The sequence below is a fragment of the Salmo salar genome, chromosome ssa04, assembly GCF_905237065.1.
Source record: "Salmo salar chromosome ssa04, Ssal_v3.1, whole genome shotgun sequence".
Lineage (NCBI taxonomy): Eukaryota > Metazoa > Chordata > Actinopteri > Salmoniformes > Salmonidae > Salmo > Salmo salar.
The window spans coordinates 66,640,674-66,784,852 of record NC_059445.1 but is presented as its reverse complement, the minus strand read 5'-3'; the positions used below and the strand labels follow the sequence as shown (position 1 = coordinate 66,784,852).

The 144,179-nt window shown below is 42.5% G+C and overlaps 2 protein-coding genes across 4 annotated transcripts; one reads left to right on the top strand and one right to left on the bottom strand.

Annotated features, from left to right (window-relative positions):
* Positions 1 to 61,123: 61,123 nt before the first annotated feature.
* LOC106603655 (HMG box transcription factor BBX-like) lies at positions 61,124 to 103,222 on the top strand. Its single transcript, XM_014197576.2, is given in 18 exon segments — positions 61,124 to 61,560; positions 62,904 to 62,985; positions 82,270 to 82,432; positions 83,722 to 83,976; positions 91,620 to 91,821; positions 91,953 to 92,020; positions 92,333 to 92,413; positions 92,721 to 92,801; positions 93,195 to 93,275; positions 93,388 to 93,468; positions 94,521 to 95,207; positions 95,209 to 95,305; positions 95,455 to 95,587; positions 96,420 to 96,571; positions 96,788 to 96,877; positions 97,365 to 97,571; positions 97,789 to 97,981; positions 98,602 to 103,222. Coding segments are annotated over 16 exon segments (2,637 nt in total). The 5' UTR covers positions 61,124 to 61,560; positions 62,904 to 62,985; positions 82,270 to 82,282; the 3' UTR covers positions 98,681 to 103,222.
* LOC106603657 (uncharacterized) lies at positions 102,788 to 124,646 on the bottom strand. 3 transcript variants are annotated; one of them, XM_014197587.2, is made up of 8 exons: positions 124,240 to 124,646; positions 107,381 to 107,707; positions 106,860 to 107,115; positions 106,311 to 106,454; positions 106,188 to 106,208; positions 105,839 to 105,880; positions 105,618 to 105,685; positions 102,788 to 105,493 (listed from the first exon to the last, which is right to left on the bottom strand). In XM_014197587.2, exons 3-8 carry the CDS (start codon positions 107,059 to 107,061, stop codon positions 105,254 to 105,256), a joined length of 717 nt encoding a protein of 238 aa, XP_014053062.2. In that variant the 5' UTR covers positions 107,062 to 107,115; positions 107,381 to 107,707; positions 124,240 to 124,646; the 3' UTR covers positions 102,788 to 105,253. The 3 variants fall into 3 exon arrangements, with proteins under 3 accessions (XP_014053062.2, XP_014053061.2, XP_014053063.2); XM_014197586.2 differs by having other exon boundaries at positions 102,788 to 105,499; positions 124,240 to 124,640; XM_014197588.2 differs by lacking the exon at positions 124,240 to 124,646 and adding an exon at positions 119,060 to 119,410 and having other exon boundaries at positions 102,788 to 105,499.
* Between the last annotated feature and the right edge of the window lie 19,533 nt (positions 124,647 to 144,179).

The following is a 144,179-nucleotide window of genomic DNA, read 5'->3' as shown; positions in this document are numbered from 1 at the left end:
ATTGCTCACTTGCTAGGAAGAGGGCATCCCAGCTATCTCAGAACGGGGTCTGCCCTATGCTATAGCAAAATGTGTAGAATTGCAGGAAATTAGCTTTAAAACTGCTAGTTTTCTTTCCGCCAAATCAGTAGAATTGCATAACATTTGTTTTAAATGACAAAATGTACTCTCTGCCCCATGGCAAGATGTGTATAATTACAGAAGCTTTGCTTTTAAACTGCAACATTTTTCCTATGCCCCATGACAAAATGTGTTGAATTGCAGGATATTAACTTTAAAGCTGCAAATCATTCTTTCGCCACAAAGAGGGGGGGCAATAAAATGTTTTGCCGCGAGGTGGGGGTGGGGGGGAGAGAGAGAGAGAGAGAGAGAGATTCTACAGCAGCAGACAGGTACAGTGATAAATGGGGAAAATTATACTGTCACAAAATACGAATAATGTAAGAAGTGTTCAGAACGACAGTCCATCCTCCTGAAATAATAAAAACATTATCAGATCATTTGACCACTCCCATTCAAAGGAGCAATCTACAGTAAGTGTTAGTATGGTATACACTAGATTCACTTTCTCTTTGTATAGCCTGCATCCTCTGGAAACACACCTCACCTCAAAAGATGGCTTTGCCTGGGAGTTCGCCCCTTTTGCATCTAGCAATCAGTCACACATTTCTGTCCCACTCAGACTGCCACGGTAATGTAGCCGACAATAATAATATACAGTATTCCTAATACTGTCTGGCTGGCTAGCTGGGTAATCATACACTATAATGAAACAAATACCCAGTGATTGAAGTCTAACAGCAATTGCTGTACTCCTTATTTGACATGTATGCCAATTTACATAGAGAGAACATTCATCTGAAGTCTGTATGGTCAGCTAGCCCTGTGTATTTGTTCCACTGGCAGGCATATTTAATACAGCATTTCGCTGAATGTTTGGCCACCCTCTCTTAATGGAAATCAATGAAACATTGATATGAGCATCAATCTCTATGTTAGGACTTTGGTTGGGAGCCTTTTATATGTCCATAAATACAATAAGGATTTTAATAGCCATGACTATACTCATGACTGTGTGGCCATGCATGTCTCCAACTCAATCGTCAAGTTTGCAGACAACAACAGTGGTAGGCCTGATTAAAAATGAGGTGAGAGTGCTGGCGGAGTGGTGCCGGGCATAATGGGACCCATGTCATCCAAAAAGTTGTACTTTTGACTCATCTGTTGATAGAAAATTCTTCCAAGAGTCTTAATGATCATCCAGGTGCTTCCAGGTGCTTTTTGGCAAACTTGAGTCCACTTTTTGGATGAAATGAGTCCCATTATGTCTGGCGAAAACCAAACACTGCATTCCACAGTAAAACCTCATACCAACGGTCAAGCATGGTGGTGGTGGTGTGATGGTTTGGGGATGCTTTTGCTGCCTCAGGACCTGGACGACTTGCCTTAATAAAAGGAACCATGAATTCTGCTCTGTATCAGAGAATTCTACAGGGGAATGTCAGGCCATCTGTCTGTGAGCTGAAGCGCAGCTGGGTCATGCAGCAAGACAATGATCCAAAACACACAATCAAGTCTACATGAAAATTGTTAAAAAGCAACACATTTGACGTTTTGGAATGGCCTAGTCAATGTCCAGACCTAATCCCAATTGAGATGTTGAGGCAGGACTTGAAACGAGCAGTTCATGCTTGAAAACCCACAAATGTCGCTGAGTTTAAGCAGTTCTGCATTTAAAGGCGGGCCAAAATTCCTCCACAGTGATGTGAGAGACTGATCAACAACTACAGAAAGCATTTGGCTGTAGTCATCGCAGCTAAAGGTGGCACAACCAGTTACTGAGTGTAAGTGGCAATTACTTTTTCACACAGGGGCATTGGGTGTTACATAACTTTGGTTATTTGTAAACTCAGGTTCCCGTTATCTAATATTAGGTTTTGGTTGAAGATCTGATAACATTCAGTATCAAAAATTTGCAAAAATAGAGAAAATCAGAACGGGGTCAAATACTTTTTCACGGCACTGTACACAGTCGTTGAAGACTAATCACTTTAATAATGTTGAAATACTGTTTTACCCACTTCATATGTATATACTGTATTCTAGTCAAGGCTCATCCTATAGGACTACTGCTGTACACACCTTTTGTATTCATATACTGTCCATGTCTATACACACCATCATATACATATATATTTATATCCCGGACTCTAATATTTCCATAATAAAATTGGACTTGAGCTTTGCAGCACCAAAGGCCACCCAGGTCCCCCCTACTTTAATTTGAAGAACAGTCAACAACACCTTATTGCTATGCCTATACACTCCAATTGATTCAAATGCTCTACTGTCGATTTTCTAACTGGTTGTCGAAAATGTACATATTTATAGATTTTTCTATATTGTAATGTCTCTTTGCATTTGTACTTGCAATCTTCATCCCAACTCTGTTGTTCTCGCTACTACTCCATAATGAAAACCTTAAAGGGTGCATGGGAGCTTCTTCTGAGAGATACTATCAACACCCATGGAGACAAAGTATTAATTGCAGAGACAACCCACTTGATATTTAATTATGAGAAATTATGAACTATTGTTTCAAGAGCAAATATACTGCACACTAATTGATTCTCACATCTTGTGTCTGTAATTTGGCTAATGCCCACTGCCACACAAACACAGCATTTCCTCACAACTGAAATAACCTATTTGTATGTGGAGATTGGTGAGTACATAATTTGTGATGCATCAGCATGTATTGGGTTGCTTAACTATTTAAGTAACTATTTAGCAGTCTTGTTGGTTCCAGACTTGGTGCTTCGGTACCCCTTGCTGTGCGGTAGCAGAGAGAACTGTCTATGACTTGGGTAGCTGGAGTCTTTGACCCAAAAAATGGGGCTATCACCACTCACAAAATGGGTCACTTCACATTGCGTAATAAATTATTATACTTTAAACCCTAAAGCCAGATGTTAAGTTCTTCCCATAGAACTAGATGATGAAAAATGTATTAATTTAAAGCCTTCATCAAGTCTATTCATACATACATTGTTTTGCTAGAGCAGAATTCACTGTTCAATTGTTTTAAAGATGGAGCAATGCTAACATTGATGGTAGACAATAGAGGGGACATTTGAATGCACAGTGAAAGCCTACTATAGTTGACAGAGCGTATTTGTTTGTTTGTAAATACAAACAGTACGGTAGTCCATAAGTCTTTAGGCCATGTAGCTAAAATTAGAATGTTGGCTCTACATTCCAGTAATTTGGAATTTACTATCTACCAGGACAGGAAAGACAAGTGCAAAATTAACCCCATATTCCAATGAATGTGTCAAACTCACTGCCGATGCTGGGACTTGGCAGACCATAACAAATCTCTCCTTCCTTCCCTCGCTCCCTCTCACTCCTTCTCTGTTTTGAATGAACGAGTGCCCCTGGTGAAGCAAGTTCAAGACAGATTTCCTGCAGATCCAATTTCAGCTGTGTGGAGCAACTGTGTCATGCTGTCATGAAAATGCCAGCCGTTTTCACCTTCCTCTTTTAATCAATTGCAATGTATGATGGATGTGGTGTGCTGTGTTGCACTTAACGTCCTTAACCAATAGCTACCCAGATTATCTTTTCGCTAGCTCTTTTGACTCATCACATATGCTGCTGCTACCGTTTATTATCTATCCTGTTGCCTAGTCACTTTTTCTCTACCTATATGTATTTACAGTGCATTCGGAAAGTATTCAAACCGCTTGACTTTTTCCACATTTTATTACGTTACAGCCTTATTCAACAATGTATTAAACAGTTTTTCCCCTCATCGATCTACACACAAAACCCCATAATGACAAAGCAAAAACAGTATTTTTGTCCATTTGCAATATGATTTCATAGGAAGTCAAAAGTCGAAGTCAAAAGTCACTTTTTTTCTTTTTTTGACAAATGCCATAAGAAATGTCCAAATGCAATATGAAAGTATTGATTGTGCCAAATCAGGATGTTTTGTCCATTTGCCATGTACGATCATAGGAAGTCGGTTTCCAAACCCAAAAGTCAGTGAACCATGTCCAAATGGCATTTATACTTCCCAAATGATATATAGCCCTATGTTAAGCCATGAATCAACCTAGATGGTCTATTTGACATGTATGATGAGGGAGAAGTGGGACTCTGTTGTTTTTGAATGATTTTTTGAAAAACGTCCAATGACCGGGGCGCCCCCTATTAGATGGGCACGGGTGGGGGGTGCTCCCTACCCAACCGTAGACCCCTTGCTCCCCCCTAAAGGCATTAAAAACCATTTTTAAAATGTGCTTCTGATAACCCATTCCAATCACAAGGTGCACGGCTGTCCAATATGTTGCAATGGGCACTTACCATCACGAATTTGACATGCTCAAAAATACTGCAGAAATGCAAAATTGACTGGCCCGATGAACTCGGGATGGCCGGGCAGTGCTAGTGGTTCCTCTCCATCTCTCGTTGTGTTGATTTCATCATGTCCATTTGGTGATGTTTTTTCACTGTTGAATCATATTGCAAATGTACTGTCCATTTGCAATATGTTTCAATGGGCATTTACCATCACGAATTTGACATGCTCAAAAATACTGCAGAAATGCATAATTGACTCGCCCGATGAACTCGGGATGGCCGGGCAGTGCTAGTGGTTCCTCTCCATCGCTCGATGGAGACATGAAAGAAGTGGGACTCTGTAATTTTTTTACGATTTTTTTGAAAAATGTGGACCCCTTGCTCCCCCTAAAGGCATTTAAAACCATTATAAAAATGTTATCCTGGTAACCCGTTCCAATCACCAGGCGCACGGCTGTCCATTTGCAATATGTTTCAATGGGCATTTACCATCACGAATTTGACATGCTCAAAAAAACTGCATGAATGTGAAATTGACTGGCCCGATGAACTCGGGATGGCCGGGCAGTGATTCTGGTTCCTCTCCATTGCTCGTTGGTGTTGATTTCAGAATGTCATTTTGGTGATGGTCTATCACTGTTTAACCTGTTAGGGCTAGGGGGCAGCATTTGCACGTCTGGATAAAAAAATGTACCCGATTTAATCTGGTTACTAATCCTACCCAGTAACTAGAATATGCATATACTTATTATATATGGATAGAAAACACTCTAAAGTTTCTAAAACTGTTTGAATGGTGTCTGTGAGTATAACAGAACTCATTTGGCAGGCAAAACCCTGAGACATTTTCTGACAGGAAGTGGATACCTGATGTGTTGTATTACCTTTAAACCTATCCCATTGAAAAACACAGGGGCTGAGGAATATTTTGGCACTTCCTATTGCTTCCACTAGATGTCACCAGCCTTTACAAAGTGTTTTGAGTCTTCTGGAGGGAGATCTGACCGAACAAGAGCCATGGAACGATGATGTCCCATTAGACACCTGGCGCGCGAGTTCATGTTGGGTACCCTCGTTCCAATACGTTATAAAAGAGTATGCATTCGTCCACCTTGAATATTATTCATGTTCTGGTTAAAAAGGCCCTAATGATTTATGCTATACAACGTTTGACATGTTTGAACGAACGTAAATATATTTTTTCCCCTCGTTCATGACGAGAAGTCCGGCTGGCTTAGATCATGTGCTAACAAGACGGAGATTTTTGGACATAAATGATGAGCTTTTTTGAACAAAACTACATTCGTTATGGACCTGTGATACCTGGAAGTGACATCTGATGAAGAGAATCAAAGGTAATGGATTATTTACATAGTATTTTCGATTTTAGATCTCCCCAACATGACGTCTAGTCTGTATCGCAACGCGTATTTTTCTGGGCGCAGTGCTCAGATTATTGCAAAGTGTGATTTCCCAGTAAGGTTATTTTTAAATCTGGCAAGTTGATTGCGTTCAAGAGATGTAAATCTATAATTCTTTAAATGACAATATAATATTTTACCAATGTTTTCTAATTTTAATTATTTAATTTGTGACGCTGACTTGACTGCCGGTTATTGGAGGGAAACGATTTCCTCAACATCAATGCCATAGTAAAACGCTGTTTTTGGATATAAATATGAACTTGATAGAACTAAAAATGCATGCATTGTCTAACATAATGTCCTAGGAGTGTCATCTGATGGAGATTGTAAAAGGTTAGTGCATCATTTTAGCTGGTTTTATGGTTTTGGTGACCCTGTCTTTGACTTGACAAAACATTACACACAACTCTTGTAAATGTACTGTCCTAACATACTCTAAATTGATGCTTTCGCCGTAAAACCTTTTTGAAATCGTAAAACGTGGTTAGATTAAGGAGATGTTTATCTTTCAAAGGGTGTAAAATAGTTGTATGTTTGAAAAATTTGAATTTTGACATTTATTTGGATTCAAATTTGCCGCTCTTGAAATGCACCTGCTGTTGATGGAGTGCACCACGGGTGGCACGCTAGCGTCCCACCTAGCCCATAGAGGTTAAACATATTGCAAACGGACAAAAGTCAGCCAGAAAGTCACCGTCCTTCAGTCAATTAGATATCATTCTGACACCAAACTGATACAAACTGACACCAGACCCACTTTTTCCAACTCGATTATAAGCCAACTATCACATAGTTGGAGCCCGAGCAGCAACCTTAATTGGTGCTGAAAATCCAAATTTTACGGGCGTTGCTACGGGGGCCTTGAATGAGCTATCGGACAGAAACATTGGGGTCCGTCTCTATGGGCCGAGGCGGTTTCAATGCACCTAGTCTTGCGACTCTGGGACTTTTCTAAATGTCATTATTTTCATAATGGTCAAAATGAATTGAAGTTATTGCAAATGTACGAGGCTGTTTCTCGGTCTGAGAAGGTTCTAGAGCCACATAACTCACCATGCACTATCGACTTGAGCTTTAGAACAGGTTTCTAAAGTTTCAGAGCTCTAGGTCTGATGGTTCTTTGATAGTTTGAACAAAGGTAACTATTGCAGGCTCTGTGTGTCTCTTTATGTTATGAACTGACTGATTTACACAGGGTTGAATGCAGGGATTTTCACAACCTGCAGGTTGGTTATATCAAAACACCTTTTGGGTGTTAACAACTTCCGGTTGCTCCGGGAAGCTTAGAATCGACACAGGTAGACCTCACAGTGGCCTGATGGATTGTCACCGAAGACAGGTTCAGAAGGCATTCATAACCCACATAGGCTTCAGGTTGAATTTAGGGGAGCAGGCAATGTATTCCTATTGGGAGAGAAGTCATTGAAAACGGTTTGATGTAAACACCTTCTTTTCACTGTTAAGGGTTAATGCCACATGGTCAAGGTTAGGTTTGCACAGATCGGGAGGACCTCAGGAACGTTCCTGAGGTCGAATTGTGCTTCTAACCCTAACGGTTCCGCCGCTGTCCCCCAAAAGCACCTGAAATTTAGGGCCAGGCTTCATTATGGGCCTACTTTTTTTCAAGTTTGCTGCGCTCAGACCGAGCGAGCTACGGTCAAGCAGGGCACCTCGTTGAACTCGGCACTGCCTAGAGATTATGGTAATGCCATTGCATGCTCTGTGTGTCTTTAAGCTCCCTCGGGAAGGGAGAGAGTGTCCGCCCTCGTCTCATGCCTCTCGAGGAGAGCTCTGGAGTGGGCAAACGCCATGTGGGGAGATTTTCAGGGACCTGAATGGGCAGGGTGTAGTGGTGTATATCAATGACATTCTGATATACTCCGCTACACGCGCCGAGCATGTGCCCTTAGTGCGCAGGGTACTTGGACGACTGTTGGAGCATGAGCTGTACGTCAAGGCTGAGAAATGCATGTTCTTCCAGCAGACGGTCTCCTTCCTAGGGTATCGCATTTCCTTCTGCCCGGTCTTCCTATGGCCCTACAGACTGCGAAAGCCCTGTTTACTCATGTCTTCCAGCACTACAGGGTGCCTGAGGATATAGTGTCTGATCGGGGTCCCCAGTTCACGTCGAGAGTCTGGAAGGCGTTCATGGAACGTCTGGGGTTTCGATCAGCCTTACCTCGGGTTTTCACCCCGAGAGTAACGGGCAGGTAGAGAGAGTCAACCAAGATGTGGGCAGGTTTCTACGGTCCTATTGCCAGTACCGGCCGGGGGAGTGGGCGGCGTTCGTGCCCTGGGCCGAGATGGCACAGAACTCGCTTCGCCACTCCTCCACTAACCTCTCCCCCTTTCAGTGCATATTGGGGTACCAGCCGGTTCTGGCACCGTGGCATCAGGGTCAGACTGAGGCTCCTGCGGTGGATGACTGGTTCAGGCGCGCGGAGGAGACATGGGAGGCCACCCATGTTCACCTCCAGTGAGCCATGCTTCGCCAAAAGACCAGCGTGGACCGTCACCGCAGTGAGACCCCGGTGTTCGTACCGAGGGACTGGGTCTGGCTCTCGACCCGAAACCTGCCCCTCCGGCCTGCCATTCAAAGTCCTGAGGAGGGTGAACGAGGTGTGTTACAGATTACAGCTTCCCTCTGATTACCGTATTAACCCCTCGTTCCATGTGTCTCTCCTCAGGCCGGTGGTGGCTGGTCCGCTCCAGGAATCTGAGGTGTGGGAGGTCCCTCCGCCCCCTCTGGACATCAAGGGGGCCCCGGCGTACTCCGTTCATTCCATCCTGGATTCGAGGCGTCGGGCAGGGGGCCTTCAGTACCTCGTGGAGTGGGAGGGGTACAGTCCGAAGGAGAGGTGCTGGGTCCCGGGTTGCGGATGTTTTGGACCCCGAACTGCTGCGGGAGTTTCACCGTCGCCGGCTGGATCGCCTTGCGCCTCGCCCTCCAGGTCGTCCCTGAGGCCGGTGTCAACGCGCCGCTGGAGCCGCGCGTCAACGGTGGGGCACTGTCACGACTTCCGCCAAAGTCGGCTGTTCTCCTTGTTCGGGCAGCGTTCGGCGATCAGCGTCACCGGCTTTCTAGCCATCGCCGCTCCATTTCTCATATATCCATTTGTTTTGTCTTGTTCCATACACACCTGGTTTTCATTCCATAATCACACTGCATGTATTTAGTCCTCTGTTCCCCTCCATGTCTTTGTGTGTAATTGTTTATTGTTATGTGGATATTGTCAGGCGCCATACTTTTGTTATATTCCGTGTTTTTGGCACGTTTATGTTTTTATGTGCTGTCGTTTTTGGACCGGAATTAAAGTGCCTCTGTTTACTACACTCTGATCTCCTGCACCTGACTTCGCCTCCGTACACACCCCTAACACACCCCAACGCTCATTGGTTGAACTCTAATTGCTACGGGGCTGGCCCACGTGGGGGAACATGTAGGAAAAATGTCGCAGCACAGCTTCCAGAAGAAACAGTCACTTAAAAAGTAGGGATTTGTGGCTAATTGAGGTAAGACAGTAATTCTGCTCATAGATTATGCATGTATGAACTACACATTGACATAACCAGGCCAAAGCAGGGGTTGAAAAAAATACTAAGTTCCAGTCAGAGCATGTCTTTAATTGCATCATCAAGTGGGATTACCATAGCTTGGTCTAATACAGTATGCTGTAGCCAACTCCACTATCATTATCAAACCAAACATACATTCTTAGGCATGACCATGATCAACAAACACTAACAGGCTATTAATAATGTCATGTCACAATTGCCAGTGTTAACTCAATAATCACCTCAGTCAGTTGATGGGGGCAGGCAATGGTGAAACAGCAGTTAGGGGGGAAGGGAGGTTGCAGTAGCAGGGCTTTCACCCTATGTTTTCTGCCCTAGAACCTTAGGTAATTATCTACCTACCACACTGTTCTTTCCCACCCTCTGCACCACCACTCCGCTGCGCAGTACCGGGTTACCTGGCAACACGACTCAAGAATTATGCGGATGGCAATAAACACCTCTCAGGAGAAACAGTTTTTTGTCTCTTCAGTGTTGAGATATTTACAAAACCAGGCTCACCACCCCAGCAGACAAAAATTGGTTGCCTCAACGTCATTTATGAAATTTTTTATAAAAACACGGACAGGTTGTATACTGGTTGTAAGGTTATTGTTTTTTTTACTTTAGCGAAGAAAAATACATCTTATTAATCTGGTTGCAGATAACAACCAAACTATGTCTCCTTTACCATGACGTCTTGATTTTGTCATGAAAAATAAGTTGTTACGTGACTGTACTGTAACAGAGACCAGTGGTTTGACATCTTCTCAACCAGAAAAAAAATCTGTTCACAAACAGGAAATTATGTAATTAAAATATGTATTTACGATTTTTCTTAACTTACTCTATGGGTCAAATTGTACCCAGAACATCAACCGTGTATAGACTTTTTGAACACAATATAAGGGTTTAAGCTTACTAGTAGCGCTATGGAGACACAGAGTTGCAATGTTGTTTTCATAAAAAAATGGAGATGCACCGCATCATTCCTTCTGCAACCGTGGGAGCAGTGTTGTCGCTTGGTTCCTTGATCTGATCTATAGGCTATTCATCAAAGTAGCCTATTTTGCATTTAAAACCAAATATAATTTCAGCGATTGCTCAAAGAGTCAAGAATCCACCCCAAAAATGTATTTTGTTTAGAAGTAATAACTAGTGATTCCAAGCTATTGTGAAATGGTAGAACCTGCTGTAGCCAACTAGCTAGCCAACATTTAAATATTGTTATTATTTTTATAATGTTTTCTATTACTCCTCTTTCTATTCTGGTAAGAGCCAGTTTACTCTGTTCTGTGAGGGGAGTAATACACAGCATTGTATGAGATCTTCAGTTTCTTCGCAATTTCTCGCATGGAATTGCCTTCATTTCTCAGAATAAGCACATACTGAAAAGTTTCAGAAGAAAGTTATTTGTTTCTGGCCATTTTGAGCCTGTGTAACGCTTTTGGTTTGGAGACGTAGCGGAGTCAGGCGCAGGACACAGGTGGAGTGAACACAGTCTAGTTTACTCAAAAAACACAAGCAAAAAGCTCCAACAGCAAAACAACAGTGTGCGGAGAAACACCTCCAACAACCACTGACAACGAACAATCACGGATAAAACAGAAAGGTAAGCCAGAGGGTTAAATAAGGAACATAATAAGGGAATTGAAACCAGGTGTGTGTAATCAAGACAAAACAAAACGAAAAGGGAAACATGGATCGGTGGTGGCTAGAAGACCGGTGACGTCGACCGCCGAACGCTGCCCGAACAAGGAGAGGGGCCGACTTCGGCGGAAGTCGTGACAGCCTGTAATTGAACCCACAAATGCTGAAGCTCTAGATACTCAACTAGTCTACAGGCGGACAGTTTTATTGCTTCTTTAAATCAGAACAACAGTTCTCAGCTGTGCTAACATAATTGCAAAATAGTTTTCTAATGATCAGTTAGCTAATCCAAGTTTATCATTGTAAAAGTCTAACACAACATGCCATTGGAACACAGGAGTGATGGTTGCTGGTAATGGGCCTCTGTACGCCTATGAAGATATTCCATAAAAAAATCAGACGTTTCCAGCTACAATAGTCATTTACAACATTAACAGTGTCTACACTGTATTTATGATCAATTAGATGTTATTTTAATGGACAAAAAATGTGCTTATTTCTAAGTGACCCCTAACTTTTGAACGGTGGTGTATATACATACATACACACTTTTTTAGAATTTACCTTTATTATTCCCCACAAACCCTACCACCCCTCCCCAATTGGAGTAAACTAATAAACAATAACACTTAGGCTTCTACCTTTAGTTTATACATACTATACACATTTTACAGACACAATCTATTTTACAAAAGTTTTATTTTATTTGTTTTTAGTCCTTCCTCTATTTCTGATGTCAATCCAGTTTGGTTTCGATTTGTAACTGTGCTATTTTACAACATTTATGAACCAATATACATTTTACAGACCCCGTATGTTTTACATTGGTTATCTTTTTATTATTAGTCCCACCCTTCAGCTCCATTCAACCCCTCCCATCTATCTCTTAACAATCTATTTTTAGCTGATATGTGAATGAATACACAAGCAGCATGTCAAACTGGGATAATGTTTTAGGTTACACAGAAAAGTTATATTTATAAGGCAAGTTACAAGAATATTTGCAGGACATCTTTTTTTTCTTCTATACAATGCCTTCGGAAAGGATTCTGACTCCTAGACTTTTTCCACATTTTGTTATGTTACAGCCTTATTCGAAAATGGATTAAAACACATTTGAAAAATCTACACACAATACCCCATAATGACATAGCACAGACCATTTTTTCAACAAAAAAATAAATACATATTTTAAAAATAAAAAACAGAAATCCCTTATTTATAAGTATTCAGACCCTTTGCTATGAGACTCCACATTGAGCTCAGGTGCATCCTGTTTCCATTGATCATCCTTAAGATGATTCTACAACTTGATTGGAGTCCACCTGTGGTAAATTAAATTGATTGGACATGATTTAGAAAGGCACACACCTGTCTTTATAAGGTCCCACAGTTGACCGTGCATGTCAGAGCAAAAACCAAGCCATGAGGTAGAAGGAATTGTCTGTAGAGCTCTGAGACAGGATTGTGTCGAGGCACAGATCTGGGGAAAGGTACCAAAATATTTCTGCAGTATTGAAGGTCCCCAAAGAACACAGTGGCCTCAATCATTCTAAAATGGAAGAAGTTTGGAACCACCAAGACTCTTCCTAGAGCTGGCCACCCGGCCAAACTGAGCAACCTGGGGCTAAAGGCCTTGGTCAGGGGGGTGACCAAGAACCTGATGGTCACTCTGACAGAGCTCTAGAGTTCTTCTGTGGAGATGGGAGAACCTTCCAGAGGGACAACCATCTCTGCAGCACTCCACCAATCAGGCCTTTATGGTAGACTGGCCAGATGGAAGCCACTCCTCAGTAAAAGGCACATGAAAGCCCGCTTGGAGTTTGCCAAAAGGCACCGAAAGACTCTCAGACCATGAGAAACAAGATTCTCTGGTCTGTAGCGTCATACCCAAGAAGACTTGATGCTGTAATTGCTGCCAAAGGTGCTTCAACAAAATACTGAGTAAAGGGTCTGAATACTTATGTAAATGTGATATTCAAGTTTTTATTTTTAATAAATTAGCATGAAAAAAAGTTTTTATTTGTAGATTGAGAGGGAAAAAACGATGTAATACATTTTAGAATAAGGCTGTAACGTAACAAAATGTATAAAAAGTCAAGGGATCTGAATACTTTCCGAAGGCACTGTAAATCAGATTATTTCACATGGGGATGTGGGAAGCTAAAAAGGCTAGCTTGCTATGTTTTTAGCCAGGCTAAAGCCAGTTAGCCAGGCTGACAGCTAGTTACTACTAGAAAATACACGAGCTCTGAAGCAAGCTTCCAGAAAATTGGAACGGAAATGGCGCCACACCAAACTGGAAGTCTTCCGACTAGCTTGGAAAGACAGTACCGTGCAGTATCGAAGAGCCCTCGCTGCTGCTCGATCATCCTATTTTCCCAATTTAATTGAGGAAAATAAGAACAATCCGAAATTTCTTTTTGATACTGTCGCAAAGCTAACTAAAAAGCAGCCTTCGCAAATGGAGGATGGCTTTCACTTCAGCAGTAATACATTTATGAACTTCTTTGAGGAAAAGATCATGATCATTAGAAAGCAAATTACGGACTCCTCTTTAAATCTGGGTATTCCTCCAAAGCTCCATTGTCCTGAGTCTACACAACTCTGCCAGGACCTAGGATCAAGGGAGATACTAAAGAGTTTTAGTACTATATCTCTTGACACAATGATGAAAATAATCATGGCCTCCAAACCCTCAAGCTGCATACTGGACCCTATTCCAACTAAACTACTGAAAGAGCTGCTTCCTGTGCTTGGCCTTCCTATGTTGAACATAATAAATGGCTCTCTATCCACCGGATGTGTACCAAGCTCACTAAAAGTGGCAGTAATAAAGCCTCTCTTGAAAAAGCCGAATCTTGACCCAGAAATTATAAAAAACTATCGGCCTATATCGAATCTTCCATTCCGCTCAAAAATTTTAGAAAAAGCTGTTGCACAGCAACTCACTGCCTTCCTGCAGACAAACAATGTATACGAAACGCTTCAGTCTGGTTTTAGACCCCATCATAGCACTGAGACTGCACTTGTGAAGGTGGTAAATTACCTTTTAAGTCTTTACTGAAGACTTATGTCTTCAGTAGGTACTATGATTAAGTATAGTCTGGCCCAGGAGTGTGAAGGTGAACGGAAAGGCTGGAGCAACGAACCGCCCTTGCTGTCTCTGCCTTGCCGATTCCCCTCTTTCCACTGGGATTCTCTGCCTCTAACCCTTTTACAGGGGCTGAGTCACTGGCTTACTGGTGTTCTTCCATGCCGTCCATGGGAGGGGTGCGTCACTTGAGTGGGTTGAGTCACTGACGTGGTCTTCCTGTCTGGGTTGGCGCCCCCCCTTGGGTTGTGCCGTGGCGGAGGTCGTTGTGGGCTATACTTGGCCTTGTCTTAGGACGGTAAGTAGGTGGTTGGAGACATCCCTCTAGTGGTGTGGGGGCTGTGCTTTGGCAAAGTGGGTGGGGTTATATCCTGCCTGTTTGGCCCTGTCCAGGGGTATCATCGGATGGGGCCACAGTGTCTTCTGATCCCTCCTGTCTCAGCCTCCAGTATTTATGCTGCAGTAGTTTATGTGTCGGGGGGCTAGGGTCAGTCTGTTACATCTGGAGTATTTCTCTTGTCTTATCCGGTGTCCTGTGTGAATTTAAATATGCTCTCTCTAATTCTCTCTTTCTGTCTTTCTCTCGGAGGACCTGAGCCCTAGGACCATGCCTCAGGACTACCTGGTATGATGACTCCTTGCTGTCCCCAGTCCACCTGGCCGTGCTGCTGCGCCAGTCTCAACTGTTCTGCCTGCGGCTATGGAACCCTGACCTGTTCACCGGACGTGCTTGTTGCACCCTCGACAACTACTATGATTATTATTATTTGACCATGCTGGTCATTTATGAACATTTTAACATCTTGACCATGTTCTGTTATAATATCCACCCTGCACAGCCAGAAGAGGACTGGCCACCCCTCATAGCCTGGTTCCTCTCTCGGTTTCTTCCTAGGTTTTTGGCCTTTCTAGGGAGTTTTTCCTACGGAGTTTTTCCTAGCCACCGTGCTTCTTTCACATGCATTGCTTGCTGTTTGGGGTTTTAGGCTGGGTTTCTGTACAGCACTTTGAGATATCAGCTGATGTACGAAGGGCTATATAAATAAATTTGATTTGATTTGATTTACTAGCGAGGGAAGGTGACACTTCCTTGCTTTCGCCAAATGAAAAGACAAAAAAAATGTTGCTATAGCACCCTTGTGAATGGGATTGGGACCGGTGAGGATATCATGTTACCAAAAGGTGTCCGCTGCTCCAAAAATCACACTCCAACCATGTGCACACATGTAGATCAACGGAGTGAAGCTTTGTGTACTGTGATGTGTCGCATCAGACGAGTTCCAGTTCAGAGTAGTTGGCAAGGAGCACCCACTTACAAGAAAAGGAGTGTTGTCTACAGTAGCCTCTGTATATGATCCGCTTGGGTTTGTGGCACCCTTTGTCCTAGCAGGAAAGCAGCTCTTGCAGCAGATGTGTCATGACAAGATCGACTGGGATGAGCCCCTTCCAGATGACCTACGTTCCCAGTGGAAATTCTGGTTCCAAGGTCTACAAAACTTGTCTTTCGTAAGGATCCAACGAGGCTACTTGCCATCAAGTTTCAAGGAAGTTCAGAGTTATGAGCTCCATCATTTCTCTGATGCTAGTACCTCAGGTTATGGAGAGTGTTCATACCTCAGAACAATCAGCACAGTAGGAGAAGTTCATTGCTCCCTAGTTATGGGGAAGTCGAGAGTCGCCCTTTCCAAGGTTACGACCATACCACAACTGGAACTTTCAGCAGCGGTGGTAGCTGTTCAAACAAGTGACATGCTCAGAAAGGAGCTAGAGATACAAGGTCTACAGGAATACTTCTGGACAGACTCGAAGGTAGTTCTTGGCTACATCAACAATGAAGCCAGAAGATTCCACATCTTTGTAGCTAACCGTATTCAACGCATTAACCTGTTGGGGATAGGGGGCAGTATTTACACGGCCGGATAAAAAACGTACCCGATTTAATATGGTTACTACTCCTGCCCAGTAACTAGAATGTGCATATAATTATTGGCTTTGGATAGAAAACACCCTAAAGTTTCTAAAACTGTTTGAATGGTGTCTTTGAGTATAACAGAACTCATATGGCAGGCAAAAACCTGAGAAGATTCTCACCAGGAAGTGGCCTGTCTGACAAGTGGTTGTTCTTCTTGCCTCTGTTTATTGAACATTTAGGATCTTTGCTGTAACGTGACACTTCCTACGGCTCCCATAGGCTCTCAGAACCCGGGAAAAAGCTGAATGACGTAATTCAATGCCCAGGCTGAAACACATTTGCTCGTTTGGCAAGTGCTCTATCAGACGGCCATTAGACGAGGCTCGTGCATGAGGGAATAGCATGCTTTTACTTTTTCTCTCGTTGAATGTAAACAGGCTTTGCCGGTCGGAATATTATCGCTTTTTTATGAGAAAAGTGGCATAAAAATTGATTTTAAACAGCGGTTGACATGCTTCGAAGTATGGTAATGGGATATTTAGAATTTTTTTGTCACGAAATGCGCAATGCTCGTAACCCTTATTTACCATTCGGATAGTGTCTTGAACGCACGAACAAAACGCCGCTGTTGGAACATAACTATGGATTATTTGGGACCAAACCAACATTTGTTATTGAAGTAGAAGTCCTGGGAGTGCATTCTGACGAAGACAGCAAAGGTAATAACATTTTTCTTATAGTAAATCTGACTTTGGTGAATGCTAAACTTGCTGGGTGTCTAAATAGCTAGCCCTGTGATGCCGGGCTATCTACTTAGAATATTGCAAAATGTGCTTTCACCGAAAAGCTATTTTAAAATCGGACATATCTAGTGCATAGAGGAGTTCTGTATCTATAATTCTTAAAATAATTGTTATGTTTTTTGTGAACGTTTATCGTGAGTAATTTAGTAAATTCACTGGAAGTGTTCGGTGGGAATGCTAGTCACATGCTAGTCACCTGCTAATGTAAAAAGCTGGTTTTTGATATAAATATGAACTTGATTGAACAGACATGCATGTATTGTATAACATAATGTCCTAAGATTGTCATCTGATGAAGATCATCAAAGGTTAGTGCTGCATTTAGCTGTGGTTTGGGTTTATGTGACATTATATGCTAGCTTGAAAAATGGGTGTCTGATTATTTCTGGCTGGGTACTCTGCTGACATAATCTAATGTTTTGCTTTCGTTGTAAAGCCTTTTTGAAATCGGACAATGTGGTTAGATTAACGAGAGTCTTGTCTTTAAAATGCTGTAAAATAGTCATATGTTTGAGAAATTGAAGTAATAGCATTTCTAAGGTATTTGAATAACGCGCCACGGGATTCAACTGGCTGTTGAGTAGGTGGGACGCAAGCGTCCCACCTAGCCCAGAGAGGTTAAGCAAAGCACAGATCCTGAACAATGGAGATATGTGTCCTCTGAAGAGAATCCTGCGGATCACACTTCCAGAGGTCTCACATCAGAACAGCTCATGGCTTCCAACTGGTTTACAGGTCCAGACTTTCTTTGGCAGGAGGAACTTCCCAATGGACAAGTCAAGGTGGGAGAGATCTCAGACAATGATCCAGAGCTGCAGAAATCCCTGGTCTATTCACAAGTTCTCCAACTGGACAAGAGTGGTGAAAGCTATTGCCAGGCTCAAGCGACGTGCCAAGGAAGCCAGAAAGAAGAGGCAGAGCTCACCATTATAAAGATGGCTCAAGAAGCAGCCTTCTCCCATGAGATACACAACCTTAGGAATCAGAAAGACATCAAGACCAAAGATAAAGCAAGCAAGTTGCATAAATTGAGTCCATTTCTGGATGAACAAGGTATACTCAGGGTGTGAGGTCACTTGGCTCATGCAACTCTTCATTCCCATGTGAAGCATCCTGCAATCCTGCCAAGAGATGGCTACTTGTCAGTGCTGCTCATCAATAACTATCATGAAAGAGTACGACACCAAGGATGTGGAATTACGACCAATGAGCTGCGATTCAACAGTATATGGCAGATCCTCCAAAGGAACGCATGGATACCACGCCTCCCTTCACATACTGCGGGATGGACTGCTTTGGACCTTTCTATGCCAAGGACGGAAGACGAGAGTTAAAGCGTTATGGGCTCCTACTCACTTGCATGGGCTCTCGAGCAGTTCACATTGAAATGTTTGATGACTTAACCACCGATGCCTTTGTCAATGCCATGCGTTCATTCATTGCCACACGTGGTAATGTTCGTCAAATCAGATGTGATCAAGGCAGCAACTACATTGGCGAAGACGTGAGTTTGTTGACGCCCTGAAAGAAATGGATCAAGAATGACTGAAGGAACTTGGATGCGAGTTTATCATGAACACCCCATTTTCAAGTCACATGGAGTGTGTTTGGGAAAGACAAATCCGCATGATACGAAGTGTCTTAACGTCCATTCTTGATCAGTCAGATGGAAGACTCAAAAGCGCTTCTCTGCGTACTTTTCTCTATGAAGTCATGGCGATTATAATTTGTAGGCACCTAACTACTGAATATCTGAATGATCCATTAGGTCCAGAACCTCTCACACCAAATCACATCTTGACAATGAAGTCCACAATTATCCTACCACCACCTGGACAGTTGATCAAGGAAGATCTCTATCTCTGCAAGAGATGGCGCAGAGTACAATTCTTGGCCAACGATTTCTGGACAAGGTGGAAGAAAGAGTACCTCCTAAACCTCCAACACAGACAGAAATGGAATAAAGACAGAAGCAACGCAAGTATTAATGACATTGTCATTTTGCAAGATGGTACTGCACCACGCAACCAGTGGAAATTGGCAAAGGTTACAGAAGTGTACCCGGGACAGGATGGCCGGGTGAGAAGATTCAAGTTACTGATCAGCAACTCAACCCTGGATGAGAGAAGTAAACGCATCACCAAACCCACCTATCTGGAGAGGCCCATGCATAAGACAGTCACCCTCCTGGAAGCCGATCAAGAAAACTGCAGACCCCCTTCATAGAAATCACAAGTGATTGGTGGGAGTGTAACTGACATTCAACCTGTCAGTGGCTAAGAACTGTTGTAATGGGGATTATTATCATAGCAACACACTTTTGGAGTGAAGGCAATGCCACGCTGTGTTAGCTAGGTTTTTCGTGTCTTCGGGTGTAGTTCGTAGTTCAAAACGATTGAAAAGTGTTTGTTAGGATGGTAACGTTATAATAATTAAGGATGAAGCATGAATTCATGCTAGGAATAAGAAGTGTGAAGTTTTGGATTTCCTCCCTTCTGTAATAAGCAGCCAATGAGGTATTTTTCCTTTATTCAAGTGTTTTATCTGATACTGTTTTATCTCCAGCTAAACTGTTTTTATGTACAGTTGAAGTCGGAAGTTTACATACACCTTAGCCAAATACATTTAAACTCAGTTTTTCACAATTCCTGACATTTAATCCTAGTAAAATATTCTGTGTCTTAGGTCAATTAGGATAACCACTTTATTTTAAGAATGTGAAATGTCAGAATAATATTAGAGAGAATGATTTATTTCAGCTTTTATTTCTTTCATCACATTCCCAGTGGGTCAGAAGTTTACATACACTCAATTAGTATTTGGTAGCTGTCACGTCCTGACCAGCAGATGGAGCTGTTGTAGTAGTTTTGGGGTCAGGACGTGGCAGTCTTGTGTGTGTGAATGTTTTGTGTTGGTCTTGTGACTCCTGATCAGGAACAGCTGGGGATCGTTGTTCCTGATTGGGAGTCATATATGTAGGAGTATGTTTGTCACTTGGTTTTGTGGGTAGTTGTTTTTGCACTGCGTTTGTGAGCCTGCAAAACTGTTGGTGTCGTGAGTACTGTCTATTATTTTGTTTTTCCTGTGGATGCCCTTTCGTTTTACCATTAAAAACATGAGTATCCACAAACCTGCTGCGCCTTGGTCCTATTCTCTCCCATACGACATTTTCTGAGGAGTACGACATTTTCTGTGACAGAACTACCCACCACCAAAGGACCAAGCAGCGGACGAACGAGGAGGAAGGATGGACCTGGGAGGACAAGTTAAGGGAACCCGAGAGGCAGCCCCAATAATTTTTTTGGGGGGGCACAAGGGCTGTTTGACGGGGCAAGGATGGAGCCCCAGGCCAGCTCCCCGCACTAGCCCTGAGGTGCGTGTCTCCAGGCTGGCACATCTAGTACCAGCCCCACGCATCAGGCGTCTAGTGCGTCAGCCCAGCCTCGCCAGTCGTAAGTCACCAGAGCTGCCCGCCAGTCGTAAGTCACCAGAGCTGCCCGCCAGTCATAATTCGCCAGAGCTGCCTGCCAGTCAGGAGTCGCCAGAGCTGCCCGCCAGTCAAGAGTCGCCAGAGCTGCCCGCCAGTCGTAAGTCGCCAGAGCTGCCCGCCAGTCGTGAGTCACCAGAGCCGCCCGCCAGTCAGGAGTCACCAGAGCCGCCCGCCAGTCAGGAGTCACCAGAGCCGCCCGCTAGTCAGGAGCCGCCAGAGCCGCCCGCAAGTCAGGAGCCGCCAGAGCCGCCGGCTAGTCAGGAGCCGCCAGAGTGGCCCGTCTGCCCGGAGATGCCAGAGTGGCCCGACTGCCCGGAATTGCCAGAGTAGCCCGACTGCCCGGAACTGCCAGCGTGGCCCGACTGCCCGGAACTGCCAGAGTGGCCCGACTGCCCGGAGCTGCCAGAGTGGCCCGACTGCCCGGAGCTGCCAGAGTGGCCCGACTGCCCGGAGCTGCCAGAGTGGCCCGACTGCCCGGAGCTGCCAGAGTGGCCCGACTGCCCGGAGCTGCCAGAGTGGCCCGACTGCCCGGAGCTGCCAGAGTGGCCCGACTGCCCGGAGCTGCCAGAGTGGCCCGACTGTCCTCCGGCCCAGCCCGAGTGGCCCGACTGTCCTCCGGCCCAGCCCGAGTGGCCCGACTGTCCTCCGGCCCAGCCCGAGTGGCCCGACTGTCCTCCGGCCCAGCCCGAGTGGCCCGACTGTCCTCCGGCCCAGCCCGAGTGGCCCTCCTGTCCTCCGGCCCAGCCCGAGTGGCCCTCCTGTCCTCCGGTCCAGCCCGAGTGGCCCGTCTGCCCGGCACAGCTATCGGCGCCACCGAAGTAGGCGATGCCGAGGGTGGAGCAAGGTCCACGTCCTGCACCTGAGCCACCTCCAGGATAGGTGGGTTGGGGAGGGAGGGTGTAGCACAGTGCCGTCGTTGACGGCAGCCACCCTCCCTTCCCTCCCTTATTGTTTAGGGGTTATTGTTTATGGGTTTTGTTGGGGATTTTGTTTGTTGGTGTTTTCTGTTGTTAGGTGCATTCCGGGGTCTGCACCTTGAGGGGGGGGGGGGGTACTGTCACGTCCTGACCAGCAGATGGAGCTGTTGTAGTAGTTTTGGGGTCAGGACGTGGCAGTCTTGTGTGTGTGAATGTTCTGTGTTGGTCTTGTGACTCCTGATCAGGAACAGCTGGGGATCGTTGTTCCTGATTGGGAGTCATATATGTAGGAGTATGTTTGTCACTTGGTTTTGTGGCTAGTTGTTTTTGCACTGCGTTTGTGAGCTTGCAAAACTGTTCGTGTCGTGAGTACTGTAAATTATTTTGTTTTTCCTGTGGATGCCCTTTCGTTTTACCATTAAAAGCATGAGTATCCACAAACCTGCTGCGCCTTGGTCCTATTCTCTCCCATACGACATTTTCTGTGAGGAGTACGACATTTTCTGTGACAGTAGCATTGCCTTTAAATTGTTTAACTTGGGTCAAACTTTTCGGGTAGCCTTCCACAAGCTTCCCACAATAAGTTGGGTGAATTTTGGCCCATTCCACCTGACAGAGATGGTGTAACTGAGTCAGGTTTGTAGGCCTCCTTGCTCGCACACACTTTTTCAGTTCTGCCCACAAATGTTCTATAGGATTGAGGTCAGGGCTTTGTGATGGCCACTCCAATACCTTGACTGTGTTGTCCTGAAGACTTATTTATCAAATAACTCTCTGTAATTATTATTACGCGATTAAACTGATTAATCATGTAACTGTAATTAACTAGGAAGTTGGGGCACCAAGGAAAATATTCAGATTGCAAAGTTATAATTTTCCTAATATAACTTTGAGATATTTTAATATCTGATCAATTAGTCTTCTAATTAATGAATTATTCTTTACCTTACGTTAGTCTCATACCAAACGTCGTAAATTGTTGGTTATCTGCACGAACCCAGTCTTCACTATGAGTCATCCATACTTCAGTTGTCTTAAATCCTTTATTTACTAACTAAGTAATTCACAGAAATGCATAAACAAACAGTAGATATCGTTACAAGGAAATGATAGGGGAATGTGTCCTAGTGGCTAAACCGACATCGCGGCTTGGTGGACAAAAGGGTAGTGGGGGTCGACTGAGATAAGACACCACAAAGTTGATAATTATAACAATTGAAATGCTAAGCCTTTGCACATGAACGCTCACTCATTCGGGAATAATTGCAATCAATATATATATTTATGCTCAGTGTGTTGTCGGGATGTCTGTTGAAAGGTTTGTTTCTGTTGGGGAGTTTGTCCGCCCTCTCTCTCTCTCTCTGTCGTGGTTAGAATGGATAGTTCAGAGTAACATTCAGCCATGTAGTTATAGGATAGATGTTTCGGCGGTTGTCGGTCTTCGCGTTCAATGATACCGAATTCCTAGGTGCAGACTAGTAATTCATATCAAAGACTTGTTCTTATTCTGTCGGTATCGATAGTCTAAGAGTTTAACCACGTGGGATGGTTAAAAGATTCAGCAATCTACTCAAACCCTTATTTCCCTCTGTGATTGAGGTACTGGTCTGGTCTTAAACCTTAGCCCTCTCGTTATCGAGGTAAGCTGGTCTAAAGTGGGAAAACCCAGGTGGGGGTTTTATTCGGAACATAGAAAAGGGCTGTTCCATGACACCGGGTCCTGCCTGTGCTCAGGGGATGGTCCTCTGATTTAGTTAAACTCCAAAGGGACTTTGTCATTAAACAGTCTAAAATCACATTACATAATTTCACAAATAGTTTCATCTTTACTCATTAATTTTATACAACAATTAGATCTAAGCCTCATAACTGAGACTGTTGTATAAACAGGATTATGGTAATGTGGCTGTATTGTCTCTCATGAGTTTCACAAAATTGTACCAAACGGACCAGTTCGTAGCTCGTTTCTTCACCGATCTTTTATACATTCTCCAGAACATGAATGTCGTTCGGTTCTCCAGTTCTGTGAGGTGGAAGAAATTACTTTGTTCTCTCTATGAAACTCACTCTCTCTCTATACTGTCTGGCCATGAGGAAGATTCTCCTCTTGGAATTTACGACCTCTCTGACCACAGCAGCCTGGGTTTAGGAGACAGAGAGAGGGGGATGGTGCAGAGGTAGGGGGATGGTGCTCGCTGTGTCCAAAGAGGGCAACGTCATGACACCTATTTTGTGAAGTGCACCAGTCCCTCCTGCAGCAAAGCACCCCCACAACATGATGCTGCCACCCCCATGCTTCACAGTTGGGATGGTGTTCTTTGGCTTGAAAGCCTCCCCCTTTTTCCTCCAAACATAACGATGGTCATTATGGCCAAACAGTTCTATTTTTGGTTCATCAGACCAGAGGACATTTCTCCAGAAAGTACGATCTTTGTCCCCATGTGCAGTTGCAAACTGTCAAAGCGGTCGATGAAAGGGGACCAAGGCGCAGCGTGTAGAGTGCTCATTCTTAATTTATTTTATGAGAACACTTAAACAAAATAACAAAACCACAGCCAACAGTTCCGTAAGGTACTCAGACAAAACGAAAAACAACTACCCACAACCCCAAAGGAAAAACAGGCTTCCAAAGTATGGCTACCTATCAGAGACAACGAAAGACACCTGCCTCTGATTGGAAACCATACCCGGCCAAAACTTGGAAAACAAAACATAGAAATAGAATACTAGAAAAACCCCACCTATAAACAGAAAACCCAAAACCACCCAACACAACCACCTGTCATGCCCTGACCGCTCTACTATGGCAAATGACTTCTTACAAGGGTCAGGACATGACAGTACCCCCCCCCCCAAAGGGGCAGACCCTGACTGCACCCAAACAAAAACCCAACAAAAACAACCCCAAACACAAAGGGAGGGAAGGGAGGGTGACAAACGTCTATGGCGGCTCATGCGCTACTCCCAGACCCTTCCACTGCCGCCGATCCTCCAGCAACGGAGGTGGCTCCGGGATCAGGGCGTAACCCCTGTTCTGCCCTCAGATCCCTCCGCTTCTGTAACCCTGACCTGTGGATCATTATCGGAGGAATCGGACTGTAGATCCTTACCGAAAGCTCTGTGCTGTAGACCACCGCCGGAGGATCTGGGCTGCAGGCCGCCACTGGAGGATCTGGGCTGCAGGCCGCCGCTGGAGGATCCGGGCTGAAGACCGCCGCTAGAGGATCCGGGCTGCAGGCCGCCGCTGGAGGATCCGGGCTGCAGGCCGCCGCTGGAGGCCCCGGGCTGAGAGGCGTCGCTGGAGGCCCCGGGCTGAGAGGCGTCGCTGGAGGCCCCGGGCTGAGAGGCGTCGCTGGAGGCTCCGGACTGGAGAGCGTCTCTGTAGGTTCTGGACTGGGGACCTTCGCTGCAGGCTCCGTGCCATGGATCATCACTACTGGTTCCGCGCCATGGATCATCACTGGAGGCTTTGTGCCATGGATCATCACTGGAGGCTTTGTGCCATGGATTAACACTACAGGTTCCGGGCCATGGATCATCACTAGAGGCTTCGTGCCATGGATTATCGCTGGAGGCTTCGGACCATTGATCATCACTGGAGGCTGCCTACGGGGAGCTGGAACCGGTCTCACCAGACTGGGGAGACGCACTGAGGACCGCGTGCTAAAAGCAGGCACCGGCCGTACTGGGCTATGGAGGCGTACTGGAAGAAGAGTGCGCGGAGCAGGCACAGGACGTACTGGGCTATGGTGGCGCACTGGAGGGAGAGTGCGCGGAGCAGGCACAGGGTACACTGGGCCTTGGAGGCGCACTGGAGGTCTGGCGCTTAGGGCTGGCACAACCCTTCCTGGCTCGATGTTGATTATAGCCCGGCAAGGGCGGAGCGCTTGTACAGGAACGAACTGGGCCGTGCTGGTGAATGGGGGGTACCATGCGTAGAGCAGGTGCAGGATAACCTGGGCCGAAGAGACGCACTGGAGACCAGATACGTTGAACCGGTGCACTTCTCCCTGGCTGCCAGCCAACTCTAGCACGGCAACGGTGAGGAGCTTGCACCGAGCGCACCGGGCTGTGAGTGTGCATGGGCGACACCGTGCGCACCACCGCATAACACGGTGCTTTTACCATCACTCGCTCCCCATGGTAAGCACGGGGAGTTGGCTCAGGTCTTAACCTCGCCTTTGCCAATCTAGCCGTGTGCCCCCCCCAAAAGTTTTTGCCACTTCCTCTCGACCTCCAGTTGCTTGTCTGGCCATTCCTCCCAGTATCGCCGTTCCGCCCTTGCTGCCTCTACCTGTTCCCATGGGAGGTGATCCCTTCCGGCCTGGATCTCCTCCCACGTCCAGGATCCTTTACCATCCAGGATCTCCTCCCAGGTCCACTCCTCTGAACCATACTGCTTGGTCCTGCTCTTCCTCCTGGAGAACGCACGCTGCTTGGTCCGTTGGTGGTGGGTAGTTCTGTCACAGCGGTCGATGAAAGGGGACCAAGGCGCAGCGTGTAGAGTGCTCATTCTTACTCTATTTTATGAGAACACTTAACCTGTTAGGGCTAGGGGGCAGCATTTGCACGTCTGGATAAAAAAAATGTACCCGATTTAATCTGGTTACTAATCCTACCCAGTAACTAGAATATGCATATACTTATTATATATGGATAGAAAACACTCTAAAGTTTCTAAAACTGTTTGAATGGTGTCTGTGAGTATAACAGAACTCATTTGGCAGGCAAAACCCTGAGACATTTTCTGACAGGAAGTGGATACCTGATGTGTTGTATTACCTTTAAACCTATCCCATTGAAAAACACAGGGGCTGAGGAATATTTTGGCACTTCCTATTGCTTCCACTAGATGTCACCAGCCTTTACAAAGTGTTTTGAGTCTTCTGGAGGGAGATCTGACCGAACAAGAGCCATGGAACGATGATGTCCCATTAGACACCTGGCGCGCGAGTTCATGTTGGGTACCCTCGTTCCAATACGTTATAAAAGAGTATGCATTCGTCCACCTTGAATATTATTCATGTTCTGGTTAAAAAAGGCCCTAATGATTTATGCTATACAACGTTTGACATGTTTGAACGAACGTAAATATATTTTTTCCCCTCGTTCATGACGAGAAGTCCGGCTGGCTTAGATCATGTGCTAACAAGACGGAGATTTTTGGACATAAATGATGAGCTTTTTTGAACAAAACTACATTCGTTATGGACCTGTGATACCTGGAAGTGACATCTGATGAAGAGAATCAAAGGTAATGGATTATTTACATAGTATTTTCGATTTTAGATCTCCCCAACATGACGTCTAGTCTGTATCGCAACGCGTATTTTTCTGGGCGCAGTGCTCAGATTATTGCAAAGTGTGATTTCCCAGTAAGGTTATTTTTAAATCTGGCAAGTTGATTGCGTTCAAGAGATGTAAATCTATAATTCTTTAAATGACAATATAATATTTTACCAATGTTTTCTAATTTTAATTATTTAATTTGTGACGCTGACTTGACTGCCGGTTATTGGAGGGAAACGATTTCCTCAACATCAATGCCATAGTAAAACGCTGTTTTTGGATATAAATATGAACTTGATAGAACTAAAAATGCATGCATTGTCTAACATAATGTCCTAGGAGTGTCATCTGATGGAGATTGTAAAAGGTTAGTGCATCATTTTAGCTGGTTTTATGGTTTTGGTGACCCTGTCTTTGACTTGACAAAACATTACACACAACTCTTGTAAATGTACTGTCCTAACATACTCTAAATTTATGCTTTCGCCGTAAAACCTTTTTGAAATCGTAAAACGTGGTTAGATTAAGGAGATGTTTATCTATCAAATGGTGTAAAATAGTTGTATTTTTGAAAAAAAATTTGGATTCAAATTTGCCGCTCTTGAAATGCACCTGCTGTTGATGGAGTGCACCACGGGTGGCACGCTAGCGTCCCACCTAGCCCATAGAGGTTAAAGGTTGAGACTGAGTCTGCGTCTCTCACATTGGTAGGCAGACCATTCCATAAAAATTGAGCTCTATAGGAGAAAGCCCTACCTCCAGCCGTTTGCTTAGAAATTCTAGCGACAATTAGGAGGCCTGCGTCTTATGACCGTAGCGTACGTGTAGGTATGTACGGCAAGACCAAATCGGAAAGATAGGTAGGAGCAAGCCCATGTAATGCTTTGTAGGTTAGCAGTAAAACCTTGAAATCAGCCCTTGCCTTAACAGGAAGCCAGTGTAGGGAGGCTAGCACTGGAGTAATATGATCAAACTTTTTGGTTCTAGTCAGGATTCTAGCAGCCGTATTTAGCACTAACTGAAGTTTGTTTAGTGCTTTATCCGGGTAGCCAGAAAGTAGAGCATTGCAGTAGTCCAGCCTAGAAGTAACAAAAGCATGGATTAATTTTTCTGCGTCATTTTTGGACAGAAAGTTTCTGATTTAAAATAGTTGTATGTTTGAAAAATTTGAATTTTGACATTTATTTGGATTCAAATTTGCCGCTCTTGAAATGCACCTGCTGTTGATGGAGTGCACCACGGGTGGCACGCTAGCGTCCCACCTAGCCCATAGAGGTTAAACAAAATAACAAAAACGACAGCCAACAGTTCCGTATGGTACTCAGACAAAACGGAAAACAACTACCCACAACCCCAAAGGAAAAACAGGCTGCCTAAGTATGGCTTCCAATCAAAGACACCTGCCTCTGATTGGAAACCATACCCGGCCAAAACCTGGAAAACAAAACATAGAAATAGAATACTAGAAAAACCCCACCTATAAACAGGAAACCCAAAACCACCCAACACAACCACCTGTCACGCCCTGACCGCTCTACTATGGCAAATTACCTCTTACAAGGGTCAGGACGTGACACAAACCGTAGTCTGGCTTTTTTATATTTGTTTTGGAGCAGTGGCTTCTTCCTTGCTGAGCGACCTGATATGGTTCACTGTGGTTCACCCAGAGCCATATCCAGGTCTTTGGCACCCTCGACACGTTCTTCCTTGGGAATTGTTGCTATAAATTCCTTGCTGTTGGAGATAAACTTGTGGAACCGAAGTTTGCCAATGCTGCAAAGCTCCCTTGCTTTTTTCACCAGCTGGGCCACTTCAGCTTCAGACAATACGCTCGTCAACCCATCATCAACATAAAAGTTCCTTTCTATGAACTGGATAGACTCCTTGCTGAAGCTTCCTCGTCCTTCGGCAGCAAGATGTTTGAGACCATAGTTGGCGCAACCAGGAGATGAAGCTGCACCAAACAAGTAGACCTTCATACAATACACTGAGGGTTGAGACTCTAGATCTTCGTTCTGCCACCAAAGGAACCGCAGATAATCTTGGTCTTCTGCTTTCACATGAAACATGATTGCGACTGGACCCTTACGGAAACGGCAAAGGACACCCAGCAATGTGTTTGTCAACTCTGGACCGGTAAGGAGATGGTTATTCAAGGACGTCTCTCGAAACTTCGCTGAGCAGTCAAAGACAACTTGTATCTTCCCAGGCTTTTGTGGGTGATAAACCCCATGGTACGGGATGTACCAGACTGGATGGTTGTTCATTTCCTCCTTTGAGACCTTTTCAGCATCTCCACGAGCTATGGTCTCTTCCATGAAGGCTGTGTAGTGTCGTGGACGAATCACAATTAGTTGGGTAACATAGATAATTAAGATGTTTTTTTAGTATAATATGCTTATTTGAGGTACTTGTCATTAGAAAGTGTCCATTGGACTCTGGTGTCGTTTCAGTTGCATGTCTACCTTAGCTGGGGCTCAGACACTTGGGGCCCAGAGAGGGGAGAGGTCACATTTGTCGTCATGGGAATGTGTCTTTACTTATTCTTAAACCATGTGAAGGGATGGTGTGATTAATGGGGAACCAATGACTTGTCTCCACAATGTCTGTGAGCAAGTCACTCCCTCCTTTTCTTTATTGTGGGGAGGATTATGGCAGTAAATGGACCCTTGTATGTCCTCTCTTAGATCTCACACATATCCTGTGATAATATATGGCCTAGAGGCTCACTCCCCAGTGAGCCTGTCAAGGAGTGGGGTCAAGAGGGGGTTTGCTTGAGATGGGAGTATCTAGAGTTGACAATTGATATATGCCATTGGATGAAATTGTGTTTTTGTTCTATGAAGTACCAGGGAGGGACGGTTCTAGGGGGACCAGATACTGGGCTATACAATGAACCCTGTTGACATAGCAGTTACTGTCTGCTGTGTTCTATGGATATCTGTAATACAAAACTTAACCTCTGTGAACTGTTACTAAGTATCTGTGGTTTGTCAATGTACGTTGAAGGGGGTGTATCGTTGCTATAAAATATCCCTGTAGCCATTGTGTAATCACCTTCCTGGTTCATTCGAGAAAGTGCATTATTGAAGGTCAAGAACTTTTGCAAAAGTATCTTAAGTATTAAAGATGTAGTTTAACTCGGACTGGTGTGTTTGTAACTCTTCTCATTTGGTAATGCAGAACTTAGCCACCACAGTAGTCCTTGTAGTACTGCTTGTCTCTCCTTTGCCTCCTTTCTAGACACTTGAGACAGTGAACTGCACTTGTCTTATTGTTCAGTAGGTTGGATCTTTCTTCCTTAAACGGCAGCGGCATCTCGCAATGTCCATCATCCTTGCGTCCGTTGCTCGCTTTCATTTTTGTCAGGAACCGGATATCCTCTTGAGATATGAGGTCCTCTTCTGCGGCACTCTCATTGAAGTCGGATTCAAGCGTCTTGATAATGTCCAGTGCTGTGATTACCTCTCTTACGTGTATTCACCAAAAATAGTGTACTTGATTTGTGAGGTTGCAAAAGGATTGAAGACTTGGCATCACCTGTCTAACGATAACCCGATGACTCACTCCAATAGCGTCGCCATTATCGATACATGGGTTTCCATAGCCAACTATGCTCCAGCCGAGGTCTGTTCTCTGAACAAAAGGCTGACTTCCCTTACCAGGCACAATTTCTCTTGGGAGGAGAGCCTGGAAGTAGTTGTAGCTAATTAACCTGTCTGGGCAAGGTGGGACGTTTGCGTCCCACCCTAGTTAACAGCCAGTGGAATCGCGTCGCGCGAAATACAAAACCTCATAAATGCTATAACTTCAATTTTTCAAACATATGACTATTTTACACTATTTTACAGATACCCCTCTCCTGAATCGAACCACGTTGTCCGATTTCAAAAAGGCTTTACAGCAAAAGCAAAACATTAGATTATGTTAGGAGAGTACCCTGCCAAAAAAAATCACACTGCCATTTTCAAAGCAACTAGATGCATCACAAATACCCAAAACACAGCTAAATGCAGCACTAACCTTTGACAATCTTCATCAGATGACACTCCTATGACATCATGTTACACAATACATGCATTTTTTGTTCGATAAAGTTCATATTTATATATAAAAACAGCATTTTACATCGGCGCGTGACGTTCAGAAAATATTTTCCCTCAAATGCTTCCGGTGAATCAGCGCTACAATTTACAAAATTACTATTCGAAAACATTGTTAAAATGTAATATTGTCATTCAAAGAATTATAGATTAACATCTCATGAATGCAACCGCATTGCCAGATTTAAAAATAACTTTACTGGGAAATCACACTTTGCAATAAACGACGTGGTATGCTCAGAAAAATAGGCTAGGCGATACATGTTAGCGCCATCTTGGAACCATCTAAAATCAAAAATACTATTGTAAATATTTCCTTACCTTTGATTATCTTCATCAGAAGGCACTTCCAGGAATCCCAGGTCCACAACAAATGTAGTTTTGTTCAAAAAAGTTTATACTTTATGTGCCAATAGTTCCTTCTTGTTAGCGTGTTCCAAAGGCTACTCATAATGTACTGAAGCGCGCGGGACTTGTCGTCACGAATGTGCAAAAAATATATATTTACGATCGTTCAAACATGTCAAACGTTGTATAACATAAATCTTTAGGGCCTTTTTCAACCAGAGCTTCAATAATATTCAAGGCGGACGATTGCATTGTCTTACTAAACGTTTTGGAACAAAAGGTTTCCCATGGGCGCCCGCGTCATAGTAGTAATAGCCCTCCCCCTGTGACCAACTTCCCAAGCCTCTCTTTGGGTCAGTTTCTACCATAGAAGACTCAAACCACTTTGTAAAGACTGCTGACATCTAGTGGAAGCCTTAGGAAGTGCTAAATGATTAATAAGTCCCTGTGTGTTTCAATGGCAAAGGTTTGAAGTGATTCCACACATCAGATTTCCATTTCCTGTTAGGATTTGTCTCAGGGTTTTGACTGCCATATGAGTTCTGTTATACTCACAGACACCATTCAAACAGTTTTAGAAACTTTAGAGTTTTCTATCCAAATCTACTAATTATTTGCATATTCTAGTTACTGGGCAGGAGTAGTAACCAGATTAAATCGGGTACGTTTTTTATCCGGCCGTGCAAATACTGCCCCCTATCCCCAACAAGTTAAGAGGCCTACATCACAGCTCTGTTGAGGAGCAATCTCCTCTGCAATGTGTTCAAGATGAGACCATCCTCTTGCAGTCTGTGGAGTGGGAATATGATCTCTGTTTGCAGGAATAAACTCTCTCTCGGGAGAGAGGCAGAGAGATTTTCTTCTCCAAGTGAAACCCTCTAACCTGCAAACCAGACAGCTTCTGGCAGAGCACAATGGCATTCCTTGAAGCCATTGTAGAGAGTTTCAGTTGTACTGGCTCCTTCCTTGTATTGAGAGTGTTTGTTGTCTCTTCAAGGATAAAAGTGGTCTCGCTCTGGGTGTCAAGAAGTGCATACATGAGAACTTCATGATCTGGCTCACTTGTGGTTGACACCCATACTGGAATGATTGTGGAATTGTGAGTGTTGTTAATTTCCCTTACAACTCCGTCCCCTTATCTTGTGGGGGCTCTGTCTTCCCATCCCTTGACCTTTCTTTAGTACGGTCTTGATGCAGGCAGAATGGATGCCTCCTCTGACACGTGTCACAGGTGTTCCTGTTATCACAATCTTTCGAATGATGCCCAGGCCTTAAACAGCCAAAGCACAATTTATTTTCTTGAACAAACTTCTGTCGCTCTGCGGTGGGCTTATCCAAGAATTTCCAACATTTGTGAAGACTGTGACCTGACTTCTCACAGAAGACACAACTAGTAACAGTACCTTTCTCATCAGAGTTAGTTGCTAATACCCTTGCTCCAGGGCTTTGAATCCTTGGCGTCTTAGATTTCCCATCTTCACTTGGTTTCAAAGCGTGAAGGGATGTTACAGGATTGCAAGCGATCTTGGCTTCTTTCGTGAGAAACTTTACAAACTGAGTGAAGCTAGGAAAGGTCTCAGTTATTTCTAAGATGTCTATGACCTTTCTATTCCATCCTGAAGTAGCCAATCTGGAAGTTTAGCGAGGATCTTTTGGTTTTCGTTACAGTCATTAAGCACCTTAAGGCCCTTATTCTGAGACATAGCAGCCTCACAGCTGTGAAGAAATTCTACAACTGTCCTTGGATCCTATCTTAGGCAATGCATTGAGCTTATCTCTGAAGGACTTGGCGATAAGGAATTTGTTTCCATACCTTTCTTCAAGAATGGTCCATGCAGCATGTTAGGCTGACTCTGTTCCTAAGAGAAAGTAACTTTTGATGGCCTTCTTGGCAGGCCCACCGACATATTTTCTTAAGTAGTATATCTTCTCAGTTGCTGGTATGTTTATCCTGTCTATCAGAGTCTGAAAAGAGACCTTCCAGTCAGTGAACGAGAGTGGTTCTCCGTTGAGTGTTACTAGTTCTGGTATGGGGAAGCGGCTTAAACTGATGGATTCCGCTAGTAACCTGACCATGGTCTTGGTGCCATCTTCTTGTTGTGTGCTTGTCACAACATGTTGTGGTGAGAGACTGTGAAATGAGCAACTTCTGTGCATAACTTCTTTCTCTTTCACAGATTTGCAGTTAACCTGTTAGGGCTAGGGGGCAGTATTGACACAGCCGGATAAAAAACGTACCCGATTTAATCTGGTTACTACTCCTGCCCAGTAACTAGAATATGCATATAATTATTGGCTTTGGATAGAAAACACCCTAAAGTTTCTAAAACTGTTTGAATGGTGTCTGTGAGTATAACAGAACTCATATGGCAGGCCAAAACCTGAGAAGATTCCATGCAGGAAGTGGCCTGTCTGACAAGATGTGTTTCATCTAGGCTGTTTTTATTGAAGATTTAGGATCTTTGCTGCCTCGACATCATTCAGCTTTTTCCCGGGTTCTGAGAGCCTATGAGAGCCGTAGGAAGTGTCACGTTACAGCAAAGATCCTAAGTTTTCAATAAAAAGAGTCAAGAAGCCCAAGGAATGGTCAGAGAGGGCACTTCCTGTACAGAATCTTCTCAGGTTTTTGCCTGCCATATGAGTTCTGTTATTCTCACAGACACCATTCAAACAGTTTTAGAAACTTTAGGGTGTTTTCTATCCAAAGCCAATAATTATATGCATATTCTAGTTTCTGGGCAGTAGTAATAACCAGATTAAATCGGGTACATTTTTTATCCGGCCGTGCAAATACTGCCCCGTACCCTCAACAGGTTAAAACTACACAACCCACAGATTGACTGGACCAGTGGCAGGGTTACTACATTTTGTCATTCCAATTGTCTACATTCTGTCTTTCCAGATTGTATAACCTAGCAGATTGTAGCAGATTGTATAACCTTTCACGCTCCAGATCTAAGAATACCAAGCCTGATGCCTTCTCCCATCAGTTCACCGCAGACAACACAGGTATCGAGCCAGAAACCATTATGCCATCCTCCTGCATCGTTGCTGCTGTCTCCTGGGAGATCGAGTCCCATGTTCGTCAGGCTCAGCTGAACCAGTCTGATCCAGGAAACGGTCCTTGTAAGGCTCTGTTTGTGCCAGATTCAGTTCGCTCTGAAGTTCTTCCGTGGGACCATGCTACTCACCTCACCTGTCACCCTGGCATGAACTGGACTGTTGCTTTCCTGAGGCAGCGATTTTGGTGGCCCACCATGGTGAGAGACGCTCAGGAAATCATCTCAGCCTGCTCGGTCTGTGCCCGGAACAAAACCTCCATCAAACCTACGTCCGGTCGGCTTCGCCCTCTTCCCATACCCAGTCGCCCCTGGTCACACATAGCTCAGGACTTCGTCACTGGCCTTCCTCCATCTAACGGTAACTCAGTCCAGGACCACAGGCGCCATTGTCATTGCACCTGGAGGACAGATTGGTCTGTTCTTCGTGCCTCCGCCAGGACCCAATCCCAAGCTAACCGTTGCCGTGCTTCAGCTCCAGTCTACACTCCAGGAGGTCAAAAGGATTTCCATAGCTCACACCCTAACAAGCTGGGTGTGGCACCCGTGGGGGGGGGGGAGTACTGTCACATCTGCTCCTGCCACACCCCCTACTGGTCATCCGGTGTCTGCTTGGCTTGACCTGCAGCCATTCCCCCAGTATACTCTCTCTCTCTCTCCCCTTCCCTTTCTGTTTGGGGGTGATTGTGTGGTTGGAGACAGGTGTTCTGTAGTCAGAGCAGATCCCTAACAGCTGCAACTCGTTCCATTATCAAGACCTCTACAGATACTCAGTTCTGCCACTTCCACTCTGCCAGATCGTAATCTCTGCTCATTTTGCCGCCTTGACTCTGGCTCCTGTTTCCTGTTCCACATCTCACCACCCTGCTACCCTGTTCTGGACTCACCACACCACCACTCCCTTGGATTCCCCTCCGGACCTGTTTACCCTGTCCCAACCCAGCACACTCCAACTTCAGCCTCCACATCTGGTTTCCTACAACTCATCCAAGCTTCCCCGGATCTGCACTCCATATCTCCCTGAGTTACAATAAATACCTTGGTTCATTCATTTCTGTTTCCTCGTCTGAGTCTGTACTTGGGTTCCCCTGTGCTGCTCCACATGACAGTCGCTCGGTTCTCTGCCCTTTTCAGTTAACCTCTCACATCTTTGTGGCTTTTGTTGTGATGTCTCATTAGCAGCCTCTGTATCATCATTCGCTGGCAGCCGTGACTCCACACCGGTCTGGGTCTCTTCCTGCTGCTCTGTTTGTTGTGATGAAGGTTTGAAGTTTGCGAGGTGTTGCTGCGGCTGCTCAACTTGACCCACCCCATCTATATCACCTTTAGTGAAACTACCTCTTTCTGACATTTAAGGTAAGGTTTGGATAAGTGAGTAGGTAATTTATACTCAGATTCACTGTCATTTAACCTCTTGAGGACCCCTTCGAGATAAAATCCTGTTAATGGGATTGGTTGGCCAACAACCAGTGAGATAGCACGGCGTGAAATTCAAAACAAAATAATCTCAAAATTAAAATTCAAGTATTATACGGCATTTTAAAGATACTCTACTCATTAATCCAATCACATTGTCCGATTTCAAAAAGGCTTTATGGTGAAAGCAAAACATTAGATTATTTTAGAATAGCACATTAGCAAAAAAAAAGCTATTTTCCAAGCACGGATAGCCGTCACAAAACCAGATATACAGCTAAAATTAAGCACTAAACTTGACAATCTTCATCAGATGACACTCCTAGGACATCATGTTAGACAATACATGCATTTTTTTGTTCGATCAAGTTCATATTTGTATCCAAAAACCCAATTTTTACATTGGCGCGTGATGTTTAGAAAATGTTTTCTCCCCATAACTCCGGTGAATAAGCACATTCATTTACAGAAGAACTCATAAACATTGACAAAATGTATAACAATTATTTAAAGAATTAGAGATAATCTACTCCTTTATGCAACCACTTTGTCAGATTTCAAAATAACTTTACGGAAAAAGCACATTGTTCAATATTCTGAGTACAGAACTTAGCCTTCAATGCTAAGCTATACAGTTAGCCTACAACCACGGCGTCGACAAATCTCTAAAAATATGTTCGAAATATTTTCTTACCTTTGCTGATCTTCGGCGGAATGCACTCGGAAGGGCACCCACTTCCACAAGAAATGTTAATTTGTTCTGCAAAGTCCATCATTTATGTCCAAATACGTCCGTTTTGTTGACCCATCCAGAACACTTTACAATGCCATGTGGCGTGGACGCAAATCCATAGACGAAATGTTCAAAAGTTCCATTACCGTTTGTTGAAACATGTCAAACGATGTTTACAATCAATCCTTTAGAGTATTTTTTTACGTAAAATTGCGATAATTTTACAACCGGGCATTCATCCCAGAAGAAAAATAAGGAACAGTGAAGTCATGTGCACGGGCGTCACGAGACACCTGTCCTCAGACTGGCCAGTGATTGACTGATTTTCTGCCCGGTAACAGGTGACGGATGAAACCAGTTCCTAAAGATTGTTGACAGCCAATGGAAGAGTTAGGAGGTGCAACGTAAATCCTATGTCACTGTACTTTTTCAAGGGATTCAAAAGAAAAACTACATTTCTAATTTCTCCCACTTCCTGATAAAATTTTTCTCAGGTTTTTACCTGCCATATAAGTTCTGTTATACTCACAGACACCATTCAAACCGTTTTAGAAACTTCAGAGTGTTTTCTATCCAAATCTATCTTTCTGGGCCAGAGTAGTAACCTGTTTAAATTGGGTACATTTTTCATCCGGCCGTGAAAATACTGCCCCCTAGCCCAGACAGGTTAAACCTTGGTATGTGGTATAAACATGTATAATGCTTGTAACAAAAGCTTGAACAAACACTTTAACAAACAATTACACTATTAACTTACAGGTGAAAATATAATGAATAAGTGTACGCTAACCCTTAATGTTTTGTAACTATATATATTTTTTAATAAGTATCAAATAATATTTTTCCAGTAATACACATACCGGTGATATATTACGTTAGAAAGAGCAGATGCATAATAACAGCAAGTCTTGATGAAATACACAACTATCTCCAGCCCTTACGAATTGTAAACTTAAAGTATCTTATTAGGAGTTCACAAGGCTAGGACCACCTTCAAACACCTTGACTTGAACTTACCTGTTAGCCTTGACCTTATGCTGCTTCATGACGCATCTTTATGTGGAGATTTCCTTAGGTTGCAGGTAGGTGCAAAACTCTTATCTGGCAGATGACAGGGCCTAACAGGACTTGAGAATCTTGTAGACATTTTACAGCTGGATGAGATTCTTCTTTCTCTCTTGCTTGTGAAGAGCAGTGAGTTCTCACTGTAGCTCCCTCCAGTAACCACGAGCACAACAGTTCCTTGATTTTAACTGGCGGCTTTATTCTGTACTTTTAGTCAGAAGTATCACCTTCCGTGAGAACTATAAAGTAAATGAAAATACAGTTAAGCACACTCTTACAACTTTCTTGTCTTATGAGTGACTTACTAGCTTGATATAACTTTTACATACATAAAAACAGTTTACCCGGAGATATAACAGTATCAGATTAAACACTTGAATAAAGGAAAAATACCTCATTGGCTGCTTATTACAGAAAGGAGGAAATCCCAAACTTCACACTTCTTATTCCTGCTATGAATTCATGCTTCATCCTTAATTATTATAACGTTACCATCCTAACATACACGTTTCAACCGTTACGAACTACACCCGAAGATATAAAAAACCTAGCTAGCACAGCGTGGGATTGCCTTCACTCCAAAAGTGTGTTGCTACGATAATAATCCCCGTTACAACAGTTCATAGCCACGTAGTTCTGCTTGTCTTACCATTTCCCCCGCATAGCAAACACGTAAACAATTCAAACAAAAACAATGACATAGACTGACAGGTTAATTGTCAGTTACACACATGAAAGAAGCTACTATGGTACCTGAGCTAACAGTGAGCATGTTATTCATACGTGCCCTGTATGGGAGAACATGGGACTCGATCTCCCAGGAGACAGCAGCAACGACGCAGGAGATGGCATAATCGTTTCTGGCTTGGTACCTGTGTTGTCTGCGGTGAACTCCTTTTGGAAAATCTGACCACGACTCCATTTTGTTGCTCCCAGCCTATAGACAGAAACTAAAACAGGAAACGCCTGTGCTCAGGTCTGTTCAACGCTGGTCAGACCAATCAGATTCCACGCTTCAAGATTGCTTTGATCACGTGGACTAGGATATGTTCCGCATAGCGTCGGACAATAACATTGATGAATACGCTGATTTGGTGAGCGAGTTTATTAGCAAGTGCATCGGTGATGTTGTACCCACAGCGACTATTAAAACCTTCCCCAACCAGAAACTGTGGATTGATGGCAGCATTTACGCAAAACTGAAAGCGCGAACCACTGTTTTTAATCAGGGCAAGGTGACCGGAAACATGACCGAATACAAACAGTGTAGCTATTCCCTCCGCAAGGCAATCAAACAAGCTAAGCGTCAGTATAGAGACAAAGTAGAGTCGCAATTCAACGGCTCAGACACGAGAGGTATGTGGCAGGGTCTGCAGTCAATCACAGACTACAAAAAGAAAACCAGCCCCGTCGTGGACCACAATGTCTTGCTCACAGACAAACTAAACATCTTCTTTGCTCGCATTGAGGACAATAGAGTGCCACCGACACGACCCGCTACCAAAACCTGCGGACACTCCTTCACTGCAGCCAACGTGAGTAAAATGTTTAAACATGTTAACCCTCACAAGGCTGCCGGCCCCGACGACATGTTCCTGTTACCAAGAAAGCTAAGGTAACTGATCTAAATTACTATCGCCCCGTAGCACTCACTTCCGTCATCATGAAGTGCTTTGAGAGACTAGTCAAGGACCATATCACCTCCACCCTACCTGAGACCCTAGACCCACTCCAATTTGCTTACCGCCCCAATAGGTCCACAGACAACGCAATCATACTGCACACTGCCCTAACCCATCTGGACAAGAGGAATACCTATGTGAGAATGCTGTTCATCGACTACAGCTCAGCATTTAACACCATAGTACCCTCCAAACTCGTCATTAAGCTCGAGACCCTGGGTCTCGACCCCGCCCTGTGCAACTGGGTCCTGGACTTCCTGCCGGGCCGACCCCCAGGTGGTGAGGGTAGGAAACAACATCTCCAGCCCGCTGATCCTCAACACTGGGGCCCCACAAGAGTGCGTTCTCAGCCCTCTCCTGTACTCCCTGTTCACCCATGACTGCGTGGCCCTGCACGCCTCCAACTCAATCATCAAGTTTGCAGACGACACCACAGTGGTAGGCTTGATTACCAACAACGACGAGACGGCCTACAGGGAGGAGGTGAGGGCCCTCGGAGTGTGGTGTCAGGAAAATAATCTCACACTCAATGTCAACAAAACAAAGGAGATGATCATGGACTTCAGGAAACAGCAGAGGGAGCAGCCCCCTATCCACATCGACGGGACAGTAGTGGAGAAGTTGGAAAGTTTTAAATTCCTCGGCGTACACATCACGGACAAACTGAAATGGTCCACCCACACAGACAGCATGGTGAAGAAGGCGCAGCAGTGCCTCTTCAACCTCAGGAGGCTGAAGAAATTCGGCTTGTCACCAAAAACACTCACAAACTTTTACAGATGCACAATTGAGAGCATCCTGTCGGGCAGTAGCATCCTATCGCCTGGTACGGCAACTGCTCCACCCACAACCGTAAGGCTCTCCAGAGGGTAGTGAGGTCTGCGCAACGCGTCACCGGGGGCAAACTACCTGCCCTCCAGGACACCTACAGAATGTAGCAAATTTACATTTTTACAGAGACACTGGTATGGTGTTGGATAAAATGAACATGAGGTTAAAAAATGGTAAAGTACCCCATTAATGTGTATCTCACACATGTGTATCTCACACATTAATGGGGTACCCCATTAATATGTATCTCACACATCAGTTACAGTCAATCCTGAGCCATTCTATATGTATCCTGTCCAACAGGCAAAAATCACCTCTTGGTTTTTCTTCTTCAGTTAGCAGTAGCATGATGCTGCTGTTGGCCTGTCCAAATGGGTTCTTTGCAATACACCAGTATGCCCCCTGGTGTCTCTCCTTGAAAGGATAATAATAGAAGAATCCAAAATGTTTTAGGCAATAACAACACTGTCCTGGTACCCATTGTTAAACTTAGTGACTCATATGCTCTAGTAGCTCAGTAGCTCAGTAGTATAACACTGGTGGTTAGACAGTTTGAGTAGTTTGAGACATGGCCTATCAGGACCTGAACATCATGGCATGCAGATGTTATAATGTACTAATAGGATTTTCCATTAAAGCACCAATGTGTCGCCAGTGATTATGTTAATGTCATCTTTAGTGTTAGTTTGGGGGAACTTGTGAAGAGCAGAATCAACAAGCTCTGCATCAACAAGACAGTTGCTTTCTGAGGTGTGAAGCGTGGAAGATGTTAACCCATGTTCACAGTTAGTCATTGTTATGTAAATGCTAGCTGAAAAGTACCAGTGACTATGCCTTGGCCGCAAGTCAGAGCAGATCCACTGAGGCCATGGCCCTGTTAGACATGGAAGCCGGGCCATGGAGGTGGAAACAAAAATGTCTGAGCCTTTTTGGTAAGTCCTTAGTGTAAATTCGCCATAATAATATAATATTAGTATAATAATAACAGTATATTATTCTTATATAATAATATATCAATAGTATATTACCTATTGTCTGCCTGCTTGATCACTACTGTCCACTGGACTGTAAGTGAGCTGCAGGGATGTGGATAATCTGGCTGATGTTGTGGCTGCTACTGCCTTCCCACTGCCACCATATCTGTGGCCTGGGACTCCCATCTGCAGTACAGTGGAGAGTCAATGAGGATCCCATAGTCATGCACAGGGAGCCCTATATTACAGCCCCATAGTGGTTCCGCACAGTCACAGTGCTGGGTCCATCTGTAAGAGAATGGCATAGACTAAAATGTTATATTGAGTTTTGATGCTCCTTTCAGCATGATATCAGTACTGTACATCAATCTGAACTTAGATTGTTACTACTTGAAACTGTTTCTGGGATCGAGTGTGGCCAGAGCAGATGAGAAACCACACAGGTGCACTCAATGGCCTGGTTCACTGCCACAGGGATGGACCTGAGTGGGCTGTTCAGAGAGAAGGTTCTGTCTGTACTGCTGTTTATGCTGGTGGCGACATTGTCTGGTGGTACATGGTGATGACCACAGGACCAGAGAATATGTATGTCTCCGGGGTAGAACCCGGAGGTGGTGCAGACAAGTTCCCCTCTCACTCCCGGAACTATGCGATCTTATATGAACAGTGGTGTTCAACAGTGGTGTCCACTTTGATATGAGAACAAAACAGAAACACGTCTGATTAAAAGACATGCCATTAGGCTTATTTCTCTTCTCTATATTGGTAAAATTGTTACTGTATGTACCATTTTTATTTACAGTAGGGGGAAACCTTGGTTCCGTTTCCTTGAATTCTGGTTGTCCTGTCAGGGTTTGGCATTTCCGCATGCCAATAATACACCTGGTTGTGCTTGGGTCAGAGGCTCTCAATGGTATGGGAGTTTGTACAGACTAGCCAGTACATCAGGAGACGTGGAGGAGGCCGTAGGAGGGCAACAACCCAGCAGCAGGACCGCTACCTCCGCCTTTGTGCAAGGAGGAGCAGGAGGAGCACTGCCAGAGCCCTGCAAAATGACCTCCAGCAGGCCACAAATGTGCATGTGTCTGCTCAAACGGTCAGAAACAGACTCCATGAGGGTGGTATGAGGGCCCGACGTCCACAGGTGGGGGTTGTGCTTACAGCCCAACATCGTGCAGGACGTTTGGCATTTGCCAGAGAACACCAAGATTGGCAAATTCGCCACTGGCGCCCTGTGCTCTTCACAGATGAAAGCAGGTTCACACTGAGCACATGTGACAGTCTGGAGACGCCATGGAGAACGTTCTGCTGCCTGCAACATCCTCCAGCATGACCGGTTTGGCGGTGAGTCAGTCATGGTGTGGGGTGGCATTTCTTCGGGGGACCGCACAGCCCTCCATGTGCTCGCCAGAGGTAGCCTGACTGCCATTAGGTACCGAGATGAGATCCTCAGACCCCTTGTGAGACCATATGCTGGTGCGGTTGGCCCTGGGTTCCTCCTAATGCAATGACAATGCTAGACCTCATGTGGCTGGAGAGTGTCAGCAGTTCCTGCAAGAGGAAGGCATTGATGCTATGGACTGGCCCACCCGTTCCCCAGACCTGAATCCAATTGAGCACATCTGGGACATCATGTCTCGCTCCATCCACCAATGCCACGTTGCACCACAGATTGTCCAGGAGTTGGTGGATGCTTTAGTCCAGGTCTGGGAGGAGATCCCTCAGGAGACCATCCGCCACCTCTTCAGGAGCATGCCCAGGCGTTGTAGGGAGGTCATACAGGCACGTGGAGGCCACACACACTACTGAGCCTCATTTTGACTTGTTTTAAGGACATTACATCAAAGTTGGATCAGCCTGTAGTGTGGTTTTCCACTTTAATTTTGAGTGTGACTCCAAATCCAGACCTCCATGGGTTGATAAATTGGATTTCCATTGATTATTTTTGTGTGATTTTGTTGTCAGCACATTCAACTTTGTAAACAAAAAAGTATTTAATAAGATTATTTCATTCCTTCAGATCTAGGATGTGTTATTTTAGTGTTCCCTTTATTTTTTTGAGCAGTGTATATTAATTCACTTTAAGGATCTACCTGAAGGGTATGAAATAGCATACTATTATTTTAAAAACGGACCTTTACTTAGTCTAGGCAGATAGAGGCAGAAGAGAACAAAAGGGCACGACCATGTCTCAATCATGGTGTCTGTGTAAGCAATAAGGCCCGAGGAGGTGTGGTATATGGCCAATATACCAAGGCCAAGGGATGTTCTTATGCACGACGCAATGCGGAGTGACTGGACACAGCCCTGAGCCATGATATATTGGCCATATACCACACCTCCTTGGGCCTTATTGCTATTATAAACTGGTCACCAATGTAATTAGAGCAGTAAAAATAAGTGTTTTGTCATACCCGTGGTATACGGTCTGATATACCATGGCTGTCAGCCAATCAACATTCAGGGCTTGAATCACCCAGTTTATAATAACAAACATTTTTACATTTACATTTTAGTCATTTATCCAGAGCGACTTACAGTAGTGAATGCATACATTTCATACATTTCTCCCCGTACTGGTCCCCCGTGGGAATTGAACCCACAACCCTGGCATTGCAAACACAATGCTCTACCAACTGAGCCACACGGGACCAAACATCACCTGTTGAATGTGTTCCTTCTTTCTACCCTTCCTTCGCTTTTTCTTTTGGTTGGCTAACTTGTCAACAGATGAAGGTAGTTCACAGACACCAGTGTAAAATAAACAAAAAACGATTGGGTCATAAAGAGGAAATATATATTTGTGTTTTATGATTTCCAAAGCAAATTGATATTCAATGTTTGCGTGTTGAAAATATATTTTTGTCGAGATAGGCCTAAGTGACACTCGTCAAGAAGGAAGTGAAGTAATGATACAGCCACAGACCAGACCCCATTGGTTCCTTCAGTTTCATGTGATTCTTGACATTGCTATTGTCCTAAAAAACTTGAGAGAGTTGTAAGGGGGACCTTGCATAAAGAAAGTACAGTATGTGGAGACTATTAGTTAAATGATTTATTGAGCATTAATTTAAACATCATAGGTACAGTAAATGAGACTGACAGACAATAGACCTACAGCAAGATGGACAAGATTTTCCTCACCACACATTTGTGATTTTAATAGCATATAGGACACCAATAACGTCTACATGCCTAATAAAGCAGCTCCATGAGAAAAACTCTCTTTTCATGACCACACTATTTAATTCTGAGAAAAAGATACCTCAGTTGACTTATGACCTATTTTGACCTTAATTCCACCCATGCAGAAAACCAGACATTCAAGTCAGAGAGACCTGATCAACTGCATTCACTGGAGAGATTGTGTGCTGTATAGTAACTCTCTTCTTGTACTAAGTCTACATGTCACATCATTCTCTGTTTCACAACATTATTCATTTATTTTAACAGGCCTGTGCACAGACATTTCAAGGGGCAGGTGTTCAAAATGAAAAAAGGGCACCCCCCCTTGAAAAAAACAACAAAAGGTTTAGCATATGCCTATTTATTTCTGCAACACACTCACTCATCACAAATTGTAACCAAGCTAGTTACATTGTCTCCTAAAGACATGATTGACATCGGGAAAAGATCTAGAGAGTGGGGTATCAGCTAACCATTGATGTTGATGAATGATGTACAGAAGGAGATGAAGAATTGTGGCCTGTTATGGAAAACCATCCCCAAACAGGCTGAAGATTGGCAGCAGTGGCGCTCTCTCGTGGAAGGCTTAGGTTTCACATAACAATTAAGAGGATTAAGTAAGTAAGTTAATGGATCAGGGGATGTCCTTGTCTTTGAAAAGTGCTGATCTGTATTGCCAAAGAAGTCTAATTTTGTTTTATCAGTCCACACCCCCAGGATTTAGGCTTGTTTTTGGGAAGTTCAGTCAGGCTTTCTTGTGTCTCTTTCAGCACTGGGGTCTTCCTATGTTTACCAATGACCAAATTAAGCATTCAAAGAAAATAACACCCTTCCTAGAATCAAACACGGAGAAGGGTCCAATAATTCTGTGGGGTTGCTTGGCTGCCTTTGGTACTGGGGGCTTTGAATGTGTGCAAGTGTTTTGGAGTGCAATGTTCAACCCAGTGTTAAAAAACTGTGTCCATTGAAGGTTGTGGGTTGTCCAGCCAGACAACAACCCCAAATGCATCAAAAAGCACCCAATGGTTCAAAAGGAATTGTGGGGACTGTTCTGGAGTGGCCAGTGATGAGTCCAGATCTAAAAACCTATGGCGAGATCTGAAAACTGCAGTTGGTGGAAGACACCCCTCAAACACTGAAGAATTGGAGCAGTGTGCAATTGAAGAGTGGGCCAAATTGCCATTAGCCGCTGGATTGGACACGTTGGCTGGAGTAGCTGCTAGGTTGGCCAGGGTAGCAGCTGGATTGGCCAATTTGGCAGGGGTAGCCGTTTAACCGGCTACCATCCACCTACCTTCCTGGGTTTCGGTGTCATGAAATATACACGGGGTCCAGAATTATTGGCTCCCTTGATAAAGATGAGCAAAAATAAATAACTAATACAAATACTAAGCTATATTGTACGCTCAAATAATTCATACATCTTAATTTATACTAATACAATTGCTCAGAGAAAGAGATATATTGGATCCCTGGTTTTCAATACTCCAGCACCCTCCCCTTGCGATGATAACAACACAGCCTTTTTCTAAAATGTTTTATGAGATTGAATAACACATTGGGAGGGATCTTAGACGATTCATGCAGAATCTTTCTAGATCCTTGATATCCTTTCTGTCCTCTGCAATTCAAACCACTTGTTTTCAATTTGGAGACTGAGATTTTGTGGTCAATTAACCATTTCTTTGTGGATTTTGATGTGTGCTTGGGGTTATTGTCTTGCGGGAAGAGTCACTTTCAGCCAAGTTTCAGCCTTGTTGGCAGAGGCAACCAGGTTTTTGGCTTAAATGTCCTGGTACTTTATAAAGTTTATTATGCTGTTGACCTTAACAAGGGTCCCAGGACCAGTGGAAGCAAAACAGGCCCTTAACATCAAAGATCCACCACCATATTTTACAGTGGAGACAAGGTATTTTTACACATATGCATTGTTCTTTTGAAGGCCAAACCCACACTGCTGGTGTGTGTGGCCAAGGACCTCTATTTTTGTGTCATACATCACGCCAGTGAGAGAAGACACAGGGGCTAGAATTGCACTCCCAGTGCATGTGCGTTATGTGCTTTGAGTGCAAATCTAGCCCCTGTGTCATCTGTTAGAAAGACACTGCAAGCCGGTGATTCACTGTTAACACTGTATTGCTAAGGTAGCCAGAAGAGTATTAAGATGTAAAGTAGTATCTGTATGTGACCGCTGACTCCGGTGTTGAGCTGGAATCTAAAGGTAGCAGGGAATTATTCATAGCTAGCTTATCTAGCTAGCTAAAATCTCACATTGGTTGAAGAATTGCTCTGACTTCAAAAGCATTTGAACACAATCATGTCGGACTTCCAACTTCCTTATTGGGAATTTTCCCACTTCCAACTAGAACATGAATGTCCAGTAACACTGAGGTGGTTGCAATACACACAGGTTTAAAAGGTTATTAATTACAATTCTATTAAACAATCTTAGTTACATGCGAACTATATACTGTATATCTATACTGAACAATAATATAAATGCAACATGCAACAATTTCTATGATTTTACTGAGTTACAGTTCATATAAGGAAATCAGTCATTTGTAATGAATTCATTAGGCCCTAATCTATGGATTTCACGACTGAGCCAGCCACTGGGGAGCCAGGCCCAGGCAATCCGAATGAGTTTTTACCCCAAAAAGGGCTTTATTGCAGACAGAAATACTCCTCAGTTTTATCAGCTCTCCGGGTGGCTGATCGCAGACGATCCCGCAGGTGAAGAAGCCAGATGTGAAGGTTCTGGGCTGGTGTGGTTACACGTGGACTGCGGTTGAGAGGCCGGTTGGTCGTACTGACCTATTCTCTAAAATGGCCTTGGTAGGAAAATTAACATTCAATTCTCTGATGGACATCTCTGCAGTCAGCATGCGAATTGCACGCTCCCTCAAAACTTGAGACATCTGTGGCATTGTGTTGTGTAACAAAACTGCACATTTTAGAGTGGCCCTTTACTGTCCCCAGCACAAGATGCACCGGTGTAACGCTGTTTAATCAGCTTCAAGTTATGCCACAACTGTCAGGTGGTTGGATTATCTTGGCAAAGGAGAAATGCTCACTAACATGGATGTAGATGCTGCGGAGTTGAGCAGTCGTTAACAAACTTAACTCTTCAAAGTTATCCTATTATTACCTTAATAAAAACGTTGAAACAATATTCTAACATCGGCTGATAAATTGTTAAGTACTTACCTTCCCAAAGAGCCATGGACCTCCGGCCGAGAGGCAAGAAGGTTGACCAAAACAGTTGAATCCCAAGATAATAATAACTCCACAGCTAGCAAGATTAGCATTAGCCCTGATAACTCAGATGGCAGTGCCTCACTGTTCCTCTCAGCAGCCTCTTCTGAGTCTTCTGGCATGCTTGCTACTCTCCTCTGGGAGATTCAAGATGGTAACAAAGAAATTGACAAGAAATTGGTTGAACATTCTTCCATTGACGGCCTGAAATCCTCCCTGAATGCCCTCCTTTTGAGAACAACTGAGGCTGACTTGTGATTTAGCCCGGTTGAAGATACCATCAACTGACATGACCAGGTTATCAAACAGCTGCAGAAAGACAATGCCTATCTCTCAAACAAGTTGGACTAGATGGAGAACCAGAGCAGATGTAGCAATAAGCGTGTGGTGGGATTGAAGGAGGACAGCGAGGGCCATGATCCCGTCCTTTTCTTCACTCAATGGATCCCTGATGTTCTGGGCATGGCCAACTTTACAAAGCCATTGGAAATCGAACGTGCCCACAGAACCTTAACCCCGAAACCCACACCAGATGAGCCCCCACAGGATGTCCTGATCAGGTTCCTCTGTTTCCAGGACAGGGAAAGATACTGGGGTTTGGTGGCATGTCTGGTGGGGTAAGTGTGTGTGTCAGGGCTGTGTGTAAGTTGACTATGCAAACAATTTGGGATTTTCAAGACAATGTTTCTTACAAAAATAAGAAGTGATGCAGTCAGTCTCTCCTAAACTCTTACTTAAATCAGCCCTCTGATTACAACAATGAGCAAGTCATGCAGCTCTGTTCTGGGCCAGCTGCAGCTTAACTAGGTCTTTCCTTGCAGCACTCGACCACACGACTGGACAATAATCAAGATAAGACAAAACTAGATTCTGCAGGATTTGCTTTTTGGAGTGTGGTGTCAACAAAGCAGAGCATCTCTTTATTACAGACATACCCCTCCCCATCTTTAAAACCATTGAATCTATATGTTTTGACCATGACAGTTTACAATCTAAGGTAACATTTGGAATTTGGATCTGTTTACCGCTACAAATAATTTGAACATTTTCAACTAACTGTTATTTTTCCTGTGGTGAGTTCTATTACATTTACAGAAGAGTATGTTTTGGTTTTGACAATATCCTTTGGGCAAAGCAAATTAGTAGGCCTAGGCCCACTGCTTTTTCCCCCATTTATGTTTCTCTTCTTCTCCTGAAAAGAGACTCAAGCAGCCCTATTTGTTGACAGTAAAATGTTCAGCCATAAAGGTCTATTCACAACATTTGTTTTCAATATAGAGAGCTCGTAGGTTTTGGTTTTAGTTCATTCCAAAATGTAGCTAGTAAGAGCAAAATGGAAAGCCAGCAACAACTTGTCTCTACAAGTGTTTTCATGTTTTATTGTTGGGGATTGTGGTTTTAGTCTGACAATCAGGGTGGGTGGGGTTCATGTTTTTTCTTCTTCTATGTTTAATGTCAATTCCTTCCTAAAGAGACACATATAGTGCATTTGGAAAGTATTTAGACCCCTTGACATTTTCCACATTTTGGAACGTTACCGCCTTATTCTAAAATGTAATTTAAAAAAATGTCCCTCATCAATCTACACACAATACCTCATAATGACTAAGCGAAAACAGGTAAAACAATTTCAGGTCGGAGTGTCGCTGCACAGCTATTTTCAGGTCTCTTCAGAGATGTTCAATCAAGTTCAGGTCCGGCCTCTGGCTAGGCCACTTAAGGAGATTCAGAGACTTGTCCCAAAGCTCTCCTGCGCTGTCTTGGCTGTGTGCTTAGGGTCATTGTTCTGTTGGAAGGTGAACCTACGCCCCAGTCTGAAGTCCTGAGCGCTCTGGAGCAGGTTTTCATTAAGGATCTCTCTGTACTTTCTCCATTTATCTTTCCCTCGATCCTGATTAGTCTCCCAGTCTCTGCCCCTGAAAACCTCCCCACAGCATGATGCTGCCACCACCATGCTCACCTTAGGGATGGTGCCAGGTATCCTCCAGACGTGACGCTTGGCATTCAGGCCAAAGAGTTCAATCTTGGTTTCATCAGACCAGAGAATCTTGTTTCTCATGGTTTAATCAATTTTAGAATAAGGCTGTTATGTAACAAAATGTTGAAAAAGTTAAGGGGTCTGAATACTTTCCGAATGCACTGTACAGTAGGTCACTTCAGTGTCCAAACTAAAGTTGAAACATTAACTGACTATTTACATATGAGTGATTACCATTGGGTTATATATTTGAAACCGAACCCATGCTTAATCCACTAAAATATGTCACATTCAACATTAAAGGCCGTAACAGCCCGGTTGAGAGGAAAAATAGTCTATACATACCTTAAGAAATTAAAGGGTGACATTGTGTTCTTGCGAGAAACACATCTTACAGCCAGTGAACACAAGAAATTAAAGCAGGAATGGGTGGGAAAACTTTTTCCGTTGTCTTTGAACTCCAATGCAAGAGGAACTGCAATTTTGATAAATAGACACAACTCCTTTTTTATCAGCAACACCATATGTGATCCCTCGGGCAGGTTTGTTTTTTGGTGCAGGGGCATATGTATTCGGAGTCTTGGACCGTATTGAATATGTATGCTCCTAACTCCAATGTCTGTACAGTATGTTTCTTCATAATATCTTCCTTCAGGTTGCTCAAGCACCATCAGTATGGCTATTGGCTGTTTAGGTACAGTTCTTGATAGGTCCTCTGATAAACTCTCCCCTCTTACCAAAGCCGCCAAGCTCACCATGTCATTCATGAAGGATCTCAATTTACTAGATGTCTGGAAACAGATGCACCCACAGGATAGGGACTACTCTTTTTATTCACTCCCACACAACACACACACATAGATAACTTTTTGTTATCAACCCAACTGTTTCATTGAGTGTTAGATACCGATTATCTCCCAAGATTGCTTAGTGACCATTCTCCTCTGGTATTATCAACCTCCATCCCTACCAAGGTAAATGGAGCATATAGACGGAGACTAAATTCTACTCTCCTGAAGCAACCTGAATTTTTACTTTTACTACTTACTTTGACAAACAAACCCTCTGCTCCTGACAGTTTCATTCTTTGAGATGCATTGAAAGCCGATCTGAATCATTAGGCTTTTCAATCATGAAATCATTTCCTATACTAAAAGGTTGAAGAGAAAACACGGTGCTGAACTGAATGTCCTTGAATCTGAAATCGTTGAGCTAAAGAAAACCTACTAGAGGCTTTCTATCAAGCTGAGAGGGCCATTACTAGATCAAAACAGTGTTGCTACAAACTTGGAGAGAAAGCACACAAAGTATTGGCATGGCAACTGAAAGCAGAGGAAAGTAAGAGGACAATTAATGCTATCGAAACTCTTACTTATGAGATATCTTTCGACCGTACTGTAATTAATGATGCTTTTAAGAAATACTATGAGGACCTCTATACTTCCCAATCAAGCAATGATCTATCAGAGATCGACTCTTTTCTCTCCACTCTCAACCTCCCATGCCTGTCAGAGGAAGACAGAGCACCTGAGTGAACAATTCTCAGTCCCTGAATTGTGGGAGGCCATTAAATCCTTACCTTCTAATAAATCTCCTGAGAAGGATGGCTTCCCCCCAGAGTTCTATAAATAATTTAAGGAGCTTTTGGTACCCTACCTTATGGAGGTACTTCAAAAAGCTGGGGAGGACAACTTCTTTCCAGAGTCTCTCTCAAAAGCTGTGATTACAGTAATTCAGAAGAAAGGGGAAAACCTGCTAAAGTGCGCCTCCTATAGACCACTCTCTCTCCTTAATACAGACTGTAAACAGATCACCAAGATGCTATCAAAAAGACTGGAGTCATTGCTCCCTCTGCTGGTCAACCCAGATCAGACCTGCTTGATAACTAATAGATTGTCCTCCAATAATCTTAAAAGGTTCTTTGATATAATTCACCTTGCTAACAAAAATAAATGACCTACTTTCACAGTCTCCCTTGATGCTGAAAAGGCCTTTGATAGGGTCGAATGGCCATATCTCTTTGAAGTTTTGGAAAAGTTTGATTAAGACACCGTATTTGTAAACTTGACAAAATCACTCTACAAATGTCCTAAAGCTAGGATTGCTACCAATGGGATTACTTACTCCTCTTTCCCTCTCTATAGGGGGAACAGACCGCATTGCCATATTAGCCCCCACTTCTTAGCCCTTGTCATCAAACCGTTGGCTGAGGCCATTAGAACGTGCCCTGTCATACATGGCTTTCAGGTGGGCCCCCATACTCCTAAATTATCACGTTTGCAGATGACCTTATCTTATTTCTAATAAACCCAGAATATTCCCTCTCTCACTTACAGCATTATAGTTATTTCTCTTGATATGAGGTCAATTTTGATAAAAGCGGGATCTTATCATTGTCTGTCTTTGGCCATCATACCATCAAGCATACGTTTCCTTTTAGATGGTTGACTATGGGCTTCACAGATTTGGGCATAATGGTGGATGGTAACCTGAAGAACCTTTATAAACTCAATCTGTCCGGTTTGTTGCAAAAGGTAGAGGGTGACCTGTGTAAATGGATGGACTTGCCTGTCACTTTACTGGGTAGAGTTGGTCAAGTGGGCCTAAACCTCCCCAATTTGAGAATGTATTACTGGGCTGCACAGCCTAGATTTCTGGTTCAGAGGTTTGACAATGGTCCTTCCCACTCATGGTTGAACATTGAAAAGTTTGAGGTACATGAGGAAACTGGGGCAGATTTGTTATACAAATGGGACATCTATAAAATCTATAAAAACTATCACAGACAACCCTTTAACTATACATTCAGTCCTGACATGGTGCAAACTGCATGAGCTGTTCAGACGAGAGGGATTTATTTTCCGTAAAACCCCTCTATGGAACAATAGATTGATTCCTATGTTTTTCCAGAATAGTAACTTTAGACCATGGTCTGATAAGGGTATCACTCTTCTGGAAAAATTGATATGAGGAGGGAATGCTGATGTCCGTTGAACAGCTGAAAGAGAAATACCACTTGTCTAACAAGGGCTTCCTTAGTTACCTTCAACTACGACATTTTATTAGGGTGAATCTCAAGGGCCAATAGAACCTTCCTAAGATGTCACCTATTGAACAACTCTGCCATGCAGACCAACCACTATTCAAGACCATTTCCCATGTTTATGATGCTCTTATGTCAGGATGACCACTGCCTGAGTTAGATGGGAAAAATATTTAGGTATTAATCTTGATGAGGAACTATGGAGTGACCTACAGTAAAAAAAATGTACCTCTATTTAACTAGGCAAGTCAGTTAAAAACATATTCTTATTTACAATGACAGCCTAGGAACAGTGGATTAACTGCCTTGTTCAGGGGCAGAACAACAGCTTCTTACCTTGTCAGCTCGGGGATTTGAACTAGCAACCTTTCAGTTACTGGCCCAACACTCTAATCACTAGGCTCCCTGCCGTATGCAGGGATGGTGTTACATCCACATGGCAGCAGCTACTCTTCCTGGGGTCCAGCAAAATTAAGGCAGTTTATACCAATTTAAAAACATTACAATACATTCACAGATTTCACAACACACTGTGTTCCCTTAGGCCCCTACTCCACCACATCCACATATCTACAGTACAAAATCCATGTGTACGTGTGTGTATAGTGCGTATGTAATCGTGTGTGTATAGATGTGTCTTTGCCTATGTTTGTGTTGCTTCACAGTCCCCGCTGTTCCATAAGGTGTTTTTTAATCTGTTTTTTCAAACAAATTTTACTGCTTGCATCAGTTACTTGATGTGAACAGAGTTCCATGTAGGCATGGCTCTATGTAGTACTGTGCGCCTCTCATAGTCTGTTCTTGACTTGGGGATTGTGAAGAGACCTTTTGTGGCATGTCTTGTGGGGCATGCATGGGTGTCCGAGCTGTGTGCCAGTAGTTCAAACAGACAGCTCGGTGCATTCAACATGTCAATACTTCTCATAAATAAGTAGTGATGAAGTCAATCTCTCCTCCACTTTGAGCCAGGAGAGATTGACATGCATATTATTAATATTAGCTATCTGTGTACAGCCAAGGGTCAGTCGTGCTGCCCTTTTCTGAGCCAATTGCAATTTTCCTAAGTCCTTTTTTGTGGCACCTGACCACACGAACAGTAGTCCAGGTGTGACAAAACTAGGGCCTGTAGGACCTGCCTTGTTGATAGTGCTGTTGAGAAGGTAGAGCAGCACTTTATTATGGACATACTTCTCCCCATCGTAGCTACTGTTGTATCAATATGTTTTGACCATGACAGTTTACAGTCCAGGGTGACTCCAAGCAGTTTAAAATTACAATGCTTGTCTTTCATAATTTGGTGAAATATACTTGTATGTGTAGTGTCAGCGTTTGTTGCTGGCATGTCATGCCTAAATTTGCTAATCTTGCCAATGAAAAAATCATTAAAGTAGTTGGAAATATCAGTTGGTTTTGTGATGAATGAGCCATCTGATGTGACTCAGATGAAGGAACATTCCTCCATTCCACTTGGCAGTTTTCAAAACTACACAGTTTCTGGCAAGGAGTATGCAATACCATATCCTCAATTCATGGGGCTGCATTCCCTGTAGACCCGGAGGTCTGTCTACTGGGTAACTTTACTAATTCCAATCTTAGGCAAAGACACACTATAAAGCTAACAGAAATGTTGCTAGCGATTTTAAAGAAATGTATTGCCTTGAAATGAAATCAGATACCCCCTGCCAATTGCCATGTGGCTATCTGAAGTAAATAGTTGTATCCCACTGGAGAAAATGACTTACAGCTTGAGGAATACAGAATTTACCTTTATTGATTAAATGGGGAATCTCCTCTCATATCATATTGATTGCATCTCTGTATAATCCTCATGTAATGTTTCACACTTAATGTATAATATGTAGCCTACTGCAGGTGATCATATCATGCAATGTCTCTTAATATTAAAAAAATATGTATTTAAATTTTTTGGGCCGCCATACACCACACTCATACAATACTCACAGTCAATAAACACATCTGTTGGATTCTGTTAATAATGGTTTGGGTTGGTGGGAAGAGAGCTCATGAGTGCAGGTGGGAGGCATTTAAAGGGATAGCCCTGCCTTTTTCTAGGTGGTTTTGATTTGGTTGATGGTGTTGACTGAGGTGTGTGGTTACCAATAAGGGGCAAGCTGGTCCATGGTGGGGAGGAAGTGTGGATTTTGAACAAGCTGTTATAATTATAAATTATTACACTTGGCCATGGCCTAGCTAGCTTGCTGGCAGTAGCCTTGGTAGCAGATTTAATGGAAAAATCAAGATTATAATGTGCATAAGTAATTGTCAGCTACAGAGAAATGTATAACAAACACTGAACAATGCGGACTATTTTAATGGCCACCATATCCTCCTCCCTGAGTGTGACATGCTTGCTGACTTTGAAAACTGTATGAAGGTCCATTGCACTAGCCTCGCGAGCCAGCCTGATCTTGTGTGCTAACATGAATGGTTTGTGGTAGTGAAACATTTATGTAAGTTCACGAGATCAGGCTGGCTCGCGAGGCTACACTGTACAGGCTTACAATATACAGGTATGGCAAAATGACACAATGAACCTAAATGTCCTGTTTCTCGTCTTTCATTTTACCACCCAGAGACGGATAACCAATGATAATAATTCTACCTGAAAATACGATAAATGAAGACAACTGAGACTTAGCTGCTTTTGAATGGCTTCTTTGTATGAGGAAGATAGTTCACAACCCCTTTTGTTGTAGCGCTCCGAATGTCTCCCCCTAGTGGTAGAGGTAAATATACAGCGCATTCGGAAAGTATTCAGATGTCACCAATGGATGCTACTAGCCCACACACAGCTAACTAGCTAGCTCTTCCACATTGGCTACACAAAGACTTTAATTCAAGAGATGTAGACAAGTCCAGGCTACAACACATGAAAATATATAAATATTTCTAGTAGCCTATATGGCTGTGTGCAGGGTTGGGGAGTAACAGATTACATGTAATCCATTACATGTAAGGGATTACAAAAACAACTGTAATCCGTTACGTTACCAGCTGAAATATTGCATTCAGATTACAGATACTTTTGAAAAACTAGATGATTACTTTGAGGATTACATTTAAATTCAGAAAGGATGTTTGCAAAAAAAATCTTTGACTTCTCCGTTTTCTCAATGACATTCAAATGATCATGAATATATGTATATATGTGACGACACACCAAATGTGTTTGATGGATCGCTGGAAAATACCAGGAATAGGCTTTTGTAGGCTACAGTCCAAGATATGTCTTCCAATGGTACGACTGCTGTCGGTATCCAAAGATTATTCAACTTGAATAAACGCTTGAGGTCAGGATGACAGCAGTGGTGTAGTCTATATGGATATAATTTATTATTGATATCTACATAGCGCATTGACGTGAATCACACTGCTGCTCTCCCATTTAGTTATTTGCACATTACGGATTGTGGTTGTTGTGGATGGCTGCTCACAAATCGAAATGTGTATTTGAACCCAATAATGGTTGAATTCAAGAAGTTTAAGCTGCCTATCAATCATTGTTTTTGAAACCTGTGAACATAGAGTGAAAAATGCGCTCTTGCAGTAGCTGCATAGTGCGGATCCAAGACTATGGAATAAAAGTGTGGCTTTTATTGCTCAATCTAATTCATGCTGATAAAAAAGAATCCATAGTTCTAATGGACTCATGCTCAAACTTGCACACTTTTGATAGACTTAAAAGGTGCAATCTCCAATTGCTACATCAATTTTTGGACTTTATAATATATATTAATATATATATATATATATATATATATATATATATATATATTCCATATTTCCAAGTTCTATTCTTGAAGACCAAGGGCTATAACATTTATTGGAATGTCTGGAATTCTGATAGACTTTGGTTTATAATGTAAAGATATAATTTAATCGTATTATTCAAAATCAAATCAAATTGTATTGGTCACATACACATGGTCTGCAAATGTTAATGCGAGTGTAGCGAAATGCTTGTGCTTCTAGTTCCGACAGTGCAGTAATATCTAACAAGTAATCTAACAATTCTGGCAACAACTACCTAATACACACAAATCTAAAGGGATGGAATAAGAATATATACATATAAATATATGGATGAGCGATGACCGAGCGGCATAGGCAAGATGCAAGAGATAGCATAAAATATAGTATAGACATATGAGATGAGTATGTAAGATACGTAAACATTATTAAAGTGGCATTATTAAAGTGACTAGTGATCCATTTATTAAAGTGGCCAATGATTTCGAGTCTGTATGTAGTCAGCAGAACTTAAAACTTTACACCTTCTCCACTGCTGTCCCGTCGATGTAGACAGGGGGATGCTCCCTCTGCTGTTTCCTACTATATTATTTATAGTAAAATGCGATGGGTTAGAAGAAGCCTACACAACCAACCCATAAAGTAAAATGATACATCCATATATGGCTAGCTATGTAAACTTTAACATTGATTTATCCTGCAATAGATGTCGTTCAATTGGTAACATACATTTTTGTCTTCAATGCCTCTTAAGGGGAAAGTAATCTAAAACTAATGGAATGTAATCAGATTATGTTACTGAGTTTGGGTAATCCAAAAGTTACGTTACTGATTACAATTTTGGCCAGGTAACTAGTAATTGTAGTGGATTACATTTAGAAAGTAACCTACCCAACCCTGGCTGTGTGTGAAAGTTAATGCAGCCCTTGTATTCTGATCATGGAATTCCAAATGCACCAGCGTGTCTACACTTTTTTTATGTGCCAGTGAGCATTCTGGAAACTGTGGCAAAGGTAATATTACGATGACTCAAGAACTTATTGCAGTAGCTAACTAGTGTAGCTAGCCAGCAAGGCTGCTATAAAAGCTAAATGCAATGGATTAGCAGAACCATCTACATCCTTTAACCCCAAAAAAATGTGTTCTTCAAAAATTAGCTGGCTAGCATTTTTGAGGCCATGCAAACACTTTCCTCACGTTAGGACGTATGTCTTTAACTCATGGAAAGGCGCCTCTCGCTCCCAAAACACAGGTGGGCGGAATGGTGATGACGTCAGCCACTGTATATGCTTTTAGTAGCCAATATTTTGGTAGCTACTATGTAATTTAAAAGCGAACTCTGTGCTCAGATGTCTCAGCGCACGTAACTGTCATGGGTAGATAGGGTCTCTGAATCTCGTTGACCGTGTGGCTAGTGTTTGCCCTGAGATTGGAAGGTTGGGGGTTCAATCCCCAGTCGAGAAATACCAATGACTTCCTCTCTGCTTGGCTACTGCCAGAGAGTTTTTGTAAAGAAAATTGAGATTGAGACAAAGGTTTTGGAGATAATTGTCCATTGGCCTTTGTGTGCATGCAACTCACCCAAAAAAGTTTACAATAGTTCAACTTTTGACAGACAATGGTGAATATGTATCCATTTTCATGAGTCTCTGTATTGCCACAGACTAATGCCCTGCAACAAGCTAGCATCCTGTCTAGGGTGTGTAATTGTACAACAAGCTGCCTCATACTACAGAAACAGGAGATCCTGCCCTATGGGCCATACTGGTGTAACAGTGTAGGTTCTGTCCCTCTCTTCGCCCCAACCTGGGCTCGAACCAGGGACCCTTGCACACATCAACAACTGACACCCACGAAGCATTGTTACCCATCGCGCCACAAAAGCCGCGGCCCTTGCAACGCAAGGGGAACAACCACTTCAGGTCTCAGAGCGAGTGACGTCACTGATTGAAACGCTATTAGCGCGCACCACCGCTAACTAACTAGCCATTTAACATCGGTTACACTCACCCCCCTTTTGACCTCCTCCTTTTCCGCAGCAACCAATGATCCGGGTCAACAGCATCAATGTAACTGTGTAGGTTCCGTCCCTCTCTTCGCCCCAACCTGGGCTCGAACCAGGGACCCTTGCACAAATCAACAACTGACACCCCACAAAGCATCGTTACCCATCGCGCCACAAAAGCTGCGGCCCTTGCAACGCAAGGGGAAACCCTACTTCAAGTCTCAGAGCGAGTGACGTCACCAATTGAAACGCTATTAGCACGCACCACCGCTAACTAACTAGCCATTTCACATCGGTTACACTGGCTTGGACAAGGTTTAGTTAGGCCATGCAAATGTAATCCAAAAAAAATTATCAGAAAAAGTTTTACTGGAAAAATGTCACGATTATAGCAAAAATAATGATACACAACTTCCTATGGTTGAACTATGCCTCTTTTAGCCTCCCGAAAGGCTAACATCTCTTGATTCGGTCGCTAGATGTTGAACTAAGGTTGCTACAGTATTTAAACAAAAGGGTCAACTATTTTATTTTTTATTTGCTCGCTTGCCTCACTTCCAAAAAATTTAATCTGGGTCCCATTTATTTGTATATCCCATAGGCTAGCATTGAAATGGCCTGTGACCTAAAAAAAAAAATTAAGGATGGATTTTCCTCAGATTTTCACCTACCATATCAGTTCTGTTATAATCACAGACATTATTTTAACAGTTTTAGAAACTTCAGAGTGTTTTCTATCCAATGCTACCAATTATATGCATATCCTAGCTTCTGGGCCTGAGTAACAGGCAGTTTACTTTGGGCACGTCAGTCATCCGAACTTTAGAACACTGCCCCCTAGCCTTAAGAGGTTTTAATAAAATATGTATGGCCCTACATACTTTATTGCCAAAATCAAATCAAATTTTATTTGTCACTTGCGCTGAATACAACAGGTGTAAACTTTACCATGAAATACTTGCTTATGAGCCATTCCAAACAATACAGTGTAAAATAATAATAATAATAATAAGTAACAAGAGGAATAAAATACATATAATACACATAATAAATAATTTAACTATATACAGGGAGTACCAATACCAGATCAATGTGCAGAGGTACGAGCTATTTGAGGTAGATATGTACGTAAAGGCAGGGTAAAGTGACAAGGCATTAGGAAAGATAATAAGAGTAAGAATACAGAACAGTAGCAGCAGCATATGATGAGTGTGAAAGTGTGTGCGCCTATGTCTGTGTTGTGTTGGTATGCGTGTGTGTGTGCGTATGCAGTGTATGTGAATGTGTGTGGGTTTTCTGTGAGTGTTAATGTAGTGTGTGTGAGTGAGTGGGTATATACAGTACAGTGCTGCGAGTATTTGCCCCTTCATGATTAACTCTATTTTTGCATATTTTGGACACTGAATGTTATCGGATCTTCAATCAAACCTAATATTAGATAAAGGGAACCTGAGTGAACAAATAACACAACATATTGATACTTATTTAATTTGTATAATTAACAATGTTATGCAACACTGAATGCCCCTGTGTGAAAAAGTTATTGCCCCCTTACACTCAATAACTGGTTTTGTATTTGTGGCTCAGTTGGTAGAGCATGGTGTTTGCAACGCCAACATGGTGTGTGCAACGCCAGGGTTGTGGGTTCGATTCCCACGGGGGGCCAGTACAAAAAAAAAGAAATGTATGTATTCACTACTGTAAGTCGCTCTGGATAAGAGCGTCTGCTAAATGACTAAAATGTAAAATGTAATGTAAATGTATTTGTATTGGTGGTGGCTGCATCATGTTATGGGTATGCTTGGCATCGGCATGGACTAGGGATTTTTTAGGATAAAAAGAAACAGAATAGAGCAAAACAAAGGCAAAATCCTAGAGGAAAACCTGGTTCAGTATGCTTTCCAAAACACACGGAGAGATAAATTCACCTTTTAGCAGGACAATAACCTAAAACACAAGGCCAAATATACACTGGAGTTGCTTACCAAGACAAAATGGAATGTTCCGAGCGGCCTTAGTTACAGTTTTGACTTAAATTGGCTTGAAAATCAAGACTTGAAAATGGCTGTCTAGCAATGATCAACAACCAATTTGACAGAGCTTGAAGACATTTTAAAAGAATAATTAGAAAATATCGTACAATCCAGGTGTGTAAAGCTCAGAGACCTGCCCAGAAAGATTCACAGCTGTAATCGCTGCCAAAGGTCATTCTAACATGTATTGGCTCGGGGTCGAATACTTATCTAATCAAGATATAGTGTTTTATTTTTCATTACTTTTTTACAAATTATAGAATTTTTCATCCACTTAGACATTACAGAGTATTTTGTGTAGATCGTTGACACTTTTTTTTTTTATAATTGAATCCATGTTAATACCATCTTGTAACACACCAAAATGTGTAAAAAGTAAATGGGTGTGAATTCTTTCTGAAAGCACTGCATGGAGAATTCATGTCTGAAAAGGAAACTTTGACTTTTTTCATTAAATTAATGATCGTAATTAAACATGTGACTTGAAGGGCTTATCCCATGAAACATAATAGCTGCCTGTACTGTCAATTTTTATGTGCCGTTATTCATGCTTATACGGTGTACATTTAATTTACATTCTGATTACATCTGCATTTAAAAGTATGACCTTCTGTGCATTTTTTTTATCGCTCAACAGTACCTGGTTATGCTGTGTAACTGTACATGTCCTGAACATTATGAAGACGTTATATTAATCTTGCTGTCTCAGAACAATACACAACTGTAATGTTCTCTCTGTGTGGTTGATTCGGGCTGTCGCTCAAACTATCGTCCAATCACGACCAGCCTTACATGATAAGGATATGTTCACTCTGCATGTACAGTACTGTGTGTTGCAAAAACTGTTCTGATCAAAGAAGCACACTAAGAGAGGGTGAATGAGGTGGACAACGGCTCAGTTGGAGCACCACCATTTACTTACTTAGCTTGCTTTACATTCTGGGTGGCCTGTTGCGGGTGAGTGCTGGCATACGTTTACTGTTACACTTTATTTTCCAAACACTCCGATCCCTACAGTAACGCAACACCCAGGAAGCTAATATTAAGTAGTCCCACACGACTGAGACACAGGCATGGCTTTCTGCTTAATACAGTCATCAGTTTCTCTCCAGTCACATCTTTTCAGTGACCTATTTCAAAAACGTTGCAAGAACAAAGTTTGTTTAAAATATGTGTGCTGTAAGGCCAGAATCGGAATAGTTTATGATGAAATGGCTAGGCCAGTACTGGCTATGAACATCATAGCCTACTGCACAAGGCTACGCAAGAATACTTTGCGAACGGGGGAGGGTAGATTAGACACGAGTATACATTTGTCCGAGGAAAACGAAAGTACTGCGACCTAATGTAAATGATAATTTATCTTATTTCGATAGAATTCTAGAATTGTCATTGTTAGTTTGGTGATTTCGGATCGTTGTGTTGCGCCTCGCGCTGACTGTAGCGTTTATCCGGTGAAGTGTTCCTATTTGTGTTATTGTACAGCCAGTGCCGAACTGTTATGTGTCAATAAGTTTTAAGAAGGACGCTGGCGGGGATGAGAGGGCCCTTGTATTCGAGCTGGGTATTTGAGGTATGTTTTAATATGTATATGCCGTCATGACAGAGAACTTGTTGGTATTTTATCCGTTATAAATATCCCTGTCGTTTTCCCCAAAATGACTCAGTCATCCAGTGTGAGATCTGTGCTGGTTATCGCTGCTCTGGAAGTGGTCAGTGTGGTGCTTTTTTGTTTTTCGTGAATTATTGTATGTATACTAGGGGCTTTCATTTATAAACTTGTTGTTTTAATCGTGAATTCCATTCATCGAAGGCGTTTGGTGTACATTTTAAGTCACTGTTCTGTAAAAAAAAAAAACGACTATGCAAAAAGCCCGAGACAACATGTACGACATGGCTAAGCTGGAGCACTTCCCCCATGAAATGCACGGCTACATTGTTACTATGCGAATGATGGCAGTGTCCGAATGCGTGAAAACCATCAAATGAGTGAAGTTTGCTTACAATTCCATGGATGCTTGTCACTTAGTGGCTCGTGGGCTTCTGGACCCATTGCATGTTTTGCATAATGACACGTTCAGCGGACGGACTGGAGCAATTCGCGTTTGAGAGCTAGCAAGCTAACAAGCTACTTTTATTCCTAGTAACTGGTAGGACATGGAGACCATGCACATCAAACGGTTTGCCGCAATTTTCTGGACGGAAAATCCCTAGTTTAAGTAATGGAAGGTGACGATTTGTACATGTGGAATACCTTTTTCAATGAATGCATATGAGTTTGACAGGAGTGATATTTTCACCAAAGCAAGATGGACTCTCATTCGCTTGTCTGTCATGTCAGACCCTAGATCGACATTTGGCACGAATATGCACATTTGAGCTTAATATAAAGAACGTTGGGCTAGATCAACAAAACATTATTAATCAATTAGTATAAACTGATATTCATAGAATGTTTACCGTGGGTACACTTTTATTGATTCCGTGACAGCCTAATCGGGTTTGCAGGCAGCACCGGGTTTACCTGAAAACAACCGCTGCAATACTGTAGTATATCATCTCTACTGATCTATATATACCATATATTGCGTATTTTATTGTGTACTGAACGTTAATTACTCCATAGTTGTCAACGTTTCTGGAAGTGCATTTATGTCCGATAGGCTGCACGAATTTAAGATCGACACTACTTCATCAACAACAAATAATGTCCCACCATAGTTTGAAGCTTTATCACATATCGAAGACTTGACTATACACACGTTTTAAGTTATTGTTACAGTGATGAGTAATTCGCATGTTTACTATGCCTGCTGAAGAATACAACTAGAACGCTAGCCTCTGTGGTTGTTTGGTGCATTAACCAAGCATTGCAAATGAATCGCTTGACTGAGAGAAGTGTCTTGTATTTTATAGGTCATCATCATCGCATGAAAAAGCCTGACTGACAGATTCATCTTCATCTTTCAGATACAGCATTTCCATAGTCTGTGCCTAAGTAAGTATGCCTGCAATCCATCCCATATTTTCAAAGTCAAGGATTATTCTCATTTCTTTGACCAGTTTTTGTTATTAATGGCCCATGGCATCCACTCATTGATATGCCGTGAAGCCCCATGTTATTATATCCTTACATTAACAAGCCTAGCTCTCATGATACATACATTACATAATTGATTGCCATACCTGATTTGATAGCAACTAGCAAAAGCACAGTAACCATTTCTATGGTTGTATGTAGATATTTGTATCAGTGACAAAGATATACCCTTTTAATTAAAATGATTAGGATACGTTTCAAAATGAATGACTTTATTTGAGTGATTCCTAGTTGCATAACCTGTGCACACTAGCTAGCTGTTTCACCAACGGGGAAACTGTGACTCGGTGTCAGGTGTGTATGCACGCTATGCATGCCTTCCCCATAGCACACCCTTCATAGAGCTCTGAGTTTTTCTTGACAAAGTTAAAGATGGTACATGTCACATTTCCACCTGCAAATAGAGACAAATGTCAATTACAGTATAATGGGGATAATATTGCACATTAAGACAATTTTGTCTGACTTACTAGCGCTCTATAAATCATTTTTGTTAATAGCAAATGTCATTTATTTGTTTATTTTATGGCCATGTTACACCACTCGCATAACGGTTCATGATGTCCGAGAAATTAATCAAGGTGCTATCAAAGACCTGAGGGGTATACTACGACGCTAGCTAAATCTGTGCAGGATTTTCTAAAGTTAGCCAGCTTTAGTTAGCTTCACATTCCCCTCAGGCTTCATCCATTTTAGGGAGGTGAATATTGATCCTGTACCTTCTGCTAACTCAAGCCAGGCTTGTAACTGTGTGCATGTCACAGGTGGATATCCCAGCGAACAACGAACTCTTCATTGAGTCAATGCTGAAACACCAATCCATTACATTTTTTGTCGAAATCAATGTGAAAGAAAAGTTATCCTGCAATTTCAGACTATGGTGTGAATTAGGATATTAGAAGTGCTTTCTTTTTCATTACTACTATCGTTGTTTTTTGTGTGAATTTATTTTCCACTCAAATCGCTAAAATAGTTGAAGTCATATGAAAGTTTTACTGCATGTGAAGATTCAAATGCATCCTGTCATTACTAAATGTATAGTGTGATAGGTATTTGAACATTACAATGTTTAACACAAGAACATTTGATTAATAAAATATGTAAGGGCGGTGAGAAAATACAGTATAAAAAAAGGATTTCCATGTACCGTGCATTTGGAAAGTATTCAGACCACTTCACTTTCTCCACATTTTGTTATGTTAGACACTACATTTTAGAATATAAAACATTTCTCATCAATCTACACACAATACCCCATATTTGTAAGGCGAAAACATGTTTTTAGAAATGTTTGCAAATGTATTAAAGAGAAAAAAAAGTATTCAGACCCTTTGCTATGAGACTTGAAATTGAGCTCAGGTGCATCCTGTTTCCATTGATCATCCTTGAGATGTTTCTACAACTTGATTGGAGTCCACCTGTGGTAAATTCAATTGATTGGACATGCTTTGGAAAGTCACACACCTGTCTATATAAGGTCCCACAGTTGACCGTGCATGTCAGAGCAAAAACCAAGCCATGAGGTTGAAGGAATTGTCCATAGAGCTCCAAGACAGGATTGTGTCAAGGCACAGATCTGGGGAAGGGTACCAACAAATGTCTGCAGCATTGAAGGTCCCCAAGAACACAGTGGCCTCCATCATTCTTAAATGGAAGAAGTTTGGAACCCCCAAGACATTTCCTAGAGCTGGCTGCCCAGCCAAACTGAGCAATCGGGGGAGAAGGGCCTTGGTCAGGGAGGTGACCAAAAACCCGATGGTCACTCTGACATAGCACCTGAGTTCCTCTGTGAAGATAGGAGAACTTTCCAGAAGGACAACCATCTCTGCAGCACTCCATCAATCAGGACTTTGTGGCCAGACGAAAGACACTCCTCAGTAAAAGGCACATGACAGCCCGCTTGAAGTTTGCAAAAGGCACCTAAAGGACTCTCAGACCATGACAAACAAGATTCTCTGGTCTGATGAAACCAAGATTGAACACTTAGGCCTGAATGCCAAGCGTCACATCGGGAGGAAAGCTGGCACCATCCCCATCATGAAGCATGGTGGTGGCAGCATCATGCTGTGGGGATGTTTTTCAGTGGCAGGGACTGGGAGACTAGTCAGGATCGAGGGAAAGATGAACGGAGAAAAGTACTGAGAGATCCTTGATGGTAACCTGCTCAGGACCTCAGACTGGGGCAAGATAGCTTCGGAACAAGTCTCAATGTCCTTGAGTGGCCCAGCCAGAGCCCGGACTTGAACCTGAACATCTCTGGAGAGACCTGTAAATAGCTGTGCAGCGACCCTCCCCATCCAACCTGTCAGCTTGAGAAGAATGGGAGAAGCCTGTAGCGCCATACCCAAGAAGACTCAAGGCTGCAAAAGGTGCTTCAACAAAGTACTGAGCAAAGGGTCTGAATACTTATGTTAATTTGATATTAATGTGATATTTCTGTTTTATATTCAATACATTTGCAAACAAAAAAAATAAATGTTTTTGCTTCATTACGGGGGTATTGTGTGTAGATTGAGGGGGGGGGAAAACAATTAAATCAATTCTAGAATATGGCTGTAACATAGCAGAATGTGGAAAAAGGGAAGGGGTCTGAATACTTTCCGAAAGCACTTTATCTTTCAAATTTTGGAATTTTCTCAAACCATTACTGGCCATAATATCGACAATTGGGGGATGCAAAAAGCCACCCTCCAGTTCATAAGGCATGCCATTTTGATTCCCAGTTAAATTGTTTTTCAGTTCTGTGCCAAATAGAAATTATGTGAGCAATAATAGAACCAAAGCATAGTTTACATTGTTTATGGAATATAGTGAAGACTTTGGCTGCATTCCAAACACTTAACAGACGCACCCTCTCCCCGCAGCCCTCAAATTAAGGGGACACTTCTGATGACGTCTGACGAGTATACACTTGCCGGGTGAGGGAGGAAGGAATGATTTTTAAATGGACTGCCCTTGGCTGGAAATTTGTCATCCCGCGATGATTGTGTTTTCACTCACCGTTAGCTTGTGGGTGCTTTATATGCTCTACAGTCAATTATGGTTGCATGTCTACTTATATTAACTATATAATTATTAATATACACCTACTGTATGATAGCTAGAAAATTAATTAGCTAACTAATGTTAGCCTGCCTAGCTGGAACTTCTGAAGAAGGAACATGTTTTATTTCTTAGGAAAAAAGTAGGGGAGTGGATCAGAAAACCAGACAGTATTTGCAGTGCAACACATCTTCTTCACAGAGTTGATCAGGCTGTTGATTGTGGCCTGTGGAATGCTGACCCACTCTTTTTCAATGGCTGTGCAAAGTTGCAGGAACTGGAACATGCTGTTGTATACGTCAATCCAGAGCATCCCAAACATGCACAATGTCTAGTGAGTATGCAGACCACAGAAGAATTGGGACATTTTCAGCTTCCAGGAATTATGTACAGATCCTTGTGACAAGGGGGCGTGCATTATTTTGCTGAAACATAAGTTGATGGTGGCGGATGAATGGCACGACAATGGGCCTCAGCATCTCATCACAGTATCTCTGTGCATTTAAATTGCCATTGATAAAATGCAATTGTGTTCGTTGTCCGTAGCTTATGCCTGCCCATACCATAACCCCACCGCCACCATGGCGCACTCTGTTCACAACGTTGACATCAGCAAGCCGCTCGCCCACACGAAGCCACACATGCTGTTTGCCATCTGCCCGGTACAGTTTAAACCGGGATTCATCTGTGATGAGCACACTCCTCCAGCGTGCCAGTGGCCATCGAAGGTGAGCATTTGCCCACTGAAGTCAGTTACGACGCTGAACTGCAGTCAGGTCAAGATCCTGGTGAGGATGATGAGCACGCAGATGAGCTTCCCTGAGACTGTCTGGCAGTTTGTGCAGAAATTCTTCAGTTGTGCAAACCCACAGTTTCATCAGCTGTCCGGGTGGCTGGTCTCAGACGATCCCGCAGGTGAAGAAGCCGGATTTGGAGGTCCTGGGCTGGCGTGGTTACACGTGGTCTGCGGTTGTGGTCTGGACATTCCTGCAGTCAGCATGACAATTGCACGCTCCCTCAACTTGAGACATCTTTGGCATTGTATTGTGTGACAAAACTGCACATTTGAGTGGACTTGTATTGTCCCCAGCAGAAGGAGCGCCTGTGTAATTGATCATGCAGTTTCTTTTATATATTTATTCACTTTTTTCCTAAACCAAAACATGTACATTAGACAACAATATAACAAAGTGACATTAACCTTACGAGACAACAGACAAATTAAAATGAATTAAAAAAGATGAGACATTGGATCATATGATCACTTGCAGTAGGCTACATATTATACATTAAGTGTGAAACATTACATGATTATACAGAGATGCAATCAATGTGATGTGAGGGGAGATTCCACATATAATCAATAAAGGATTGCCAAATTCTGTAAAATGTCATTTTAATTAGTAAGTCATTTTCTCCAGTGGGATACGACTATTAACTTCAGCTATCCCCCTGCTAAATGCAATGTGGCGATCTGATTTCCATTTCAAGTCAATACTTTTCTTGGCAATTGCTAGTAAGATTTCTGTTAGCTTTATAGCATTGATTTTGCCTAAGGTTGGAATTAGTAAAGTTACCCAGTAGACAGACCTCTGGGGTCTACAGGGAATGCAGCCCCATGAATTGAAGATATAGTATTGGATACCCCTTCCCAGAAACTGTGTAGCTTTGAACACTGCCAAGTGGAAAGGAGGAAGGTTCCTTCATCTGAGCCACATCTAAAACATAGGGAAGAGATACCAGGGTAGAACTTGTAAGGGCATGTTCTAATGGCTTCAGTCAATGGTTCGATGGCGAGGGTCGAAGAGGTGGGAGCTAACAGGGCAACCCTGTCTGTTCCTCCTATAGAGAGGAGAAAGTAATCCTGTTTGTAGCAATCCTAGCTTCAGGACATTTTGCAGAGTGATTTTTATCAAGTTTACAAACATGGTTCCTAAACCGAACCTTTCCAAAACGCGAAAGCGATATGGCCATTCAACCCTATCAAAGGCCTTTTCGGCGTTGAGGGAGATGGCGACACTAGGTAATTATGAAGCCAGTCTGATCTGGGTTGGCCAGCAGAGGGAGCAATGACTCCAGTCTTTTTGATAGCATCTTGGTGATCTGTTTACAGTTGTATTAAGGCGAGAGAGTGGTCTATAGGAGGTGCACTTTAGCAGGTTTTTCCCTTCTGAATTACTGTAATCACAGCTTTTGAGAGACTCTGGAAAGCAGTCCTCCCCAGCTTTTTTTTAAGTACCTCCATAAGGTAGGGTACCAACAGGTCCTTAAATTATTTATAGAACTCTGGGGGGAAGGCATCCTCCCCAGGAGATTTATTAAAAGGTAAAGATTTAATGGCCTCCAACAATTCAGGGACTGAGAACTGTTCACTCAGGCGTTCTCTGTCTTCCTCTGACAGGCATGGGAGGTTGAGAGAGGAGAGAAAAGAGTCGATCTCTGATAGATCATTGCTTGATTGGGAAGTATAGAGGTCCTGATAGTATTTCTTAAAAGTATCATTCATTTCAGTACGGTTGAAAGATATTACAGTTTAGTAAGAGTTTCGATAGCATTAATTGTCCTCTTACTTTCCTCTGCTTTCAGTTGCCATGCCAATACTTTGTGTGCTTTCTCTCCAAGTTTGTAGCAATGCTGTTTTGATTTAGTAATGACCCTCTCAGCTTTATATGTGTTCCGGGTATTATGTTTCAGTTTTTTATTTACCAAGAGCCTGGGTGAAGAAAAAAATATAACTGTATAGCATTTTAAGATTCAAGGACATTTTAGTTTGGCCCCTTATTTTCTCTTCAACCCTTTAGTATAGGCAATGATTTATCCCCTCAGATCGGCTTTCAATGCATCCCAAAGAACGAAACTGTCAGGAGCGGAGGGTTTGTTTGTCAAAGTAAAAATATTGATCTGCTCTTTGATGAATGTACAAAATTCAGGTTGCTTCAGGAGAGAAGAATTTAGTTTCCATCTATATGCTCCATTTACCTTGGTAGGGATGGAGATTGATAATACCAGAGGAGAATGGTTACTAAGCAATCTGGGGAGATAATTGGTATCTAACACTTTATGAAAATGTTTTTTATTGCAAAAAAGTTTCTATGCGTGTGGGTGTTAATGAAAAGAGTAGTCCCTATCCTGTGGGTGCATCTGTCTCCAGACGTCTAGTGAATTGAGATCCTTTATGAATGACAGGGTGAGCTTGGCGGCTTTGGTAAGAGGAGTGGGTTTATCAGATGTCCTATCAAGAACTGTATCTAAACAAATATTTACATCTCCTCCAGCCAGTAGCCAGCCTGGTGGTGCTTGAGCAATCTGAAGGAATACATTCTGAATAAACATATGGTCATCGAAGTTAGGAGCATAAATATTCAATTGGGTTCAAGACTCCAAATATATATGCTCCTGCAACAAAACAAACCTGCGGATACAAAAGGATGTCTATTCATCAAAATTGAGAGGATGCAAAAAGTTGTCCCACCCATTTCCTCTTTCATTTCTAATGTTTCCTTGCTGTAAGTTGTGTTTCTTGTAAGAACACAATGTCAGCCTTTAATTTATTTTCCTCTTAACCAGGCCGTTAAGACCTTTTTTAAAAAAATTGAATGTGACATATTTTAGTGGATTAAGCATGGGTTGGGTTTCAAATGTATAACATAATGGTAATCACTAATTAGAAAAAAATCTGGTAATGTTTCAACTAGTGATGCACCGATATGACATTTTTGGCCGATACCGATATCCAATATCTTCCTTGTTACATTTTTTTATAAAAAATGATAACCGATATTTTACATTTTAGCAGGCTTTTAAGCATTCTAGTACAGTTAAATAGTGAAAACACACAAGGACGCAACGGTCTAAGGCACTGCATCTCAGTGCAAGAGACATCTCTACAGTCCCTGGTTCGAATCCAGGCTGTATCACATCCGGCCGTGATTGGGTGTCCCATTGGGCGGCGCACAATTGGCCCAGCATTGTCCGGGGTAGGCCGTCACTGTAAATAAGAATTTGTTCTTAAAACCTCTTACATCTAGGCGTTCTGCTAGCGGAACCCCGTTTCGCCAGCGGAACCCCTAGCCAACACCCAATGGGATCGCATGGCGCGAAATACAAAAACCTCAAATCCAATCATTTCAATTTTTCAAACATACGACTATTTTACACCATTTGAAAGATAAACTTCTCCTGAATCCAACCACGTTATCCGATTTCAAAAAGGCTTTACAGCGAAAGCAAAACATTAGATTATGTTAGGACAGTACATAGACCAAAATAACCACACAGCCATTTTCCAAGCAAGCATATATGTCAATAAAACCCAAAACACAGCTAAATGAAGCACTAACCTTATAATGATCTTCATCAGATGACACTCCTAGGACATTATGTTATACAATACATGTATGATTTGTTCAATCAAGTTCATATTTATATCCAAAAACAGCTTTTTACATTGGCGCATGATGTTCAGAAAATGTATTCCCACCAAAAACTTCCGGTGAATTTACAAAAATACTCATCATAAACGTTGACAAAATACATAACAATTATTTTAAGAATTATAGATACAGAACTCCTTTATGCAATCGTTGTGTCAGATTTTAAAATAGCTTTTCGGCGAAAGCACATTTTTCAATATTCACAGGCTAGCTATTCAGACACCCGCCAAGTTCGGGGCAACCTAAACTCAGAATTAGTATTAGAAATATTGTATTACCTTTGCTGATCTTCGTCAGAATGCACTCCAAGGACTGCTACTTCCACAAGAAATGTTGTTTTTGTTCGAAATAATCCATAATTATGTCCAAATACCTCCGTTTTGTTCGTGCGTTCAGGTCACTATCCAAAGGGTAACGCGCGAGCGCAATTCGAGACACAAAAAGTCAAAATGTTCCATTACCGTACTTAGAAGCATGTTTAAAAGAAATGTTTATGGTATTTTTAACGTAAAATTGCGATAATATTCCAACCGGACAATAGTGTATTCATTCAAGGAGGAAAAGAAAAAACGGCGTGCTCGCGGGAACGCGCATATCCAATCTCTTTGTCCTCAGGCAGACCACTCAGTAACTGAGCTCCTATACTCTTCCCAGAGATAGAAGGCTCAATCCACTTTCTGAAGGCTTTAGACAGCCAATGGAAGCCTTAGAAAGTGCAACGTAACAGCACAGATACTGTAGGTTCGATAGAGAATCAAAAGAACTACAATTCTCAGACTTTCCACTTCCTGCTTGGAATTTTCTCAGGTTTTTGCCTGCCATATGAGTTCTGTTATACTCACAGACACCATTCAAACAGTTTTAGAAACTTCAGAGTGTGTTCTATCCAAATCTACTAATAATATGCATATCCTCGTTTCTGGGCAAGAGTAGTAACCAGTTTAAATCGGGTACGTTTTTTCATCCGGCCGTGAAAATACTGCCCCCTATCCATATCAGGTTAACTGACTTGCCTAGTTAAATAAAGGTTACACACACACCACACTGACCAAAAAGTTATTTTGTTGGCATTCACGCATGTCCCCATTACCAGTAAAACATAATCAAAACCTATTTATTTCGCTTACTTGCTGTGCTGTTTCATTGTTCAGTCGTTTTATTCTCAACCAGGATTTGTCATGGAACACCGTTTGGGTTTTGCGTGTCAAATAACACTATTTGATGTGTCAAATAAGCTTGTTGACCAATCAGAACCTGAATATGACTGCACGTCACATAATTTAATGTGTTCATAGTTTTTTTACGTAGTTATTAGACATTGATTACACCATCACTCATATTTCATATGTCACAACGATTCATTGATACGTATGCTATGATGCTGGTAAAGTTGTCTCGCGCACCTGCAGTGCTGGTGATAAAAAAAGCAAGCTAGCTCATGGTTGCAAACAATGTTCTTCCCCAAAAACATAGCAGAATGACATAATCTGTTTCAGTAGCTATAGTTAGCTAGCTAACTATATAGCTAGGTGTCGTCATCTAAAATAACCCTAATTTATAAGACCGTTCATATTTGATTAATGGTGGTCGGACCCATCTATGTAAAGCTAGCCACAATAAGGATTAGCCACAATAGTGGACTTTGTGGTTAGCCTTCAAAAGAAAAGTTTGTCATTGACAGTGATGCAAATGAATACAAATAGTAGAATTATGCCATAATTGAATAGATCATGCTAAACGAGGTTGGAATGTTGTTATATAAAATAAACTAAAGACAATTTTGTTCATTTTCCAAAAATCTGTTGAAATCACACTGGATGTATTATACTTTAGAGTTGCATTGGGATTGTGGATACCTATGGATTGTGGATCAATGACATGTGGTATCAGCTCTTATTGCGAGACTCTGACTCTGAAACAACTGAATTGAGCCACATTTATTGTCAACCTGTGTTTATTAAACACTATTCCCGAGGAAAAACAATACTACGTGGATGTTTGAGTCTGATAAATCTGAGGACGACATTGGGAAAAAATATCTTGGGTATTGAGTAGACTGATACCACATTTCATTGATCCCCAATCCTTAGGTAAATCTGTACAGTGCAATATGAATGTCAATACACACAATAGGCTGACTGGGGAGGTGATTTCCCACCGTCAGAGTCCCGCAATAAGAGCTACAATGCTAATATTTGCATAAACTCTAAACAGTTGTGTTCCGTGTGTGTCACCGAGTAGACTGATACCCCATTTCACTTCACATTGCAACCTTTTTTAACATTATCTAGTCTAAATATGGCATGATTCCACCAATTGTAACCTTCTGCATCACTTTCAAAGAGGTACTTTGATTTTGAAGGCAAACCACAAATTCCACTATTGTGGCTAGCTTCACAACACATAACTCGGTCTGGTCGAGCATCACTAGCCAGATGTAGCTAGCTGGCTGCGTATAACGTTAGCTTTGGGCAACAGGGTTAACTTCTTACATCTAGACGTTCCGCTAGCGGAACACTGCTCCAATATCCAATGATAGGGCGTGGCGCGAATTACAAACTCCTCAAAAATCCAAAAACTCCAATTTTTCAAACATATGACTATTTTACACCATTTTAAAGACAAGACTCTCCTTTATCTAACCACACTGTCCGATTTCAAAAAGGCTTTACAACGAAAGCAAAACATTAGATTATGTCAGGAGAGTACCCAGCCAGAAAGAATCAGACACCCATTTTTCAAGCTAGCATATAATGTCACAAAAACCAAAACCACAGCTAAATGCAGCACTAACCTTTGATCTTCATCAGATGACACTCCTAGGACATTATGTTATACAATACATGCATGTTTTGTTCAATCAAGTTCATATTTATATCAAAAACCAGCTTTTTACATTAGCATGTGACGTTCAGAACTAGCATTCCCACCGAACACTTCCGGTGAATTTACTAAATTACTCACGATAAACATTCACAAAAAACATAACAATTATTTTAAGAATTATAGATACAGAACTCCTTTATGCAATCGCGGTGTCCGATTTTAAAATAGCTTTTCGGTGAAAGCGCATTTTGCAATATTCTGAGTAGATAGACCGGCCATCACAGGCTAGCTATTTTGACACCCACCAAGTTTGGTACTCACCAAACTCCGATTTACTATAAGAAAAATTGGATTACCTTTGCTGTTCTTCGTCAGAATGCACTCCCAGGACTTCTACTTCAACAACAAATGTTGGTTTGGTTCCAAATAATCCATAGTTATATCCAAATAGCGGCGTTTTGTTCGTGCGTTCAAGACACTATCCGAAGGGTGACGCGCCCGCGCGTATCGTGACAATTTTTTTTTTAAATAATCCATTACCGTACTTCGAAGCATGTCAAACGCTGTTTAAAATCAATTTTGATGCGATTTTTCTCGTAAAATAGCGATAATATTCCCACCGGGAGTCGTTGTTTTCGTTCAAAGACTGAAAATGTAAAATGGACTCTTCACGTGCACGCGCGCGACCGTCTCATTGTTCTCAGATCGACCACTATCCAAATGCGCTACTGTTTTTCAGCCATGTACTGCAAAGTCATCATTCAACGTTCTGGCGCCTTCTGAGAGCCTATGGGAGCCTTAGAAAGTGTCACGTTACAGCAGAGATCCTCTGTTTTCAATAAAGAGGCTAAAGAAGGCCAAGAAATGGTCAGAGAGGCCACTTCCTGTTTGGAATCTTCTCAGGTTTTGGCCTGCCATATGAGTTCTGTTATACTCACAGACACCATTCAAACAGTTTTAGAAACTTTAGGGTGTTTTCTATCCAAATCAAACAATTATATGCATATTCTAGTTTCTGGGCAGGAGTAATAAACAGATTAAATCGGGTACGTTTTTTATCCGGCCATGAAAATACTGCCCCCTATCCATAACAGGTTAAGTAGCTGGCTAGCTATTTATTTTCATGAACTGAAGTTCAATTTCAATAGGCGAACAACAAGTAGCTACCTAGCTAATACTTACTCACAAGGATTCCTAAATCATTGCTAAGAATAGGGAGAATGACTGCAATTTATACTTGTCATTGTTTTCAGGCTGGTTGTATTGGTGCTAGCTAGGTACCAAGATAAAGCTAGCTAGCTACCCCAGAAGTTGCGGTCAAACAAATAATGCTTTATTACCATCGCGGCATTGTAAACACATCATTTGTGGCCGGTGTTTGCTTGTTTGCAGACTTTTTTTTGTACAGCTTTGATAGTGCTACTGATAGTACTGGTGGCGCTTGGCTTGCACGTGCAAATTCAGAACACACAACATTCTATAATAGAACTGTGTTATTTGACGTATTAAATGAAAAGTTTATTTAACGCGTCAAATAGTGTTATTTGACATGTATCTTTTTTGACACGCAAAGACCCAACAGCGTTCCATAGTATGTTGTGAGCTAATAGCAGTGATGCTATTACTGTGCACTTGGTAACGTTAGTGTGTACCGGTGCTCGAACAGTCGCGAAAGCAAACATCACCCACAACAGAGAACGGTTGATTGTCAAGGGCAATGAATTCCATTATCTTGGCGTTAATGGATTTTGCCTTTTGAGTTGTCACGCTGAAATGTTCTTACTCTTTCAAATGACTGCTCGACTTGTTGACTGCTCAATCCACACAGCAGACATTGTGGGCTCTAGGTTAGGAATGCTGTGTTGCACGTGTAGTGCAAAATTTTACGTGGCGTCATTACGTCATGTACCTACGTTTTATATAGGTATGCACGTCAGCTTTGACATCGGTTTTTCAGATCAGTGTTAAACTAGACATCGGCCAATACCAATGCTGGCATTTTTAGCTAATATGGTCCGATTCTGATATGTTCACTGATATGTCGTGCATCCCTAGTTTCAACTTTAGCTTGAACACTGAAGTGACCTTTGTCTCTTTAGGAAGGAAACGACATATAATATTGAAAAATTAACATAAACCCCTTGCATCCCGATTGTCGGACTAAAACAACAATCCCAACAGTCAAACATGAAAACACTTATAGAGCTACATTGATGCTAGATTTCCATATTGCTCTTACTAGCTAAACTGTGGATTCAACTAAAACCAAAATCTATGAGTTCTCTGTTGAAAACAAACGTTGGGAATACACATTTATGGCTGGAATTTGGATATTCTAAAATCACCTCTGGCAATGATGATTACAGCCAAGGGCGTCATTAAGGGGGAAAACATGAATGATGCATGGGGCCCTAGCCTGGTAGCGGCCCCTAAATGTTTAGAAAATGATTTATCATTTAAAAAAAATCTGTGGTGAAAATTAAAACGTATAACCATAATTGGATCAGGCATTGGTCCATTCTCCACAAGGAGAAAAAAAAATACAGCTGATCAGACAGTTGCTCCGGCATGTAGCCTAAGCATTCACAAGAGATGACCACTATGCCCCCCTCAAAAACTAAATCGGGTTTCCAGAAAAGGAAAGAAAGACGGATGCAGCTGTCTTTCAGGAAAAAAACGAGAACGATTTGAGTGGTAAGTCAGTGCAGACGGCCTGCCGAACTGAGTAGCCTAGCTAGTTTGATAGCTTGCTAGCTACAGGTAGCTGCCGACCATGGACTCACTCGGCTCGGTCAGAGCAGTAATTATTAACATGATGATGAGCTACCACTACCAACTATGGCTAACATGTAGCCTACCTATCCATACTGTAGCTGCTACTACTACTGCTGTAGACAAAGATCCCAACATGTGTCTACTACATGAAGTTGAAACAGCAGACATTGGAGGTGAGGCAGTTGTTTTGTAGCAGCAGCAGCATAACTAGACCATTTTTAAATTGTAAAGTTAGATACACTTAAATACGTATTCCCTTTTATATATATTACACACACTATAAAAATGTTTTTTCCTTCAGTAGTACATTTTTTAGTATGGTAACCTTTGTAGGAGCAAACATTAAACCTGAAATTCCCTTTGTTTACTCACTTCCTAGTGCCTAGAGAGCCCCAGGTAGGCAGAATCTCAGCAGAAAGCTGTCAGACAGACTCGGATGCAGAGGAGAGCAGGGAGGAGGAAGAGGAGTTAGAGTAGCAGCAGTGCCAGTGAAGGAGTGACAGAAGAGATTGAACAAGCAAGTAATAAGGGAAAGGAAGAGTGGACAGATTAGAAGTGAGGAAGATGAGGTTTTAGGATATCCAGCACTGTGGCCAGAGAAAGTACAAGAACATGAAAGAGAAGCTATTGTTCGCAGACTACCCAAGAGGTGTGGTGAGGAGGACAGAACTGTATAAAATCATACCCCCAGACTCAGAAGGCAAGCCATTCCCCAACTATTTACAGTATAGTAAGTCAGAAAATGGAAGAGAAGTTGCAGAGAGACTGCCTTATTTATAGTAAGAGTGTAAAGGCGTATTTCATTTCATGTGTTCTTTTTTCTCATGAGCAAAGTAAACGATCACCCAGTTCTCTGAATATTAAGGATGGCTATAAGATATCATCAATGAAATGGAGGAGAATGTATGACAAACTACCAGAGCATGAACTGTTACTAGAAATTGAAAAATCTGCAGCATACCATAACAACAGCTAGAGGTATAGACAGTCAGCTGCAGAAACAAATCTAGTCAGAAATGTATAGAAACAGAGCACTTCTAGAAATTATTTTGAATGTGATACTGTACTTAGCATCTAGGAATCTGCCGTTATGGGGGAAATCACTCGATCTTGATGTGCATAATGGACATTACCTAGGCTTACTTCAACTGTTGTCAAATTATGACCTGAGCACTTACAGAAAGTCAGGGACATAAAGAAAGGAGCACGACTGACTCATTACCTCAGCCCTGAGAGACAAAACAAATTCATAGGAATATGTGGTCAAAGGGTTTTTGAAAAACAATACTTTATGAAAGAGAAGACGCAAACTATTACTCGGTTATATGTGATGCAACTCCAGACATTTCCCATACTGAGCAAAATGTATTATTGGTGAGACATGTACACAAAGATAAAGTTCAGGGAACAGGTAAATGGGGGAATAATTGAAAGTTTTCTTGAATTTAAAGACTTTGCTAGAAAGACAGGCAGTGAAATTTCTGAAATGATTGTGAGTGCATTGGAAGGGCATGGTATTGACAGCCTTGACTACGGCAATCTGCTATGATAATGGTGCAAATATGTCAGGGAAAGTGAAGAGAGTTCAAGCACACATACTGCAAAAGAATCCACTGGCCACATACTCACCTTGTGCCTCCCATACTCTTAATCTTGTGGGTGTACATGCAGTTCAGTCATGCCCAGAAGTATCAACTTTTTTTGGCAATGTATCGTCTTCACAATCTGTTCAGTGCCAGCCCAGAGCGATGGGCCATTCTCAAGGAAAATACTGGCTGCTGTCTTAACTGCATTTCAGACACGTGATGGAGTGCGCTGTGGTCCAACTAGTGGCAACTCATTTACTATCAATCATCAAGGCCCTAGAAATGCTTCTTGCTACCTGCAGCCTGACAACGAAGCAAAAGGTCTGAAAAGCTACTTCATGTCTTTAAAGGTGATCTTCCTTCTCACTTTCTGGGGGAAAGTTTAGCAGCATATTGAGAATAGAAGCCTAATTCTTCAGTCAGGAAATATTTCTCTGGACACTGAAGCAGCTCACATTAAGGCACTACAGGAAGAAATACAGGCTCTGCGTAATCAATGGGACACTTCTGGCTGAAGCCTCCATGGTGGCAAATGAAATGGGTGTAGCTACTCAGTTTCACAGTGAACAGAGGAACCACCAGAAAAAAAGAAAACGTTGATGAGACTGAAGATGACATGGCAAATTAACAGATGTCAGACACTGGATTTCACAACACAGTGTTTTATGTGGCTCTGGATAGTATAATCAGAAATTTGGACATGCGATTCCACACGATTGCAGCTATGTGTGAGGAGTTTTCACCAATACTTACATTTAGGAAAATGACTGAAAACCAAATTTGTGTATCTTTTGTTAACATTAAGAACCAAAAATGTTTGCAATACTGTTAGTATAGGCAAAGGATGAAGGTGGAAATTAGAATCTGCACAATTGTAGTATAGTGCAGCAGAAGCTTATACGCTGCTCAAAAAAATAAAGGGAACACTAAAATAACACATCCTAGATCTGAATGAATGAAATAATCTTATTAAATACTTTTTTCTTTACATAGTTGAATGTGCTGACAACAAAATCACACACAAATAATCAATGGAAATCCAATTTATCAACCCATGGAGGTCTGGATTTGGAGTCACACTCAAAATTAAAGTGGAAAACCACACTACAGGCTGATCCAACTTTGATGTAATGACCTTAAAACAAGTCAAAATGAGGCTCAGTAGTGTGTGTGGCCTCCATGTGCCTATATGACCTCCCTACAACGCCTGGGCATGCTCCTGATGAGGTGGTGGATGGTCTCCTGAGGGATCTCCTAAAGCATCCGCCAACTCCTGGACAGTCTGTGGTGCAACGTGGCGTTGGTGGATGGAGCGAGACATGATGTCCCAGATGTGCTCAATTGGATTCAGGTCTGGGGAACGGGCGGGCCAGTCCATAGCATCAATGCCTTCCTCTTGCAGGAACTGCTGACACACTCCAGCCACATGAGGTCTAGCATTGTCTTGCATTAGGAGGAACCCAGGGCCAACCGCACCAGCATATGGTCTCACAAGGGGTCTGAGGATCTCATCTTGGTACCTAATGGCAGTCAGGCTACCTCTGGCGAGCACATGGAGGGCTGTGCGGCCCCCCAAAGAAATGCCACCCCACACCATGACTGACCCACAGCCAAACCGGTCATGCTGGAGGATGTTGCAGGCAGCAGAACGTTCTCCACGGCGTCTCCAGACTCTGTCACATCTGTCACGTGCTCAGTGTGAACCTGCTTTCATCTGTGAAGACCACAGGGCACCAGTGGCGAATTTGCCAATCTTGGTGTTCTCTGGCAAATGCCAAACGTCCTGCACGGTGTTGGGCTGTAAGCACAACCCCCACCTGTGGACGGCGGGCCCTCATACCACCCTCATGGAGTCTGTTTCTGACTGTTTGAGCAGACACATGCACATTTGTGGCCTGCAGGAGGTCATTTTGCAGGGCTCTGGCAGTGCTCCTCCTGCTCCTTCTTGCACAAAGGCGGAGGTAGCGGTCAAGTGTGATTGACTTGGAGTTACATTGTGTTGTTTAAGTGTTCCCTTGATTTTTTTGAGCAGTGTAGTTAGTACATTTAATAACACACATTGTTCAGTATGTTATTTTAATTTGAAACATTCTGATTTCTATGTTTCTGGGTAAATCTCTAAGAGCTTTGCACACCTGGATTGTACAATATTTGCTAATTTATTCTTTAAAAAAATCTTCCAGCTCTGTCAAGGTGGTTGTTGATCATTGCTAGACAGACATTTTCAAATCTTGCCATCGGTTTTTCAAGCCGAATTAGGTCAAAATTGTAACTAGGCCACTGAGGAACATTCGGTGTCATCTTGGTAAGCAACTCCAGTGTATATTTGGCCTTGTGTTTTAGGTTATTGTCCTGCTGAAAGGTGAATTTGTCTCCCAGTGTCTGTTGGAAAGCTGACTGAACCAGGATTTCCTCTAGGATTTTCAGTTTATTTTTGTCCTAAAATACTCCCCAGTCCTTGCCGATGACAAGCATATCCATCATTGCATGATACAGCCACCACCATGCTTGAAAATATGAAGTGATACTTAGTGATGTTTTATTTGCCACACACACAACGCTTTGTACGCTTTTTGCAGTTTTACCTTAGTGCCTTATTGCAAACAGGATGCATGTTTTGGAATATTTTTTATTCTGTATAGGCTTCTTTCTTTTCACTCTGTCATTAAGGTTAGTATTGTGGAGTATCTACAATGTTGTTGATCCATCCTCAGTTATCTCCCATCACAGCCATTAAACTCTAACTGTTTTAAGGTCACCATTGGCCTCATGGTGAAATCCCTGAGCGGTTTCCTTCCTAGGAACGCTTGATGGTTTTTGCGACTACATTTGAAGAAACTCAAAGTTCTTAATGTTCCGGATTGACTGACCTTCATGTCTTAAAGTAATGGACTGTCATTTCTTTGCTTATTTGAACACTTTTAAGGAAAGTAATTCCACAAATTAACTTTTAACAAGGCACACCTGTTAATTGAAATGCATTCCAGGTGACTACCTTATGAAGCTGGTTGAGAGAATGCAAAGCTGTCATCAAGGCAAAGGGTGGCTACTATGAAGAATCTGAAATATAAAATCTATTTCAATTTGTTGGTTACTACATGATTCAATATGTGTTATTTCATAGTTTTGATGTCTTCACTATTATTCTACAATGGAAAAATAAAGAAAAATTAGTAGGTGTGTCCTAACTTTCGACCGGTCCTGTATGTTTCTACTTGTTTCTGACATTTTGGTAGGATATTTGTTTATCAATTTCCTATAATTAGATAATGCAGCTTCTCTTCTGTCATAGAAAGCTGTGACCCAACATTCTGATAAGATATCAGTTCGGGTTGCATGCATTGATGATGTGGTGGAAATAGGCTACTATCAGCTTTTATGATGCTGGTAAAGATGGCACCTCTACAGACAGTATCTAACTGTGCATTCACATTATCTCAAGATCCTGAAAGAAAACTCAGATCTCCACTCCTCTAGTCAAAATTTACATTTTGGTGTAGAATTTTACTGCAAGAAATGCTTAATTCTGCAGGAGTTAATATTAAGACAGTGTGAGAGGTTACAGACCTACATTCAGTGTCCAGATTTCAGTTTCTATTTAACCCATCTGAACAGTGGGCTACAGTACCCTTGACGTGCCATAGGCTTATTTGAAGTCATCGCCTGGTGACTGTCGAATTTGTATAGCATCTCACAATCACACATAACATATGTACTGCCATCATCCTCTTTTGCCACCACCAAATCTTTCCCAAACATTACTTTTCTGGCTCTTTATTTTCAACTCCATTTTGCAGCTATTTTCTTATTGAATTAAACTCTGACATTGTCATTTTTCCTTAGTGGATCTATTTCTTTCTGCCCGTTCCCAGAAGTGTTTCAGGCTATGTGGCACGCGTAAAGTTTAGGCTTCACAGAAAGCTTTCGCACTAATGCCAGACAGCCTAAAAATAATGAAAGAAAAACCTCAATGTTAGCCTATCAATATAAATTGCACAAGAATTTGTTTAAATATATTGTTTTCTTCTTTATTTAACCTGCCCAACCCATGTATATAACCACGGGGACTGTGGGTTATGGGTGTGCATCACTAGTGTGTTTGCTGAAACAATATTTTATTAGTAATTACCTTGTCATTTAAAAATAGTGCTACTGAGTTTTCAGTGCTACTAGGTATGCAACACCTCAGTGAGTCATCTGCTTCTGTAGAAGTACTTGAGGTTAGCTTCTATCTTATATTCTAATCACTTTTCATGACCTTTAACCTTTACTCTCTGCTACCGCTATCCCTACCACCAGCAGTTGCTCAAGAGACTAAAGAATTCAGTCAGTAGTCAATCCAATGTATTTGTATAGTGCTGCTTACTTACAAAGTCATTGATCATAGTGCTCAACAAGACCTGAGAAGTTTCCCCTAGGTAAAGATCTAGGATCAGCTTACCCAATCCTATTAGTGTGGAAAAGCAAAAAAGATCAGCGTCTAGATGTTTCTGAGTGAACTCTCTTTCTCCCCTCTCCAGGCTCGGCAGCGCCATGAAAGGTGGAGGAAGGGGTAAGGAGCCTCCAGTGGAGGTGAGCTACAAGCGGCCCAAGCGCAAGTGTCTACAATGGCACCCGCTACTCTCCAAGAAGGCCCTGGACTTTTCGGAGGAAGAAGAGGAGGACGAAGAAGAACTAGAGAAGGTGACTGTCCTCTTTTGCAGGTGTCGCATTCAGTATGTACGTTTTGAAATGAAAGAGCATTTCTTATTGGGCAAGTTCAGATGGATAGTTTCGGACCTACTGAACATAACTCTGGGCATCTCTTGCCACATTCCCACTTGCCTATTGCCCCATGATACATTTATGACAGTCTATTGTTAGTTCACTATGCAGTGACCTCTCCAGTATAGAACCACCAGCCAAGGGCACATTACCCCCTCTATGAAGTATCTCTCCCTGGCTGGCTGTGGGGGCAGAAATACCATGTCTAAAATATGATTGAAACATTTGAATTTCTAAAACACACATCATTTTGATAACTAAGTATGTAGTCTAGAAGTATTCACTTTCATTTTCTATGATATAAAAAAAACTACACTGACAAAAATATAAACGCAACATGTAAAGTGTTGGTCCCATGTTTCATGAGCTGAAATAAAACCTCCAAGAAATGTTCCATATGCACAAAAAGTAGTTTTTCTGAAATGTTGTGCACAAATGTGTCTACATCCCTGACAGGTATGGCATATCAAGAAGCTGATTAAACCGCATGCTTATTACACAGGTGCGCCTTGTGGTGGGGACAATGCACTTTATAATGTGGAGTATGCCACACAACACAATGCCACAGATGTCTCAAGTTTTGAGGGAGCATGCAATTGGCATGCTGACTGCAGAAATGTCCACCAGAGCTGTTGCCAGATAATTTAATGTTAATTTCTCTACCATAAGCTGCCTCCAATGTGGTTTTAGAGTATTTGGCAGTACACCTAACCGGCCTCGCAACCGCAGACCACATGTAACCATGCCAGCCCAGGACCTCCACATCCGGCTTGTTCACCTGTGGGGTCGTCTGAGGGGGGTTGGGGGGATGCTGAGGAGTATTTCTGTCTGTAATGATGCCCTTTTGTGGGGAAAAACTAATTCCGATTGGCTGGGCCTGGCTCCCCAGTGGGTGGGCCTGGCTCCCCAGTGGGTGGGCCTATGCCCAGCTATGGCTGCACCCCTGCCCAGTCATGTGAAATCCATAGATTAAGGCCTAATGCCTTAATCTAATTGACTGATTTACTTATATGAACTGTAGCTCAGTAAAATGAAAAAATAGTTTTTACATTTTTGTTCAGTATAAAACACATTTCTGAATTATTTCCAAAGAGATACCAACTGAATCAGCACTATAAAATAGAGCCTAACCATTGTTATGATAATAGTGGTGGTGGGGGTAGTGATGATGAAGTTTAAACATCTATCACTGATGCGTCTGTCCACAGGAGCCATTGATGGTCAGGGAGACCCGGGGGCCAAAGGTGCCATGCGGGGGGCCCATGGAGGGGGAAGAGGACTCTTCAGAGCAGCGGGCCCGCCGGCCCATGAATGCCTTCCTGCTTTTCTGCAAGCGCCACCGATCGCTGGTGAGGCAGGAACACCCTCGACTGGACAACCGCGGTGCCACCAAGATCTTGGCTGACTGGTGGGCCGTGCTGGAGCCCAAAGAGAAACAGAAGTACACCGACATGGCCAAGGAGGTGAGCATCACCAAAATCCCGTTCTGGAATTGTCAAACGTCTCTTATTCTCTTAGGTGCGAATTCTAACATCTAATTAAGAAAAATGTTCACTTAGTCTCCCAGTGACATCAATGCATGATGACTAAGTGAACATTTTCTTAAGATGCATGCTGACCAGACCACTCGCGCACCATTGCGCATATGTTGATTTTTGTCCACCCACACCAAATACGATCAGGACACACAGCTATATTAATTTTGGAGCCAAGTCGAAAAGCATTAAACATTTATGGCGATTTAGCTAGCTAGCTTGCTGTTGCTAGCTAGTTTGTCCTGGGATTTAAACATTGGGTTATTTTACATGAAATGCACAAGGTCCTCTTCTACGACAATTAATCCACAGATAAAAGGCTAAACCGAGTTTGTTTCAAGTTATATTTTTTTAATTTATTTTTTTCTCCCCAATTTCGTGGTATCCAATTGGTAGTAGTTACAGTCTTGTCTCATCGCTTCGAGAGCCGTGCGTCCTCCAAAACACAACCCAACCAAGCCGCACTGCTTCTTGACACAAATTCCATCCAACCCGGAATCCAGCCGCACCAATGTGTTGGAGGAAACACTGTACACCTGGCGACCGTGTCAGCGTGCACTGCACCCGGCCCGCCACAGGAGTCGCTAGTGCGCGATGAGACAAGGATATCCCTGCCGGCCAAACCCTCCCTAACCCGGACAACGCTGGGCCAATTGTGCGCCGCCCCATAGGCCTCCCGGTCGCGGCCGGCTGCGACAGAGCCTGGACTCGAACCCAGAATCTCTAGTGGCACAGCTAGCACTGCGATGCAGTGCCTTAGACCACTGCGCCACTCGGGAGGCCATGCAACCAACTTTAAGGTGCATTACCACCAATTGAACTGGAGTGTGGACCTCAGTTCATCTTTCAATCACCCACGTGGGTATATGCTCCTAAAAACCAATGAGGAGAAGGGAGAGGCGGGACTTGCAGCTCGTCAAGCGTCACAAATAGAACCAAGTTCTATTTTAGCGCCTGGCTACGCAGACGCTCAGTGACGTGCGCAAGCAGTGTGGGTGCAATGATTGTACGTATGTGTAAACATATGTGTACATTTATTTTGCTGTGCATATGACACGAGCTGTGTGGTCAGCATGTTAGGGTTCACCCCTTACTGTTTCTCTAAACAAACTATCATTTGATTTAGAATTCAGATAGAATGAACCCTGAAGCTGATCAAGAGTTACAACACAGGATCACAATCAAGTCATTTGAAACTGGAGTGTCGTAGCCATATTAAGACATGCATTATCCATCTTTCTAGTACCTTTTTATTGGCCATGAAACTATCTAAAGCGACAATGTATGCACACTACTGAATGAGTCTACCATAGCTTATTTTGGATAGTCTCTATGCAAATGAAGTCCAGCAAAATATGAAAGTTCTGTTATGTAACACTTCTTCAGCAGTGGCGGTCGGTGACTGAAGATTAGGGAGGACGATTGTTTTGTTTTTTATGAGCATCATCTTATTTCTATTACAGCATATTGGATGACTGGCATTTTATATTCCATTCACCCAGCTCAATGAAACATCGATAGGTTTAGGCTACTACATGATACTCAAATTTCCCCTATACCCATCATGAGGTTGCTACAAACTAGCCTATAAAGGAACATTTATAACAGGTACACAGGTCGAGAGACAAATTGGAGTAATTAAGGTGACAGACAGTGACACATTTAATACCGCCTTTCACACTTTTGGCTGATCTGGGGTGTAATCGTTAGTCCAACCAGTTACGTTTTGGAACTAAAACAAATTCAGGTAGGTCCCTCCACGTTTCATTCCATTTGCGTCCATATTTTGCAACAGAATCGTTCGAATGAATACACCCCTGATCACCTCCACACACAGTTCACTTTCATAGCAGCCACATACAGCATCATCACTTAGCTCATTACATAGATGCGAAAAGGAATTATACACTCTTCTCCTCTTACCTTTTCCCATCACTTGTGGACTTTAGTGCACAACACAACAGCTGTCTGTGACCAGTCGCAAAAACTTCCCCAAGCCAAACCTTCATACCATAACCGCTACACAGCCTACATTTTTGTCACCGTAACGTTATAGTCAACAAAGTTTAACTATCGTGTTAGTAAACATCCAATCCATGTGCACAATCACACAGTACAGTGAGTGTACATTTAGTAGTTACACTGGCGGGCCCGGTGGCAATAAATGTATAAAACAAAAGCTTACCTTGACTTGGAAGAGTTTCTGTGTTGGACAGTCTAAGCCAACTAGCTAACATAAATATAATTTCTCTCTGTGTGAGTCAGGTTGTTGAGTAACATTAGGCTAAATTAGCTGCATTAACTCAGTAAATGAAAGGTAAAATATGAAGAAGAAAAATACAATGATATATAGCTAGCTCTCTCTGCTGCTTCAAAAAGTTTTGAAGGAAGGGATATATTCAAAACTGTTCAACTATTGTCTTTCTCTCTTTGAGTCAACTACCGAACCACCACATTTAATCACGGCAATATGACTGGGAACGTGGACGTGTACAGACTAGCTATGACCTCTGTGAGGCAATCAGAGACAAAACAATAATACAGGGCTAAAAATTGAGTTGCTATTCAACAGCTCAGGCAAGAGACATATGTGGCAGGGACTCCAGATAATCACAGATTATAAAGGGAGAGCCAGCTTTGTCGCGGACACCGACGCCTCGCTCCTGGACAAGCTAAACACCTTCTACGCCCACTTTGAGGAAAACATAGAGCTGCCAGACTGTGCGTTCTCATTCTCCGTGGCCACCCTCGCGTGGCTGCCGACCCAGACGGCATCCCAAGCCGTGTCCTCAGAGCATGTTCAGACCAGCTGGCTGGAGTGTTTACGGACATATAAAATGTCTCCTTATCCCAGTCTGTTGTCCCCACATGCTTCAAGATGTCCACCATTGTTCCTGTACTCAAGAAAGTGAAGGTAACTGAACTACACTGAACAAAAATAGAAATGCAATGATTAACGATTTTTCTGAGTTACAGTTCTTATCAGGAAATCAGTCAATTGTAATAAATTCATTAGGCCCTAATCTATGGATTTCACATGACTGGGAATACAGATATGCATCTGTTGGTCAGATACCTTAATAAATAAAGTAGGGGCGTGGATAAAAAAAACAGTCCAGTATCTGGTGTGCCCACCATTTGCCTCATGCAGCGCGACACATCTCCTTCACATAGAGTTGATCAGGCTGTTGATTGTGGCCTGTGGAATGTTGTCCCACTCCTCTTCAATTGCTGTGCGAAGTTGGCGGAACCTGGATTCAGAGCATCCCAAACATGCACAATGGGTGACATGTCTGGTGAGTATGCAGGCCTTGGAAGAACTGTAACATTTTCAGCTTCCAGGAATTGTTTACAGATCCTTACGACATTGGGCCATGCAATATCATGCTGAAACATGAGGTGATGGCGGCAGATGAATAGCATGACAATGGGCCTCAGGATAACGTCAAATTCTCTAAAACGACGTTAGCCGGATGTGATCCTGGGTTACACGTGGTCTGCGTTTGTGAGGCCGGTTGGACGTACGGCTAAATCCTCGAACACAACGTTGGAGGCAGCTTACGGTAGAGAAATTAACATTCAATTATCTGGCAACAGCTCTGGTGGACATTCCTGCAGTCAGCATGCCAATTGCACGCTTCCGCAACATGAGACATCTGTGGCATTGTGTGACAAAGCTGCACATTTTAGAGTGGCCTTTCATTGTCCTCAGCACAAGGTGCACCTGTGTAATGATCATGCTGTTTAATTGATATGCCACACCTGTCAGATGGATGGATTATCTTGGCAAAGGACAAATGCTCATTAATAGGGATGTAAATAAATTTGTGCACAAAATTTGAGAGAAATAATATTTTTGTGCATATGAACATTTCTGGGATCTTTTATTTCAGCTCATGAAACATGGGACCAACACTACATGTTGCGTTTATATTTTTGTTCAGTATGAATGACTATCGCCCGTAGGACTCACTTCTGTCATCATGAAGTGCTTTGAAAGGCCAATTAAGGATCATAATATCACCTCCATCTTACCTGACACCCTAGACCCACAACAATTTTTATTATTATTTGACCCTGCTAGTCATCTATGAACATTTGAACATCTTGGCCATGTTCTGTTATTATCTCCACCCAGCACAGCCAGAAGAGGACTGGCCACCCCTCATAGCCTGGTTCCTCTCTAGGTTTCTTCCTAGGTTCTGGCCTTTATAGGGAGTTTTTCCTAGCCACCGTGCTTCTACACTTGCATTGCTTGCTGTTTGGGGTTTTAGGCTGGGTTTCTGTACAGCACTTTGTGACATCAGCTGATGTAAGAAGGGCTTTATAAATACATTTCAAATAAATTTGATTGAATTTGCATACCGCCCCAACAGATCCACGGACAACGCAACCGCCATTTCACTGCACACTGCCCTATCCCACCTGGATAAGAGAATGACCTATGTAAGAATGCTGTTCCTCAACTACAGCTCAGCCTTTAACACCATAGTGCACTACAAGCTCATCACTAAGCTCGGGGCCCTGGGTCTGAATGCCGCCCTGTGCAAATCAAATCAAATTATATTTGTCATATGCGCCGAATACAACAGGTGTAGACCTTACGGTGAAATGCATTCTTACGAGCCCTTAACCAGCAATGCCGTTCAAGAAATAGAGTTAAGAAAATATTTACTAAATAAAGTAAAAAAGAAAATAAATAGTAACACAATACAATAACGAGGTTATATTCAGGGGGTATGTGCGAGGCTACAGGTTAGTCAAGGTAATTTGTAAAGACTATGCATAGATTTAAAAAAAATAGTGAGCATTGTAAAAACAAAAGGGGGGGATCAATGTAAATAGTCTGGGTGTAAATTGGGTCCTAGACTTCCTGACGGGCCGACCCCAGGTGGTAAAAGTAGGCAACAACTCCTCTGCCATGCTGATCCTTAACACAGGGGCCCCGCAGGGGTGCCTGCTCAGCCCCCTCTTGTACTCCCTGTTCACCTATGACTGTGTGGCCATGCACTTCTCCAACTCAATCATCAAATTTGCTGACACGACTGATGTGGGTATGATTACCAATGATGAGACAGGGAGGAGGTGAGAGCCCTGGCTGAGTGATACCAGGAAAATAACCTCTCCCTCAACGTCAACAAAACAAAGGAGCTGATCGTGGAATACAGGAGGCAGCAGAGCGAGCCCACCCCCATCCACATCGACAGGGCCAAAGTGGTAAGGGTAAAAAGCTTCCACACTGACAGCGTGGTGAAGAAGGCGCAACAACGTCTCTTCAACCTCAGGAGGCTGAAAAATTCAGCTTGGCCCCTAAGACCTTCATGAACTTTCTGTCTGGCTGTATCACCGCTTTGTACGGCAACTGTACCGCCTGCAGCCGCAGAGCTCTCCAGACGGTGGGGTAGTCAGCCCAACACATCACCGGGGGAACACTGCCTGCCCTCCAGGACATCTACAGCACCCGGTGTCACAGGATGGCCATGAAGATCATCAAGGACCTCAGCCACCCGAGCCACTGCCTGTTCATCCAGGTACCATCTAGAAGGCGGAGGCGGTACAGGTGTATCAAAGCTGGGGCCAAGAGACTGAAAAACAGCTTTTATCTCCTGGCCATCAGACTGTTAAACAGATATCAATAGCCAGCCTCCGCCCAGTACCCTGCCCTGAACCTTAGTCACTGTTACTAGCCGGCTACAACTCGGTAACCTACCCTGCCCAATGTATATACTCATTGAACACTGGTCACTTTAATAATGTTTACATACTGTTTACCCACTTTATGTACAGTATAAACTGTATTCTAGTCATGGCTCATCCTATATAACTACTGCTGTACACACCTTTTCTATTCATATACTGTCCATACTGTCGATACACACCATTATACACTGAGTCTACAAAACATTATAAACACCTGCTCTTTCCATGACATAGACTGACCAGGTTAATCCAGGTGAAAGATATGATCCCTTATTGATGTCACTTGTTAAATCCACTACAATCAGTGTAGATGAAGCAGATGAGACTCGTTAAAGAAAGATTTTTAAGCCTTGAGACAATTTAGACATGGTGAATGGGCAAGACAAAAGATTGAAGTGCCTTTGAACAGGGTATGGTAGTAGGTGTCGGGCACACCGGTTTGTGTCAAGAACTGCAATGCTGCTGGGTTTTTCATGCTCAACAGTTTCCCATGTGTATCAAGAATGGTCCTCCACCCAAAGGACATTCAGCCAACTTGACACAACTGTGGGAAGCGTTTGCGTCAACACGGGCCATCATCCCTGTGGAATGCTTTCGACCCCTTGTAGAGTCCATTCCAGACACATTGAGGCTGTTCTGAGGGCAAAAGGGATGCAACTCAATATTAGGAAGGTGTTCCTAATGTTCGTGTGTGTGTGTGTGTGTGTGTGTGTGTATATGTGTATGTATGTATGTATGTATGTATGTATGTATGTATGTATGTATGTATATATAATATATATATGTATATGTATGTATATATATGTATATATGTGTGTGTGTATATATATATGTGTATATGTATGTGTATATATGTGTATATATATATGTGTATATATATGTGTGTATATATATGTGTATATATATATGTGTGTATATATATGTGTATATATATATGTGTGTATATATATATGTGTATATATATATGTGTGTATATGTATATATGTATGCATGTATATATATGTATATGTGTATATATGTATATATATGTGTATGTATGTATATATATGTATATGTGTATGTATGTGTATATATGTGTGTGTGTATGTATATGTATGTATATGTATGTATATGTGTATATATATGTATATGTATGTATATGTATGTGTGTATATATATATATATATGTATATGTATGTATATGTATGTGTGTATATATATATGTATATGTATGTATATGTATGTGTGTATATATATATATATATATATATGTATGCATGTATGCATGTATGTATATGTATGTATATGTATGTATATGTATGTATATATATATATATATATATATATGTGTGTGTGTGTGTATGTATGTATATATATATATAGTGAAGACATCAAAACTATGAAATAACACATGGAATCATGTAGCAACCAAAAAAGTGTTAAACGATTCTTCAAAGTAGCCACCCTTTGCCTTTTGGCAGCTTTGCACACTCTCTGCATTCTCTCAACCAGCTTCATGAGGAATGTAAGTCTATGGAAGGGGGTGAGAACCATGAGCCTCCTAGGTTTTGTATTGGATTCAATGTACCCAGATGAGGTTGGAAAATGTCTCCCCTCCGGCTAACCTAGAAGGTGCCGTTAAGGCTACTGTACACCTTCATTGCAAAACAGTGTTTTTTAATTGATTATTTGGTGATGTGTATGTATGTATGTGTGATATATTTATTATTATAGTTTAATCTATGTTTCACTATTTTTATCAAATTCACTGTGTAGGAAGGTCCTCCTCTGAGCCTTCACTGTGTTTTTCAGTATATGCTGCATTTTGCTATAGTAGGTATTATTTGCTGTGTGCTTTTGCTGATAACCTTTCCGGCATTGTCGTTTTCCAGTACAAGGATGCCTTCATGAAGGCTAACCCGGGCTACAAGTGGTGCCCTGCCACCAACAAGCCAGTCAAGAGCCCCTGCCACACTGTCAGCAACACCCGCAATAAAGTGTGGTCCTTCCCTTCCAACTCCCCTAAGGGCTGTGCTACTGCCAAGAAACTGCCCAAGACTGACAGCACACCACAGCTTAATTTCGCCATGGCAGGTGCGTCAAGTTTCTATTTCTGGGGAAAAAAGCTAATAAAATACGTGTCATGTCTCGGCATAGCTGCCACTAAATGAATGTCAAATTTGTAAAAATGTATCCTAACTAGCTTTTATTTTGTGCCTTCCCAGATCCCACGAAGATGGGTGGCCTAAGCATGCTACTGTTGGCTGGGGAGCATGCCCTTACTGCCAGAGAGGTATGTCATGTCATCTCCACTAAATCCTGGACTGTAGTGCCATAATTAACCACCGGAGGACTGCAGAGGGTTATCTAAGGGTCTTTGAGACAATTTATGAAAAGGCCCAGTCTAGTGTTTTTTTTCAACTCGTCGAACTGAGTTTATCCTTGTGGTTGTAGCACAGTTATAATCTAGAAATCATAGTTCTAGTGGAAATATATCTGAAGCACTTAAGTAATTCTCACATTTGTTGGAAAAGCACTGAGATCCAAATTTGAAGATCACATTATTGAAATGTTTATGCTGAATGTGTGAATTGAACCTCCACAGATTTCCTCCAGCTCCTCACAATCTGGAGCCACAGATGTCACTAAGTACCCTGATAAATCCTCCCTATTCCAACTTGCTGAGGTAAAACCACCTGAAATGGGAAGGTTTTCTCTGTAAACTCTTGTAACTATTACATAGGGCTGTCATGGCAAATACGCTCTGACACAACAGTTTATAGATTTGCCAATATGCGAACATGTGTATCGAAAATAGCCTACATTAGATGTATTGTCTATTTTCATATAAATGGTTTGGTTTGCTCTTACAGTACCCAACAAACCCAACACATCACATAAAATTATACCATTCCTTAAAATGGTGGCACAAGGAAGTGAGGCTCATTCCTGTTTAAATGGGTCAGCCAACCCTCAATTGTGTCCCTTTCCAGATCTCTTCCAGCACGCGTCAGCCCAGTTTAAACGACACAGCTGGCAAAGGGAAGCCCTTGAGTCAGGGGGACCAGGCTGAAGTGGGTATTCTCAGGAAAAGGCTTGTCTACACATGACTTAGCTCAATGTTATTGGCTTGTAACATTTATATAGGCGATCTGCCAACTGCTAAGCATACTTGCATATGTATGGACTTTAATAATTCTACATGCTATTGTAATGCACTCTTAAGTAGTTTGTTTTTAAACTGAGTGGGATATCTTCCTGCTTACTGAAATCCACAACAACAAAATTAAAATACTGCCACTATTGGCTCTTCCCAGTGCGGGTATGCCTTAAGGGAGGGCACAAATGAAACCATTTACTCTCTATTAACCATACTATACTGTTTAGTACAAATATACACAAGTCATAAATATGAACATGCATAAGCCCAGGATCTTATCCATTTTCTCATTCACCTTTTTCCTCAGACGTGGTCTGGAACCTCACAGCAGGGAAAGCCTGACGTACCCACTGCCAATGTCAAGTCCCCTCTTTTTAAACTGGCAGAGGTACAGTCATTACACTGTCTCAAGTCTGCCACTCCGCACTACTACATACCCTATAATGCTGTTGTATTGTCTTATGATGTATTGTCTAATTCTCCTCTGTTGTGTATCAAAGCAGATCTCCTCTGATTCGAGCCAGTCAACTGCACCAGAGGGAAAGCAGTGTGGCCAGTCCGCTCTCTTCCAGCTTGCTGAGGTACTGCAGGCCCTCCCTCATTAAGGGTCCATTTAAGTCCATTTTGATATTATTGAACTCTTGAAATACCCTACAGTGGAAATGATTCATAGTTAGCTCCAGCACTTTCACATCGATGTGACTACTGAAATGTTAGTTTCATATCAAATTTTATTAGTCACATGCGCTGAATACAACAGGTGTAGACCTTATAGTGAAATGCTTACTTACGAGCCCCTAACCAACAATGCAGTTTAAAAAAATACAGATAATAAGTAACAAGTAATTAAAAAGCAGCAGTAAAATAGCAATACTATATACAGGGGGGTACTGATACAGTCAATGTGTGGGGGCACCGGTTATTTGAGGTAGTATGTACATGTAGGTAGAGTTATTAAAGTGACTATGCATAGATGACAACAGAGTAGAAGTGGTGTAAAGGGGGGGGCAATGCAAATAGTCTGGGTAGCCATTTGACTAGATGTTCAGGAGTCTTATGGCTTGGGGGTAGAAGATTTTTAGAAGCCTCTTGTTATTTTCCCTCTGGTTGCACATTTAACATGCTGATAGAAATTTGGTAAAACGGATTTAAGTTTCCCTGCATTAATGTCCCCGGCTACTAGGAGCGCCGCCTCTGGGTGAGCGTTTTCTTATTTGCTTATGGCAGAATACAGCTCATTCAAATCTCTCTTAGTGCCAGCCTCTGACTGTGGTGGTATGTAAACAGCTACAAAGAATACAGATGAAAACTCTCTCGGTAGGTAGTGTGGTCTACAGCTTATCATGAGATACTCTACCTCAGGCGAGCAATAGCTCGAGACTTCCTTAGATATTATGCACCAGCTGTTGTATACAAAAATACATAGACTGCCACTCCTTGTCTTACCAGACGCCGCTGTTCTATCCTGCCGGTACATCATATAACCAGCCAGCTGTATGCTGTCGTCGTTCAGCTACGACTCCGTGAAGCATAAGATATTCGTTTTTAATGTCCCGTTGGTAGTTTAATCTTCCGCGTAACTCGTCAATTTTATTGTCCTAAGATTGCATGTGAACTGTTTTGTTTTGTGTAGATGTGCTTGGCCTCCGAGGCAGGGAAGATGGAGACAGAGGATGATACCTGCGCCCCACACATCAAAACTGAGACAGTGGTCGAGGAGGCTGGGGACACCCCTGATCTTCCTCTCTCCTTTCCCCCGTCTTCCTCCTCCATGCCGACCGATGCTAGTCTCCTGCTGCTCAGCGGCCAAGCAGGCCTAATCAAAAAGAAGAAAGACGCCAGCACCAGAGAGCCGGCCAAAGTGGTGGACAAAGACAAGAGCCCTGGTCCCGGCTCGCCCAAAAAGACCCTCAACAAGCGACAGTCATCCGAGTCGGAGTTGGAGAGCCTCTTCTACACTATCGAAGCCGTGGCTAAAGGGGCCTGGGGCGACGCCGAGGAGGATATGCCCAAGAAGAAGGCTCGCACTGCCGCCGTTACCATTCTGGTAGAGTCCAGCTCACCCAAAAAGAGGGCCAAGCCCAAAGCCAAGAGGCCCCTGAAGGCTAAGGAAGATGAGAGAAAGGTGAAGGACAAAGAGGACGACGGACGCACAGAGCTTCCATTGACAGTGGAGACGGTGGTGAATCCAGCAAGCCCCAAGACAGAGGCTAAGGAGGCCAATATTAGCAGCAGCACGGAGCCCACCTCCCCTTCCAGCCCCCCCGCACATCAAGCACAAAGTCGGGGAGAGGGAACTGGAGGCCAACGCAGATGGGTGTGGCTCCAGAAAGTCTGAGAGAAGCTGCAAGGGGGCGCTGTACAAGACCCTGGTGTCGGAAGGGATGCTGACCTCACTGAGGGCCAACGTGGACAGAGGTACGCATTAGTAACCCCCCCCCCACCCTGTCTACACAATTACTATCTTAATATGCTGCTGTTTTACGCCCATTCTGAGCAAGATCCAGGGTTTTAACTTAATTTTACTGGTGGCTACACTAATGTGTGTGTGCGTGTGTGTTAATTAGGCAAAAGAGGTTCTTTTCGAAGTGCATCTGATGAAGGAGGCTGGACTGACGAGACCTGGGCTTTCTCACAGATGGGACCCAGTAATTTCAAGAAGCTAAAGAAGTCCAAATCCAAAGACGAGACCGCGCCAGGGTGAGTTGTCTGTCCAAGACCAATTTACCCCAAAAGTCCTCAGTTTTATCACTGAAAGATCACTAGTGGGAGCAGAATATAGTGAACAGACAATCCCATTTCTTAAGGGGCACATTCGTCATGTAAGGATTCACGTTTGTTGTTATTGAAGTGAGTGACGGAAGATTGGCTATGTGTGTTCGTGGCTTGTTGCTCATTGAATTTACGCTGCAAGTCTGTTCTATTAGTGAATTGTTGGATGATGACAAATACTGAAATAATAATGTGTCTATTTCATCACTAGCTCCACTTTCTTTGTGGTGTAATGGGGTCCTCTGTGTCCAAGTTAACATCTTCCTGTGAGGAACCCCTGAAGAGAGAGCAAATAGCTGCCGGGTTAAGTTATGGGCACCCCATAAGTGTTTGATATTTTTCATTTTGGCACCTCTATAAGCATTAAGAATATTAAGATTGGTTCAGCCCATTGATAGTTTTAGGGGTTCCCAAAAGTCAATGTTTAATTCAAACCCTTCTTTGATAATGAGCCACTTCTTAGGCTGATGAACCAAGCTTCGGTTTTTGTTTCCTCTTCAGTTTAAGAAAAAAAAGTTGCCACCACTCAGTAATTGAGAAACATAGCAACAGTGGAGCTTACTTATCTGATCAAAGCACTCTTGAAACACGGAAGAGGGAACTTGGGAAAAAAGCTATTATTGTGTTGGCATTTCTATAGAAATATAAAAATCAACAGGGACAAACAAATGGCACTGTGTTTCCGCATGATGAAGGCCTGGAAAATGGTTGTGGGCATGTTCCACCTGTGTCTAATCAACAACATGTATCCCCTTTGCAGTTTGGGGAAACTAGAGGAGGAGTTTGAGAAGAAGTTCAACAGCCTGCCGCAGTACAGCCCTCTGACATTCGACAAAAAGAGCACCGTCGTCACCAAGAAGAAAACTGACATTAGCACCGCACCGGAGGAACAACCTCTGAAACCTGCCAAGGGTGAGCAGAAAATGTCACCGGAATGTTCACCAAAAGTTTCAATATGTTTTAACAGAAGCCGTCACTCCCCATTCCCATCCATACCCCATACCGCTCATGTTGCTCCTCACTTTCAGAAACTTGACCACTCTCTCATGACAAAAAAAAATACCTTGTTACCATTTAACATTGCATGCCATTCTCTGGTCTCTTTTTGTTTCTTTTTTGTTATATCAGGTCCATCTCCATCTCAGAAAAATACTTTATTCCACAAGATTGTTAGCAAGTACAAGGACAAAAAGGAGAAGCCCAATACTTTGGATAAAGGTGAATTAGAGCATCATGTAATGTAATATGTGTGTGCACTATTTAATCCAGTTGTGAATGTTCTTGGCATGATATTTACATATAGTTGGAGACAATGGATACATTACTCAATGTAAAAATGGACCATGTAAGTACCATACGCTTATATTTCATTATGACCCCTGCTACAATATGCTTACCTGATACCAAAAGCCATTATTTGAAAAAGATCACTTGACACAGTAAATCTAGACATTTTGATTTTAGATACATTTAAAACATTCTCTCTTTAGTTGTTAGCGTAAAGGAAAAAGTCATATCCTATGCATGCCATCTAGCAGAACAGGGTTTCGGACAAAACCATTTTTTCAGTCAATTCATGATTTACTTTGATGTTTGGTGCCCAGATCTCAAGTTAGAATTTGAGTGAAAGAATTCTAAAATCCTTATTGAAAAGGAATGGCTCATAAAAAAAAAATTGTGCCCCATGTTTCCCCTCTTTTCTCAGACATAGCGATGCGTAGTGACTCCCCCATGTTAGACTCGGCCACCAAGGCAAAGCCGAGCCCAGCCCCCTGTGCCACCGCCACGCTGAACCCAGAAGCCATGGGAACTAGCCCTAGCGTGCCAGTGGGCAGCCAGAAAAGGAAGGCCAGGAAGAGCAAGATCACCCACCTGGTGCGCTCGGCCGACGGCAGGGTGTCCCCAGCCGAAGGTGAGTGGTCTTTCCTAATAGTTTATTCTGCACATTATCAAATACATTGGATTTAAGTAAATATGTGAGCTGGAAAATGCCAAATGTTTTTTTTAACCATTACAAATTACAGAAACGAGGTAGCAACGAGGGTTGTTCTGTCCATACCATTTTGAGAGGCCATTTTGAATGACCGGCAATAGCTTCATGGCATCTTCTTTGGTCCATTTTAACACAGAGGACAAAGCCAGGGACCTGACCCCGGAGCAGGATGACAAGCCATTATCCCAAGATACTTTATGCAATGAAACAGGGTGTTACAGCGCATCCAAGCAAGAGGAGGCGGACAGGAGCAGTGCACCCGAAGACCTGCCTGCCTTCTTTAGCCTGGCTGCCCTTGCAGAGGTGGCAGCCATGGAGAACATTCACAGGTAGGCAGACAGAAATATATGACATGGGATGCACCTTTGCTTCAAGGTAGCTTATGCTTTTAAACTTTTTGAAACCCCCTGTGTTTAAAATTTTCTCTGTACACTTTGAATGTGAATGTGCCATGTTTTATTAGGGCTCCCAAGTAGCACAGCATCTCAGTGCTAGAGGCATCACTACAGACGCTGGTTCAATTCCAGGCTGTATCACAACTGGGTGTGATTGGGAGTCCCATAGGGCTGCGCACAATTGGCCCAGCGTCGTTAGGGTTTGGCCGGGGTAGGCCATCATTGTAAATAAGAATTTGTTCTTGACTGACTTGCCTAGTTAAATTAATACAATTATTACCTTTCAATTTGTGTGCAATTATAACCAAGATAATCAGGTGCAGAGTTCCTAACTAATCAATTACCTTAATTTACCAATTAAGTACAATGGAGGAGCCAAAGCCTGAAGACACACGGGCCTCCAGGAATTGAGTTTGACACGTCTTCACTAACCAGACAACAAACCATTAGCCCAACACAAATGCCACACCACAAGTCTTTGCCAAGAACAAAAAGTACATACCTTGATTTGTTAACCTTTACCTTATTACCTTATTCTCTTACTCCTATCTCAGAGGCCAGCATGTGATTGGTGACAGCCAGAAGAAGGACATGGCCAAGACCCCTGTGCTCATCTCCTGCGCTGACCAATGAAGTGGAGGAGCCTCTTGCCTCCGGCAAAACAAAATGGATGCTCGCTTGTGCGTTTAAACTTTTTAACCTCCAACTCCTCATCCTGTCCTGGAAGGAAGGAAAGAGACGGAACGTGACTCGTGGATGGACCCCTCTGTGGTGAAATAGCTCTAGAGCTCTGGTCTGAGGGGGAATGAGTGGGTGAACTCACCTTCTCAGTTTTCTCCTGAACCCTTCCCTTGGCAGTAGGAGGTCACATCGCCCCTCTTCCCAGACACTCCTGCCTAGAGGACCCTGTGGAAGAGGAAGACCAGTCCCTGAGAGCATGGCTTCCTTCTCCATTAGAGGTAGTTGTGTAACCTTTGTCTGATATTACGCCATTTTAAAGGTCAAGTTTTGCTAACAAAAATTGCATTTAAAAAAAGAAAGGAAACCTACACACGTAAGATAACATCTTCCCATTTCAACCACACTGTTTCGCAAAGACTCTAGCTTGCATACCTCGACGTAGGATGAGTCCGATATTGTGGTTTCCCGCATGCCTTTCATGCTTGAACTTAAACTAACACAGCCTGAGTAGATAGTCCTCGTGACTGAAAGGGTTCCAAGATACACAGACCTTACTTGTGTACCTTAATTTTAATTTGCCTATTTAGTGTGGTCTATAGATACAGCAGACTTCTTAACCTTCCAGACCATTAGCTTTTAAGCCATTTAGCAGACACTCTTATCCAGAGCAACTTACAGGCGCAATTGGGATTAAGTGCCTTGCTCAAGGGCACATCGATTTTTCACCTAGTCGGCTTGGGGATTTGAACCAGCAACCTTTCGGTTACTGGCCCAAAGCTCTTAACCGCTAGGCTACATGCCGCCCATGCACGTTGTAACCACTGTTAACCATTAAGATGCCATCGTCAGGTATTCAATGCTGATCTATCCCTAGCCTTCACGCCAGCTTAGCAACTGCTACTACGGTGGTCAGTTTGAACTCAACGCATTGAGGCTCTTGCATTTAAACTTAAGCTTGCGTTTAAGTTAAGATGGGAGGCCTTTGGTTAGCATAATTTCAGTCTTAATCTGCCTGGTTTACCTGGTGTTCAGCCCTCTACAGTGGGGCTCAAGTTACTAACAGAATGGATGGTTCTCCATGGCCTTAACTCTCTCATCACGACCCTAACCGTACCCCAACCACAACCTCTGCTCTTTATTTCTGACTACCATCCCATCCACCACGCAACCATTCACACAATTCTTACATCCGTTTGAATATACTTGAATGATGAAAATGCATTTTGTGTCAATACTTGATCTTTTTGCAGTCTGCGTAGCATCTTCAAGGCTAATCCAAATGTGTGCTACTAGTTTCCTACGAGTTTTTTAACACAGACGCTGCACAAATTTTGAGCTTAATGTAGGAGACGCTTTTAAGATGTAACTTTTTCTTAGTAGGGCAATGTGTTTTCCCTCGTTTTTGTTTTTCCTATTGGCCTTTTGAGATTTTCTTATGACAAGTAATGGTCCACTCTTAGGCAATCAGAATAATCAAGGTTTTGCTTTTGAACGTATTTCAATAACAAGACAATGGTCGTTGCTTTTAACACATTGTTTAAAAAAAATAAAAAAAAATGTATTGCATGTTCTAACCGAGGTGGAACAGGCTAGCATCCATTCCATATCCAGATAGCAGATCCTTGTGTCCGTTCTTCTGTTTACAGTGTGGGGGACTCTTGACGTATGCTCTGGGTGTAAGCTAATCAGATGGAGAAAGCTGTGTCAAGCTTATACAAGTAGTGTAAGACGAACTCCCATTGCAAGTCCCAACCGATATGTCCTCCATGAAGTTACCATCATACTATATTATTATTACTCTTTTGTTTCCAAGTTGACCAATGCTCTTTTTCTTAGGTTGTGCAGTAAATCACACTTCTCTCTTTTTCTCTTTGAGTTTCTCTTATTACATTGGAGCCTTCTCCTTCACTTAAGAGGTGTGTGCATTATGATGCTGTTGAACTAGATTTTGTATTTCTCCTTTATCTTGTGTTTCCAACCTCAGCGGTCTTCCCTGAGGCCTAGTTAACTGGATTAAGACTGTTGTGAAAAATCTCATACACAAAGTGATGCATCTTTGCTTACTGTACCTGTTAAACAAATGTGCACTGAGATGAGGTGCACTACTTCTAGAAAGGTAGTTTTCACCTTTTTGAGTTAGTATTCTTAAAGCAACTGCATTGCCATTTCTGGGCTATGTCTGAATGATGTGTGCTGTCGGCACAGCATGAACTTGAGGCTATTGGCTCTACCCTCTTATTGTCAATGGAGGTATTTAGTCTTGGCTAAGAGATTATAATGCCACAAAGTAGAATAAATTGAAAATATATTGAATAAATCCCTCCAGGATTGGGCTGACTTGTAGAGGGATATGCGCAATGCTGACTCTTCACTGTATTTGTTAATTCATCCCTAAAAGCTGACTGTGAACGAGCAGACCTAAAACATGACTTTCGAGCTCAAAGGAAACTTCAACAAACCTTTGAAACAAAAATGTAAGACTTTCCAGTTTTGAGAGAATACATTCAAGGGTGACTAAAATCATCCAAGCAGTAAACTACACATAGTTATTGCACTGATGGACATCAGTGTTGTTATTTCACAGAAATTAAGACATTGCCTTCCCAAAAAGAGCAGAGCTGTACATGCTTATAACAAGTGGTTTTCAGACATTTGCCAAAGAAAGGGGAAAGTTGTCTTTAAATGACAATTCTATTGAAAACGAAGGTTAGCATTGCAGTTGCACTGCATTTTCATGGTGTATAGATTTTCAGGTAACAAATGTATTATATCAGCACAACTAATCCTATATATCTGATGGGTTTCCTAAGACTTAAACCCCACATGGGAATGGTGTACACTGTACTGATACCTTTCAATGCCTCTTTTAATAGACAATATTTGCACCTTATGACCCAAACCAAAATGATATCATGATGATCTTAAGATTTTAATTTATCCCCCATTTCACACAACTCTCCTTTCAAGAGTTTTTAGCCTTCCTCCATATCATGAGGTAAATGTAAACGATTACACAGGTATTTGTCTATCTTATGAAATTATGCAGTGAAGTATTCTTTAACTAATTTGACCATTTTAGAATCAAGTTGAAAACAAACCCCTTCAAAATCAGCCATTATGTATCACCCTCAACCTTTTCTAACTAGTATTTTATTACGATTCCCATTAGCTACTGCTAAAGCAGCACCTACTCTTCCTGGGGTCCACATCTAGAAGATGCCTCTATAAAATTCCTATATGATTAGTTATCAAAATAAATATAGACAATACCCCTTTGTGCTGGTACTGTCTCCTGAATGTAATCGATTTTGTACCTGTATTTTTATAATTCTAATTCAAGTCTTGACTCTACTGTGTATGTATGCGATGGTGGACTGTTTTCACAGGTGAATAGTTTGTTACAACCTATGGGCCTCATGACGAGTCAGCTGCTGTGCTGGGAACTCTGTGGAGGTGTAATCAACCATGTATATAAACCCTGGATTGCTGATGCTATGAATTGGCCAATGAGAGGTTTTGAAGCCACTGGTCAGCCATATTGGCACTCCTCAGAAAAGCAGTACTCCATAGGAATGAATGGAATTCTACAATATTTAAAGGACAAAATTACATGTCCTTTTGTTGTAGTGGGAACAGTAATATTAATACTTTCAAAGAATTGTACTTTAAGGATGTTTCTCACAATTTCATTTAAAAGTATGCATTCATGTGTCTGAATAGAATAAACGTGTCAAACGAATGTAGACATTAATAAATGCATTTCATTAGCTTCCAAAATATTTTTTACAATGGTGAGGGAGTGCCATGATGGAGGCGCAGTGGCTTCAAAACAGTTCCCCGTGTCAGTCATCTAGATTATATATAAATCATTGGTTGTAAGTAATTATGACTTACCTGCAAATGTCTGTTAGTGATATGAGAGTTTGTTTTTATAATTGTGAGGGACAGTGTCACCCCAGATGGTTTTATGTTTCTTCTTTGCAGTTCAATTAGGCTCTCACTTCAGGAAAGGGTGAAACCAGGGACACTCACGCAATTACAAAGAACAATTGCCAAATCCTCTGTATTCAAGTTTATTTATTACAATTTCCTTTTTATAGTTGTTACTTTAGTTACAAAAATAGAAAACTGAATATGCACCCAGATAAAAAAAGGACTATATAAACGTTCTCCCTTTACAGGAATGTAGATCACAGCTTCCCTTTTGTTCTTGTGAAGAGGTGACGCCAGATCTTAAGTATGTTTCCTCTAATAGTTTGTACAATGTGTGCTTGATCTTATTTATGTCAATAGTACTGTATCATGACATGTATGGACTTGATTGTTACAGCCCAGTTGTTCAATGCAGCCTTGCCTTACTGGAGCACCTGCTTAGTGAGGGATCCCGTAGCCATCGCCCGCAGCCCCTTTCACTGAGTCGTATGTCATAACACTGTCTTCTGACGCAACTATTATTCCTTGAACACCTATTAAAGTAACCTATATTAAACCTTTTGTACGTCAGCAAAGTCTCTTCTTCAACATCAAAATGTGATTTCTGGATTCTATTGAACAATTCCTAATGTAACCATAAGCATTCTATTGCAGAACGGCATCATCTATTTGAAAAAGCTTTGGACCGCAATCTGGCCAAATTGGAGAACCCTATAGCAAAGGCAACCCTGGTTCTGGAGTGCCGCAGGCACTTGACCAGGTGTGTTGAATTTAGGCAATCATTGAACTGATCAATTAGCTAAGTAGCTCAGTGTGGTACCTAGTTGGGACAAAATCCTGTAGTAGCTGTGACACTCCAGGAACAGGGTTGCCTACCCCTGCTATAGCGTAATCTCCAACCTCAGTGCCATAAGTATTTGCCCCCTTTCTGATTTTTCTCTATTTTTGCATATTTCTGACACTGAATGTTCTCAGATCAAAACCTAATATTAGATAAAGGGAACATAAATGTTTATAATTCTTTAATTTAATTAACAAAGTTATACAACACCCAATGCCCCTGTGTGAAAAAGTTATTTCCCCCTTACACTCAATGACTGCAACCAAACACTTCCTGTAGTTGTTAGTCTCTCACATCCCTGTGGAGGAATTTTGGCCCACTTCCATGTAGAACTGCTTTAACTCAGCGATCACCACGCTTGACTGTTGGTATGAGGTTCTTACTGTGGAATGAAGTGTTTGGTTTTCGCCAGACATATCGAGACCCATTTCATCCAAATAGTTGACTCAAGTTTGCCAAAAAGCACCTGGATGATCATCAAGACTCTTGGAAGAATGTTCTATGGGCAGATGAGTCAAAAGGGGAACTTTTTGGAAGACATGGGTCCTATTAGGTCTGATGAAAACCAAACTCTGCATTCCACAGTAAGAACCTCAAACCAACGGTCAAGCATGTTGGTGGTAGTGTGATGGTTTGGGGATGCTTTGCTGCCTCAAGACTTGGACCACTTGCCATCATTGAAGGAACCATGAATAATTCTCTGTTTTAGATCATTCTAAAGGAGAATGTCAGGTCATCTGTCTGTGAGCTGAAGCACAGCTAGGTCATTCAGCAAGATAAAGATCCAAAACACAAACGAATGGCTGAAAGGCAGCAAATGTAAAGTTCTGGAATGGCCTAGTCACAGTTCAGGCCTAAACCCAGGACCTGAAAGACCACAAGTGGCGCTGAGTTAAAGCCAGTTCCAAAATTTCTCCACAGGGATATGAGACTCATCCACAACTACAGGAAGTGTTTTGTTGCAGTCATTGCAGCTAAAGGTGGCACAACCAGTTGTTGAGCGGAAAAGGTCAATTATACTGAACAAAAATAAAAACACAATCATTCCAGAGATTTTACTGAATTACAGTTCATATGAGGAAATCAGTCAATTGAAATAAATTTATTTGGCCCTATTCTGGATTTCACGACTGGGAATACAGATATGCATCTGTTGGTCACAGACACCTTAAAAAGAAGGGCTTCACAATGGGCATCAGGATCTCGTCTCTGTATTTTTGTGCATTCAAATTGCCATCAATAAAATGCAATTGTGTTCGTTGTCTGTAGCTTATGCCTGCCCATACCATAACCCCACCGCCACCATGGAGCACTCTGTTCACAACGTTGACATTAGCAAACTGCTTGCTCACACAATGCCATACACATGGTCTGTTGTTGTGAGGCCTGTGGGATATACTGCCAAATTCTCTAAAATGGCATTGGAGGCGGCTTATGGTAGAGAAATTAACATTAAATTCTCTGGCAACAGCTCTGGTGGACATTCCTGCAATCAGCATGCCAATTGCATGCTCCCTCAACTTGAGACATCTGTGGCATTGTATGACAAAACTGCAGATTTTAGAGTGGCCTTTTGTTGTCCCCAACACAAGGTGCACCTGTGTAATTATCGTGCTGTTTAATCAGCTTCTTGGATGTGTTATCTTGGCAAAGGAGAAATGCTCATGAACAGGGATATAAGCAAATTTGGCCAAAAATTTGAGAGAAAAAAGCTTTTTGTGTGTATTGGAACATTTCTGGGGGAAAAAAATTCAGCTCATGACATTCACAAGGCTGCAGGGCCTTGGGTAGTGCGAACGGCCCAGTACATCACTGGGGCCAAGCTCCCTGCATTCAAGACCTTGTTCGCTTGCCTCGATCACTGTGACTCCACTTAGGCTAGCTGGCCCGATGGTGGAGTACCCAAAGTCCTCTAGGGGCTTTGCTCGTTTTCTGTTTGGAAGGAAGTCTGTGTAGATGTATGGCAATGGGATCACCTCCTCTTGTTCAAGCTGCTCCTAGAGGTGACACACATACGCAAGAATGCACTGAGCTAAGGCATTTTAACAATGGTCCACACTGCTTCATTGAGTGACCAAGTAATAACCCTTTGTTAATGTCATTGTACTTTTTTACCTGTTCATCTCCAATCTCATCATACACATGATTTCCGGTCACGGGGGTGTCTCTGTCTCTTCTCCTTCCTAAAAACAATTTATCGGTTTTAATCTAACATTAGGCCCTTCATTAATTCTGCATTTTTTTTATTTCAGCATTATTACAATAGTAGTATAATATAGTGATGGTATTTGATCATTCCTAAAACAGATGCTTTCTTTAAGTTATGCTGTTTGTACCTCTCCTGTTTCTGACAGGATGCTGCTCCTTGTTGCAAAGTCCTGTCCAAATACAATATGACAGGAAAATGAAATAACAAAGGATGGTCTTTTATCCATAGATGTGTGTATAGTATAATACTGTGTGTATAATAATAATGTGTGATAGGTATAATACATTGTACAACTTGTCATAAAATGCATGACCCTGATTAATAAACAGCCATTTGAGACAGATACATAGACATCACATTAGAAGCCTATTTGTATGACATTATAATGGCTCATATTACATATTATAAAAGCATTATATGTGCAGGCTTTAGTAAAGTGTTACCAAACGATCTTGAGAAAGGGGCTAAAACCATACCTGCCAGATGCTTCCGTATTTCTACCTTGCCAAAAAACAGATATTGTTTTTAATTTCATGAAACCACCATAACAGCCATTACTAAACAGACTTTTAATTACTGCGGTAAATGACACTATTTACCCGGGTGATATCTCCTGATGCAGGCAATGATGATGAGCAGGCCGAATATGCAGATGCCCAATATTACCATGATTAGAAATTCTCTCTGGCCTATCGGCAGTGTGGCTCGGACAATTCCATCCTTACACACAGAGGATTGGTTATCTGCCCACAAATACAAATAGAACAGATCATGTTAGAACAAACTGCCATTTGGATACTAATCATACACAATTAGTAATGGAAATATGAATTATTATTATGTGTCATTTTGTTCCTTTGCTGGACAGAGGTTTGGTTTCAGTTTAGGGTTAGGTTTAGGTTACGTTCCAGACCGACCATATTGCAGTTGGGTTGCACGTATCAACCAATGGCTGCGTGCACCGCCATTGACTTCACAGTCAGGCATCAGATTGCTATATCATATAATGTGGTTGGCTGACATGTGTAACACCTATCTGGGCATTGTAAGATCTGGCAGGCGACTGCAATGTGGTCAGCTTGGAACACTACCAGTATGTTCCTATAGGCAAAGGTTAAGTTTAGGGGATATTTTTATGTTGCTCTCACCTGTGAGTTGGAAGTGGCCCCGTGACTGGCCTGCCTTGTTGGCCACCAAGCAGATGTATTTCCCACAGTCAGCCTTGGTCAGGTTGTTCACCTGTAAGGTTTGGTTTCTTTCACCCAATAACCATCTGGAATCTGTGAGGAAGGGCTGGTCATCCTTCAGCCACCAATAGGAGAGGTTTGACCCCTTGACCTCACAAGTCATTGTTAGCAGCGTGTTTGGAGAAGTTTACACTGATGTGCAGAGTGGAGGGAGGAGCTAAAGAGACCAAAACATTGATCAGTTGTGAATCTCTGCATTTGAATCCAATAGGTAATGTGTCTGTTGACTTCTTTTACTCTGGCAAACTTTTGTGACTTCCATTATATGGACATGTGCTCCCCATGAATACAATCTTGGATTTATCTATTAGTGATTTCCATATATCTATGTATGGATTTCCACTGAATCTGAAGCACAGTTGGCATTACTGTGTAGAAAGACGGACAGATAAAAATGGGTAAGGGTAATATGCTGTACTTACAAATGATTGACAGTGATATCTTTAATGAGACCATAGTGTTATTCTTATAAATCACTCTTTCTTCATAGACACCTTCATCCTCTGCCCTCACTGAGTCTAGAACAAAGGTTTTATTGTGGGAAAGGAAGTGCGCAGTGCCATTGCATGCAGGGGATATGTTGGTGATGTTCCCATCCATTTCATGGTGAAGACAGAATGTCTGTGAGTTTCCACTTTTGTGACGCCATTCCACCGTTTTGATTAGTTTCAAGGGTATAGCGGATCCAGAAAACTGTATGGGTTTGTTTAATATAGCCCATATACTTTCTCCTGGGACATTGGGCCTGCCTGTAAGAGAGAGGAAGAGTGAGAGACTTACATCATGGCCATGTTAGCACAGCCTGGCTATAGAGCAATACAAAATCGACTTTACATATTTCTAAGCACCTCCAAGAAGTATGATACCTACTAATGGTCTAGTTACTTGAGACAGAAACAACAGTAGGGAGGTTTGTCGGAAAGGATGGGTGTGCGTAATCCGCTATAGTCTAGCAATCCAAAATGTGCATGTTCTGGTCATGTCGGGGACAACTGTAGCATTTTTGCAAACTCTAACCCTTGTTCTTAACTCAATTCACCTAACCTGCTACGTAAATTCACCTAACCTTTGTCTTTGTTTTGTCTTTTTTTTTTAGGGGTGGATCCGCTTTAATGTTGTGGAAAGATTGTTGCTTCCATCAATGTAATTGTCTGCATCATTTCCAATCCCCCATATATTTTTGGGGTAAATATATATATATATCCATAAACGTACCCATATATATATATATACAGTGAGGGAAAAAAATATTTGATCCCCTGCTGATTTTGTACGTTTGCCCACTGACAAAGAAATGATCAGTCTATAATTTTAATGGTAGGTTTATTTGAACAGTGAGAGACAGAATAACAACAAAAAAATCCAGAAAAACGCATGCCAAAAATGTTATAAATTGATTTGCATTTTAATGAGCGAAATAAGTATTTGACCCCCTCTCAATCAGAAAGATTTCTGGCTCCCAGGTGTCTTTTATACAGGACGAGCTGAGATTAGGAGCACACTCTTAAAGGGAGTGCTCCTAATCTCAGCTTGTTACATGTATAAAAGACACCTGTCCACAGAAGCAATCAATCAATCAGATTCCAAACTCTCCACCATGGCCAAGACCAAAGAGCTCTCCAAGGATGTCAGGGACAAGATTGTAGACCTACACAAGGCTGGAATGGGCTACAAGACCATCGCCAAGCAACTTGGTGAGAAGGTGACAACAGTTGGTGCGATTATTCGCAAATGGAAGATACACAAAATAACTGTCAATCTCCCTCGGCCTGGGGCTCCATGCAAGATCTCACCTCATGGAGTTGCAATGATCATGAGAAAGGTGAGGAATCAGCCCAGAACTACACGGGAGGATCTTGTCAATGATCTCAAGGCTGCTGGGACCAGTCACCAAGAAAACAATTGGTAACACACTACGCCGTGAAGGACTGAAATCCTGCAGTGCCCGCAATGTCCCCCTGCTCAAGAAAGCACATATACATGCCCGTCTGAAGTTTGCCAATGAACATCTGAATGATTCAGAGGACAACTGGGTGAAAGTGTTGTGGTCAGATTAGACCAAAATTGAGCTCTTTGGCATCAACTCAACTCGCCGTGTTTGGAGGAGGAGGAGGAATGCTGCCTATGACCCCAAGAACACCATCCCCTCCGTCAAGCATGGAGGTGGAAACATTATGCTTTGGGGGTGTTTTTCTGCTAAGGGGACAAGACAACTTCACCGCATCAAAGGGACGATGGACGGGGCCATGTACGGGGGGTATTCCAGCATGACAATGACCCAAAACACACGGCCAAGGCAACAAAGGAGTGTCTCAAGAAGAAGCACATTAAGGTCCTGGAGTGGCCTAGCCAGTCTCCAGACCTTAATCCCATAGAAAATCTGTGGAGGGAGCTGAAGGTTCGAGTTGCCAATCGTCAGCCTCGAAACCTTAATGACTTGGAGAAGATCTGCAAAGAGGAGTGGGACAAAATCCCTCCTGAGATGTGTGCAAACCTGGTGGCCAACTACAAGAAACGTCTGACCTCAGTACTTGGTGGCAAAACCCTTGTTGGCAATCACAAAGTCATGTTTTGCAGAGGGGTCAAATACTTATTTCCCTCATTAAAATGCAAATAATTTTATAAAATTTTTGACATGCGTTTTTCTGGATTTTTGTTGTTGTTATTCTGTCTCTCACTGTTCAAATAAACCTACCATTACAATTATAGACTGATAATTTCTTTGTCAGTGGGCAAACGTACAAAATCAGCAGGGGATCAAATACGTTTTTCCCTCACTGTGTGTGTTGTGTGTGTGTGTGTGTATACATAAACATTCATACATATATACATACTTTTTTTAGAATATACCTTTATTATTCCCCGCAAACCGTGCCACCCCTCCCCCAATTGGAGTAAACTAATAAACAATACCACTTAGGCTTCTACCTTCAGTTTATACACATTTTACAGACACAATCTATTTTACAATAGTTATATTTTGTTTGTTTTTAGTCCTTCCTCTATTTCTGATATCCATCCAGTTTGATTTCTATTTGTAACTGTGTAACTCACAAAATTTCTGAACCTGTATACATTTTACAGACCCCGTATGTTTTACATTGGTTCTTGTTATTAGTCCCACCCTTCAGCTCCATTCAACCCCTCCCACCTATCTCTTAACACCATCCATTTTGGATTTCTATTTGCCATATATTTTTTAACTGTGATGTGATGCTTCACAAAAGTACTGAACCTTTCTATTCTCATAGCTTCTACAGATTGTAAATTAATGATAAACATTTTTGCTAAAATAATTATAAAATTATTGATTGATTGACTTTTCAAATCACCTAGTATTGCTATCTGCAGCGTTAGTTTGAGGTAAATGTTGCAATTCTTCAGCCATTCCTGGATCTATTGACCAAAAACGAGCTACATATGGACAGTACCAAAATAAATGATCTAATGACTCTGCCTCCTCACAGCAAAATCTGCAGAGCTGGGAAGATTGTATCCCCCATATATATAACATTCTATTGGTTGCAAAAATTTAGTATAATAATTTTAATAGAAAAAATTTGAAGTTTTGAATCCGGCATTGTTTTGCGTGTCAATTCATAAACCATGTGTCATGGAATAGGTACATCGAAAATCTCTTCCCAGCTATTTAGCAATTTATATGGCACAGCTGTCAATTTTTTGGTCCTGAAATGAAATTGGTATATGTTTTTATTTAATCACAATTTTCTTTAACCATTTATGGTCTTTAATGCAGGGCCGACAGACAAGTTCCTTACTTTTTCCCCCTTCTACTTGCCTCTTCCATTTTTGTGGTAATGCTGCAATTAGTTGCAATTGTAATTTTGGGTAGAGCAGACATTTCCATATGTCTGTGTTAGCTGCATGTGTGACATAACTCCACCAGTCCTATTCATTCACAAAAATTATACCTTTTTTAATAATGTTATCAAAAAATATGTTTTTTTTTATCAATTAGTATATTTGAGTTTAACCACAATATTTGTTGTATTATTTGTTCTGTCTTTTCAGGTGGATTAAACTGAAATTGCAACCAACTTTCTAAAGCTTGTTTAAAAGATAACGATATTTTGGAGATTATTTCATTTTCAAACAACCGAAAGTGAGCCGTTGTAATCTGAATAAAGGGAAAAGGGCCATTCTTGAACATGGGGTGAGACATTCCTACCAATTTACTAGAGATCCATTTCGGATTTAAGTATAACTTTTGTATGACTGATGCCTTTAGTGAGAGGTCTAATGTTTTAATATTTAATCATTTCTGCCCTCTGAATTCATATTCATTATATAATTAGGCCCTTTTAATTTTGTCTGGCTAGCCATTCCAAATAAAATGGAATATTTTTTGTTCATATAATTTAAAAAGCAGGTTTAAGCAAAACCATAAGCAAATAGGTCAACTGTGATATGACTAAAGATCAGGGTGATTTTTCCACAAGCAGACAAGTATTTTCCTTTCCATGGTAGCAAGATCTATTTTTGCTAACTTTATATAAAAATGTATTGGAGTAAGATCATTTCTTTCTTTCGGGATTTGTATACGGAGTATGTCCACATCCCTGTCAGAACATTTTATTGGCAAACTACACGGTAATGTAAAAGTGGCATTTTTTTGTGATCCAATACGTAATATAGTAAGTACACTTATCATAATTTGGTTTTAATCCAGAGAGGTTAGCAAAAGTATCTAGATCCTCTATGAGGCTGTGGAGGGATTCTAATTGTGGTTTTAAAAGAAAACATGAATCATCAGTGTACAATGACACCTTTGTTATTAAGCCACAGATTTCTAATCCCTTATTATTATTGTTGAATCTAATTTTAACAGCTAACATTTTGATGGCAATAATAAATAGATATGCCAATAGTGGACAACCTTATTTTACTCTTCTTGACAGTTTAAAACTTTCTGAGATGTAGCCATTATTTACTATTTTACACCTAGTGTTACTATACATAACTTTAACCCATTTTATAAGAGATTCTCCAAAATTGAAATATTCTAGGCATTTATATCTAAACTCCAGTCGTACTTTATCAAAAGCCTTTTCAAAATCAGCTATGAAAACCAGGCCTGGTGTCCCTGATATTTCATAGTATTCTATTGTTTCCAGTACTTGTCTTATATTATCTCCAATGTATCGTCCATGTAAAAAACCTGTCTGATTAGGATGAATAATATCTAACAACACCTTTTTAATTCTATGCGCCAAGCATTTAGCTAGAATTTTTGCATCACAACACTGAAGTGTAAGAGGCCTCCAATTTTTTTTATGGACTGGATCTTTATATGTACCACTTGGATCCTGTTTCAGTAATAATGAAATCAGACCGTGTTGCGTGTCTGATAATCTACCATTTATATAGGAGTGGTTAAAACATGCTAATAATGGTCCTCTGAGTACATCAAAAGTTTGGTATACTTCCACTGCTATGCCATCCAGCCCTGTAGTTTTCCCAGCCTTAAAGGCTTTAATTGCATCAAGAAGTTCCTCTTCTGTAATTTGGCCTTCACATGAATCTTTCTGTACAGATGTTAATTTTACATTATTAATAGGAAGAGAATCCATACAATTAGATTCGGTTAGTGGAGATGTACGAGGCAAACGAAAACATATTCTTAAAGTACTTTACTTCCTCTTTCAAAATATAATTCGGGGAATCATGCGTGACTCCATCATTTGTAACAAGTTTCAATACATTGTTTTGGTAGCATTTCTATGTTGAAGATTGAAAAAGAATTTGGTGCATTTTTCCCCATATTCCATCCAGTTCGCTTTATTTTTATAATATATTATATTACACTGGATCTTTCTTGAATAAGTTCCTCCATTTATTTTAGTTTTTCCTCTAACTTATTCTGTACCTCTATGGTACAGTTTTTATTGCTATCTAACTGTACTGTTGGTCCTTCAATTTCCTTTGTTAATATGGACTCTTTTGATCTAAATTGCTTTTGTTTTACAGATGAGTACTGACATTTAAAAGTTGCCCATACAATAAGGGGATCTGCTGCACCTATGTTATGTCGGAAAAATTCAATTGTAAATTATTCTGTCCTAGTTATAAACAAGTTAACATCCAGTAGGCTTTGATTAAATTTCCAATATCCTCGACAACGTAGAAATTCTGTAAGAGTCATATATGCCAATTATGTGATGATCCGACCACATTCTGTCCACTATCAACAGTATTTTAACTTTTGGTGCCAGAGAGAATGACATAAGAAAGTAATCAAGATGACTAGCTTGATTAAGCCTCCACCATGTATATCTCACTAGGTCAGGGTATTTAAGCCTCCATATATCCACTAATTCCAATTTAACCATGACATTCATGATTTCCTTAAGTGCCTGAGGGTGATAGTTTGTAGTGTGATTTCCTTTCCGGTCCATAGAGGTATTTAAAACCGTATTAAAATCCCCCACTATAATAATAGAGTCTAGTGTTGCTTGTAGAGTTGATACATTCTTATATATATTTTCAAAGACGCTTCGATCATCATCATTTGGACCGTATAGGTTAATAAGCCAAATCTGTTTATTGTCCAATAACATATTTAAAATAATCCATCTACCTTGATGATCTGTTTGGACAATTTGCACATTTGGATCAAAATTACTGTTAATTAATATCATCACCCATTTTGAATTTCTTTGCCCATGGGAGAAATATATTTTGCCTCTGTCCTTTTTTCACAAAACTTCATTTAAAATTGTTGAATGAGTTTCCTGTAAACAATAGATATTATATTCCTTCTCTGTCAGCCAGGTAAATACTGATAATCTTTTCTTATTATCTGCTAAGCCATTACACACACACACACACACACACACACACATATACACTGCTCAAAAAAATAAAGGGAACACTTAAACAACACAATGTAACTCCAAGTCAATCACACTTCTGTGAAATCAAACTGTCCACTTAGGAAGCAACACTGATTGACAATACATTTCACATGCTGTTGTGCAAATGGAATAGACAACAGGTGGAAAATATAGGCAATTAGCAAGACACCCCCAATAAAGGAGTGGTTCTGCAGGTGGTGACCACAGACCACTTCTCAGTTCCTATGCTTCCTGGCTGATGTTTTGGTCACTTTTGAATGCTGGCGGTGCTTTCACTCTAGTGGTAGCATGAGACGGAGTGTACTGCTCAAAAAAATAAAGGGAACACTTAAACAACACATCCTAGATCTGAATGAAAGAAATAATCTTATTAAATACTTTTTTCTTTACATAGTTGAATGTGCTGACAACAAAATCACACAAAAATAATCAATGGAAATCCAATTTATCAACCCATGGAGGTCTGGATTTGGAGTCACACTCAAAATTAAAGTGGAAAACCATACTACAGGCTGATCCAACTTTGATGCAATGTCCTTAAAACAAGTCAAAATGAGGCTCAGTAGTGTGTGTGGCCTCCACGTGCCTGTATGACCTCCCTACAACGCCTGGGCATGCTCCTGATGAGGTGGCGGATGGTCTCCTGAGGGATCTCCTCCCAGACCTGGACTAAAGCATCCACCAACTCCTGGACAGTCTGTGGTGCAACGTGGCGTTGGTGGATGGAGCGAGACATGATGTCCCAGATGTGCTCAATTGGAGTCAGGTCTGGGGAACGGGCGGTCCATAGCATCAATGCCTTCCTCTTGCAGGAACTGCTGACACACTCCAGCCACATGAGGTCTAGCATTGTCTTGCATTAGGAGGAACCCAGGGCCAACCGCACCACCATATGGTCTCACAAGGGGTCTGAGGATCTCATCTCGGTACCTAATGGCAGTCAGGCTACCTCTGGCGAGCACATGGAGCGCTGTGCGGCCCCCCAAAGAAATGCCACCCCACACCATGACTGACCCACCGCCAAACCGGTCATGCTGGAGGATGTTGCAGGCAGCAGAACGTTCTCCACGGCGTCTCCAGACTCTGTCACGTCTGTCACGTGCTCAGTGTGAACCTGCTTTCATCTGTGAAGAGCACAGGGCGCCAGTGGCGAATTTGCCAATCTTGGTGTTCTCTGGCAAATGCCAAACGTCCTGCACGGTGTTGGGCTGTAAGCACAACCCCCACCTGTGGACGTCGGGCCCTCATACCACCCTCATGGAGTCTGTTTCTGACCGTTTGAGCAGACACATGCACATTTGTGGCCTGCTGGAGGTCATTCTGCAGGGCTCTGGCAGTGCTCCTCCTTGCACAAAGGCGGAGGTAGCGGTCCTGCTGCTGGGTTGTTGCCCTCCTACGGCCTCCTCCACGTCTCCTGATGTACTGGCCTGTCTCCTGGTAGCGCCTCCATGCTCTGGACACTACGCTGACAGACACAGCAAACCTTCTTGCCACAGCTCGCATTGATGTGCCATCCTGGATGAGCTGCACTACCTGAGCCACTTGTGTGGGTTGTAGACTCCGTCTCATGCTACCACTAGAGTGAAAGCACCACCAGCATTCAAAAGTGCCCAAACATCAGCCAGGAAGCATAGGATCTGAGAAGTGGTCTGTGGTCCCCACCTGCAGAACCACTCCTTTATTGGGGGTGTCTTGCTAATTGCCTATAATTTCCACCTGTTGTCTATTCCATTTGCACAACAGCATGTGAAGTTTGTCAATCAGTGTTGCTTCCTAAGTGGACAGTTTGATTTCACAGAAGTGTGATTGACTTGGAGTTACATTGTGTTGTTTAAGTGTTCCCTTTATTTTTTTGAGCAGTATATATACACACATTTGATTTTATTTAGAAACCCGACTCAGTTACACCAGCTCTGTCAGGAGGAATGGGCCAAAATTCACCCAAATTATTGTGGGAAGCTTGTGGAAGGCCACCCAAAATGTTTGACCCAAGTTCAACAATTTAAAGGCAATGCTAGCAAATACTAATTGAGTGTATGTAAACTTCTGACCCACTGGGAATGTGATGAAAGAAATAAAAGCTGAAATAAATCATTCTCTCTACTATTATTCTGACATTTCACATTCTTAAAATAAAGTGGTGATCCTAACTGACCTAAGACAGGGAATTTCTACTAGGATTAAATGTCAGGAATTGTGAAAAACTGAGTTTAAATGCATTTGGCTAAGGTGTATGTAAACTTCCGACTTCAACTGTGTATATATTTTTATAATCCTTTTTCTTATTTTCCATAATTAGCTATTGATATTTGTAGTAATGTTGGCAATTTATGCTAAGGATTTTTACCTCTCACCAGTCTCGCCATTACCAAAATTACATTATGGCAAGCAATTATTATATTAGCAAACAATTATTTTGAATCATCCTATATTGTCCCTAACATCTTTAGTCCCTCGCAACAGTTGTGGGATACACACACTCTTACACACTCAACCCCTTTCCCCCACAACAACCATACACTCAGATTCTCAACATTTGCACCATCCCAGAGCCCAACTCAAGAAAGGTCTTGATTTACGAATGCATATACAGTTGCAGCTGTATGAGAAGGCCTGTAAAACTGCAACAACAAAAAAATCTAAAAAGAAATGGGCAGAAATGGGGAGATTTGATTTACCTTTGTCATGTCTCAGATGGTGGAGATCAGATACAGTGGGGAGAACAAGTATTTGATACACTGCTGATTTTGCAGGTTTTCCTACTTACAAAGCATGTAGAGGTCTGGAATTGTTATCATAGGTACACTTCAACTGTGAGAGACGGAATCTAAAACAAAAATCCAGAAAAATCACATTGTATGATTTTTAAGTAATTAATTTGCATTCTATTGCATGACATAAGTATTTGATACATCAGAAAAGCAGAACTTAATATTTGGTACAGAAATCTTTGTTTGCAATTACAGAGATCATACGTTTCCTGTAGTTCTTGACCAGGTTTGCACACACTGCAGCAGGGATTTTGGCCCACTTCTCCATACAGACCTTCTCCAGATCCTTCAGGTTTCGGGGCTGTCGCTGGGCAATACGGACTTTAAGCTCCCTCCAAAGATTTTCTATTGGGTTCAGGTCTGGAGACTGGCTGGGCCACTCCAGGACCTTGAGATGCTTCTTACGGAGCCACTCCTTAGTTGCCCTGGCTGTGTGTTTCAGGTCGTTGTCATGCTGGAAGACCCAGCCACGACCCATCTTCAATGCTCTTACTGAGGGAAGGAGGTTGTTGGCCAAGATCTCACGATACATGGCCCCATCCATCCTCCCCTCAATACGGTGCAGTCGTCCTGTCCCCTTTGCAGAAAAGCATCCCCAAAGAATGATGTTTCCACCTCCATGCTTCACGGTTGGGATGGTGTTCTTGGGGTTCTCTCATCCTTCTTCTTCCTCCAAACACGGCGAGTGGAGTTTAGACAAAAAATATCTATTTTTGTCTCATCAGACCACATGACCTTCTCCCATTCCTCCTCTGGATCATCCAGATGGTCATTGGCAAACTTCAGACGGCCTGGACATGCGCTGGCTTGAGCAGGGGGACCTTGCGTGCGCTGCAAGATTTTAATCCATGACGGTGTAGTGTGTTACTAATGGTTTTCTTTGAGACTGTGGTCCCAGCTCTCTTCAGGTCATTGACCAGGTCCTGCCGTGTAGTTCTGGGCTGATCCCTCATCTTCCACATGATCATTGATGCCCCACGAGGTGAGATCTTGCATGGAGCCCCAGACCGAGGGTGATTGACCGTCATCTTGAACTTCTTCCATTTTCTAATAATTGCGCCAACAGTTGTTGCCTTCTCACCAAGCTGCTTGCCTATTGTCCTGTAGCCCATCCCAGCCTTGTGCAGGTCTACAATTTTATCCCTGATGTCCTTATACAGCTCTCTGGTCTTGGCCATTGTGGAGAGGTTGGAGTCTGTTTGATTGAGTGTGTGGACAGGTGTCTTTTATACAGGTAACGAGTTCAAACAGGTGCAGTTAATACAGGTAATGAGTGAACAGGAGGGCTTCTTAAAGAAAAACGAACAGGTCTGTGAGAGCCGGAATTCTTACTGGTTGGTAGGTGATCAAATACTTATGTCATGCAATAAAATGCATATTAATTACTTAAAAATCATACAATGTGATTTTCTGGATTTTTGTTTTAGATTCCGTCTCACAGTTGAAGTGTACCTATGATATAAATTACAGACCTCTACATTCTTTGTAAGTAGGAAAACCTGCAAAATCGGCAGTGTATCAAATACTTGTTCTCCCCACTGTATACCCCCTTCACCTGAAACACCCACAACATGGTCCCCCGTATTGACCATATTCCCAAGCATCTCCGTGCAGTCAGACCTTTGATTTTGTGCCATCAGGGCCACAATAATATGCCCCCTCTCTGAATGTCTGAGTGTGACCCCCTCCCCATGGGTTACTGCAGCTAGTGTTGCCAGCACTGCTACTGCCTGGGTGCGGGCAGCCCACCGGGATCCCCATGATAGGACAATAAATAAATTATATGTATAATTTATTTTAAAACGCTGTTCCACCATGATAGGACAATAAATAGATAAGATGTATAACTCATTATAAAATGTATATCCCTCATCCGAACAACATTGAAAGCTCTCTCACAACCCCTGCTCACAGCAATACATTGGTTCTGGGAAATGCAACCATTTCCTTTCTCACTCAACGCCACACTTTACCAAACACCAAAAAACACACACCACACCATCCATCAACACATACTGTGCCTTCTGTTTACTGAGTTTTTATCTCCACCATGTTGAATTAGTGCTTTAGTGTTCCAATTAGTTATGTTTGGAGATAGATAGAAAAGCTATATTTTTTGTTGTATTATTACAATCCATAACCGGGCTAGAATTGTGTGTTTCCTTATTTGCCTCCTCCATGAGAACTTTGTAATTTTGAAAATAGCCATTGAGTAGTCTTTGTGTCTCTGAACAACTGGTTATCAATATACAGTTTATCGACGACGAGAGCTACGCGTTTCCCATGCAATCTATTTTCCTTGACAGTTGGAAACAAAACTTTACGCCGTTCTGCAATTTCCTTCGGGAACTGGTCATTCATGCCTATTTTCGTGCAAGCAAGTCTTTCACCCAGGCTTTTAACCATTATTTTATCTTTAAGGAAAGCACATTTTGCAACGATTGGGCGTTCATACCTCTGCCCTCTCTGTCCGAAACGGTGTACATGTTCGAGTTGGATTTTGGCGATAGTTTCGGGTGGAATCTGAAGCGCTGTAAGGAGGAACTCTCTAACTACAGATTCAGGAACATCTCCTTCTTTCTCTTGGATACCTGTAAGTATCAGATTCTCTCTCATGGATCTAGTCAGTATGTCAAGTAAGGCTTCTCTTAGAACGATGTTCTCCTTTGTCATTTTAATTCTAACTGCCAATGTAAAATGTTCCTTCCTTCTTACTGCACAACAAGCAACCTGGTCTCAGATAAAGACATGCAATACCTTACGTCCGCCGATATATAATCAATTACTTCATCCAATTCGTCAAGCCAGGCCCAATAAACTGTCCACTTAGTGTATCTTTGAGCTTTAATTATCTTAAAAAATTCAAAATGTTCAAAACAGCACATTTAAATCTTTATTTCTGCAGGCCCACCCACCAAAGAATTTCTGGCTACGCCACTGAACGCAACATTACATATCATACTAAATGGACTGTCATGAGACCACATTGGTTAGCATGGTCCCCAATCAGTTAGTGCTCTTGCCTACTCCATTGTCAAATGGAAACAGACTGGCAATCAGGTAATGATGACCATGTTATGATGACCATTAATATGGCGCCGGAGAAGAAGGCAGACATTTTACGTCACCCCAGCCGATTGTGTTTTATTGTTTGCTTATTTGCGTTGTTTGTAACTTATTTTATACATAATGTTGCCACTACCGTCTTATGACCGAAAATAACTTCTAGACATCAGGACTGTGATTACTCACCAAGGACTAGCAGAATCCTCTTTTTCCTTTCACGACTCTGCCGAGCCTGACGCGAAGGATACGCTGCTTCCTCAGGAACAGGCCCCGATGTGCGTGAAGTGGAGGTGGAGAAAGAGGGGCCGAAGGTCCGGCAGCCTTCTGAGAATTCGCAGGCGCTCGAATAAACCCCCACTACCCTCCATTCTGCTAGCAAAAGTGCAATCTTTGGACAATAAAATCGACGAGTTATGCTAAAGATTGAACTACCAACGGGACATTAAAAACTGTAACATCTTATGCTTCACGGAGTCGTGGCTGAACGACGACAACATCAACATACAGCTGGCTGGTTAAACAATGTACCGGCAAGATAGAACAGTGGCGTTTGGTAAGACAAGGGGCGGCGGTCTATGTATTTTTGTAAACAACGGCTGGTGCACGATATCTAAGGAAGTCTCGAGCTATTGCTCACCTTAGGTAGAGTATCTCATGATAAGCTGTAGACCACACTACCTACCGAGAGTCAGAGGCTGGCACATTACATACCACCACAGTCAGAGGCTAGCACTAAGACAGCATTGAATGAGCTGTATTCTGCCATAAGCAAACAAGAAAACGCTCACCCAGAGGCAGCGCTCCTAGTAGCCGGGGACTTTAATGCAGGGAAACTTAAATCCGTTTTACCATATTTCTATCAGCATGTTAAATGTGCAACCAGAGGAAAAAGAACTCTGGACCACCTATACTTCACACACAGAGATGCATACAAAGCTCTCCCCCGCCGTCCTTTTGGCAAATCTGACCATAATTCTATCCTCCTGATTCCTGCTTACAAGCAAAAATTAAAGCAGGAAGCACCAGTGACTAGATCAATAAAAAAGTGGTCAGATGAAGGAGATGCTAAGCTAGAGGACTGTTTTGCTAGCACAGACTGGAATATATTCCAGGATTCCTCTGATGCCATTGAGGAGTACACCCCATCAGTCATTGGCTTCATCAATAAGTGCATCGATGACATCGTCCCCACAGTGGCCATACGTACATACCCCAAACAGAAGCCATGGATTACAGGCAGCATCCACACTGAGCTAAAGGCTAGAGCTGCCGCTTTCAAGGAGCGTGACTAACCCGGAAGCGTATAAGAAATCCCGCAATGTCCTCCGACGAACCATCAATCAGGCAAAGCATCAATACAGGACTAAGATCGAATCGTACAACACCAGCTCTGATGCTCGTCGGATGTGGCAGAGCTTGCAAACCATTACAAACTACAAGGGGAAGCACAGCCAAGAGCTGCCCGGTGACACGAGCCTACCAGATGAGCTAAACTACTTCTATACTCGCTTCGAAGCAAATAGCACTGAAACATGCATGAGAGCACCAGCTGTTCCGGAAGACTGTGTGAACACGCTCTCCGCAGCCGATGTGAGTAAGACCTTTAAACAGGTCAACATTCAAAAGGCCACAGGGTCAGACGGATTACCAGGACGTGTACTGCGAGCATGCGCTGACTAACTGGCAAGTGTCTTCACTGACACTTTCAACCTCTCCCTGTCCGAGTCTGTAATACCAACATGTTTTAAGCAGACCACCATAGTCCCTGTGCCCAAGAACACTAAGATAACCTGGCTAAACGACTACTGACCCGTAGCACTCACGTCTGTAGCCATGAAGGGCCTTGAAAGGCTGGTCATAGCTCACATCAACACCATCATCCAAGAAACCCCAGACCCACTCCAATTTGCATTCTTCCCCAACAGATCCACAGATGACACAATCTCCATTGCACTCCACACTGCCCTTTCCCACCTGGATAAAAGGAACACCTATGTGAGAATGCTATTCATTGACTACAACTCAGCGTTCAACACCATAGTGCCTTCAAAGCTCATCAATAAGCTAAAGACCCTGGGACTAAACACCTCCCTCTGCAACTGGATCCTGGACTTCCTGACGCGCCGCCCCCAGGTGGTAAGGGTAGGTAACAACACATCCGCCACGCTGATCCTCAACACAGGGGCCCCTCGGGTGCGTGCTCAGTCCCCTCCTGTACTCCCTGTTCACTCATGACTGCACAGCCTGGCACGACTCCAACACCATCATTAAATTTGCCGATGACACAACAGTGGTAGGCCTGATCACAGACAACGACAAGACAGCCTATTGGGAGGTCAGAGACCTGGCTGTGTGGTGCCAGGACAACCTCTCCCTCAATGTGATCAAGACAAAGGAGATGATTGTGGACTACAGGAAAAAGAGGACTGAGCACACCCCCATTCTCATCGACGGGGCTGCAGTGGAGCAGGTTGAGAGCTTCAAGTTCCTTGGTGTCCACATCATCAACAAACTAACATGGTCCAAGCACACCAAGACAGTCATGAAGAGGGCACGACAAAACCTATTCCCCCTCAGGAGACTGAAAAGATTTGGCATTGGTCCTCAGATCCTCAAAAGGTTCAACAGCTGCACCATTGAGAGCATCCTGACTGGTTGCATCACTGCCTAGTATGGCAACTGCTCGGCCTCCGATGGCAAGGCACTACAGAGGGTAGTGCGAACGGCCCAGTACATCACTGGGGCCAACCTTCCTTCCATCCAGGACCTCTATACCAGGCAGTGTCAGAGGAAGGCCCTAAAAATGGTCAAAGACTCCAGCCACCCTAGTCATAGACTGTTCTCTCTGCTACTGCACGGCAAGCGGTACCGGAGTGCCAAGTCTAGGTCCAAGAGGCTTCCAAACAGCTTCTACCCCCAAGCCATAAGACTCCTGAACACCTAATCAAATGGCTACCCTGACTATTTGCAGTGCCCCCCCAACCCTCTTTACACCACTGCTACTCTGTTGTCATCTATGCATAGTCACTTTAATAACTCAACCTACATGTACATACTACCTCAAATCACCAGTGCCCCCGCACTTTGACTCTGAATCGGTACCCCCCTGTATATAGTCTCGCTATTGTTATTTCAGTGCTGCTCTTTAATTACTTGTTACTTTTATCTCTTATTCTTATCTGTATTTTTTTTAACTGCATTGTTGGTTAGAGACTCCTAAGTAAGCATTTCACTCTAAGGTCTACACGTGCTGTATTCGGCGCGTGTGACTAATAAAATTTGATTTTATGTGTCTTTTCCAGTACAAACTCTGTGTCCTACAATGAGTGAATGGAATGGGGGGTTATTTGTTAGACAGAAAATATGGTAGTAGCTACACCATCCTTAGAAAGCCAGTATGAGGGTTTGCGCTCAGGCTAGAATGAAATGCGGCCGGTGCGTAGAAAATAAAATATCTGTAGAGTTCAAAAGGTACTCACACTCAAAACCATAGAAAAGAAATAACCCAAGGAGGGCAAGATGCAAAAATAATATAATGAATTGATTCCATGCACTTTCACTTGTTGTATTCTTTCGAGCATGGATTAAATGAAATCTTTTTGCATCTCGGCCTCCTTGGGTTATTTCTTTTTCATGGCTTTGTGTATGAGTACCTTTTGAACTCTACAGTACACAACCCTTGAAATATACGAAAAAAATTGCCAATATACTTTGCATGATGTATGAAGCGATGCAGTGCCATTTAGTTTAAACCTCAACTCATATCCTAGACCTAGTGAATCAGAGTTTATATGCAGAACCTCTAAAAGCCTAAGCCATTGAGGGGCAAGTTCTACTAAGCTAATATATGGAATTGTTTTAAGATGGTCATACCATGGCTCATTTAGCAATTTTATGTATTGATTTATACATTTTAGAACCCCTTTAGGTGTAAAAAAAACATTTCAAATGATTTGATAAAATATTTCATTTGGCCTTTACTACTATAGAAAGGCATTTAATAACACATAAATGGCAAAGGAGACAGTAAAACAATGAATCATAAAGAATAAGGTTCTGAAGTGTCTTTCCTATATCTAGGAGATATAAGAAAGCTCAGGAAATATGTGTGTTTTTTTTGGGACACATTTCTAACCCCGATTACTTCGTAGGCCAAACCATTCGGATGCTATAGACGTTTTCGTGAGAAGACCGATTTTCAGAATTTCTCATGGTCTGACAAACACTGCTGTAGCTCGGTCACCTTCCACCTTCCTCTACTTTAAACTCACGGATTTCGATGCTGATTTTTTATTATATGTTCTTCAGATCGCCAATAAATACTCTTAAGGATTACAGAAAAGCAAATACAATGTAATGAATTACATGCTCACCAATACCCAATAAATGGACAGACTGATAGGATGAGAGTTGCAGAATGTTTTAAGACAGAAAAAGGGGACCAAATGCTGATGATTGACATTTACCCATTATAATGATCTACATAAAACAATTTGATCAACAAAAATCACTGCCTTCTGTATTTTTCAAATTAGACGCAGCCCAATTTTTTCAAGCAAAGTAACTTACCTGAATTTGTTGTGGTGCACAAGGTCAATAGGAGAATAACCAGTTGGAGGGGACATCTTGAGAATAACAGTTTTTCTGTGGAATTTCTCTTAAAAATCAACCAGTTTACCATCATGCCATAGCTTGCCAGACCGATCAAAAGTTGAACTGTCATACACACAAGTGCTAGCTCAAAAAAGATGCATGATGTGCTTTTTCCTCCCACAAACCACAGAGAGATTGGAGTTGGCTTCTGAAGACAGCAAGACGCATCACACTTCTTAAAGCATCGATACAGTGCCTTCAGAATGTATTCACACCCCTCGACTTTTTCCACATTTTCTTATTCAAGTGTGATAAATATGGATTTAATTGTCATTTTTGGTCAACGATCTAGACAAAATACTCATTTCAAAGTGGAAGCAAAATTCTAACATAACAAATTATTGAAAAATAAAACACTAACATATTTTAGCGGGGACAGCCTACTAGAGGATCTGGAGGTGTGGCTTGTTGCAGGCGTGGCCTTGAATTAGCTCTGCTTGGTTGTCATACTCTGTTAAAACTGTAATATGTAACTTTTCAGGTGACCTGACCAAATTAAAATAGAAATGGTGTTATAGATATTTAATTCTCATTGAAAGCAAGTCTAAGAAGCCGTAGATATGTTATATGTGCACTATTACTATGCCTCCCGTTCTTAAGTTTTGTTTTTGCATCTATTGCTTTCGGTTTTTGCAGAAATACAATATTTTTGGTTATGGAAAATATATTTCACAGCCGTTTAGATGGTACAATGATTCTCTACACTATAATTGCTTGTTTTGTTACATAATGAGACGTTGGGGCTCCCGAGTTGCGCAGCGATCTAAATCAAATCAAACTTTATTTGTCACATGCGCCGAATAGAACAAGTGTAGACCTTACCGTGAAATGCTTACTTACAAGCCCTTAACTAACAGTGCAGTTCAAAACAAGTTGAGGAAATATTTACCAAATAAACGAAAGAAAAAAAGAATAAAAAAGTAACACAATAACATAACAATTAAGGAGGCTATATGGGGTATCAGTACCGAGTCAGTGTGCAGGGATACAGGTTAGAGGTAATTGGTACATGTAGGTAGGGGTGAAGTGACTATGCATAGATATTAAACAGTGAGTAGCAGCAGTGTACAAAACAAATGGGGGTGGGGGGGTCAATGTAATAGTCCGGTGGCCATTTTATTAATTGTTCAGCAGTCTTATGGCTTGGGGGTAGAAGCTGTTAACCTGTTAGGGCTAGGGGGCAGTATTGACACGGCTGGATAAAAAACGTACCCGATTTAATCTGGTTACTACTCCTGCCCAGTAACTAGAATATGCATATAATTATTGGCTTTGGATAGAAAACACCCTAAAGTTTCTAACACTGTTTGAATGGTGTCTGTGAGTATAACAGAACTCATATGGCAGGCCAAAACCTGAGAAGATTCCATGCAGGAAGTGGCCTGTCTGACAATTTCTTGCCCTTCTTGATTATCTCTATCCATTACAGAGGATCTCTGCTGTTACGTGACACTTCCTACGGCTCCCATGGGCTCTCAGAAGGCGGCAAAAAGCTGAATCGTGGCTTTGCAGGCTCTGGCTGAAAAAAAGTAGCGCGTTTGGGTAGTGGCTGGTTACAGTACTGTGAGACTCAGGCGCATGCCCGCGTCAACCGAATGCTTTGTTTTCTTTCCTCTGTTTACCTTAACGCAGATTCCCGGTCGGAATATTATCGCTTTTTTACGAGAAAAATGGCATAAAAATGGATTTTAAACAGCGGTTGACATGCTTCGAAGTACGGTAATGGAATATTTAGAATTTTTTTGTCACGAATTGCGCCATGCTCGTGACCCTTATTTACACTTCGGATAGTGTCTTGAACGCACGAACAAAACGCCGCTATTTGGATATAACTATGGATTATTTTGGACCAAACCAACATTTGTTATTGAAGTAGCAGTCCTGGGAGTGCATTCTGACGAAGAACATCAAACTTTTGTAATAGTAAATCGGAGTTTGGTCAGGGCTAAACTTGGTGGGTGTCTAAATAGCTAGCCGTGATGGCTGGGCTATGTACTCAGAATATTGCAAAATGTGCTTTCACCGAAAAAGCTATTTTAAAATCGGACACCTCGATTGCACAAAGGAGTTCTGTATCTATAATTCTTAAAATAATTGTTATGTTTTTTGTGAACGTTTATCGTGAGTAATTTAGTAAATTCACCGGAGGTTTGCAGGGGGTATGCTAGTTCTGAACGTCACATGCTAATGTAAAAAGCTGGTTTTTGATATAAATATGAACTTGATTGAACAAAACATGCATGTATTGTATAACATAATGTCCTAGGTGTGTCATCTGATGAAGATCATCAAAGGTTAGTGCTGCATTTAGCTGTCTTCTGGGTTTTTGTGACATTATATGCTAGCTTGAAAAATGGGTGTCTGATTATTTCTGGCTGGGTACTCTGCTGACATAATCTAATGTTTTGCTTTCGCTGTAAAGCCTTTTTGAAATTGGACAGTGTGGTTAGATAAAGGAGAGTCTTGTCTTTAAAATGCTGTAAAATAGTCATATGTTTGAAAAATGGAAGTTTTTGTATTTTTGAGGAATTTGTCATTCGCGCCACGCCTATCATTGGATATTGGAGCAGGTGTTCCGCTAGCAGAACGTCTAGATGTAAGAGGTTAAGGAGCCTTTTGGTCTCAGACTTGGCGCTCCGGTACCGCTTGCCGTGCGGACTTGGGTGACTGGAGTCTGACAATTTTATGGGCTTTCCTCTAACACACCTATTATATAGGTCCTGGATTGCAGGAAGCTTGCCCCCAGTGATGTACTGGGTCGTGCGCACTACCCTCTGTAGCGCCTTAAGGTCAGATGACGGCAGTTGCCATACCAGGCGGTGATGCAACCGGTCAGGATGCTCTTGAATGTGCAGCTGTATAACTTTTTGAGGATCTGGGGACCCATGCCAAATCTTTTCAGCCTCCTGAGGGGGAAAAGGTTTTGTCGTGCCCTCTTCATGTCACGTCTGACCCTTGTAAGATGTCATTTTCTATAGTAGAGTAGGTCAGGGTGTGACAGGGGGTGTTTTTGGGTGGTTTTCTGGTTATCTGTTTCTATGTGGGTTTCTAGGTTTCTATTTCTATGTTGGGGTTGTTGGGATGATCTCCAATTAGAGGCAGCCGGTTCTCGTCTCTAATTGGAGATGATATTTATGTAGGGGTTTTTTCTACTTGTGTTTGTGGGTTGTTAATTTTTAAGTAGTGTGTTTTCTCTCTGCATCACGGTTTGTTGTTTTGTTGTTTCAAGTTTTTGGTGTATTGCAAACGTTTCACGGTAATAATAAATATGTGGAACTACAAACACGCTGCGCCTTGGTCCGATCCTTTAAACTGCCGTGACACTTCATGACTATCTTGGTGTGTTAGGACCATGATAGATTGTTGGTGATGTGGACACCAAGGAACTTGAAACTCTCAACATGCTCCACTACAGCCCCGTTGATGTTAATGGGGGCCTGTTCGGCCCGCCTTTTCCTGTAGTCCACAATCAACTCCTTTGTTTTGCTCGCATTGAGGGAGAGGTTGTTGTCCTGGCACCACACTGCCAGTTCTCTAACCTCCTCCCAAAAGGCTGTCTCATCATTGTCGGTGATCAGGCCTACCACTATTGTGTCGTCAGCAAACGTAATGATGTTGTTGGAGTCGTGTTTGGCCACGCAGTCGTGGGTGAACAGGGAATACAGGAAAGGACTAAGTACACACCCCTGAGGGGCCCCAGTGTTGAGGATCAGCGTGGCAGACGTGTTGTTGCCTACCCTTACCACCTGGGGGCGGCCCGTCAGGAAGTCCAGGATCCAGTTGCAGAGGGAGGTGTTTAGTCTCAGGGTCCTTAGCTTAGTGATGAGCTTCGTGGGCACTATGGTGTTGAACACTGAGGTGTAGTCAATGAACAGCATTCTCACATAGGTGTTCCTTTTGTCCAGGTGAGAAAGGGCAGTGTGGATTGAGATTGCATCATCTGTGGATCTGTTGGGGCGGTATGCGAATTGGAGTGGGTCTAGGGTATCCAGCAGGATGCTGTTGATGTGAGCCATAACCAGCCTTTCAAAGCACTTCATGGCTACCGACGTGAGTGCTACGGGGCGGTAATCATTTAGCCAGGTTACCTTCGCTTCTTTGGGCACAGGGACTATGGTGGTCTGCTTGAAACATGTAGGTATTACAGACTCAGTCAGGGAGAGGTTGAAAATGTCAGTAAAGATGCTTGCCAGTTGGTCCGTGCAGTTTGAGTACATGTCCTGGTAATCCATCTGGCCCCGCGGCTTTGTGAATGTTGACCTGTTTAAAGGTCTTGCTCACATCAGCTACCGAGAGCATTATCACACAGTGATAAGAGAATTATCTAATAAAGGTAAATGAATCAATAAACCATGATGAATTATTAGTCATACAGCATGGTTAATGAATAATCAATGTAATGATCAATGTAGGGATCGATTAGTCTGATTAGTTCCGGAAAGTCCAGGAACCACTGGAGAGGGAAAGAAATGTGTGTATGCAATTAGTATAGAGAGATAGAGAAGCAGATGGTCAAGGGAGTAAAACCTCAGAGAGCTCCTAACCTTGAAGGAAAGGAACAGGCTGAGCCAGAAGGTGATAAACAGTGTGAGAAGTTTATGGGGGTTGCAGGTCACCAACGGATTGTGTGTAAATGCATGTGCGTAAGTAAGCAAGAACTATATAATGACTGTTTTGTTATCCTGACGCCAGAACGTTCTCATGAATAAAGCTACAGAAACCTTTTGCAGAAAGCTGAGTCCTTGCCTAATTATTTTAACCCATTGTCTTACAAACCTTGGGCATTAGTCAAGGCGAATTGATTATTGATTATTATCATCAAGATATTAAATTCCTTTAACACACAGTCATCCAGAACAGCTGGTGCTCTCGTGCATGCTTCAGTGTTGCTTGCCTCGAAGCGAGCACAAAAGGCATTTAGCTCATCTGGTAGGCTCGTGTCACTGGGCAGCTTGCGTCTGGGTTTCCCTTTGTTGTCCGTAATAGCTTTCAAGCCCTGCCACATCCGACGAACGTCAGAGCCGGTGTAGTAGGATTCAATCTTAACCCTGTATTGACGCTTTGCCTGTTTGATGGTTCGTCTGAGGGCATATCGATATTTCTTATAGGTGTCCAGATTAGTGTCCCGCTCCTTGAAAGCGGCAGCTCTAGCCTTTAGCTTGATGCGGATGTTGCCTGTAATCCATGGCTTCTGGTTGGGATATATACGTACAGTCACTGTGGGGACGACGTTGTCGATGCACTTATTGATGAAGCCGATGACTGATGTTGTGTACTCCTCAATGCCATTGGAGGAATCACGGAACATATTCCAGTCTGTGATAGCCAAACAGTCCTGTAGCGTAGCATCCGCGCCATCTGACCACTTCCGTATTGAGCGAGTCACTGGTACTTCCTGCTTTAGTTTTTGCTTGTAAGCAGGAATCAGGAGAATAGAATGATGGTCGGATTTGCCAAATGGAGTGCGGGGGAGAGCTTTGTATGCAGCTCTGTGTGTGGAGTAAAGGTGGTCTAGAGTTTTTTTCCCTCTGGTTGCACATGTGACATGCTGGTAAAAATGTGGTAAAACTGATTTAAGTTTGCCTGCATTAAAGTCCCCGGCCACTAGGAGCCCCACTTCTGGGTGAGCATTTTCTTGTTTGCTTATGGCCTTATGGAGTTGTCATCAGTCTGTGGTGGTAAATAGACGGCTACGAATAATAGAGATGAGAACTCTCTTGGTATATAGTGTGGTCTACAGCTTATCATAAGGTACTCTACCTCAGGCGAGCAATACCTCGAAACTTGATTTATATTAGACATCGCGCACCAGCTGTTATTGACAAAAATACACACACTCTCCACCCCTCGTCTTACCAGTAGCTTCACTGTTCTGCCGATGCATTCAAAATCCCTCCAGCTCTATATTGTCCGTGTCGTTCAGCCACGACTCTGTGAAACATAGGATATTACAGTTCTTAATGTCCTGTTGGTAGGATAATCATAGGGCATCCATTTTATTTTCCAATGTTTGCATGTTAGCAAGTAAAACGGATGGCAGCAACATTCCCCGTCCAGAGAGACGGTAGCAGCAACATTATGTACAAAATAAGTTTTAAAAAAACGTTACAAACAATGCAAAAGAACGAACAAATAGCACAATTGATTACTGGCATGTAAAACGTCAGCCATCCTCTTCAACGCCATAAGGCACTGCATCTCAGTGCTAGAGGTGTCACTACAGACCCTGGTTCATTTCCAGGCTGTATCACAAACGGCCGTGATTGGGAGTCCCACAGGGCGGTGCACATTTGGCCCAGCATCATCCGGGTTAGGGTTTAGCCTGGTTCGGCCATCATTGAAAAAAAGAATTTGTTATTAACTGACTTGCCTAGTTAAATAAAAGTTAAATAAAATAAAAAATAAATAAAACTGCAAGTGATACCAAAGAGCCTACTAGAGTTCCATTGTTAAGACAGTCACCATTTTGTTACACTGGTGTCAGAAGTGTGATGGAGCAAGGGCGGCCATTGGAGTGGTGTGTACACGTTAGGGACTTGGTATAGAGAAGCGCTCTCCCGAAAGAAGGGGGTAATGTAGAGACCTTGTCAAGCGGACATTGTCTTATCATATCTTTGTACTTCCTGACGAATGCCAGGCAGCCGAAACGTGTCAGAGTTGAAAACTTTGTTTCCATTGAACAATGCCATACAAATAAGGGCATTTTTATTAATTATATGAAGAGTACCTTGGTCCTCCTTTCTTTTTGATGACCTTGTCATTTCATTCGGACCCCTTGGTGTAACAGTTAAGGTGTTGACTTGACAGTCACTGGACATGACTTCGAGTCTTGGTCAAGGTTACCCCCTGAATTCACTATAATATCTTGATTAGATAAGTAAACACTTTTGGCAGCAATTACAGCTGTGAGTCTTTATGTTGCTACCATGCTGTGTTGTTATGTGTTGCTGCCATGCTATGTTGTTGTCTTAGGTCTTTCGTTATGTACTGTGTAATATTTTGATTGAATTTATTTTAATTTTTAATCCCCCGTCCCGCAGGAGGCCTTTTGGTAGGCCGTCATTGTAAATAAGAAATTTGTTCTTAACTGACTTGCCAAGTTAAATAAATGTTAAATAAAAATAAAAGGAGAGGGTGGGAGTTGGGCCAGTTTTGACTCTTAATGAGGTAAGGCATTGATGTTGGGCAATTAGGCCTGGCTCGCAGTTGCTGTTCCAATTCATCCCAAAGTTTTTCGATGGGGTTGATGTCAGGGCTCTGTGCAGACCAGTCAAGTTCTTCCACACCAATCTCGATAAACCATATCTGTACGGACCTCGCTTTGTGCATGGGGGCATTGTCACACTGAAACAGGAAAGGGCCTTCCTCAAACTGTTGCCATAAAGTTGGAAGCACAGAATCGTTTAAAATGTCATTGTATGCTGTAGCATTAATATTTCCCTTCACTGGAACTAAGGGGCCTAGCCCGAAACATGAAAATCAGCCCCAGACCATTATTCCTCCTCCACCAAACTTTACAGTTTGCATTCTCCTGGCATCCGCCAAACCCAGATGTGTCTGTCAGACTGCCAGATGGTGATTCAGCAGGCCAGAGAACGTGTTTCCACTGCTCCAGAGTCCAATGGTGGTGAGCTTTACACCATTCCAGCCGACACTTGGCATTGTGCATGGTGATCTTAGGCTTGTGTGCAGCTGCTTGGCCATGGAAACCCATTTCATGAAGATCCCGACAAACAGTTATTGTGCTGACGTTGCTTCCAGAGGCATTTTCAGCACTCTGCGGTCTCGTTCTGTGAGCTTGTGTGACTTACAGTTGCCTGGGGAAGCTCTTGCAGGGCAGAAATTTGACGAACTGACTTGTTGGAAAGGTGGCATCCTATGACAGTGCCACGTTGATTGTCACTGAGCTCTTAGTAAGGCCATTCTATTGCCAATGTTGGCTGTGTGCTCGATTTTATACACCTTTCAGCAACGGGTGAAGTGGTGTTCACATACTTTTGTATGTATATATATATATAGTGTATTATATATCTCTCTCTGAGATATGAATATACTCATATGAGATACCGAGTATGGAAAATGAGTTTAGTCATGTTTATCAGGACACACGTTTCAGTTGACCTTTACCTCTAGATTTTAAAGTGTCGAACAGTCCTGTACACTTGGATTATTTTGAAATTTTTCACCAATGGACATGTATCACTCACTAGTCTACTCTACATCCCATTTAAAAACAGAAACATTCCAGTAAGGAGTCCTGAAGTTAAAACTACTATAAACATGCTACATTATTCACAGATAATAAATACAGATAATACATGCAGATCCTATCATGTACAAATATTTATTCATTTAATAATAGGAAGTACTAAACACACCAAAGACTACTTGAAATAGAAAACCATGCAATTTTTTCAGCTTAAGAGTATCTTAGAAAAGCACTTTGTAAATATTAAGTTATAAACAACTTTATACAAACATTTACAAACATCTAAATTAATCCTTCCTTCTCCCTTTCCACAAAGTACAGTTATCATTGATCTAACACTACCGGAAAGTGAAAGCATAGGCTCCAGGTAGCTTTGTCTGTTAGAACACACGCTCCACTGCATCCCAAATGGCACCCTATAATATGATGTATTTTGGGACACACATTAACAGTTTCATGGATGGAGGAGCCTTGGTAATGTCAGGGCACTTGGATATTTGGGGCCCTACAGGCGTCAGTTGTCTGTCCTCAGTCAAAGCCAGCATGTCTGGCTCTCCAGTGGCGTAGCGAGGAGCTGACGGAGTGTCCAACTTCTGACCCTCCGCTAAGGCTTTGAAATGCTAAAACAAGGACAAATAATTGTATTGTTTATGGTTTATGTTTATGGTGCAGTTCTTTGAACGTGTCAGCACCCAAAGCCAGTGAGCTCACTGAAATTCTAAATAAGGAGTTGCTGGCAGTATCAGAATGGGTGATTAATAATAAACTGGTCTTAACTACATCTCAAACTAAAAGCATTGTATTTGGTTCAAAACATTCTCTGACCTAAACCTCAACTGGAGTTGTGCATAAAGTGTGTGACCATTGAGCAAGTTGAAGAAGCTAAACTCCTAGGTATAACAGTGGATAGTCAGTTATCATGGTCAAGTCTATTGACTAAGTTGTTGTGAAGATGGGGAGGGGTATGTCTGTTATAAAAAGATGTTCCTCATTTTGTTACAAAAATCAACTGTACTAGTTGTTCAGGCTCTGGTCTTGTCCCATCTTGATTACTGTCCGGTAATATGGTCAAGTGAAGCAAAGAAAGACCTAGCAAAGCTGCAGCTATCTCAGAACTGAGCAGCATGCCTTGCCCTTAACTGCACATACAGAACTAACATCAACAGCATCGAATAGCTCCCTCAATATGCAACTTTTCAGGGAAGTTAGGAACCAACATACACAGGCAGTTAGGAAATCAGAATTTGCATCCTGTAGCACAAACTCCAAAAAGTTCTGGGACACTGTAAAGTCCATGGAGAATAAGAGCACCTCCTCCCAGCTGCCCACTGCACTGAGGCTAGGAAACACTGTCACCACCGATAAATACACGATAATTGAGAATTTCAATAAGCATTTTTCTATGGCTGGCCATGTTTTCCAACTAGCTACCCCTACCCCGGGCAACATCCCTGCACACCCCACAGCAACTTGCCCAAGCCTCCCCCATTTCTCCTTCATCCAAATCCAGGTAGCTGATATTCTGAAAGAGCTGCAAAATCTGGACCCCTACAAATCACCCGGGCTAGACAATCTGGACCCTCTCTTTCTAAAATTATTACTAGCTTGTTCAACCTCTCTTTCGTATCGTCTGAGATCCCCAAAGATTGGAAAGCTGCCGCGGTCATCCCCCTCTTCAAAGGGGGAGACACTCTAGACCCAAACTGCTACAGACCTATTTCTATTCTAACCTGTCTTTCTAAGATCTTCAAAAGCCAAGTTAACAAACAGATCACCGACCATTTCGAATCCCACCGTACCTTCTCCGCTATGTAATCTGGTTTCCGAGCTGGTCATGGGTGCACCTCAGCCACACTCAAGGTCCTAAACGATATCATAACCGCCATCGATAAGAGACAATACTGTGTAGCTGTATTCGTCGACCTCGCCAAGGCTTTTGACTCTGTCAATCACCACATTCTTATCGGCGGACTCAACAGCCTTGGTTTCACAAATGACTGCCTCGCCTGGTTCACCAACTACTTCTCAGACAGAGTTTAGTGTGTCAAATCGAAGGGCTTGTTGTCTGGACCTCTGGCAGTCTCTATGGGGGTGCCACAGGGTTCAATCCTCGGGCCGACTCTTTTCTCTGTATACATGAATGATATAGCTCTTGCTGCTGGTGATTCTCTGATCCACCTCTACGTAGACGTAGACGACACCATTCTGTATACTTCTGGCCCTTCTTTGGACACTGTGTTAACTCAAATCAAATGTATTTATATAGCCCATCTTACATCAGCTGATATCTCAAAGTGCTGTACAGAAACCCAGCCTAAAACCCCAAACAGCAAGCAATGCAGGTGTAGAAGCACGGTGGCTAGGAAAAACTCCCTAGAAAGGCCAAAACCTAGGAAGAAACCTAGAGAGGAACCAGGCTATGAGGGGTGGCCAGTCCTCTTCTGGCTGTGCCAGGTGGAGATTATAACAGCACATGGCCAAGATGTTCAAATGTTCATAAATGACCAGCATGGTCAAATAATAATAATCATAGTAGTTGTCGAGGGTGCAACAAGTCAGTAACACAAGAGTAAGTGTCAGTTGGCTTTTTCATAGCCGATCCTTGAGAGTATCCCTACCACTCCTGCTGTCTCTAGAGAGTTGAAAACAGCAGGTCTGGGACAGGTAGCACGTCCGGTGAACAGGTCAGGGTTCCATAGCTGCAGGCAGAACAGTTGGAACTGGAGCAGCAGCACAGCCAGGTGAACTGGGGACAGCAAGGCGTCATCAAGCCAGGTAGTCCTGAGGCATGGTCCTAGAGAGAAAGAAAGAAAGAAAGAAAGAGAGAATTAGAGAGAGCATATTTAAATTCACACAGGACACCAGAAAAGACAAGAGAAATACTCCAGATGTGACAGACTGACCCTAGCCCCCCGACACATAAACTACTGCAGCATAAATACTGGAGGCTGAGACAGGAGGGGTCAGGAGACACTGTGGCCCCATCCGATGAAACCCCCGGATAGGGCCAAACAGGTAGGATATAACCCCACCCACTTTGCCAAAGCACAGCCTCCACACCACTGGAGGGATATCTCCAACCACCAACATACCATCCCGGGACAAGGCCGAGTATAGCCCACAAAGATCTCCGCCACGGCACAACCCAAGGGGGGGTGCCAACCCAGACAGGACGACCACATCAGTGACTCAACCCACTCAAGTGACGCACCCCTCCCAGGGTCAGCATGGAAGAACACCAGTAAGCCAGTGACTCAGCAACTGTAATAGGGGTAGAGGCAGAGAATCCCAGTGGAAAGAGGGGAAACCGGCCAGGCAGAGACAGCAAGGGCGGTTCGTTGCTCCAGCCTTTCCGTTCACCTTCACACCCCTGGGCCAGACTACACTTAATCATAGGACCTACTGAAGAGATGTGTCTTCAGTAAAGACTTAAAGGTTGAGACTGAGTCTGCGTCTCACACATGGGTAGGCAGACTATTCCATAAAAATGGAGCTCTATAGGAGAAAGCCCTGCCTCCAGCTGTTTGCTTATAAATTCTAGGAACAATTAGGAGGCCCGCGTCTTGTGACCGTAGCGTACGTGTAGGTATGTATGGCAGGACCAAATCGGAAAGATAGGTAGGAGCAAGCCCATGTAATGCTTTGTAGGTTAGCAGTAAAACCTTGAAATCAGCCCTTGCCTTAACAGGAAGCCAGTGTAGGGAGGCTAGCACTGGAGTAATATGATCAAATCTTTGGGGTTCTAGTCAGGATTCTAGCAGCCGTATTTAGCACTAACTGAAGTTTATTTAGTGCTTTATCCGGGTAGCCCGGAAAGTAGAGCATTGCAGTAGTCCAACCTAGAAGTAACAAAGGCATGGATACATTTTTCTGCGTCATTTTTGGACAGAAAGTTTCTGATTTTTGCAATGTTACGTAGATGAAAAAAGCTGTCCTTGAAACAGTCTTGATATGTTCTTCAAAATAGAGATCAGGGTCCAGAGTAACGCCGCGGTCCTTCACAGTTTTATTTGAGACGACTGTACAACCATCCAGATTAATTGTCAGATTCAACAGAAGATCTCTTTGTTTCTTGGGACCTAGAACAAGCATCTCTGTTTTGTCCGAGTTTAAAAGTAGAAAGTTTGCAGCCATCCACTTCCTTATGTCTGAGACACAGGCTTCTAGCGAGGGCAATTTTGGGGCTTCACCATGTTTCATTGAAATGTACAGCTGTGTGTCATCCGTATAGCAGTGAAATTTAACATTATGTTTTCGAATGACATCCCCAAGAGGTAAAATATATAGTGAAAACAATAGTGGTCCTAAAACGGAACCTTGAGGAACACCGAAATGTACAGTTGATTTGTCAAAGGACAAACCATTCACAGAGACAAACTGATATCTTTCCGACAGATAAGATCTAACCCAGGCCAGAACTTGTCCATGTAGACCAATTTGGGTTTCCAATCTCTCCAAAAGAATGTGGTGATCGATGGTATCAAAAGCAGCACTAAGATCTAGGAGCACGAGGACAGATGCAGAGCCTCGGTCTGACGTCATTAAAAGGTCATTTACCACCTTCACAAGTGCAGTCTCAGTGCTATGATGGGGTCTAAAACCAGACTGAAGCGTTTCATATACATTGTTTGTCTTCAGGAAGGCAGTGAGTTGCTGCGCAACAGCTTTTTCTAAAATTTTTGAGAGGAATGGAAGATTCGATATAGGCCGATAGTTTTTGATAATTTCTGGGTCAAGATTTGGCTTTTTCAAGAGAGGCTTTATTACTGCCACTTTTAGTGAGTTTGGTACACATCCGGTGGATAGAGAGCCGTTTATTATGTTCAACATAGGAGGGCCAAGCACAGAAAGCAGCTCTTTCAGTAGTTTAGTTGGAATAGGGTCCATTATGCAGCTTGAAGGTTTAGAGGCCATGATTATTTTCATCATTGTGTCAAGAGATATAGTACTAAAACACTTTAGTGTCTCCCTTGATCCTAGGTCCTGGCAGGGTTGTGCAGACTCAGGACAACTGAGCTTTGGAGGAATACACAGATTTAAAGAGGAGTCCGTAATTTGCTTTCTAATGATCATGATCTTTTCCTCAAAGAAGTTCATGAATTCATTACTGCTGAAGTGAGAGCCATCCTCTCTTGGGGAATGCTGCTTTTTAGTTAACTTTGCGACAGTATCAAAAATAAATTTCGGATTGTTCTTATTTTCCTCAATTAAGTTGGAAAAATAGGATGATCGAGCAACAGTGAGGGCTCTTCAATACTGCACAGTACTGTCTTTCCAAGCTAGTCGGCAGACTTCCAGTGTGGTGTGGCGTCATTTCCGTTCCAATTTTCTGGAAGCTTGCTTCAGAGCTCGTGTATTTTCTGTATACCAGGGAGCTAGTTTCTTATGACAAATGTTTTTAGTTTTTAGGGGTGCAACTGCATCTAGGGTATTGCGCAAGGTTAAATTGAGTTCCTCGGTTAGGTGGTTAACTGATTTTTGTCCTCTGACGTCCTTGGGCAGGCAGAGGGAGTCTGGAAGGGCATCAAGAAATCTTTGGGTTGTCTGAGAATTTATAGCATGACTTTTAATGCTTCTTGGTTGGGGTCTGAGCAGATTATTTGTTGCGATTGCAAACGTAATAAAATGGTGGTCCGATAGTCCAGGATTATGAGGAAAAACATTAAGATCCACAACATTTATTCCATGTGACAAAACTAGGTCCAGAGTATGACTGTGGCAGTGAGTAGGTCCAGAGACATGTTGGACTAAACCCACTGAGTCGATGATGGCTCCTAAAGCCTTTTGGAGTGGGTCTGTGGACTTTTCCATGTGAATATTAAAGTCACCAAAAATGTGAATATTATCTGCGATGACTACAAGGTCCGATAGGAATTCAGGGAACTCAGTGAGGAACGCTGCATATGGCCCAGGAGGTCTGTAAACAGTAGCTATAAAAAGTGATTGAGTAGGCTGCATAGATTTCATGACTAGAAGCTCAAAAGATGAAAACGTCGTTGTTTTTTTGGGGGTAAATTGAAATTTGCTATTGTAAATGTTAGCAACACCTTCGCCTTTGCGGGATGCGCGGGGGATATGGTCACTAGTGTAACCAGGGGGTGAGGCCTCATTTAACACAGTAAATTCATCAGGCTTAAGCCATGTTTCAGTCAGGCCAATCACATCAAGATTATGATCAGTGATTAGTTCATTGACTATAACTGCCTTTGAAGTGAGGGATCTAACATTAAGTAGTCCTATTTTGAGATGTGAGGTATCACAATCTCTTTCAATAATGGCAGGGATGGAGGAGGTCTTTATACTAGTGAGATTGCTAAGGCGAACACCGCCATCTTTAATTTTGCCCAACCTAGGTCGAGGCACAGACACGGTCTCAATGGGGATAGCTGAGCTGACTACACTGACTGTGCTAGTGGCAGACTCCACTAAGCTGGCAGGCTGGCTAACAGCCTGCTGCCTGGCCTGCACCCTATTTCATTGTGGAGCTAATATACGGTAATGAAAAAGTAAAAACCGTGAAGTAGTCAGGTAGCAAAGTAAGATTGGCAACAAAACGCACAGCAGCACGTAAACAAGTCTGCAAGTTGACTAACCTCCAGACGAGCTTCAATGCCATACAACTCTCCTTCCATGGCCTCCAACTGCTCTTAAATGCTAGTAAAACTAAATGCATGCTTTTCAACCGATCGCTGCCCACACCTGCCCGCCCGTCCAGCTTCACTACTCTTGATGGTTCTGACTTAGAATAAGTGGACAACTACAAATACCTAGGTGTCTGGTTAGACTGTAAACTTTCCTTCCAGAGTCACATTAAGCATCTCCAATCCAAAATTAAATCTAGAACGGCTTCCTATTTCGAAACAAAGCATCCTTCACTCATGCTGCCAAACATACCCTCTCGTAAGACTGATTATCCTACCGATCCTTGACTTCGGCGATATCATTTACAAAATAGCCTCCAACACTCTACTCAGCAAATTGGATGCAGTCTATCACGTTTTGTCAACAAAGCCCTATATACTACCCACCACTGCAACCTGTATGCTCTCGTTGGTTGGCCCTCGCTTCATATTCGTCGCCAAACCCACTGGCTCCAGGTCATCTATAAGTCTTTGCTAGGTAAAGCCCCACCTTATCTCAGCTCACTGGTCACCATAGCAGCACCCACCTGTAGCACGTGCTCCAGCAGGTATATTTCACTGGTCACCCCCAAGCCAATTCCTCCTTTGGCCGCCTTTCCTTCTAGTTCTCTGCTGCCAATTACTGGAATGAACTGTAAAAATCACTGAAGCTGGAGACTCATATCTCCCTTACTAGCTTTAAGCACCAGCTGTCAGAGCAGCTCAGATCACTGCACCTGTACATAGCTCATCTGTAAATAGCCCATCCAACTACCTCATCCCCATACTGTTATTTATTTGATTTATTTTGCTCCTTTGCACACCAGTACCTCTACTTGCACATTCAGCTTCTGCACATCTATCACTCCAGTGTTTAATTGCTATATTGTAATTATTTCGCCACTATGGCCTATTATGGCCTATTTAATTAAAGGTGAATTAAAAATAAATACAAAAATGCTTACCACAGTTGTGTCAAGTTGGCTGATAGTGGATCTGTACTCCAAATCGCTCGTTCCATCTCATCCCACAGATGCTCAATTAGATTGAGATCTGGTGACTGGGCAGGCCACTGCAGTAAACTGAATTCACTGTGATGTTTGTGGAACCATTCCTGGACAATCCGAGCGTTGTGGCATGGGACGATATGCTGCTGAAAAAATGCACCTGATTGCAATGATGTTCAGATATCCTGTGGCATTCAAACATTGCTCCACATTTATCAAGGGACCCAATCAATGTTCCCTCTAATTTTTTGGGCACTGAGCAAATTCTTGGTCTTGTTAGTGGAAACTTCAACATTGTGAAAATGTTGTGCAACTTCCGGCATGCGTTTACAGTGAACACTGCGGCTGTACCCTTACAGTTTTAGACAGTAGCCAATAGGCTATTTGAGCATAATGTAGGTCTACCAACAAAACCAATGGCGCAAATCCCATAACATTTCACATGGAAATAGCTTGAAAAAATGTTTTGCCTACAGTTGCCTATATGTGGTGTTCAATGCAGGCCCACACGGCATGACTTTTAAAAACGTTTTTTACATTAGGAAGGGCTTGACATTAATCCTTTTTTTACTGGGTCTGTAACACCATGGGCCAAATAGGTGACTGTAAATTGCATTGTATTGTGTTGTATGATGCAAGAAACCACTTTACAAAATAAAATGTATTATTATTACCATACAAAGAATTAGACAATGTAGACTACCCCTCTGCCTATTGGTTTATTTGCATATTCAAGCCTGTCTCAAAATACAACACTGCCCCTTTAATTAAGACATAAGCTTTTTACCTGACTGGCTTTTCAAAGACAGCTTGAAATGTAGCCTATACATTTTGTACTCTTGTAGGAAACAGTAACTCCCCATTGCTGACCTATACTTTCCTGTAACTGGGCTAATAACTTGCTAACTAGCAAAGAATATCAACGATTGTGCACACGCGGTCACTGATCTGAAAAGTGCATTCACTCGCGGGTGATTGAAAGACTGCTCGTGGGTTACCCCCGCCAATAGAATTGTTCTCCGTTGAACTCTGGCTCTGCCTACAACAAAATCACAGACACAATCTTTCAAAGTTAGATTTGGTTTGGTTTGTTGCATTGAAAAGGGGCTGATATAGTATTGATTCGATCACATAAAAAACATTGATCTATATTGTTACGGATACAGGTATCCTGTGTGTGTATTTCTTTTCTCTCCTCCCCTCACAGGTGACAATCATCATTCACCAATCAGTCACCAGTCAGTCAGTAATCAGAAGACACCTGCTCCTTTTCCATTACCCTATCACATCCCTTTCCCTTGGTTTAAAAACCCAGTCAGTTGTTTTCTCTGGAGCTTGATCTCTCTGTGTCGCAATCTCGCTCTGTGTCGCAATCTCGCTCTGTGTCGCAATCTCTCTCTCTGTGGATTGATCTCTCTTTTGGTTTTGCAACTACATGTCACTTTGTCTGTTATCCTGTAAGTATTGTTTCGTTATGGTGTTTGACTGTTTGTTTGTTGGTGGGAAAAGTGGGTACCAAGACAAGTCACCCATGGGCATACACTACCTGTAGCTAAACTTTGTCTAAGAACACTAGTTAGAACTGGGCGAACCACCCACTGTATTTTATTGGTTAGATAGCTAGCGGTTATTGAAGTAGGCTAATCTAGCTTAGGGGTGTTTTTGGATATTTGTTTCTTTCCTTGGGTCCAGCTCAGCCCTTTTTCCCACACCCCATTACTGTGTGTTTAAACAATAAACCATTAGTGTTTGACGGTAAATTTAAGTTGTCTGTGGTTATTAGTTCTCACTGTTTCTTTTCACTATTACGATTTGCATAAGTTATGTTATGGGTCTTGTTTCCATCCCCCCCCTAGACTGCAGGGCCAAAGGGATTCGTAACATATATAGTGCAAACTAATGGGGTGAACTCATCGCACCGACAGAGATAAACACCTATCTGGGAAGATGAAGGGCTTCATTAACGACTCATGGTGTAATCATAACAACATACAGGAACTCAGGTCCTTCTGCTTACCCAACCTAGAATTCCTTACAATCAAATTCTGGCCATATTACCTCCCAAGAGAATCCTCGTCCATTATCGTCACAGCTGTGTATATACCCCTCAAGCAGACACCACGACGGCCCTCAAGGAACTTCACTGGACTATGTAAACTGGAAATAATATATTCTGAGGCTGCATTTATTGTAGCTGGGGATTTTAACAAAGGAAATTTGAGAAGAAGGCTACATAAATTCTATCAGCATATTGATTGCAGTACTCGTGCAGGTAACACTCGATCACTGCTACTCTAACTTCCACGATGCATACAAAGCCATCCCTTCGGCAAATCCAACCACAACTCCATCTTGCGCCTACCATCTTATAGGCAGAAACTCAAAACAGGATGTACCCATGACTAGAACCATTCAACGCTGGTCTGACCAATCGGAATCCACGCTTCAAGAATGTTTTGATCACGCGGACTGGGATATGTTCCGGTCAGCCTCAGAGAACAACATCGATCTATACGCTGACTCGGTGAGTGAGTTATAAGGAAGTGCATTAGAGATGTTGTACCCACTGACTTAAAACCTACTCTAACCAGAAACCGTGGATGGGTGGCGGCATTCGTGCAAAACTGAAAGCGCGATCCACCGCATTTAACCATGGAAAGAGGTCTGGGAATATGGCTGAATATAAACAGGGTAGTTATTCCCTCCCACAAGGCAATCAAACAAGCAAAATGTCGGTATAGGGACAAAGTGGAGTCGCAATTCAACGGCTCAGACACGAGACGTATGTGGCAGGGTCTACAGGAAACCACGGACTACAAAAAGAAAACCAGCCATGTCACGGACACCAACGTCACGCTTCCAGACAAACTAAACACCTTCTTTGCCCGCTTTGAGGATAATACAGTGCCACCATCGTCGCCCGCTAATAAGGACTGCGGACCCCCCTTCTCCTTCTCCGTGGCTGACGTGAGTAAGACATTTAAACGCGTTAACCCTCGCAAGGGGTTAACCCTCGCAGATGGCATCTCTAGCCGCGTCCTCAGAGCATGCGCAATCAAGCTGGCTGTTGTGCTTACGGACATATTCAATCTCTCCCTATCCCAGTCTGCTGTCCCCACATGCTTCAAGATGGCCACCATTGTTCCTGTTCCCAAGAAGGCAAAGACAACTGAACTAAATGACTACCGCCCCGTAGCACTCACTTCTGTCATCATGAAGTGCTTTGAGAGACTAGTCAAGGATCATACTACCTCCACCTTACCGGCCACCGTAGACCCACTTCAGTTTGCATACTGCCCTAACGGGTCCACAGACGATGCAATCGCCATTACACTGCATTCTGCCCTATCCCATCTGGACAAGAGGAATACCTATGTAAGAATGCTGTTCATTGACTACAGCTCAGCATTCAACACCATAGTACCCTCCAAGCTCATCATCAAGCTGAAGGCCCTGGGCCTCAACCCCACCCTGTGCAATTGGGTCCTGGACTTTGACGGGCCACCCCCAGGTGGTGAAGGTAGGAAACAACATCTCCACTTCGCTGACCCTCAATACTGGAGCCCCACAAGGGTGCATGCTCAGCCCCCTCCTGTACTCCCTGTTCACCCACAACTGCGTGACCATGCATGCCTCCAAGTTTGCAGACGACACAACAGTAGTAGGCTTGATTACCAACAACGACAAGACAGCCTACAGGGAGAAGGTCAGAGTGTGGTGTCAGGAAAACAACCTCTCACTCAATGTCAACAAAACAAAGGAGATGATTGTGGACTTCAGGAAACAGCAGAGGGAGCACCCGCACTATCCACATCGAAGGGACAGCAGTGGGGAATGTGAAAAGCTTAAAGTTCCTCGGCGTACACATCACAGAAACTGAAATGGTCCACCCACACAGACAGTGTCGTGAAGAAGACAACAGCGTCCAGGAGGCTGAAGAAATTTGGCTTATCACCTAAAACCCTCACAAACCTTTACAGATGCACAATCGAGAGCATCCTGTCGGGCTGTATCACAGCC

Coding starts and splice junctions, on each gene's coding strand:
- LOC106603657 (XM_014197586.2), bottom strand. CDS start 107,061: ATGACTTGTGAGGTCAAGGGGTCAAACCTCTCCTATTGGTGGCTGAAG. Junction 105,686..105,838: donor TCCTGTCAGAAACAGGAGAG/GTACAAACAGCA, acceptor AATTGTTTTTAG/GAAGGAGAAGAGACAGAGAC. Junction 105,500..105,617: donor ATGAGATTGGAGATGAACAG/GTAAAAAAGTAC, acceptor TGTCACCTCTAG/GAGCAGCTTGAACAAGAGGA.